Source organism: Clytia hemisphaerica, unplaced genomic scaffold (genome assembly GCF_902728285.1).
Source record: "Clytia hemisphaerica strain Z4C2 unplaced genomic scaffold, Clytia hemisphaerica genome assembly, whole genome shotgun sequence".
Taxonomy (NCBI): domain Eukaryota; kingdom Metazoa; phylum Cnidaria; class Hydrozoa; order Leptothecata; family Clytiidae; genus Clytia; species Clytia hemisphaerica.
The window spans coordinates 191,131-324,866 of record NW_027104240.1 but is presented as its reverse complement, the minus strand read 5'-3'; the positions used below and the strand labels follow the sequence as shown (position 1 = coordinate 324,866).

At 36.8% G+C, this 133,736-nt stretch overlaps 10 protein-coding genes across 10 annotated transcripts; 5 read left to right on the top strand and 5 right to left on the bottom strand.

Moving 5' to 3' along the window:
• Positions 1–484: 484 nt before the first annotated feature.
• Positions 485–6,946, bottom strand: LOC136816297 (uncharacterized). Its single transcript, XM_067072625.1, has 6 exons — positions 6,923–6,946; positions 5,318–5,543; positions 4,422–4,517; positions 3,549–3,709; positions 1,352–3,148; positions 485–990 (listed from the first exon to the last, which is right to left on the bottom strand). The coding sequence occupies exons 1-6, from the start codon at positions 6,944–6,946 to the stop codon at positions 943–945; spliced, it is 2,352 nt and encodes a 783-aa protein (XP_066928726.1). The 3' UTR covers positions 485–942.
• A 22,334-nt stretch (positions 6,947–29,280) lies between these two features.
• Positions 29,281–32,189, bottom strand: LOC136816252 (uncharacterized). The gene is made up of 5 exons (XM_067072582.1): positions 32,112–32,189; positions 31,580–31,641; positions 31,030–31,182; positions 29,923–30,348; positions 29,281–29,747 (listed from the first exon to the last, which is right to left on the bottom strand). The coding sequence occupies exons 2-5, from the start codon at positions 31,629–31,631 to the stop codon at positions 29,449–29,451; spliced, it is 930 nt and encodes a 309-aa protein (XP_066928683.1). The 5' UTR covers positions 31,632–31,641; positions 32,112–32,189; the 3' UTR covers positions 29,281–29,448.
• Positions 32,190–34,731: 2,542 nt separating this feature from the next.
• On the bottom strand, positions 34,732–39,394 carry LOC136816251 (properdin-like). The gene is made up of 6 exons (XM_067072581.1): positions 39,297–39,394; positions 38,121–38,253; positions 36,821–37,023; positions 36,314–36,484; positions 35,541–35,705; positions 34,732–35,119 (listed from the first exon to the last, which is right to left on the bottom strand). The coding sequence occupies exons 1-6, from the start codon at positions 39,343–39,345 to the stop codon at positions 34,806–34,808; spliced, it is 1,035 nt and encodes a 344-aa protein (XP_066928682.1). The 5' UTR covers positions 39,346–39,394; the 3' UTR covers positions 34,732–34,805.
• A 2,022-nt stretch (positions 39,395–41,416) lies between these two features.
• Positions 41,417–47,371, bottom strand: LOC136816296 (uncharacterized). The gene is made up of 2 exons (XM_067072624.1): positions 46,585–47,371; positions 41,417–41,530 (listed from the first exon to the last, which is right to left on the bottom strand). Exons 1-2 carry the CDS (start codon positions 47,369–47,371, stop codon positions 41,493–41,495), a joined length of 825 nt encoding a protein of 274 aa, XP_066928725.1. The 3' UTR covers positions 41,417–41,492.
• Positions 47,372–64,811: 17,440 nt separating this feature from the next.
• Positions 64,812–79,139, top strand: LOC136816279 (histone-lysine N-methyltransferase 2C-like). Its single transcript, XM_067072608.1, has 22 exons — positions 64,812–64,829; positions 65,113–65,192; positions 65,366–65,414; positions 65,762–65,850; positions 66,090–66,510; positions 66,815–66,977; positions 67,110–67,717; positions 68,155–68,469; positions 68,592–68,687; positions 68,848–69,144; positions 69,415–69,596; positions 69,824–69,988; positions 70,329–71,166; positions 71,799–71,983; positions 72,214–72,485; positions 72,708–73,475; positions 73,775–73,848; positions 74,089–74,136; positions 74,291–76,409; positions 76,667–78,203; positions 78,548–78,641; positions 78,885–79,139. Exons 1-22 carry the CDS (start codon positions 64,827–64,829, stop codon positions 79,137–79,139), a joined length of 8,658 nt encoding a protein of 2,885 aa, XP_066928709.1. The 5' UTR covers positions 64,812–64,826.
• A 106-nt stretch (positions 79,140–79,245) lies between these two features.
• Positions 79,246–84,918, top strand: LOC136816281 (uncharacterized). Its single transcript, XM_067072611.1, has 3 exons — positions 79,246–81,795; positions 84,201–84,313; positions 84,808–84,918. Exons 1-3 carry the CDS (start codon positions 79,577–79,579, stop codon positions 84,819–84,821), a joined length of 2,346 nt encoding a protein of 781 aa, XP_066928712.1. The 5' UTR covers positions 79,246–79,576; the 3' UTR covers positions 84,822–84,918.
• Positions 84,919–99,194: 14,276 nt separating this feature from the next.
• On the bottom strand, positions 99,195–110,121 carry LOC136816283 (uncharacterized). The gene is made up of 9 exons (XM_067072612.1): positions 109,945–110,121; positions 105,593–106,038; positions 105,168–105,236; positions 104,472–104,570; positions 103,960–104,034; positions 103,229–103,303; positions 103,042–103,116; positions 102,232–102,300; positions 99,195–101,640 (listed from the first exon to the last, which is right to left on the bottom strand). The coding sequence occupies exons 2-9, from the start codon at positions 105,891–105,893 to the stop codon at positions 100,712–100,714; spliced, it is 1,692 nt and encodes a 563-aa protein (XP_066928713.1). The 5' UTR covers positions 105,894–106,038; positions 109,945–110,121; the 3' UTR covers positions 99,195–100,711.
• Positions 110,122–110,610: 489 nt separating this feature from the next.
• On the top strand, positions 110,611–112,646 carry LOC136816295 (histone-lysine N-methyltransferase trr-like). Its single transcript, XM_067072622.1, has 5 exons — positions 110,611–110,622; positions 110,900–111,062; positions 111,490–111,629; positions 111,924–112,057; positions 112,367–112,646. The coding sequence occupies exons 1-5, from the start codon at positions 110,611–110,613 to the stop codon at positions 112,644–112,646; spliced, it is 729 nt and encodes a 242-aa protein (XP_066928723.1).
• Positions 112,647–113,101: 455 nt separating this feature from the next.
• LOC136816289 (uncharacterized) lies at positions 113,102–115,897 on the top strand. Its single transcript, XM_067072618.1, has 4 exons — positions 113,102–113,178; positions 113,898–113,993; positions 114,401–114,487; positions 115,375–115,897. The coding sequence occupies exons 1-4, from the start codon at positions 113,107–113,109 to the stop codon at positions 115,465–115,467; spliced, it is 348 nt and encodes a 115-aa protein (XP_066928719.1). The 5' UTR covers positions 113,102–113,106; the 3' UTR covers positions 115,468–115,897.
• Positions 115,898–119,689: 3,792 nt separating this feature from the next.
• On the top strand, positions 119,690–123,900 carry LOC136816250 (uncharacterized). Its single transcript, XM_067072580.1, has 3 exons — positions 119,690–120,179; positions 120,459–120,593; positions 121,936–123,900. The coding sequence occupies exons 1-3, from the start codon at positions 119,741–119,743 to the stop codon at positions 122,457–122,459; spliced, it is 1,098 nt and encodes a 365-aa protein (XP_066928681.1). The 5' UTR covers positions 119,690–119,740; the 3' UTR covers positions 122,460–123,900.
• Positions 123,901–133,736: the final 9,836 nt, after the last annotated feature.

Genomic DNA, 133,736 nt, shown 5'->3' with positions numbered 1-133,736 from the left:
CTCAAGGTGCCAGAAAAATAAGAACAGCTGAGCCTGAACAAAAACCTAATGATTCTTATAAGAGAAGAGCGTAGATCTGATTTGTGGCTATGCCTTGATTCACTCCCTTCTCACAGACCCACTGGAAAAATTGGCCAAAATATCGTCCCAGGTGGGAAAGTATCCTCCAATTTTTGTCCTTATTAAAAATAATCAACTAAACCAATCCTCACAGCAAAATATTTGTTATTTACCCCATCCCCACTGAATCTTCTGACTTGAAAATTAAAGAATTGAAATCCCCAGCCTTAAAAATATGGGAATATAGTTATTTTTATCCACACTGGCTGAAAAAATGCTACCGGGTCTGTGAGAAGGGAGTATTAATAAATCCAGTCGAGATTCAACCACAGTTCTTGTTGAGGTGTGTCCTTTTTTGGAGTGATCAGAGACTCCATTTGCGGGGTGGGGGTGCTCCTAAAGGCTAAGGCTGAAATACAACGGCTCCATTATTTACTTTCCTTTTTCTTTATTTCAACGGCATTTATTGTGATATTTGCATAATACATTTCCCGCGTTATATTTACACTCTGTTATTTGAAAATACATAACAACAACAACAAACAAAATAACAAAAAATAATCAAAATATATATTTTAGTAAAACTAAAGAAGTAAAAAGAATGAACACTTTATTTTTTATATTTCACCCTCGAAGAAAGTAATTTAAAAAATTCGGTCACAAGAATTCGCTCGCGAAAAGTAATATCCGATATTTCTAAGTCTTCGATACTTCAGCAATTTCAATTTTATGTGCGGGAATGTTGTATGGGAAGCGTTTGCATCAATTCTCCCTTCAAACTTATCAAATATTTCCTTAGTATAACATTACGTCATAAATATTTCGAGAAAATGTTGACAAAATTTTAACATTATATTAACAACAAATAAACAAGAAATGAATTTATTTTTTGATGTTGCATTGGTATAAGTGCTCCTTCCAGTCATCGAGCTATAACAGAAGAAAAAGAAGGAAACATCTATTAAATTGATGACTTCCTCGTAGGTGGATTTTTTCCTTTTTCCTTAGGCAGCAACATTCTCGCAAGTTGTTGTTAAATGGGCCAGTGTAGAAATATCATTCAATGAATTTAGTGTCCAAAGGAAAGGAGGGAAGTGCGACAATTATTTTCTTGGGTATTTTCACCCAATTTTTCCAGCTTGTACAGAAAGTGTAGAATCAAAAATGTCACAAAGAATCATAAGGCATTGTTGTGCCATTTAGCCGTAGGGGATCGTAATTAGGATAGAAATCTCTTGAAAAGCTTCTAATCAGATTTTAATGGGACATTAGAATATTTAAGTCGACCTACCTGGCATTTTCTTGAGCAATATCGAACCAAACGACATGCTGAGCACAACAATTGAGCTGGCCTTCCACAACTCAAGCAATTATGATTCTTCAAAGTTTTCAATTCTTTCGGTTGGGTTTTTTTCAGTTCTTGTTGTTGGTACGTTTTAGGCGATTTAGAGTTTGTTGGCGAGCAAACGAAGAATTCTTCTTTGCGGTAATATACTTCTTGACTTCTTGGAAACGATGAAGTGCGTGTGTTTGGTGAGAGTATGGTTGAAGGATGATGATAGACGGTGGATATCGGTGAAGAAACACTTGCTGGAAAGCGTCGTTTAAGTGGAATATCGTGGTATGAATCCCCAGAAGAAGGTCGTTTTAGAGTTGTCAGATGTTTAGGTTGTGAATCATACTTAGTCTCACTTAAAAGTCTTTTATGTGCATGTTTAGCTGGCGATTTCTCAATGTTCTTTGCATATCTCTCTGTTTCTTTTGGCTCGAAGAAAGGATGAGATTGAAGTCTAGACCGTTGTGGTAGTTCTACACTAGATTCAGAATGTAGCCTCGATTTGCACGGAGATTTTCGGTCTCGGTAATATGGAAATGATGGACGATGATGTACTCGTCGAATATCTTGAACCTCGGTAAACACATCCTCGGCAATCGGATAAATTGTCGTTTCCCGAGTTTCCCGATAAACTGGTTGATGATAAACGAATTTTGAATGTTCAACAGGAGATACGTTCATCAAACACCGTTCAATGTCTTCTGGTCGGTATATCTTTGTCTTTGTTTCTTCCAATGGGCTTGTCGGTGATCGGGAAGGTCGGTAAGAACTGATCGGAGGAGAAATTGATGGTGAGAATATTTGTGGTACTGGACGGCTATGGCGTATATCAGATATCTGTCTTTTAATTTTGATATGATTGTTATTACTTGGGAATTCGATTTTAGTCTGTTTGCTTTGTGCACACATATTGGGTGAACTTGGTTTTACGTTACTGAAAAATTCTTTGGTTATTTTGGGAATGTTTAATTCGACTACTGGTCTGGCTGGTATATCAATGGATTTTCCATCCGGCGATTCTCGCTTTTTAACGAAGATAGGATTCTCATTACATGGAGTAACAGGTGTTTTGACTTTAGTTGTTGTCGAATGTACTAAGTTTGCTGTCGGTATTACTATTGTCGTTTTCATCGATGAATTATTGTTATTCAAGTCTAGTTTCAAGTTTTTGGATTTTTTTTCTAGCAGAAATTTCTTCATGAAGTCATGGTTATCGTGTTGCTGTGTTTCTTGTTTATGTTGCTTGTATACTGTCTGTTCAATTTTCTCGATTTCATTTGAGTTTAATTTCTTCTCCGTTTTTAAACGTTCTAAAAGCCAGTTATGATTAGGAAAGTCTCTCAAATATCTTTCTTTATTTTGCTGTTTTACAGTTCTTGATGCTTGTTGTGGGCAAGTTACTTCAACTTTGTCGGTTTCTTCAACTTTTTCCTTAACCTCTTGGATAACGACTTGTGGTTCACTATTTGAATTTTCATTCACAATATCAACAATGAGATCGTCATTTGATGTGCTATCCGCATGCGCAATAACAACTTGTTCACCATAAGTTTGTGGTGATTGTTGAGTCGAATCCTCAAGATTATTATCAACATCTTCTAAAGTGGTAACAGATTCCTTTGAAATATCGCATTGACTTTTTTCAACTAGATTATCCGTAATTATTTCATCTTTTTTGGTTTTCGTCTCCTCAATTTTATTTTCAATTTCTTCCTCGGGTTTAATGTCCTCTTGGAATCCTTCTTTTTCCTCCTGAAAAAAATGAAACATAATCTATTTTAGCTTGTTATACATCTGTTTAGGTCTTCTATATCATTTTAGGTCTATAAGACTTATGTCCGTATCTACCGCAATTATGAGCTCTTCTCGATATAAATCGATAGCGACCGCAACATTTTCTGGAAATTTACCCCCCCCCCTGGATATTGTGACTTTTGACCCCCTGATCAGCAGTTCTAACCCCCCGGACAAGCATCAGTTGACCCCATGGAAAATTAAAATTACCCTCAAACAGAGCAAAATTACCCCCAAACAGAGCAAGTTTACTCCCTGGTCAGGGTAAATTTTCTAAACTTTTCACTATCCCCCGGAAACTATATCCTCCACCCCCATGTACAGACATTTTCTGGAAGAGCCCGATGGACATACTTACTTTATTGTTATTTTCTTTTGTCTCAGCCTCATTTTCATTGAAGGGGTTGGACTCGACGTACGGATTTTTCAAACCGTCTGAACAGTAAACACATTTCCATGGTGCCTCTGGCTTCAAAACATCTGAAGGGATGACTGGTTCGTGACATTTTTGATGAAATCCTAAAGATTAAAAGTGAATATCATTGATAAGAATAGTGATACCAAAGAGAAGATGGAACTCCAAAAAGGAATCTTAACTTTCGGGTGTTTGGACATCTTTGTGTTGACGAATTTTCACTCCTTCACCCTCATGCTCGTGTTACAGGAAATTTTATCAGCTCTTTTTGGAGTACAAGTTCCCTCAGGAAAAGTTAAAAATGCGCCAAGCTACGCCAAGTTATGTTGCAATAGGAAACCACATTTATATGACTACCTCCTCAAACTCTTAAAATGGGACTACTTTGTAATGTTAAGGTCTGGGATTTTAAACGTCTGTTCGAAAGTGAGGAAAATAAATCGGACGTTAGGGTATTAAAGGATGGAGTGAAAATGGAAGCGAGGGGGTGTATAAAGCTCTTTTTCCCGGAAAAAGTAGATGATCATATTGTATTTGGGTCTAAAAAAAGTTGAAAAAGGCCCATTCTATTTAACAATTTTGGTGAAAACTAATTTTGTGAGCATTCAAAAACTAGCATTTTAATTTTTGTGAAAACTTATTTTCCCGAGCGATCCGTTTTTTGACAATAAAGTAACTAATCTTGTCGAATATGGACCAAAATATCTTGTCGCGGAAATTAGTTATACCCCTGAATGCGAAATTTGTTCTATTAAGGGTCTTAAGTTGATCAAACCAAATATTTTTGTACGTCAACCAATAGTATTTCTTTCTTACCTACGTTACAGTTGTCACAAAGAACAATATCGTTGTTGAGTTCAGTAGCATCACTTTTACATACCACACAAATAATGTCCGAGGTCGTTTCGTTCACTACAAATGGAAAATTGGAGAATTTTAAGTCATACTTTTACAAATTGGGTTTTCAACTTCAAGTCTGTGTGAACGGGATTGTTTAGGCATCTTTATTGTATGAGGAACTTATTGTACTTTATTGTATGGTTACCTCACTTTTAAAGTCAAACATTTTCGAAATGAAAAGACATTGATTGGATTTCAATGTTAGTAGAAAAAAATGCTACTAAGGACACAAATACCGTGATAGAAATATTATGACTACGTAATCTAAATCAAGAACAAATAATTCCTGAGGCTTAATTTCTGGTTTCCCCCGGACACCAGAAAGTGATTTAACAAGACCACCTTAGTCTGAAGTGACAGTTGGGGCCAACCAAGGTTTTGTTGTGTTTCTTAAGTTCTCGACATTCATTGAGTTGTTATTAGGTTTCTTCATGTCAGGACGTTTTGACATGTCTTAATGGGGGCTTAATGGTCGTCACTATTGTATTTATATCACCAAACCAATCAAAGGTTGTAAATTTGGGCTTTTTAGACTTTTCACAGGGATTCTGAGAAATTTTAGTTTTATTGGGGGTCTAGTAACTAATTAATACTTATAACATCAAAAATGGTTTGGAAATACAGATAGTTTTTATTGGTTTCCTGTCAGGACGTCCTAACATATCTTTATAGCCGTCGCTAATTTGTGCATTACCAATACCTAATCAATCAAAGGTTGTAATCAAAGTTTGGGCTCTATTTGGACTTTTCGCGGCAGGGATTCTGAGAAGTTTTAGTTTTATTGGGGGGTCTAGTAACCAATCAATGCTTACCATCAAAGATATTTTGGAAAGGTATATCCTCTCTTGAGCCATCATCAAATAAACACTTGGCATATTCACGTTTATAGTTGATCAAAACAATCTTGGCATAAAATACTTCATTGTCGTATTTGGCAAGAACCACATCATTCTTATTGAACGGAAATTTTCTTTGACTTTCGGGTGAAGTCTCATTTTTGATTCTGTTTGTTTGTTCTAATATTTCCTTTTTTCCCGTCTAAAAAACATGTAGTTAAAGTATTAGTTATTGAGATATTGAGATATAATATATTGCAGTGTCTATAGTCTATGAACATCAAAGCTGAATCGTTGCAGTCTTTTGTAGTGAATTTGCACACTCTTTGAAATCACATATTCAAAGTTTGGCGTGCGTTTGCTCAAAACCTTTCATAATTCCACTAAAATACCAAAAAAGCCTATTGGTGCAATGTGTTGGTGTTCTGCTGTGATTTACAAATTTAACGGGAAAAAATCAATCTTATATCATTGCCCACGTCATATTGCCCACTCTTCTTTGATTTCACAATTTTTTGCGCTATTCATTACGTAATCACCGGTAATCGGAGAACATAAGACTTTGAAAAACTTCCTCCACACTACACTTAGTCTAACTAGCCTACCTTTTTATGCTTTGGTTCGAGAGCAAGAACTGTGTACAACTTGTTACGACTAATTATGACCGCAATCCAACACGATAGAGATCACTTTAATCTGATAAACGGTAATATTACTCTTTATAATCTTATTATGAAACTGTTGAAAGTTTGCAATAATTTTAAATGTGCAGGCCCGGCGGAAGCGGGGAGACTGGGGAGACTTCAGCCTCCCCATATTTGAGCATTATGAGATTTTTTTCTGAAATTCCCAGCGAATTTTATCTTTCAGCCTCCCAACTTTTACATTTAAATGACATTCTTTACGCCATAAGACCAGCAAAGCTTACATTGCAAACTTTTCATCCCGACTTCCTTCTTTCTGTAATCATTCAAAAACTATTTTCCAAAAAAGCAAAATCTTCCCTCACTGTACAGAAATCGCCCACTGTATGCACACTAAATAAGTTCTGTGCAAATAAAGAAAAGGGCTCTTGCTAAATAACCATTTCGTTTCTCGCTTTTGATTGAATAGGTAAATATACCAAAAGAGCCAATGATCGTTCAAAGATAGTAGCCCATAGCAACGAGAAACAGTTAAATAATGAACGGTCTAACGGATGTCGATTTAATTATTTTCGCTGATCCCATCTTTGTAGTACAGTTCAATAGGATATGCTATTGATGTCAAAAGACGTGTAAGTCTATGTGGCAATATACTGGTATTTTGAACTCATTCCAAACTTTGATATTTGAACTAATACGGAAATAAGAGGGAGAGATAAATATCCAATTCGCTTTGACATTTATCATTACGTCATCTAGTGTCAAGCGATAATAAACAAAATATAAGTCTAAGATTACTAGGAGGCGTTTTTATTTAAAAAGACTTTCTCCAATTGACGTCATTTGGACCAATATACTCACCAATCGAAATTCTCAATTCCATATTTGCACAAAATTACCAACACTGAATCACAAAAAATCATGTTTCGAAATATACCAGGAAGTCAGGTTTGCCATACATGACACCCCTGCATGAAGTGAGTTAAAATACAAAACTGAAATATAGATGAAGCTAAATAAATCATTTATTCACTTTTCGGGGGTTAGCCTAAGGATGTATCAAACATTTTAAGGTGTAGTAGTGAATTTATGAGAAAATAAAGAGATTGTGTCGGTGGTTTGAATCAAAGATAAAATAAGACGTAGGACGACAAATTTCGCAGGTGCAAAAAAAGATATGAAATAAGAAAGACGTAATAAAGGAAAAAAAATTGAAAAAAAATCTTCTTTCGTTGCGTAAGAACCTTCTTTTCTTTATTTTTTCATATTCATCAATTTTTTATTTCTCTTTTTTCGTACGTCTGTTCCATCTCCCAGAAGAAACCCCTTCTTGATTTTTATTGCATGTGTTTGAAGGGGTCACAGTAGTACTAATTTCCCGTTCAGGATGTTTGGTGCAATAAAATTGAACACCCAGGTTTTCTGATCTCGACCATCCCTCAAAAGAATTGCTTCCAATTGATCATCCAGTTTTCTTGATCGTGGGGCCAGCCCTCGGAAGCACATTACATTGCTTCAACAGACTTCAAAAGTAGCAAATAGAACCTTGTATGGTAGAACTATGTGATCTGTAATTGGCTATACTTCTCTAGTTAAAAAAAACGGGCGTTCGCCTTTAGTCTTCATTCAAACTTAGTCGCAAATGCTTGTTCTTTTTCATTTTTGTTTTTCATTTTTCATTTTTTATTTTCTTCTTTTCATCAGCATATCATAGTATATATATGTACCCCTACATAACTACTGGTCCTAACCTAAGAGCTTTAGGCCTTAATCCAAAACCACAGCTTCTTACAGACAAAGTCCTTAAGACTTCATCCAAGGACTCTTATTGTCACTGTTGACACTTGGCAACAAAATTGTTTATTTTTCAAAGAAAGCCTTTTTAACAAGTTTCGCCATCTTGGCCATAATCCTTTTAGTATTTCTTTCATGGTCAAAACCAAAACCCAAAACACAAAAACCGCCAAAAGTTGATTTCATAATCACCTTTCAAACATTTTTAATAGGGGAAACCGTCAATAAGCAGACTGTTTTCAAAACATTAAATGACGGTTTGACGTCACAGGGGTCTGAGGTCTAATTAACTATTTCACCCTCAGTTCAACTGGAGTTCGTACAAAACAAGAGAATCACGATGTATGTCTTTTATATGACGTCATTATAAAGCTGGCTCTGACGCGTTTGCTTGGACGGTTTTTAGTCTTCTCTACTCTAGGATTTTCGAAAATCACATATTTTACTCAAAAATTCAAAATATTGTACGAGATCTCATTACAGCCTTTCTAATATTCAGATTTATTTGCGTCGGCAAAGAGTTCTGGATTCTATAGTAAAGTGCTTACACTTTTACGTCGGCAAAAGCCAAATTTGTGTCAGCATTGTGTCGGAATGCCGTCGCGAATTAGAATAGCTGCAAGAAGCGATTTCGATTTCAAAGAAGGCATTTTGTTTTATTGTAAATGTTCACTTGATTTCATGTCTGATACATCCTACTTATTCTTCAAATAAAAAAGTGAAATATTAGCGAGAAATTTTACATTTTTAATCGCAAAATTTTCCATTCAGCTTATAATTCTAGTCATACCACCAGAATTGCCCTCAGTATCGATCTGTAAAACAGTCACTACGGCTTGTATGTTAACTACTCATTATATAACCACCCTAGTCTAAACTGTTTATGAACCTGTCTTTTGGATTGTGAAACAAAAGTAATCTGAGAAACTTTGAAGAAACTCTTGTCGTTCCTTATTCGCACACTTTCAAAATATATACGCTATGCAACAACTACCCCGACATTTCATACTATTGAGATTGAAGTCATTGAGTTATTAACATGTATATACAAATTTTCGCTGCTTTTCACACTTTTGATTTTCGAACGTCAGAACCATCTACCTACGCCTCACCAAAATCTTCATCAAAACATCCGAAAAATCCGAAAAATTAAAGACATAATCAAAATGGTAGATATGAATAATTAAAGAGCTATTTTCATTACTTTTCCTGAAATTCACGATTATTATAGTCTATCGTACCAGCATCTTTATTGAAAGAGAATCAAATTCAATCAAAAAACTTCTCATTCAACCAATACTGAATGGAGATGGGATGGAGATATTTTTTGAGATTCATTTTATAGTCTGAAAACCACCCGCCTTCATGGAATTAGTTCAATGTACAATCAATCTCAGATGCGATTTTAATGGAAATGTAAATTCAGAATTGGGACTGTGCAGATCGAAAACCGATGGTGTACTGATAGAACCCTCCATGGAGCTCCTACGACTTTGAAGAGGTCTCTATATAACGATCAACGTCGTCGAAGTATCATACTGTAGAAAGAACCATTCATAGAAATCACTCATTAATGATAATCAACCACATAGAAATTCACAGGACTGTTTTCCCCTCAACTTTTCTGATCATCCTGATCGGAGTGATGTGATCATTTCTACAGTATTCTGTTAACGAGAATGTGATTTCAGTTCAGTTTCCACGTCGGTTTCCACATACAGTATTCAAGCAAAAAAGCAAATCAAAACAAAACGCCAAGCAACAAAAATATCATAAACAAATAACTTCAAAATCTAATCTTCCACCAATAGTCTGCATCTCCTGTTTGTCAGCAACTTGACACGATATGTCAAAACATAAAAAAGTTCCAAACCGTCATATATCTCGCATGTCACCTCAGACATGACCGTACAGCATCTCTCTCCAAAGCAAATTAAAGATTGAGAAAGAACGGTTGAACCTAATATTTAAATGGTGTTACTATTTATAATCACAATAGGTTGTTGACGTCACTTCACTGTAAACTACTTATCACAAATCAATCTCTTACTCGATCATCATCTCATATCTCTTGCGCGCTCTCCTTTCCTCCTTTCTCTCTTCGTGCCACGGCGGAAACTCATTTAATGTTCCTTAAAACTTACTTATTATCGTAATAACGAGAAAATTGAAGTTTGCGGACCATAAAATACAAGTTTTTTAAAATTTCAAACACCTTAAAACAGGAAAAACGCCAAAAGTTGACATATCCAAATTTCGCCCAGAAAAGATTACACGATAACTACAGGTTTAAGAATCTTGTATCTTCCCCTCCTTTAAAGAATCTTATTTCCCCGATACTGCGCGTACACGTTTCTGTTAATTAACACTAAAATTAAATACACTAAAGCAAAGAACCATCTATCTTTACCCTTGCGTGATTCGATTCCATCTAATTCAAATAGTTTTCCATTCGTAATAACTTACAGATTTTAATCAGCAAGTAATCAATTTTTAATTTAAAGTACCGTAATGGATGCCAGAACGAGAAATTCAATGGTGTATTTTATTATTTGGTGAAATTTCGCTTAGTCAGGATTTTTAGTACAAAAACTTTCCCTGTTTACAAAATAAGTGCTGATGAAGGCATGATTATTAAATTTCACTTTTGCAATATTTCGATTTTATTGATAAGTAAGCCGTAACTAATGGGATATTTTTGCTGAGTGAGCAATATATGGCCTCACGTTCCAATCATAGAATTGTTTACAAAACATATTTTTAGTCTACTTATTAATTTTAATCCAAGATTAATCTTTCCCTATTTTCGTTTGTTTTTAATAGAAAGTTCAATACAATTCGGGGGTGTTTAGAATCTTATCGAGATTAATTGGCAAAGACCGAATGCCCTTTCTAGAATCTTGGCACGTTCTCAAAAGACTTTAGATGGACTCTTTAACAGATTCAATACACCTTTTCGACCGTAGCCGCCAATTACCGCGCGGGCATTTTTTTGTCCGCTTTATCCCACTAAACCGTCCCAGTCCTTTTTTTGCACCTATAGACAATAGAAAAATGTGTCAAAAAAGGATTGGATCGAGTCTAGTGGGATAAAAGTGGTACGCGCCTGACCGCGTGACTACGGTCGAAAAGGTGTATACTTGTTATATCATCTCTGTCTCGTCTCATTTATAGTAGTCCATTGGTGTTTTAAAGTTCACCTTCAAGCTTGTCTCTTCAAGACTGTCTCACTGAACCAAAATTTTGTTTATTTTAAAATTTAGCCCTAATCACCTTTCAAAAGTACGAACTAAACCGAGGGGTTTAAGTTTGAAATAAAATATTTTGTTATGATTGTTACTCTACTGGATTTAAAGGTAACTGAAAAAGCGTAATACCAAAAACAAGTCATTCCTTGGAAACTTAGTCGAATGATTTTATTTATCAGTACTACAAACTTTTACTGTTTTGAATCACAAAGGCCTTTCGTATCGTTGTATAAAGCAAAAAGCATTACACGCAAAACAGTTTTAATTGATTTTTGTCTATTTTCCGTATTTCCAGTTTTAAGTCAAGACTATGATTTTCCGATGTATAATCCCAGTAAGGGAAACGAATTTCCTGTATCCTTGAGAAGATGTTTTTAACTTCACCTGCTTTTCAAGTACCCGGCTTGTGTGGTAAAGCCTTAAAATGTTTTTTGTGAGAGTGTTCAGAAGGTTTTGATTTACGAGATTGCCCTTCTGACATAAGTTGAACCCCACGCATGTCAAGTACTTTCGACGTATTGTCTTCTCTTTACATATGAGATATTAATATTTAGGTCAATCTACAAGATATGATAGAACAATGAATTTTCCAGATAGACAATTGAAAGATTCTTAATTACCGAGTTAGTTATCATCAACACGTCGAATATACGGCTTTACCTCTTACTTTTACGGTTGATCTTATGTGAGCACTTAAAAGTAAATTTATCTGAAAAAAAAGTACAAAAATCTTTGGTTGAAGCGTCGATTAGACTTATTATGGATGATTAAGAAGATCTTTTTCCGTTCCAAAAATTATTCCTGGGCTGGGAGGTCTTTAAGAAAAGTGTCAAAGGTAACGACCATGATTTGTTGTAAGAAATGAAATTTTTAAGAAGACCAATATCACCATTGAGAAAAGATCATCTAATTTTTTTGTTTTGTTGAGCAAATTGTGAAGTCGCAACAACTTCCTTTGCTTAAAATACCATGATAGCAAAGCATTATATACATAATTGCTATCTCGTCGCTATCCGCAAAGATAATGGCTTGAAAAACAAGGTAGTTAGAATTTTCAGTTAGCAGTTTTCTCTTAAAACAACTCACGTTTCCCTATTCCTTAAGTGCCCCATCATTGCTCCAAGATCTTTTTTTTTCAAAAGCTACTCTTTCTAAAAAAACAAAGAATGTGAATTTTTTGAATACTTTTTCATGATCAGCATCAGGTTCTGTCGGGAAAACGATTAACTTTAAAGCCACGCCCTTTACGTTCCTAAAAGCCATACTCTAAAACCACACCCTAGATCTAACATTCTTAAGAACCACACATAAACACATGAATATAAAGTGATCAAATATCACCATAGAAAAATAAAGCCTTAAAGTCAAATGTCAACAACACTTGACACGAAAAACAACCACTTTTTAACCAAAGCCAAAAATAACAACATCTTTCATTTTTTCCTGTTTAAGAGCACTTCATGATTCCCACTTTGATTCTTACCTTATACTTGAAATGGCTACGGTTTACTTATAGCTAGATTTTATTCTTGGTCCCGTATACTGCCTGTTTGAGAAAATGCTCACCTTCGCGATATCTCCCTAACCTTAAAGATTTCCCTCGTTTACAGGTAAAACTGGAAATCCTGAGAACTTTAAATCACCTAACACGCGAATTCTAAACTAAAACTGCCTGAACGTAAAAAAAGTAAAATGTAAATTGTGAAGAATTTACAAGAACAGCGAATAATTCGTAACCATTATATTCATTTAATCTTTATCCGTAACCTTACCATTTCCCTAAATTCTTTCGAACCCCTTCCAAAAGGATATACCTCTCTTGCCATTTGTCTCTTCTCGTCCCCCTTCTTTAGTTGCTGATAGATAATGCATGGCTTTATCAGTTACAATGTACACGATTCATTAATAAAATAGCCTGCTGATGAAATAGCAGTGTTCAGTTTAAAATTTTCAGACAAAACTATATCTTTAAATTATTTTGATCGTTAAACTCCTGATCCGTAAGATGATCCCCTTTTTGACCCTATGAGAATCATGTTAATCAGGCAGAGAATTATGACTTCGCGGAAATGTGACAGTTGTCTGATCGGTTATCGTCCAACGGTTGTTTGGACAAAAATGAAAACTTGGCACAAAAATGTTGTCATTACTTAATCACAACTTAGCACGTGACAGAATATGGCGATCCAGTACAGATTAGGTAAGCAGATTATAAATTCCCTCCCAAACCAATCTTTTCTAAAACAACTATCTTGTAATTTCTAAGATTAGAAATTTATTGCTTTCTCAGCAAATTTAAAAACATCCAGAAAATTTGAGATAGAAAACTAAATTGAATCAGAGCTTCTAATTGACGCTTGTAACCTCAATTTATTTATATGAAGGCATAATTTGACCATTAAACTTGACTTTGAAAACTTTCAAAAATAATTCCAATCTTCCAAAAAGTGAAGCGTATAGGAAAGAATATTAATAATTTTCACTTTGAGACAGAGAGACATATTGTTTCTTCGACTCATGACAGGTTTTAAGTTCAAACTAAAGCAATATTTGTATGTTAAATCAAACCATAATGTCAGCTAGTCATACAATCCACCTACCCCTCACTTTACAATGAGCTACTTTCTTTATTCATGAAGTTTAGTAGAAATAGAAAAGCTGAGTAAATCTTCAGAGCGAGAAAATTAGTAATGAAAGATGTATACAGAGGCATATTTGTTCATCCGATGGAAGACATTTATAGGCGGAAAGAAGCGGGGGATGAATATATATTTTTCTCAATACTTTTCCCTCTTTGCGATGAAATTTATTGTGTCTGTACTTAAAATAAATTTTAACGCGAGATCCAAGCTTATGCTTCACTCCCACTATCCACGTGAAAAAATATCTTCAATACTTACACGTTTTTTTTTATAAGGAACCTTAACTTTGCTCTGAGCCTGGAGTTCCTTACTACTTCTTTGTTTTTACAGAGAGTTTCAGCCTCAAAGTTCCTTATCGAGTTCCTTATTTACATAGCTGCTAAGTTTGGATTTGCAAAAATTGGATTCCTTAAAACTTGTTTTCTTATTATCAGCCTGAGCAGTTCCTTAACAATTCCTTATTTTTTGGACCATTTTCAGCCTTGAGTTCCTTATAAACGTGTTCCTTATAAAAAAAACGTGTATTGGTTTTAAAAGGTCATCAAACTTTTTCTTAAGACAATTCTTAGCTCTCAACTTTGATTTTTGAAAAAGGTTTCACTCTCAAAGTTTTGGCGTCTATGTATCGCACATACTGTCTCGGGGAGACTTGCAAGAATTTTGAGACTAAAACTGAGAGAAAACCGGGACTTACTTATGTTGGTTTTTAAAAATTATATATTGTATTGTATTCCTAAAAATTTAAGTTCCACTGGTCCCATTCGGGTATTATATAAAATATCAACGCGTTTGCTGTTTAAAATCTTAAAATCTTGAATATAAAACTCAATTCGATTATGCAATTTCACAATGTTTATAGCGTGGGTTTTTTTCCAAAATACTTTCCTCTAAGTTTAATTAGACTATTGCTTAATAGAGATTAAATTCTTTCGATTCGTCATGGATCAGTCAGTCAATGAAATGAAATTTGAGCGGATTAAAATACCATCTTATTTTCAATTTTGGTAAACCAAGTCTTATAACTGAGTAATTTCAATGTAAGGACTATGCTTTACGAGGAAAACCTTCTTTGAAAAGATCAGTGAAGTAAAGTTCTGCAAATTGACTGATGTTGCTATGATTGTCCAAATTTCACTTCAAAATTGGATCATCCGTCGGAAAATAATCTTTGAGATTTGAGCCTTCGTGTGAAATGTGAAACAGTTACAGGTGTATATAAATAATCTATACTGTAGTCACGTTAAAAAGTATCTTGCTGAAACTCGTACGTCAAATAAGGATGAAAATATTTTCCTTGAAAAAAGTACCTAGTTTCGCAAAAAAAAAGCTCAAATCCAAAACCTAACTTTTGAAACGTCGTGTCATGGCGTGTTAATCTTTCAGTAAATATTACTTAAAAAAGCAAATTAAGGATTGACATGCGCTCGTGGTAGACTTATGGCGGGTTTCAATAGAAAGAGAAAGTTGGAAGTTTGCCATGTATCATGTGGGAAATATAAAATGGAGCTTTTTATGGACAGAAACCGTATGTCTCATGAGGAAATTCACCTTAGCACGAAACCATTTATTTTCAACCTTTATCTAAGAACCGAGCTATGGGGAAACGATTCCTCGAAAAATTAGAAGTCACACAAATTTGCCCCGTTAAGAAAAGTACCCTGAAATGTTATCCCGTTAGGGTTTTACATTGTTGAGATGATGTACATATTTTTGGACAACTGCAAATCGATTTCTGAATTAAAAAAATTTTCTTCCTGGGAGTCGGGAAGAAGCAAAAATATAATTGTGCATAAACGGGATATGTCGCAGATATTTGAATGAATGTTACAGTTAGCGCAATTTCTTGTTGTCGTAACTATACATCCTATATCAACTCAAGAACTCAAAAGAAACATAACAAATATGTCTTTTCTAGCGTGGTAAGGAAGGAAGCTTCTTTTAAAACATATTTTGGATTCGTTAAGTGCGTAGCGTCCGCTAGAAAAGCATTGATATTGTAATAATCTACATGCTTGGCTGTGCGTTATTTTTATACAATGACGACCAGGCTTAGGACTATGAGTAAGCAATTTTTCCCCATTAGACTGTTCACGATCAAATGTTTTAAATATCATGCTTCCCTATTCAAACTAGCTAGAAGTGATAAAAAATCTAGGAAGCCGTAAAATTCATAATTTTCAGTTTGGGAAACATAGGTCAGCATTTTTTATGATATACTAATCTTTATCATATGACTTTTAGATTTTAAAGTACACAAGGTAATTTTTCATTACCATAAGGAAAATCCTCTAGACAAAGTTCTTATGATTTTGTGACGATAATTTACCGCTTGTCATCATCTATCTCATTTACATATTGTGAGTTTATCGTGGCTTTGGATCACGAAATTTACGTTTGGCTGCGTTTTGAGAGATTCTTCTCCCATCATCGGGTATCTCTCATCATAGGCCTTGAAGTTATTACCCTGCAAACGTATCTGGCATAAGAAGGCGAATGCAAGGCTTTTTTCAGATCAAGCATCATTCATGTAATAGATTCTCGACTGGACGACATGCTTAGTTCAATATCAATTTTTTCCCAAAAAAGACTGACAGGATTAAAAGAATTATTGACCTTTTCATAAGTTATTTTGAATGCAACTATTGCCTCGTTTTAAAACCAAGGTAATTTAAGAGTAAATTTCTCATCAGCTCCTCTGGGAGTCATTTACCATAGCAATATTTTGAAAATAAGGTAAGCGTTGCTGAAAAAGATCTATTGCAGTAGTTTAACGTGTAAAAGATTCGTATCGTATCAAAGTGGGTAGTGTTCTGGACCTTGAATTCTTGGAATAAAACCACTAATTTTCTTTTTACGAGGAGACACTACCCACGTACGTAGTTATCACACCATTGATAAGTAAAGCAGACATGCGGTCTTTCTCTCGATAGATTTTAAGTTTCAGGCATTAAATTCAGTGATTGTAATACTGCATAATATCTGCCCATGAATTTAAAGTTGGGACCATAAATATGTGTGAGCTCGCACACGAGAATTGTCTCATTTCGTTAATGACCTAGTGACCTCAAATAATGATAACGAGGTTTAAACTTGGCACAAGGCCAATAGGCGAGAATCAATACCGAATTCAAATAATTATCTTTATGAATGTAAACCGATGATGCGTTTTTAATGAGTGGAATTTTGTAACCTCATTTGAACGTCGTTAAATGACAACCAAAAAGTGATTATGACAAGGAAAATCATTATAAAGGTATTAAAAATTCTCTAATGACAGTGTGGAGCAGTTTCCTGAATATCATTTTCTACCCAGATTTTTTTGTTGTCTTGTACGATATATTTGGCTTTTTTTAATTACCCACCTAAAATTATCCTGCTTACCGCTTTTCAAATTTTATGACTAATTAAGCAGTTTATATAAAAAAGCAGGTGGCTGTCTCGACTCGCCCTGTTTGTTCAAATGTTGTGTCATCGGATGTTCAATCTCATTAATTGCATCGAGTGTCCAAAAACTACACACCAAGTAAAATATCTGTATTCGGGGATAAAAATTGACATTTTGGACAATAGTTCTTGTTCTTCCCGTAAAAATTAGCTTTTATTCTTAAATCGTTGATCTCTCTGATGACGTTATTTTGGGTGCTGAAATATGGTGTGAAATATGAAATAAAATGTCGTGAAATTTGAATTAAGGTTAGAGTTGTAAATTGATCATTATTGATTTTATGAATTTATTTGAATGAAAACCTAGGAATGTACCGTGAAAAGCACAGGTCAAAATCATATATTGACGCTGTGCCGACGAATCGAGATTCTATTCATCGCGCAATCAACGAAGACAAAAGTAACCATGACGACCATCCAACATCTTGGATGAAGTTCAAAGTTGATATTTTTATTCCCGTCGTTGAAAACACAACTAAAAAATATCATCAATGCTTTTTAAAAAGAGTCAGTGATAGAGAATCATAACATAAAGTCTGTCTATTATTTCGATTCAATTAAAAGTGACATTTCCATAATTAATAGTTTAGTAATGACTGTTATACATTTGGGGATCATGTAAAAGATTTCTTTCGAAAGAAACTCACTTATTCGGTTACACTCGGAGGTTTCTGGGGAATTCGTAAATAGTAAACTGCACACTGATACAGTCTGCTAGACATTAATAAGGTAATATTTGCTCTTCATCTTTGATTCTTTCTACAGTGATTAGATTGACACATGCGCGATAAAATTTCTATTATTGGTCTTCAGAGGTTAATATATTCTTTGAAAACTTAACCTCTGATACTCAGGGTACTAGGGATGTGGATTGAAAGCTCCAGCAGAAATTTCGTTTTTTTTATATTTCCTATAGCAATACACTAAATATTATTCAATACACCTTTTCGACCATAGTCACGCGGTCAGTCGCGTGCCACTACATTATTTAATTTACCACCCTAAACTCGATCCAATCCTACACTTTTTTCTATTGTCTTTAGGTGCGAAAAAAAGACTGGGACGGTTTTAGGGTAGTAAAACGGACAAAAAAATTCATGCGCGTTAATTGGCGGCTACGGTCGAAAAGGTGTATTGTTCCAACTAATCATGCCACGCCTGGCAACAACTGAAGGGTTTTTAAAAAAATGAAGGAATCGGATTTTATTCATTAAGAAGAATTTTGAATGGCATCTCATTACGAGATTAAAAAGCCATTAACATTCCAATAAGCAGAGGAACATTTTTGTTGTTTTCGCCAAAAAATATAAGTTTTGACCTTTCGTCACTTTTCTTATTAATAAAAGGTTAAAAGGGTAAAGTACTTGGCGATGTTTTTCACGGTTATATTGACAAAAAATACGCCTACAGCATGTCTGTTGCAACCTTTTGATGTCTGTTGACGCCTCTTCAAATCAACAAGATATATCCAATTGGCAAAAAAACAACAAATAAACCCACAAGATATGTAGATTTAATATAATGGATTCTGATTATAGAAGGGTTTTCTTTGAAATTAGAGAAGAATTCAAATAAAGAAAGTCTTTGCAAGGTGCAATGGTTATTCAAAATTAGGGGAATATAAAGTTTTGTCTCGAATTATTAGAATGATTTTGAGTTTAAACATTTTGCAGCACTCCTTTAGAACTTATATATGATTTGGATGAACCAGTTGATTCCTCCCTCTAAGAATAAGCGCAAATGTTGTTATCAGTTAAAGAATATCCCTATTGTCATTAAGATTGAAAGTAATAGGATCATTAGCGAGTACCTCACCAAAAAATGGAATTCTTTATTCCTTTTCTTCTAGATAACTAGCGTCATAGAGTAAGAAGTGCACAAGATATTCGATAACATTGATACTCAACTTCCCAACCCAATAGTGAATACCCAGGGGGGTACTTAGGCAAATGGAGGATACGGCATGTGCCGCCATTAAGGCATGGCTCCGAATGGGGTTCTAGGTCCCCCCAACAAATTTAGGTCCCCCCTAAGTTTTAGGTCCCCCCACTTTTCAGTAAGGTTCAGGTCCCAGTTGAAATCTAAAGGTTCAGGTCCCTGCAGAAAGTACTTTCAAGGTTCAGGTCCCAGCAAAGAAAAATAATAAAACAGAACAAAACCAAACAAAAAAATATTTTTACAATTTCTAATTATTAGTCAGTCAGTGATAACCCTACAGTCTTTTAGGGACGGCTATCAAAGAGGCAAATTCCTGCAAAACTTCGATTCATTTGGAATAAGCAAAAACAATGAGCATATTCTATTCCATTCTAATCCTATAAAAGTTGATGGATCAAATTTTATTCTTCTAAATATGAAACATACCGTTCATTTGGAACTGAAATTTTTATTTACCGATTCGATTGGCCTAAAAGTACTTTTCACTGATTTTCAAAGCTATAGTAACCGAATTCACCAAGCTAAAACTAAAAGTAATTCTTCAAAACCACAATTATAGTGCGTCGGTGTTCTATTTTATCGTCTGTTGCAAAATTTCATGAGAATGAGAAAAAACAGACAAAAATCTCTATGTAAGTAGACCCTACCATTTACAGTGAAAACTGATTGGCACCGAAGAATTCCGGACACAGTAATAAAAATGATGGCTAAAAAATTGTTATCAGGTTCTATTTGATCTTTAACTGTTTCATAAATACAGTTGACTCTCTCTAATTCGACGTTCTACTATTCGATAACGTTCCATTATTCCATAATATTGAAAGTCACCGACAACAAGAAACTCTCATAAACGTCGAATCAGAGAGCATTTGAAGCAAAACTCAGGCCACAGAAGCCTCGGAACTCAAAACTTAAGATAAAATTCCAAGAAGTCGGAACTTTCGATTTCTGAAAAAGGCTCCACAGAGAACGACCTTTTCAGTCGGTTAACTGCTTTTCACATCACTCAAAAAGCCACGCTGATTTTTTGAATTTTTACAGCGTGAAAGTTCAAATTTAAAATAGAAGAGTAAAATAATTGTTACATGATGATTCACAGTGGATTAATTCTAGTTTTTTCATTACATCTTTCAATAAAATTTCAATCGCATTGACGAAATCAGGCCCGGCGGAAAAACCCTAAGACCACTCTGGAGGATGGAGGAATTCGCTAGGAATTTGAGAAAAAACCTCATTTGCTTAAAAGTGGGGAGGCTGAAGTCTACCCAATCTCCCTGCTCCCGCCGAGCCTGGAAATAATGAAGAAAGACGACATCAATATTTCAACATCTATATAAATGAAAACGTACCCAGATTGTGAATCCTTAACTGTCTTTATATCCAAAAGTCTTTCTTGTTGACGAATACTGTACTTATCCAAATTTTGGAAAAAACACTTTCAACAAAAAATGACCTGAAATGTTCAAGAATATTCAGCCTGACCTCCAATTCTAACAGACAAAACATGTCTATTTCGTCTTAATCAGCAGCTTTCCTCTTCTCTTTTATTGCTATCCATTTATTTTTCATTCTCAAAATAAAAACTGTTACATTATATATTAGCGTTTTTATAAGAACGCGGAGCTGAAATTTGGTTCAAAGCCTAAGAACAAAACTGAGTCTTAGATTTCATAAATTTGCTAGAAAATACTCATTTTATCCTTTACAAAATTAAGAAAAAACTAAGCGTATTTTCAACGATTAAAAAAATCTTAAAAAAAGAACATTTATGCCCAAAAGTTCGAAATCGTAAGAACAACCGAGACAAATTCAAAACTTGTTCTTATCGAAGTTACCCTCTCTCTTGTTTTAAGACATGAGACGAAAAGCCGCATAAGAACATCAAGCTGTTCCAAAATAAATTCATTATAATCTTTCTGGTCCTCGTAATAGTTTCGACCACCTGTTACCCCCACCCCGAGTAAACCTAAAACAGCTACGTACCCACTGAAGATTTGCCATACATGAGAAACAAGGAAAAGCCAAATTAGAGTTTTTAATGGGGGAGGTAGCACTTGAAAAAAATTCTTGATAGAACGCGCTGTTTGGAGAGAGTTCATTTTTAACACCTGGAAAGTTCCCTTCGATTCATGTCCGCGCGTTTTTTATGTATTTTCATGATATTCAGAATCCCCTTAAAAAGTTACACTCTATTGTTCTAGACTATTTTTAGAGGTACTCAAACTGTCAAAATAATAAGTTATTACGGCATAAAGATGCGGTTTGGCAACCCTTTGGTAAAAGCTCTTCTCAAAACGTCTTTATGATCTCAATTGGTTAGGATCAATTAGTTTTCTAACCGTTTTTTTGGTTTTCCACTATAATAGTTTTAATGAGTTGGAAATTACATTTTCTAAACAGGGCCAACAACATAGACTGTCTCCTTTTTGATACCATCCAAGAAATGAATAACAGAAAATTGACATTGCAATGGTGCAGCATATCATGAATAGGTTATAACAGAAAATTTTGAACATAGAGATAGCTAGAAACCAATTTCACTTTCCAGTTCCCTTTCTATAACACGAACATATGCAGTGAAAACTAATTCGTTCAAGTTATATATCCTCGAGTAAGCGAGAGTAGTCGTTTATGGACGTTTATGGAGTTTTGTCGAAAACTCGTGAATTTAATCCCCTTAAGGTAGAAAAGTTTCAATTCATGACACATGACATTAATTTAAGATATGTTTGTAAATGCGTGGTCACATGTTAGATTTCAGAAAAAGTCAAACTACTCATATGGTACTAATAAGTTTCATTTTGGACAGAAATTGCAATTTTCATAGTTTAGTCTACAATTTTCAATAAATAATTTGCTCTGAGCTTTCTGACTAGTGTGTTGGTAAATTGGTAAATTGGTCATTATTTTCAACTTTTGCATACAGAGTAGTGCAATTAAAAATGGTTTTGACGAAAATTCGTTGTTGGCAAAAGGAAGTGAAAAAGGTGCACACGCGGTACAAACGTGTTCCACTAACGAGCACATGCCAAATAAGCGATTCGCTATTTCTAGCTCTATGAGAAAGCTGTTCCTTGCAAAATGAAATATGAGCATATCAGCTTAAGGAAGTACTTATTACTGTGTCGGGAAAAACTTCGTCGGGGAAAAGTGACGAAATTTTGGCTAAGTGACGAATATTTTTTCCCGACAAAAAATTTCCCCAACGAAGTTTTCCCTGATAAGGTATCTTCAATATTCATTAAAAAGTTCAAAATGGGTTATCATTCTCATATTCAGGGGTGTACTTTGATTGGAGGATAATGGATACGTGCGTCGTCACAGTTTGAATTTTAGTAAAAAGTCAAAATATGGATCTCATTGTATTAATAAGTTTCATTTAAGACAAAAATTATGATTTAAAAAATATGATAGTTGAATATATTCTTATGAGCTCCAAACCCTTACTGTGAGTATCACAGCTCCAATAAAATATCTCTGATAAGAACTTGGCTTCTATCTAGTACCCAGGGTACTGAACCGTTACTGATTTTTGCTGAAAAGTGACTCTTAGGAGATTCAGTAGCATTGTCAGACCCAAGTCCCCCTGATCTGCAAAGGTTGATTTTGGTTGCACATAGCATATGTCATAAAATTCAAGGATACGATCAAGTTGAGTATATTTCGCAATTTTCAACATTGATAATGCTTTAAAGCACGTTGTTTCAGAATATTAAGAAGCAATTAAATGTCACTCATGGTTTTTTGTGAAACCTGTTATCGGTTGCGTTAATGATCAATGATAAGTTAATCCATCTTTCGATTCAAAAATAACCTTCTTCTAATCTTTCTTTCGTTAGTTTTTCTATGATCGAAGGCAATCATTTTTCACCAAATTTGTAAGCTGTTCATTAAAAATGTTATCCTAATTAAAAGGGGGCAAACCCTTAGGATCTGTAACATCTTTTATGCGACGCAACCAAACCTGTCCCCTTTCAAAGAATGAAGAATTTAAAGAGTTATTTGCGAGGGGGGTTTGCTAAGGCCTAAGAAAATATTTTAGGACCCAAAAACTGACGTCACAAACAAAATCCCTTGACCCCTAAAATTTCAAAGTCAATGAAAGCCAAAACCACTTATACCAATCGAAAGCTCTCGAAAAACGATATAGAGGACTTATAAGTGGATATATTCGATTTCTCAACGTATCTCGAGGAAATTAACGTCAAAAATACATTTTGGCATCATTTCCGGTTGATTTACTTGAGTTACGTTTGGAAATCAAAAAAATTTATTAATTTTTTACTTTGATTCCTAATGAAGCCATTTACCAAAAAGAGGTTCTTTTGGGATCTCATTTCGATCTTTTTTTAAAACAAATCTTGCATTGATTGCAATTGTACCACTTCCAGAAATACACAGCATTTTTGCAAAAAGTTTTTTTCGGACACTTGGTGTATTTTACATAGAATAAAAACTGACTGAAAATCATGAAACTTATCATTTAACTGTCACATGAATCGCATCAGGATCAATGTAACACTCTATGATATGCACCATTACAATGCCTTCTGGCATTGCATCACGGACCCAATAGCTGATTAGTTGTAAGTGACGCTAAAATCAGTTAATATGCCACTTTTAACCAATCAGCTGTGTCGGGTCCTTGGAAGATATTGCAATGGTGCATATCATGAATAGGTTATACCGCACATATGTACAATCCCAGCTCACAACACACAGCTCACAGACTGGTATGCGTATTGAATATTCTGCATTTCCCTCACTTTTCCTACTTTGGTGTAGACTATGCTGGTCTAAGACAAATCACTATCAAAGAAATAAGCCAAAACGGGCTTTTTGCCCGTAAAATATTTTTGTAAAATATCATCCGGACGGAGACAACAATTGAGAATCCATCATCAGTTTATTTTCTCATCTCCAATTCTTAACAGTAAGCATTACTTCAATATCCTGGGAACTGACGTCAGCAAATTAAAAAAGAAATGTAAGAGAGAGACATGCAGATATCCATGGCACATATCAACTAACGATAAACAGTTCCTCATGACGTCAAAATAGTTCATTTCCAAGAGATTAAAAGATTATCCGACACTCTATGCATGTTAACATCTTCCATTGACTTTGCGTATTAAAGGATTTAAGTAGAAGTAAATAGGGCCTATTTGTAAGTCACGCATTGACGTACTATTGTCTCATTTGCCTTAACCTTAATTATTGTACAGAAGTTTGGTGAAGTGGTGATTCTGACGATTGGCATCAAAAATCATGTACGTAGCTAGACTAAAAACATTTATGTAGTATTTGAAGACACTTTCTATCCATTTATTTGCATAAGCCTAAAAAAGCTAACACCGCAAATAACTTTATACGCCATAGATCAAGTTAGCCTCATTGTTTTTATCATAGTCATTGTAAAAACACTGGTCTGGAAGGCTTTTGTCTCTTTTTATTGCCCCCGCAGGAGCGCAGCGACGAGGAGGCACTCATAGCTTCACGCATAGATATTGGACTGGAATCTCGAATTTTTTTTTGGGACAGTAGTATGCATATTTTCATATTACGTTATATGCTATTACCATTGTTACATATTACAATTTATTAGTTTTGATTTAGCTTTGAAAAGCTGAATCGAGTGTTATAAATGCAAATTATAACAGTGTATGATATAACACGAATTACAATATTACTTGTGCAAATCAAAACAAACAAAATGGTTAGACTGGTCAGGGATATGTTATAGCATAGCTGGATGAAGGACGAGAATTCCTTAGCGGATTGCTCCTTTGTCTTTTCTATTGTAAACTGTTCATAATAGAAATCCATCTCTGCCCCCTTAAGTGTTCTGTTTTTATAAGAAAAATGAAGCAGACAAAGTATTCATGCAGTACGTTTGCATATATTTTGCTATGATGTTCCCGCTTTTCATCAAAATAATATTTGCAAAAGATACCCAAGAGCAGCCGCCGGCAGATTTTTTTGAAATATCTGCTCTTTTTTTCCAGGAGAGTAAATTTTATGGATAAATCTAGGAGAGACTTTCCTCAAAACACCCAGGTAAAATCCAGGGGTCGCCTTAAAGATATCTGTTCTTAAAATCCAGGAGCACATTTTAAGGAAAAACACATACAATTTTCCAGCGGACAATCTGTTCAAAAAATCCAGGAGCTAAATTGTGAAAAACACAACCAGATGCCAGATTTTTTTTTCCAGGGAGCTTCATAATTTTCTTAAAAGGTCTCATTTTCTAAGAGCATTTTAACTTTCTCAGAGAATAGCTGTTATATTTTTCCAGGAGCATAATATTTCTAGAGAACAGATATACATTTTACAGGAGTCCCATTTTTTCCCAGAACAGATGATGTAATCCAGGACAGGAGATCCCAGGATACAGAACAGATAGTTTTTTTCCAGGAGAAAGGGACCTCAAGAACAGATATTTCATACTTCCTAGCCGGTGGCTGCTCTTGGATACCCCAAAAGCTTCTTTGTAAATAAAATCTAATTTTATCAGCGTGTGTTATGAATTTGAGAAGCTTTCATGATTCCTCTTTAAAAATTTCGGATGTAAATATTTTGACAAATATTGTTTCAATTGACTTGAAATTTTTTCCATAATCAGATATACCGACTTGCTATCTGAAAATATCAGTTAGAAAGTGAGACACCCCGCGGTGTAGCGCGGTATTTCAAATGAAAAAGAGCTATTTATAATCTTACAGAAGCAATTTCTTATAACTTTACTGATGAAAACAATGTTTTTCATTTTTTTAAATTGTCATTCACCAATGTTTTACAGACCCTCTTGATAATTAAAAGTTTTTAATCGTGAACAATAAATGCAGCAGCAGAATCATTGGCTAAAAAGAAATCCAAATTTCACGAATTTGTAATTAAAAAAGTTTAATTTCATATCAAATTTTAATGTCAGGGACAGAGATAGAACAAGGCTTTTTCAAATGTGCGTTATCCAGCTACGCTATAACATATCCCTGGACTGGCTATGACGATTAGCTGATTTATTGACTGGAAAAAGTGTTTTGTATGTCAAATTTTGTTTCTTGTCTTTGAAACTGAATACTAAATACACTCATTTTGTTTTATAAGCATAACGTTCATAAGCATACTGAAGCTCAAATTTCCAGAAAAATTAAGCATATGCTAAGCATACCTTGAGGCTCAGCCAAAGAAATTTTTAGAATCATAATTTCCAAAACTTCAGAAAATAACAGAAGAAAGAATCATATATCATATATCATATGGTACGAGGAGGAGGAGGTGAACCTTCCCTTAGCACAGGGAATAGGCCCTAACTTAACTTAGGGTTCACAGCGCTATGACAAATAAAAAATATAGTAAAAACGAAAACATTAAGTGCAAAATAATGTAGCCTATGTAAAATTATAAATAATTTTTCTCCATTCAACATTCCATTCGAAAACAATAGAAGGTCTTCATTTCTCTCAAGATTAAAGAGAGGGGAAAATGCGCGAAAAATCTTACCCCCCCCTTCATAATTTTTTTACCAAGCATAGTCGAGGCTCAAAATTAAGCTTTACTTTAGCATAGTGAGCTTCAGCCGAAATTTACCGTATGCTTATAAGACAAAATGAGTGTACTGCAATTTAGTCAGAAGTTCATTTCAGCAATGTAATGATTTCAATTCTTTTTCTGGAATCTTTAAAGAAATTTGCTCAAGTTTTTAAATGTACGTACATTTGATATTTTTGTTCAAACTGTAATTTATCTTTGTCTCTTATTATATTAATAACTAGCTCTATTGTTTATAGAGCTTCTTGAGCTTTAAATACCATCATATGGTCGTAACTCGAGAAAGTCCTTCTTAACTTAGTAAAACAAGATACCGGCAAAGTACAAAAATGTTGAATGTTTGCAAATGGCCATATCTGTATGTAAAGTTGAATCCAAAAGTGGTTGAATGCGGAATGTTGAATGTCAATCAATGTAAACAAACTTTTTCTTTTGGTCTTTTGGTTTTGGTCTTCAAAATAGATTTACCTCACTTAGAGTGTATTCACTGTTTTTTCAGTGTGGTAAAATCTATTTCAAAGTCCTGCTAAGGGTCGGAAAAAAAGGAAAATTTCAACTTTTTACCCCCTGAAAGATCGAAATTTTGTCAAAATTGGTCAAATTAGTCCCGCTAAGGGTCGTAAAATTCCCAAAATTTTCCTTTGTTTTCTCCTTTTTAGTCCCGGTAAGGGTCCAAAGTTCGAAAGTCGGGCGGCACCCCCCCCCGTCAGCTCGCAACCCCAGTACCCCCCCCCCCCCCCCCCCCCCCCGGGGTTTAACTTTACATGCACAACTTTTTCTAAATAGCTCCAGTGGTTTGGTGAAATAGCTCCAATTCTGGCTTTCCAAGTTAGGAGGGACCTTCCCGAAGGCATTTAACGGTGGTTAGACTAGATACACAGACATTCATACGGAAACACAATAAAGTGAAAGTATATAGCTATAAACTCAAAAAGTCTAGCTTCCTGGAGGCACGTCTCTTCATTGTCTGCGCTGTGATCATCTTAATGGCTTCGATCCTTTCAGCTTGGAGAAAAGATTGCATCATGAAAAAGTACTAATGCACTTGAAAAAAATTAAAGCGCATTTCAACTTTTCTCGACTGTAAGTCTGAATAGACCACAATGGCATTCCTTTATTTTTCTTTTGACCAACAACATAGAAGATTTTTCTTGGGAAGTGCTTTAATATTTAAAGCATTAAAAGCTTTATAAGTGCATGACATGATCTTCTGCGTGGGCATTTAGTGAAAGCTTGACTAAATTAGTTGTTAAAAAGATAAAGCTTACGTACAAATATCGATTTATTTGTGAACTTTTTGATCATGTGATTAGAAGAAGACCAATCCCTTGAGAAGATTTTGGTAATGTGATCGAAAAGTTTGCAAACCACAACTTGTCTTTTGTTTGTAACAAACGAAAATTGAACACAAAGCTAAAATGATACATTGCCAGACCGGGATTTTTTATAATGACTATGTTTTTATCAAAGCGTCGATAGAAAGTGTTGCACTCTTTAAAGAATACAATTCGAAAACAATGAAATTAGACCCCAGTTACTGTAGTTCGATAAAAAATGCCGTTGGTGTCAATGGGATGAGCTGGAGTTTTTACAAGATACTTCACTAATTGGTCATTTAAAGTGATAGAAATGACGCGTTCTTTAGAAAAAGTAATAAAACGACCAACCAAATCAAATAAGAGCTTGTAAAAACTCCAGCTTGTCCTGGTTTCAATAGATGTGTTCGGCCTCTCCTAGGTCTTATCTGATAAAAGAGTATGGGGAATATGCCAGGCATACATCTGGTAAACGTGGTAATCTCTGAGGATAGGTATCTATCCAGAGATAGGGCTCATTCCGGATGATTCAGAGGGTTCACTTCTCTCTCTTAGGTCTTGAGTTCAATGAGTAAAATCTTCGTCTCGTCTGAGCAGGTTTTAACCAGTAACCAGGAACTTATACAACTCGTCCTTTTAAAGTCTTAGAGGTTTCAAAGGTGACAAGATATAAAGTGAAGGTAAAAGAATTGGCCTGGTACCGAGATAAGTTATATTTATATCGTTCTTATCGCTATTAAAAAAGTAACCTCGTTTTTAGCCGTTAAAATGTCAGCTATCAGCATTAGAATCCTGATTAGACATTTGGCATGAAAACTTGTTAGCTCATCATGATTTTGGCAATTATTATTACTTTGGTATTCATTAACAATTTGGCAAGGCAGACATTAATTAAGCTATTAATTATAGCAAGTCAGTCTCTTCATTCCGTTACCAGGAAAGTATACATCCCTTTCTCACAGACCCACTAGGAACCCTTCCCACTGGAAAAATCGGTAAAACTATCGTCCCCATTGGAAAATTACTTTGAAAAAATACTTCAATTGTTGTTCCCGCTGAAAATAATAATAAACCTATCTTTACTGCCAAATATTATGCTAATTTTTCCATCCCCACTGAATTTTGTGACTTAAAAACAATGGAATTTAAATCTCCAGCCATAAAAAATGAAAGACTTTTAATCCGCATCGAGTTTCAGTCTGTTATTTTTACCTATACTGGCTTCTGTGAGAAGAGGGTGTAAAAATGGAAAGAAACAAAATGTTCTAGATGTTATGCTCCTATAACCCACCTTAAAACGCTGGCATTGTATCCAATATTCCCACAGAGGATATAAGGCCAAAAAAGAATCAAGGACACTGATAAGAATAAAGTAAACTGAAGCCAGATTTACCTTCTTATTTTTCCCTTCCCTTCGTCAAATAAAAAATACACCTTTAAGAATTAATTAATAAAGCAAAAAATTATATCTGAATATTATATTTGTCATCATAGGATAAATGGGTGCATGTCAAATTTATGTCGATTCGTTTAAGCACATTTGTATTTGACTAAGCAGTATTTTTTGGTTCCCCAACAAGGATCCTCAAATGACTCATTGTCGCAAGAGATTTCACATGATTTTCTGCCATCACATTTCAAGGACATGATTCTTTTACTTGATGCTTCTCCGCAAGATGTGTTCCAATGGTAATGATACCATTTTTTGCAACCTTTGCTTATCTTGCGACCATAGTAAGAACCTTCGAGGATTTGAAGTTTTCCTTCATTCTTACAAGAAATGATCCTGCTGTCATCTTCGCAAATACGAACTTGACCCATTTTGCCAGCTATGAAAAAAAAGAAGAAAATAAAACAATGAATAACTGAGTCATCCTTCCATAGTATTTGATAGTATCACTACAGACTGATCTTTGTGGAAACCTACAAACCTTTCCTCCTATCCATAATGTCTCTTTCATATTACCCTGTTCGAAGTCCGAAAAACGTTAAAAAAAATCAAACCTTTGGTTATCTGAGGTCTTTCTGTTTCAATTGGTTCTTCTGTTCCATCTGGTCTGTCGGTTTCTACAGGTCCCTCAGTTCCCTCTGGTTCCTCGGTTCCTACGGGTCCCCCAGTTCCCTCTGGTCCCTCAGTTTCATCTGGGGTCTCTGTTCCTTCTGGTGCCTCAGTTCCCTCTGGTGCCTCGGTTCCTACGGGTCCCTCAGTTCCCTCTGGGGTCTCTGTTCCTTCTGATGCCTCTGTTTTAAATGGTCTTTTTGTTGCTTGTGGTTTTTCTGTCTCTTCTGGTTCCTCTGTTTTTTCGGGTCCCTCTGTTACAAATGGGCCTTGTGGTGTTTCCTGTTCTTGTGTTCCTCCGGGTCCTTCGGTTTCTTCTGGTTGCTCAGTTCCTTCTGATGCTTCAGTTCCAAAGAAACTGTTTGGAAAACCTAAATAAAAATAGTGGAAAATGAAGCATAAGATTTGAAAAATGATAGACCCTACGTTGAAAAGCAAGGTATGGGTATGTGCTGCCCTTAATGGTGCCTTTTTGGATGTTCAAAGTCCCTCTAAGGGTCGTAAAAATCACAGTATCTAATTTCAGTCCCCTAAAGGTTACAAAAAACCACTAACTCCGATATTTATCCCTAAAAAGGCTACACTTTTTGGATAGTAGTCCTGGTAAGGGTTCTAAAATTCACAAATATTCGGCTTTCCTCAATTTTATACCCTAAATTTCCGATTTTCAAAAGTGGGGCGGCTACCCTTTGTCATTTCGCAAACCTAGTACCTCCCCCGGCAGAACTCATTCCCTCACGCTTTTGTGCAAATACCAACTTAGACTATGCTATAGCCTTAGACAAATCACTATCTAAGAAATAAGCCCAAAGCCGAAGAAAATTCGCAAACGGGCTTTTTGCCGAAAATAGTTTACATCTGATTAAGTCTGCCAGTCTTCTTCGAAATTCTCCCGCCGATTTTCTTTCCCTATATACCGGCTGCCATAACGGCTCTAAAGTCCTCTCTATGATATTTTATGTATGATATTTTCCCGCCTTTACTATCATTCTAATAGACAATAACATCGTCTAATACCAACCGTTCTTCTACAGTTTTGAAAATATATTTACCAAAATTAACAGCTCTTCCAGGGAAGAAGCACCATGGCTCTTTACTATTTTCTTCCAAAGGACTCCAACAACAATGTTTACGTTCACATTCACTTTTCTTGATAAGAGAATGTCCACAGTCCACTCTGTACTTCTTGTCAACCTTGCATTGTTCTACAAGATGTAAAAGAAAAACATGAACATGCTCCCTGTTTGAATGCCCCATTGGTACTGGGATTAGAGGTACCTTATATGTGTAAACAAGAACCCTACGCCGTCAGGGATCCATAGAAAGTTTGATGTTTGAGGCTGGAAAGACTTAACTTTCCAAATAGGTTAATTCTAGAGGGATTTTTTTCATAAACAAACTTCTTATTGTTTTTTGAAATATTTCTTCAAATATTTTTGAAATTTCCAATATTTTTTTTTCTTTATCCTTAAAGGTTTTTTTGTATCAAAAATCGTAGTGTTTTTGATAAATTGAAGATAGATAAGCATCTGAAACATTTCAATTGTGCAGAATAATGCAAAAGATTGATGGACCACCCAAAATAAAGGGCAAATGACTTACTTGCTGCGTTAGCCAACACAATTGTAACGACGAATGCCAACAGAACCTTCATTTTGTCCCAGCTGGAATGAGAAAAGGCTTGTTACAACGATTTTTTTTTATTTTACACCGCCCTGTAATATTAGGGAATTGTGCCATAGTTAACGACTTTTAGAAATTCCCGGGGGCACGCGATTTCTAAACGACTGCACGTGCCGTCAAAAAATTGCTTTCAAAATCAGAACCTTAGAGTGCAGCCCTTGAGAAGTGAAAAGGTACCCTTACATTACAGTGCTTTCGAGAGTCTCGAAAAACCTACCCTTAAGGACGGCACATGCGATGGGTTGGACCATATGAGTGCCCTCCCCCCTGGAGAGATCCCAACAACCTACTTTGCCTAGATTTTGAATTCAATATGGGCTGCATGCTTGTAATCGTGCAATCATCGCAATCATATATGACGTTACAGCATTAATTAGAGAAATATTATTCAAAATCGACATTGAAATGCTATTTCCAGAGCAAACTCACTGTAGATTAAAAAAAAACTCACCAAATTCAAGCAAGACTTGTTTGCATCGAAGCTTTGTGAAAATGAGACTTCAAGTACGCTAAATTTATTTGATTCAATATTCGATACATTCATTGTCGCGTGGCAAAAAAGGAAACACAAAGCGCTGAAATTTTAACCTAAAATTTTTATATTAGCATGCAGGTACTTGATAAATGTAAGACTTTATCTTAGACCAAGTGTAACCTGAGTGCTAATTTGCCACAAAAATCTTTTTGGATTTCGGTGCGAAAGTGATAAATCTTTGAAAATATCGTTAGCTAAAAATTATGAATTTTTCTGCCGAAATGCCGATTTTTCCCATAAAATTTTCGTCGGCTAAAAAATATTCGAGCCCTTAATTTATTTTTACCGGCATTGCTAATGATATTCGACTTTTCTGTAAAGGAAGTTTCCATCGCTACCGTAAAACAATGGAGATTTATTAAATTACAAAAGTGCGATAGATTCCAGATTCCGATTGTCCAAAGTTACAAAATGGTTGGGAATGCATGGGGATGAATGTAAACTTTAAATAAAAAAAGTTTTACCTGAGTTGAGGAATAATCTAAAGGAAAAGAAGGGAAAAGCGTGCAGGTTCGAATAACTGTTTAATAAAATAGATTCGTAAGGTTTAGATATAATACAGTCTACTATTATTAACATTGATATTTAAGGTCGGACTAGAAATGGCACCATCAAGATAGCATGAAGATGTCTATCTAACGAACCCTGGTGTAAAAACTCTTCCACCATAGCTACGAAAATTTTATTTGTAATTAAATATCATTTTAAGAAATTCTGACATTTAACATTGGTAACTGGGGGTACTAGGTTTGCTTGATGACGGGTGTACCGCCCGATTTTATGAAAATTGGGAAATTTTAGGATTGTTATCAGGACTTTTTCCAAAAAGTCAAACTTTTGAAAGAAGAAAGTCGGGACATGAAGCCGGGATTTGTCTGAGATTTCTCGTTCTTTTTAACCCTTAGATGGACTGATATTAGCTGTTATGGTTTTTACGACCCTTAGCGGGATTTAAGAGGGCGGCACCTCCTACACTGGTAGGTAAATCACCCTGGGTTTGTTTAGGTACCCCACACCCTAGGTACTTCTTTTGGAAACCGTATTGTACAAGTTTGAAAAGATCAATTTAAACAGCCAGATATCCAGGGGGTCAGTAGTAAATGGCACAATTTTTTCAAATTGAGATTAATAAGTTCCATATTTAAACTCAAGGAAATTTCTTCAGAATTGGAAACTCTTGAAACCAGTGCACGAAAAAAAATTTCCTCTGAATAAAAGAAATTCTATTTGACCCATCTTTGTACCCCTGTTTTTGACCAATTCTCGCGTACCAATAATACACCCCTGCCTCTGTGACCCAGTGGGATCCACCCCACTGGCCTAGTGAAATTTTTTACCAAAAATGGCTCATTTTTCAGCCCCACTGGACAAATCACTCACCCCCCTGGAATGTTGTAGTAAAAAAACACCCCATTGAAAATGATGAAAAGTTTACACATACCCCACTTGAAATGCCCTTATTTTAACGTACCCCAGCAGAACTTTTCTTTCAAAAAATCACCACACTAGAATTTTGTCCTTCCCCTTCTTTAAAGGTGAAATATCCAAAAAAAATCTGCTTGCTTCGATCGCTTACCATCAAATGTTCCACTTCAATATATTAACTGCATTTAAACCGACTTCTATCGTCATTGTCATGGTCATTTTAAAACGTAGAAAATGCCAAACGAGAGGGGTTGAAAATCAAAAATTTCTGTCAGCGCAAACCACAGTTGCACTCGTATCTTTCTTTCTTTAAAGCTAGGTTATAGCCTGAAAGATTTTCGAGAGGCTTTCTCACTTGCGTAGATACTGAAAGAAAGACCTCTACTTGAATCATGTTGACTAAACATTACTAGGTTCCAGAGTTCATAAAATTTGATATAACATACTGCTCCTCTATACCAGGGGGGGGGGTACTAGGGTTGCGAGCTGACGGGGGGTGCCGCCCGACTTTCGAACTTTAGAACCTTACCGGGACTAAAAAGGAGAAAACAAAGGAGAATTTTGGGAATTTTGCGTCCCTTAGCGGGACAAATTTGACCAATTTTGACCAAATTTCGATCTTTCAGGGGGTAAAAAGTTGAAATTTTCCTATTTTTCCGACCCTTAGTGGGACTTTGGAAGTCCAAAAAAGGTACCCTTAAGGGCGGCACATACATTTACCTAAGTACCCTCCCCCCAGGCCTCTATAGCCCCCTTCCCCCAGACCTCATTACATTTCATGTTACAGTGTAAGAGTAGATCCACCTGATGATATTTTTAGTGGTATTTAGTAGCATGTAAGAAGCAGATTTTTACTAGCACTAAACCAAAAGTTAGCCAACACCTTCGAAGCGGTCTACAGTCTAACACACAGGCTAACGAAAATTTAGCTCATGCAAAAGATTCTTTCTCACCCCACTGAATGTCAAGGAAATTTTTGCCACCCCACTCAATATTTGAAAGAATACTTTTGACCCCAGTTAATTTCAGGTTTTTTGATTCTCACCCCACTGGGTAATCAACACCCACTGGGGCACAGAGACAGGGGTGTAATAATATTTTGAAAGTTAGATTCAATCTCAAATTTTCTTCTCATAAATAAAAGTTCATACAAATAGTAAAACAGTATGTCAAAATAATGATTTTTTACAAATCATAACCAACACATTTGTATTTGACTAAACAATACTTCTTAGTTCCCCAACAAGGATCACCAAATCGATCATTGTTGCAATCGATACTACACGACCTTTTGCCATCACATAATTCAGCCATCTTGTCTTTGCCACCGTTAGCTTCGCATGTAGTTGACCAATTGATGTTGTAGAATCGTTTGCATACAGATGTGTTTTTGCGACCATAGTAGGAACCAGATTGGATTTGTACTGACCAGTTAGCAGGGCAAGAAAGAGTTTCTGCTTTATCTTCACAGATTCGAACATCAGATTTACCCTTGACACCTTTTCAAAGAAAAGAAATTTTACCATACAATGGATTCTGTGTCAAAAACTCAGGCAAGGTGTTAGAAACTATAATTTAAGTTTTACAGGGATTTTAATCCCCAGTATCACTTGCACCATCTTTAAATATTTCTATTGGATGTAGTTCTGCAAGCTAGACGACTAATTCAGACATAGTAGAAATAAAGCAAAAAGTAATGGAGGGAACAATTTTAGTTTATTCGAACTAAATCCCGTAACAATAGAATTATTATCATATAGCGCCTATACTACTGAATTACACGCATTATAAACGATTCCAGTCTATATTGGATGCAATAAAATCTTTCTTGAGTAATATAAGAATCGTAAAAAAGCGGACTAGGGGACTCGGTTCGGGTTTGCCGAACGATAATTGTTAAATAATCCAAAAGATACGTACACATTTGTGGCATGCAACTTTGGGTTTCTGTGTGTTTGCCAACGCATTTCTTCCCACCAAATTGTTCTTTTGGACTATTGCATTTACGGCTTCGTGATTGTGAACCCATTCCACAAGACTTGCTACATTGGCTGAATTCCGACCACCCTCCCCAGGCTCCGTTAACTATAAAAGGATGGATTAAAATTAAGATTAAGAATAGACCTTTTCATAAATCATGGTGATTTTGTCCCTTGAGACATTAAATGATTTTTTTATAAATCGAAAGAAGTTCTAATAAAATCCGCTGGGAGTTAATCACCTTGGCAATAATTTCAAAACGAGGCAAGTTATGTTCGTGACGCAAATTATGAAAAGGTCTATTATTACGTAATTTTAATGAACCATTGTCTCAGTAGGTCGTTGAGTTTCTCTAGAGGCTCTTACACGGCTGTAAAGCGACTAAAATAATACGGTGAGGGACGGAGTATCTCTGTTTTTATTTTAGGATTTCAAATTATAAAGATCACTGAAAATTATGGAGTTTTTTTCCTGTGTTTAGTATAGCATAAGTCTCAGTTTAATGATATTTTAGGGCATTCTGTTGAACTGGGATGGTTTTTTCAGGAATAAAACTTAGGAGATTGACGTCAGCAGAGAATAAAACAATGATACTATTTAGTTACTAACAAACCTTCTGAGAGTCTTGCAACCGGGTCAGCTAAAATTTCTGAATCTTTTGATATTCTTATCAAGTCTATCATATTACCTTGAAAAGACTTCATTTTACTTACTTGGGCAGTTTTGAGTGTTGCATTCTTCGACTTGAGTCAAATTTTCACAACCTTTTCCAGGGTCGTTTGGGATGGGATCTACGCATGCGCGCTCACGTGATCTTCTACCACCACCACATGATTTGGAACATTGTGACCATGGACCAAAATCACTGACTCCACCATCAATTGCTGAAATTTAGATGAAAATTCATAAGGAAGGAAACAAGTACCCAAGTGCCAGTGTAAGCTTATTTTTTCACTTTTACTTAAATCAGATTACCCAAACTCCCTTAAACATTAATAGGATAGCTCATTATATTCACAAGAGTGAATGTATGGCATTTATAAATTTTTTTTCTTCTGATTTTTCTTCCTCAAAAAATATACATATTCCCAGATCTTTTGTGGCTTCATGACCTACTGAAAGTAACAAAGCACCCAAAAAGAAAACTTGCAACCATTATAATTTGCTCGATAATTCCGAATAATATTTGACTCTTAAAAATCTCTTAAAAAGAAACGTACGTGTTGCTGCATCAGCTTTGATTTGGTAAACATATTCGTGTTCTTCATCTCCAGCACTATGATGACCAACATCGATGCATCCTGCTTCATTGTTGGTACGGTTTGATGCATGGAAAGATTTGCCACCATGGCAATGACCGTTATGTCCGATTGAGAAGTATTTGTAATCATCTTTCGTTTTGCTGAAGCATTCGCATACTAATCTGGAGACATGGAGAATTGATATTAAAGTGATCCTCGTCTAGACCAGAATTTTCTAAGAACTGTTCTGCCACTGTGTAGAAGGCCTTATACACGGTATACTAACGAACAAATAAGACGACACGCTACTGAAAAAGTTCGTCTACAGGAACACTAGACTATAGAGCTTACTTCTGACTGAACTTTGCTTTCTGACGATTTTGATGGCGCTGAGTCCAGTGAAGTAGACTGGAGAATTTCTCCATCTTGAATTTTTTCACTTTTGTTTTCAAAAATTATATAAAAATATCAAAACAATAAAATGTTTTCTAAAATCCCATCAAAGTTTATGAAACTACGATAGTTTTCTGTTTGTTTTTCTTCAAAAAGGGACTAGCAGCCAATTTGATTGACTTCAAAATTTGCCATACTCACCAACTTTACCAAATCCACATTTTCAATGTCAAAAGATCATAGTTTCATGGCAAATTTGTACACCGCTACGCCGCCATTTTGATTTCTGTTTTGTGGTGCTTCGTCAGCAGTTTTCTTTTGGCGTTTGTAGAACGCGAAGTGTTTATACGCCCGGGTGAATTTTTTAACCAACCAAATTGCCGATCGGCATGGTTTTGTTTTAGCATTGGAAGGTCTTCTATTTTTCAAAATCTTTGGCAAAATTGGAGCGAAAAGAACACAGGTCTCGTGGGAACAGTGTTTTGTATGGAGACATTTATGGCACTCAAATTTTGCCACATTTGCCAAATTTTTGTCAATCGAATGCAAAATAATTGGCAATCAGGGCAAAAATGGCATATTTTGAGGTCAATCGAATTGGCTGTAGGTCTAGTGGCATGGATTTGCTACCACCTCAAGCAAAGCCAAAAAATGGAGCCTGCAAAATTACACTGGGCCACTTATCAGCGCCATCCAGTCTATCAAAAAGCTGCAAGTGGCCCCGGGCTACAAGAACACCTGAGGGAGCTAGATATTTACTCAAAATGTGCAATATCTCACCTTCTTTTGGGCAAGTTTGCATCACGCTCGTTAGAAGTATTCTTAAATCAAATCTCCGGCTGTACTACCAGGAGGATTAGAAATATTACCCTAATAAATGTCTTACTTTGGAAGTTGTTCCTCATAGTTGTCGATGTCAAAAGTTTCATCCAAATCGATGACTTCATGGAAAGAATCTGGTCGAACTTCATCCTCGATCTGAAAGCAACCAATTTTCTTGTATTTGCTGACGTCGCATTCTGTAACGAAAGACCACCTAGGTCAGTATCTCATATGTATTTAACAGAGACACCCCCTTCTCACAGACCCAGTAGGATTTTTTCAGCCAGTGTGGATAAAAATATGAAACTCGATGGGGATTGATATTCCCATACTTTTTATGGCTGGGGATTTCAATTCTTTTGTTTTCAAGTTAGAAAATTCTGTGGGGGGGGGCAGTGGGAAAAGTAGCAAAATATTTCGCAGTGGGGATTGGTTTATTTGAAAATTTTCAGTGGGGATAACAATTGGAGGATAATTTTCCATACAGAGGGAGATTATCTGAGAAATAAAATTCTGCCTTGCTGAATTCTAGACATATATCGAAAACGGAATCATACTGGCCTGACTCATATACGCGATTTCTTATAAGTACTAGTAAATCTTGGATGAGTCTCAACCGAACCCAATTCTTATTTTGTGTTTTTCAGGTTAATATGTTCTTAAAATGCTAGGTTTAGTGTTAGTTAGGGTTTTCGCCGGGATAGGCTTAATTTGGTCTAAGGTTATTGCCGTAATTTAGCATCGTGTTCTTATAAAAAAGCATAGATCAGAGGTACATCTTTATTATGGTTCATACTTTTCAAAAAAGGCACTGGTATCTCAAGAACTATTTACAGTTTGATTTATTGAGCTGTTTCTTGTTAAAAAAATAAATTTGAATGCACCTCAATATTACCATAATTTTATACTTTTTCCAAAAGGAATTTCGGGGAGCTACGTGAAAAAACAAAATTCAAACGTCAGTGAATTTCAAACAAGCCATCTAATTTTACTGCTGCATGGTGGAACTGAAGAAACTTTTTCAATTTTTTGTTTATATTTCGTCATTTTTGCCACTTATCAGGGTGAAAATGGGAAAATAAATTTTTTTCCGACAGGGTCCCAAATTTACCAAACATTCATATCTGACAGGGTCCACTTTTCAAACTCCAGCGGTACGTCCCCGTCGGCCGTCAAGGTCAGTGCCCCCCCCCCGGGGGATTACCTAACAGAATAAGGCAATAAGAACTTTTAAGCTTACCTGCGCTGATGACAGCAACGAAAAATGAAAAAAAGATAACGGTTTTCATCCTTCCTGCGTGAACTGTGAATGTTTATCCTTTCCCAATACGTGTCCAATTTTTGAAGGTAATGAAAAGCCTCATTCTCATTATTTATAGGATTTCATTCCTAATTCTCATGCCTTTGTAAATTAAATTCAACCAAAAAGGTTTTTAATGATGTGTTTCTATTAAAACTTCAAATTATCAAAGGAATGTTTATCCTGATCCTAACAAGCGGAAAAAGTGTGAATTTGTTTCAAAAAGATTCGTATGCATATTGCTAAGCAAGTGCGGCTTCGAGACTATCGTGAAAATTTTACTCCTTTAATTCCTTTTATGTTTCATAACTAGAAACATAGAGCTTGAGATGACGATTTGTCGCCAATTATGCGCATAAAAAAATCAGCCCATTTCAGAAATGTTTAAACACGTCCCGAACCTAATATTGTCTGAGTAACCAGCGGAATAATTTTCTCTTTGCTCTTTTGTCGTAGTTGGATTAGCATAATCAAACTGACTTTTATTAATATTAATCCTTAAGCCCTATTCGTACTAGCCGTGGGGTGGTTCAGAACTTGGGAGAGAGAAAGGCTTTTTCTGTACCACCCTTTAACTCTTGAACTAGTCGGTCTTGAACTCTTGAATTTGGCACATCAAATCCTTGTTACATAAGATAAATTTTCAATGATGTCACTCATCATTCTCAATTTAAAAAAAAATTCCTTTGTTCTTTCATAATAAAAGCAACTCCCGTAGTACGAATAGGGTTAAAGGGACATTAAAGTAGTAAAATGTAAACATTGCGCGAACCACGTGTCATTAAAGAGAACAATTAAAATCACGTGTCCAAAACAAACCTGTAAAACAATTGAACAATTAAAGTTAGCCATATTTGGTTTGATTTTTTATTTTGACATGTGACATTTGTTTTGACTTTGTATCCGCTGCATACAGTTTGTTTACAAATTTCGCAAGTACTGTTATGTCCCTTTAAGTAGTTAAGTCAATTTAAATAAGTCAATTTGAATTGGCAAATCACCGCCCTTAAAAATGCATTATTTGACACCGCAAGCAGGCATTCGGCTTTCTTATTTAAAGTTAACCTGTGAAGACTACAATCATGGTCGTAATATTTGAGAAAAAGGGAAATTTACCGGGAAGTTTTGAAACCACAATCGATTTTTAAGTGCTCTAAAGTAGGTTGGAAGGGTAGAGTTTTAATTCTGAGTTTTAATGCTAGACTTAAGAATTACGAGCTTAGGATCTGAGGATCCAAAAGTTCAAAAATGGTCCAATAAGGCTCATAATATAGCCTGGAAGTCTATAAACTGGAGCCAAATTGAAATATGCGATTAAATTTAAGAAATTGCCTAAACTTGGCTTTCTCACACGAACTCCAAATTTCAAAAAACGAGGAAATAAGCTTAATTCTCAATAGCTTTCGACCATGATTGTAGCTGTAAAAATTTACGCACATGTTCCAGACTACTATTCAAAGATTATAAGTCGAGGGTGCAAATATCCTTGTATAAGTTAAAGCAGGTCATATAATTACATATATACACGCCCCTGCCTCACAGCTCTGGTGAAACTTTTTTCTCAGTGGGGATAAAAATTCCTATTGAAATCGCAATGGGGATAGAATTTATGTTTTTCTCCAAGGCTAAAAAATGCAGTTGGGATGGTTTTGGTGCAATTTTTAAACATTGAATTTCGAGCGGGGATGAAACAAAAATATGTTCAGCCTGCCTTATGCACAAAGTGCCACCCTGACTATCAGTCGTTGTCTCCGTTGTCTCCACTTTAGCGTTGGGGGGCGGCGGCCGCCAAATTCGCGCCTTCGGAATATCAGATAATTCGAGAATTTTATAAGCGCGACGCGAAGCGTCGCGCGAAATGAAATTTAGATTTTACATCAGAAAATCTAAGAGAATTTATGGTGCGAACATGGTTCCGAAAAGGCCTAACTAACCGACCAGCACAATGGATAAAGATTACGTTAGGTTTTAATCTAGAGTTTTATAATAAAGAATAATGCCGAAAATTGTCCTGAGTGATCGAAACAAGTTTTAACTAAATCTAAATCGCTATAAAATGATTCACAAAAGAAATCTGAGACAATAAATATGTTTTTGACCCGTACAGGGTTAATCGTTTTATTTCTTTAATAAAAATTAATTGAAACCGCGTCCTCTTCCGCGACCGTTCCATCCTGAAAAATATGATAGAATCAGATGATAAGAATTTATGTCAACAGGGAGGGAGGGCGAGGCACCATAAATTCTCTTAGATTTTCTGATGTAAAATCTAAATTTCATTTCGCGCGACGCTTCGCGTCGCGCTTATAAAATTCTCGAATTTTACATCAAAAAATCTTGCAAGATTTTATGGTGCGACCATGGGATCCGAAAAGTGGCCAAAAGGCCGCGTTCGGCCAGTGCCCTTCCTTGTTCAAAGCTCATTTTAACATCTCCTTCTGAGCCTGTTCAAGATTGCTAAGAATAGGTTTATGATAAAAAGTTTGCCATGTTGAAGCACTGCTCCAATTCCCACAATTCATTATTTCCGACACTGAGGCTCCCAATACCTTGAGTTTAGAGGAGGCTGCAGATCTAGTAGAATGTGCTGTAAATTTTGAGATGTCTACCCCAACGTTACCTAAGACTGTTTTTAACCATCTCCCAATAGTGCTAGAGGTGACACCCTTATGTGGATTGACAAAACTGAGAAAAAATCTTGTTTCTCCATTCTCTTCTCTCCACGCTTTAGTTCTGTCTATGTAACTTTTGATGGTGGAGACTGGGCATAGTCTAACCCCTGACGCAATAAAGCACACCGGTTTTGGACTCTTCCCTTTTTTCCTAAAACCTTTTGGTTTCTGACTAACTTTAAAAACTATTTTATTTTCTCCAACTGCCATGTATCTTGTGTCAAAAATGTGAAGGTCTGGAAGGTCTCTTAATGGCAGTTAAGGCCATCAGCATAACTGTTTTTAAAGTCAAATCCTTATTAGTCAACTCTTGGTCCTTTCCTAAGTCTCTCAAACAGTTCAAGACGTCCTCAACCTCCCAGATTACATTATACTTTGGGGTCGGGGGTCTTAGATTGTCTATCCCAGGCAACAATAGACAAACTTCTTTAGTCTGTCCTACCCTGATCCCGTTCACAGGATGATGATAGGCAGATATGGCTGATCGATACACATTAATAGTTCTGTATTCATATCCTTCATGGTAAAGTTCTGTGAGAAACTCAACTACCACGTTTACAGGTGCTTCAAAGGGATCCACCTGTTTCCCGCCACACCACAGAACCCACTTTCTCCAAGGCGTTTTGTAAGCACAAGTTGTGCTTTCGCGTCTTGCCTGGACCATGATTGAGGAAGCTGATTCTGAAAAGCCTTGCTTCTGTAACTGTTCCCGGATACTAGAAACGCCGCAAGTTGTAGGGTGTGGTTTAAGACTAACGGGTGTGGTTTTTGCATGTGATTCAGAAGTATGTTTCTTTTCTGAGGTAACAGGACAGGTTCTGCTATCAACATTGATAGCAACACTGGAAACCAAGGTTGTCCTGGCCAAAGCGGAGCTATTACTAGCGCTTTTGGAGTTGATTGTTTCTTGATGATCTTTAAAACCCTGCCCATTAGGCAAAAGGGTGGAAACAGGTAAGGGTATTTTCCCCAGTTCTGGTAAAGAGAATTTGTTGCTAACGACTCTGGGTCTGGATTTAGGGACATGTAAAGAGGTAGTTTTCTCATTATCCTTGATGCAAAGCAATCTATTTCCGGTAATCCCCATAAATTTGTTAGTTTCCAAAATATTTGGTTTGATAGCTCCCACTCGCTGGAGTTTGCTTTTTGTCTTGACCTCCAATCCGCTATTTTGTTTTCTTTTGATGGGATCCAGGACGCAGTAATCATGGTCCCATTCTCGTTGAGAAATTCCCAATAGTAAAGGCCACTATGTCGCGAAAAAGCTTCCCGTGTGCAGCAGCTTGTGCAAAGGGATTTTATGATTGAATATTGTTCCTTGAATGTAGAAGATCAAAATTTGAGAGGTGGGGCCGGGTGTGACCACCCGTTGCCATGGAAACTGACGTCATTGGTTACTATGGCAACCAAAATAAAAAGTCATCAAAATTGAAAAATGTTTGTTCCATTCCAAAGAGCATGAAAAACTGATAAAGAAAAAGGTCACAACCTATATCTGAAAATGAATATATCAGGAGATATTAAGGAAATAAGCCAAAATGACGTCATGAAACGATGACGTCATCGAAAAATAAAAATTTGTCAAAATTCGAAAATTTTTGTTTTTTTGGAAAGAAGACCTTCCAGTGAACATAAAATCATATCACGAAAAAGTCTGAAAATCCTTTTTAAGAAGTCTATTAGCCAAAATTGACATTTTAAAATTTTGCCTGTAAATGTGCTGGCTGTGCGTACCCCAAGCTCCAACCTTCGACAGGCAAAATTTTAAAATCTCAATTTTGGCTAATAGACTTCTGAAAAAGGATTTTCAGACTTTTTCGTAATAATATTTTATGTTCACTGGAGGGTCTTCTTTCCAAAAAACCAAAAATTTTCGAATTTTGACAAATTTTTATTTTCCGATGACGTCATCGTTTTATGACGTCATTTTGCCTTATTTCCTCAATATCTCCTGATATATTCATTTTCAGATATAGGTTGTGACCTTTTTCTTTATCAGTTTTTCATGCTCTTTCGAATTGAACAAAAAATTTTCAATTTTGACGACTTTTAATTTTGGTTGCCATAGTAACCTATGACGTCAGTTTCCATGGCAACGGGTGGTCACACCCGGCCCCACCTCTCAAATTTTGATCTTCTACATTCAAGGAACAATATTCAATCATAAAAACCCTCCGCACAAGCTTCTGCACACGGGAAGACATAGTGGCCCCTACTACAAATCCTTTTGGCTATAGTTGTTATTTTTTTCGATTTGGTCCCCCCTTTGTGTATTAGGTAGTGTAATGCTGTCATGTTGTCCATGAATATATGTACTAACCTGGGCTTCCTGTCCTTCAAAAAAGTTTTCAGAGCTAACTCTGCTGCTATGAGTTCTAACTCGTTTATGTGGTGGTTCTCCTTCTCCTCTTTCGTCCACACTCCCCCTGTTGATCTCCCCCCCTCTAGGGAAGCTCCCCAACCTTCTTCCGACGAGGCATCGGTGTGGATCACTAAGTCTGGATTCCCCAGTTTCATTGGAGCTCCCTGGCTCAATGTTATGTTGTTCACCCACCATTGTAGTTCCTTTAGGGATTCTTCCGAGAGTTTTATTTCTCGACTATTTTTCCTTTTCGAAATGAACAGAAAAATAGAAAACAATAAAGTTACTTTTTCATTGGTATTTGCTTGCATTAACACTCGTGGTAAAAAAAATGTTTAACAAAATTAGTAGTAAATTACAAGTTGGATAAGCTCAAATAAAATACAATTGAATTTTTGTGACGAAGCGTGTAGCGTAAAACCCCCAGTGGCTGTTTATTCTGGAGGAAACATTATCTCCGAACCAATGGCATCCGTCACCCCGACCTTCGGAGGTTAAAGGTCTTCTCCCCTTTATGTACAAATATTTTACTAACGAAATTATTCCATCTGCAAGTGTTTGACCGTCAAATGTAAGAGATCATAAATTTAAATTATAATTGTTATAATGGGTTTTTACGAGGTATGAGCTTCATAGCTTCAAAATGTTATCAATCTATTTGTAATTTTCGTTTAAGGAATACCAAATTCATCAACTTAATAAAACACATCCATGATTCCATGTTTGATAATAAGTTGTCGGTGGTGAATGTTGATAAGAGCGTCAATCTCCAATGACCGGCGTTTGTTTTGGTAATCGATCGTCTTTTAGTATATTCTATTGTATTCCTTGGTGGTTGATCGTTGGTCCAGATAAGTGCATGAAATAGAAAACGAAATTGTTTGAATTTGCATGAGTTAACTTCTTTGAGTGAATGCAAGAGCGAGGATTTTCTCAATTTTTTGAACAGAATATAAAGGCTGAATAGCGCATGCATCTCATTATTACATAATGACGTGCATGCATAATTAAATGCATTTCCGTGCAAAACTGTCGAGAACCTGTTTTTCCAGCTTTTTTCAATCGCTGGAAACTTCGTTTCCTCCTCGTATCCCAGTTTCTGATGTTGTCCCTCTATCAGGTCTTGTTGCAATGCTCTCACTTGCATAGGTGCCATTGATATGGCTGGCAGAGTTGCCTGTAGTTTCCCTATTAGGCTCGCTAAACTCCTTAAACTTATAACTTTCTGTTTCAGAGTGTCCTGACAGAGGTTCAATATTTTGTGGACCTTTTCTCCTGGCAACCACACTGTCATTGTGTTGCTGTTTATTATCATGCCAAGAAACTCCATCTCTTGTGATGGCTTCAGTTCTGATTTTTCCCAATTTATCGAAAACCCTAATTTCTGCAGCAGGAATAACACTGAATCCCTTGCTTGTATGGCTTCCTCTTTTGTCGATCCAATGATCAGTAGGTCGTCTAAGTATGCCACTAGTTTTATCATCAGCCTCCTTAGGACTGTCAATGGTACTTTCAGTAATTTTGTAAAGATTCGTGGGCCTGGGCCTACCCCAAAGGCTAGAACATACATTTCGTAAAGTTTTTTCTCCCATCGAAAACGTAAATACTTTTGGCTCTCCGGATGGATTGGGATGTGCCAATATGCATCCTTCAAATCTATTTTTATCATGTAGTCTCCCTGATTCAACAGGTCTGACACATTCTTCATCCCTTCCATTTTGAAGTGGATGTATGGCATGTATGAGTTCACTTTTTTCAAATTGATAATAGGGCGAAACTTGTTTGGCTCCTTTTTGGGCCTTACAAAAATTGTTGACAGAAATTGGTCCTTCACAGATTGTACCTCTTTCAGGGCACCCTTCTGTATCATAGTCTCTATTTCCTTGCTCACTATTTCTTTTTTCTCCTGAGTCATAGGAATTTGTTTTGGTTCCCCCCACTGTCGGGGTTTGCCCACTATTGGGAGTCTCCACCCGCTCACAATCTCTAGAATTGTCTGATCTGAAGTCAATATTTTCCAGTTTACTAGAAAGAGCCTTAGCCTGCCCGCTGATTGCGGAATATTTTGTATTTTTGAATTTTCTGGAAAAAGATTTGATAGCTTTGGGTGGACAAAATTGAGACTCTCTGGTTCCCATTGATTGGCTACCTGTGAGTCCTTGAGTGTTATGTTTGGTTGATGAAACTTTCTTACCTCTGTTCCATCTGTTAAAACCACGACCTCTTGACACCCCTCCACGTGGCATGTGGTTCGTGGAAGGGCCCTGTTGATTGGGCCGAGTATTTGGTGGAAAACGTCTTCTGACTGTTGATGATGACTTTCCCATGAGTTTTTCTGCAGCATCTTGCGCCTTAGCTGTTGCTTTCACATGCTTTTGAAAGCATTCACCGAATAAAAATTTTGACTCCGAGTTCAGGTCCTCAACGTTGTCTTTAATAAGGCTCTTGGCCTGTTTCACGTCATTCAAACCTGCCAGTATTGACAATCTCCTTTCATATGTGACCTTGTTGATCACTTGGCCCAAGATGACAACAGCATCATTCAAATTTCCCAGAACTGTCGCAGGATCAATCTCTTCAACTTCATCACCACCGTTAACCACGTCCTGCATTTTTTGCCATGCTGAAGACAGTGGTCCTAACACTTGAAATAGTCTCTCGTGTATTTTCTGGTTTTCGTTGTCTTGTGACACAATTTTATGAAGACCCTTCTTGTCCAGTAGTGCCTTCATGAAAGGATCCAATTTTGTGGCAGTTTTAATGTTCTTTGGTGGTTGAATGGTAGTGAATACCTCCAGTTCCTTTTCTTGGAGATAGGTCTGGTTCCTGTTCTGTAAAAATTCAGCCAATTCCTCAGACAGTTCCCAGGATGTTGATTCCGATTTTATGTCTGGAAGCATGAATCTCTTTGCTGGAGGTTGAACTTCTTCAGGTATAGGGCTTCCAGGTCTTCCTCCTACAGCTTGTTCGTTGTCGGCCATTATTAAATTCACTGATTAGTCAGATTAAAAAAGATTAATAAGTTGGTTATATTTCAAAAATTTTGTTTCGTGCTGGTCGACTGTGTCCTTCTTCGGTAGAATTTACAAGGAAGGGCACTGGCCGAACGCGGCCTTTTGGCCACTTTTCGGATCCCATGGTCGCACCATAAAATCTTGCAAGATTTTTTGATGTAAAATCGGATCAGGTTGACATTACAGGGCCCATGGGCACCAAGCCTATCAGTGAGAGTGACTGATACGCTTGGCGCCCAGAGGTAAATTTACTGACCGAAAGTAGACCCCGCCTAATTCTCCACCCAGTTTCACTGATACGCTTCGCACCCAAAACGCGTTAGAACCTAGACCCTTCACTGATACGCTTCGCACCCAAAACAACTTAGAACCACACCCTTCCACTAATACGCTTCGCACCCAAAATGCGTTAGAACCTAGACCCTTCACTGATACGCTTCGCACCCAAAACACCATAGAACCACACCCTTCCACTGATACGCTTCGCACCCAAAACGCGTTAGAACCTATACCCTTCACTGATACGCTTCGCACCCAAAACACCATAGAACCACACCCTTCCACTGATACGCTTCGCACCCAAAACGCGTTAGAACCTAGACCCTTCACTGATACGCTTCGCACCCAAAACACCATAGAACCACACCCTTCCACTGATACGCTTCGCACCCAAAACGCGTTAAAACCTAGACCCTTCACTGATACGCTTCGCACCCAAAACACCATAGAACCACACCCTTCCACTGATACGCTTCGCACCCAAAACGCGTTAAAACCTAGACCCTTCACTGATACGCTTCGCACCCAAAACACCATAGAACCACACCCTTCCACTGATACGCTTCGCACCCAAAACGCGTTAAAACCTAGACCCTTCACTGATACGCTTCGCACCCAAAACACCATAGAACCACACCCTTCCACTGATACGCTTCGCACCCAAAACGCGTTAGAACCTAGACCCTTCACTGATACGCTTCGCACCCAAAACACCATAGAACTACACCCTTCCACTGATATGCTTCGCACCCAAAACGCGTTAGAGCCTAGACCCTTCACTGATATGCTTCGCACCCAAAATACCATAGAACCACACCCTTCCACTGATATGCTTTTCACCCAAAACCCGTTAGAACCTAGACCCTTCACTGAGACGCTTCGCACCCAAAACACCATAGAACCACACCCTTCCACTGATATGCTTCGCACCACCCTTCACTGATACGCTTTGCACCCACAACGCCTTAAAATCACACCCTTCCACTGATACGCTTCGCACCCAAACCTCGAGATATTAACCCTTGAAAATCGTGTTTTTCAGCCAGAAACAGCTATTTTGTCCAGTTTTTGCGCTTTTTGAAGCTCAATATCTCGATTTAGGTACTGAAATCACCTATACTTGCAAAATATCTCTAATCCTAATTTTTTGAGAGCTTTCCTAAAATATACAACAGGTCTCCGTTTTCTCGAGCTAAAATTTTCATTAATTTTTAACCCTATGATTTTTGCCTGAGACCGTCATATTTGTCCGAAAATCACACCAAAGTGTCCGAAAAAAAATTGGAAACATAGTAATTTCGATTCCCCTACCCCTTAGCTTTCCAAAAATGTATAACAAGTGCTTCTAACAAAACAGTCATGCGATTTTACAAAATGCCCTCTACTACTAACCAGTCTCGTGGTCCTTTGCTGAACACTCTCGATGGCATCGATGTGTTTGATGAGTCATGGAGACCAAACGGTTTGAGCATACTCAAGACGAGGTCGGACGAACGCTATAAAAAGAGTGCGGAGCATTTCTGGTGAAAGAAAGTCAAAACTTCTGCTGATCAGACCAACGATTGAGTTAGCTTTCTTGATTTTACCAAAGATGTGTTCTTCAAAATTCAGTTCCCCGACGATAATCACTCTGAGATCTTTTTCTTGATCCACGTGCTCCAGGATTAACCCGTCTATGTTGTATGGATGGGCATGTTTGATGTTCCAAAATTTTCCCAGTGTTAGCACGTGGCATTTATCTGGGTGAAATCTGAGTGGCTAGTCCTTTGACCATCTTTCCATTGCGTCGGTATCATGTTGCAAGCGAATGGCATCTTCAGCACTATTTATCTCCTCAACAAGCTTAGTGTCGTCTGCAAAGAGGTACATATCAGAGCTTGTAACCTCAGGTAGATCGTTGATATATAACACAAAAATTAATGGACCAAGAACACTTCCCTGTGGGACACCGCCGAGTAATTTACCTTCCTTGGATAGTTTACCATTTACCTCGACATACTGATATCGATCCGACAGAAAGGATTTGATCCAGTCTAACGTGTATCCTTTGATACCGTATGCGTCGAGTTTCTTGAGTAATCTGCGGTGTGGAACTGTATCGAAGGCCTTGGCAAAGTCGAAATAGATAACATCCTAACGTCCTACAAGGACTACAATATTTCAATTTAGAAAGCGACCATAAGCCCCTCATTCCTATTTTGAACACTAAACTTATTTCTGAACTATCACCCAGGATTCAAAGAATGAGAATGTTGAAATTTAATTTTACAGTATCATACGTACTAGGCAAAGACCTTTATAGATGCAGATGCGTTCTCGCGAGCACCATGCTCACAACCATCAGAAAGTGATATTATTTACGAATAAGAAATTAACATTCACGTGAATAACGTTATAACTACCTTACCAGCCTCCAACGAAATGCTTACTAAAATGTCCAAAGAAACTAAACCAGAAAAACTATTAGAAGAAGTTCAATATCACATTCATAATGGCTGGCTAATAAATCACAACCAGTGTTCACCATACTGAGAGCATAGAACTAATTTGACAATATTGAACCTTGAACAATTTGTTGATGTTTAGAGATAGAATAGTTATACCGAAAAAACTGCAACTGGAAACTCTGACTAGAATACACGCTGGACACAACGGGATAGAAAAGTGCGAGCAAAATCGACGATCAAGACAGAGTGTTTTTTGGCCCGGCATGGTTAGGGGCGTTAAATCAATCGTGAAACAATGTAGAACTTGTGCAAGATTACTGTCATCAAAGCCAAAGAGTCCATCATTGCATCAAGGCATACCGGATAGAGCATGGTAACAATTGGGTAGTGATATATTCTATTTTGGAGGAGAGAACTATTTAATTGTTGCGAATTACTATTCATTGTGGCCGAGGTTTACGTCTTATCTTCCGCAACATCTGACTTGGTTAGTAGAATCCATGATAAAGAGTGTCAAAAGAACGAAAAAGTGTATTAGATCCAACCAAGACATTCTAATAGAGTTACTTATCCTTAGAAACTCGCCCTTACAGTGTAGACTATCACCAAAACAACTTCTTATGGGTCGACAGTTGACAGACAACTTACCCAAAATTCATGAGCCCAGACTGAGATGCATCAGAGGAATCTTAACAAAGACTATCCGAGAAAAGTTACCATACAATATGAAATTACAAATTACAAAACTAGAACTTTTTGTTACAGGTAGTAAAGTGGCTATACAAGACGCTAAAATAAAACAATGGTCAGCAAAAGGAACGGTCCTAGATTGAGTGGCCCCGCAAGATCATACACGATAAACGTTAACGGCAAAATATTGAGAAAATAAATCAACTGAGAAAGGTTTACAATCATCAGGCCAACACCTAGTCACCTACATAGAGAAAGGGTCCCCTTGCCCCTAGCTCCCCACCAGGGCCCCTCAAACCCCAATCCCAAGGAAAATGAGCTTTCAGAAGGTTCTGCATCAGACACTATTTAGTATGATTTAACAGACTCTGGCCGTGAGTCAGACGGAACAGTACCTTACAATATGGAGATGAGTGATTTTAAACAGGAAAGCGTAAAAGACAGTGATGAGATGAGATACACAACTAGAAGTAGACGCGAGGTTCTTAAGCAAAAACAGTTTGAAACATGATGTGAACGTTTAAACTATTGATGGTATATTCATTGTATTAAGAGAGATGTTAGGATCTAGTCTATAATATAGATAGTCGGTACCGTAAGGTCGGCTTTGTATCTTATAGTCAGGGCCGGTACTTTAGGATGTTTATCTTAGAATCAAACAACAGCAATAAATAGTTTTATTAAAGCTAGTTTACTCAAAATAGCAAAACCGGGGGTTTTTGATCTTGTGGCGGAAATATCTCGGGATTGGATGGTCCGATTGACTTGAAATTATCAACACAGCTTCCCCTCATAGAAAGGTCTGATCTGAGTGATACAGATTTTTCAAAAAATGTTGTTGATTTTATAATTGAAAAAAAAAAGATTTTTAAAAAGGTTTTTACACTCAGATTTTATTATTTTTAAAAATGTTTTTCACTCAGATCATAGAAGGTCACTAGGGTAACATAACTGCCGAATATCAAAAGCTAATTCTTTCTGGTTGGTGCTGAGATTTTCTGAGGTTTGCTAAGGAATGTCCAAAACCTTATCAGGTGCGATGCCCACCAGTTTCCATCGTTTTTAGAAAGTCATGTACAGCTAAGAAGAAGCGTTTTGACGAGAGGATTCCAAGAAGTGCTGTGCCAAAAACTCAAAATAATCCTAATTCGAGATATCGGCAAAACAATGATATTTAAGTTACAAAATTCGTCCAAAAACAAAATCGTTCACGAACACGTTCAAACAGACGGCTTCAATAACGTCGTTAACGAAAAACGTCGATGATTTCATTTATGTTAATGCGATTCACGCAAAATTTTGACTGGTGATGCAGATAACCATTCTAACATTCAAAGGTGTTTTTCGATAGTGGCGTTATTGAAACCACTATTTTGACGTGTTTTTTCGACGGAAATTTGCCCCAGCAGGGAGCCTAAAGCGACCAAGGATAGCATTCATAGCTTTACGTATAAGGAAGTTGGGCAAACATCTCCTAATTTTGCGCACGTTTTTCAGTATTCTAGTTCCGCTTAAATGGTGTCCCAGTAGCATTCTTATCTTGACGTCATCTCGTTTTATCATCATCAAAAAGAATTTTCCTGAGCTAATTGATCTGATTACCCATTTTGAAAGCTCAGTTTGTCTTTTTCTTATCCCTAATGAATCTAGGAAATTTCCTTTTTTATACAACAAGTAGTTATTAAGCGCTCCGCGTAGGTTAAAAAAATCACCCAACACAAAGTGTTTGAGTAGTTATGCTACCATGGACTTATTATAGAGACTCTGCAATCTCCCTTGAAATATATTGAGATTTTAGTGTATTTTAACGTTTTTCAGAATTTAAAGTTCGGGCGAGAATTGCTATTTTAGCACTTCCACTTTCTTCCATTGAATATTTTGATTTTAGAGGGGTTTGATGGCTTCTAGGCTATATTCCAAGCCTCATTCGAGCAAATTTGAGCTTTTAAATCCTGAGATCCTAAGGTCCTAACTAAGTTTTAAGTCTCATGTTAAAACTCAGAGATATAACTCTACTTTCCAACTGTAGTTTAAGGCGCTTAAAAATCAATTGTGGTGTTCAAAATTACACCGGGAACTCCCCTTTGTCTCAAATATTTCTTGTAGGATTGTGGATAAACATCGAATGAAACGGTGGAGAGCCAAGTATTGTCTTTCTATTGTTTCAGAAAACAATCGATGTACTGGATTTGTCTGCAAAGGATAAATGTCATGGCGGCTCGAAGGACCTTGATTTTGAAAAATAATTAATACTCTTATTTCTTAAATGGTCTCTAACTTTTTCTATTTATACTTTTGCTAGCAAAAAGTTTAAAAATAAATGCTAGAATACCAAGCGGAAACATTTATGAAATCTGGTGTGAGAAAAAAATCATAGGACGAGTAAAATCAAATCAAATGCTTATAAAGACACGAAATTTTAAATTGGGAATAACTTTCCAAGATTTCTCCGAGAAGAGCTGAAATTGACAAACATTAGACGTGAGTCCCATAGCTCCACTGTGGTATGAAAATCTTTTGGTGGCACGTGGTGGCACGGTGGATTTTTTGAGGTTGAAGTTTAAAAAATTCTGGTGTCAATTTCTTATAAATAGCATGTTTTTGCATCTTTCTCGCATTTTAAAACGTCATAACGACGTATAAATAGCAATTAATTAGATGAGTTTGAGTCTCGCAGGAAAGCTTAAAGTCTCATTTGGGAATTAGATAAATGTATTTTGATGAGAAGTGCAGTGAAAATGCTATGAAATATCATTTTAACGGCTGAAGGAGGGTGAACAATAATGTCATTACTGCAAAGAAGGCTTGAACATGAGATACCAGTAAAAATCAGTCAGTTGTTAATCCAGTGCCAATAATAATTCCATGATGCTACTAAACAACCGTGTACATTAGTAAAATAACATATGAAAGCAGTATCCTTAGCATAGGCGTAATTATTGTCTTTGTTTTATCAAAAGATAATGAATATGTCATAAACATGTGCACTCCCTGATGAATTTTGCAGGGTATCTAGCTTCGCCTATGCTTAGATATACGGTTTTTATATAAAACACCAATAAGTTATGGCTCTGGCTGGGCTGTTCTGAATTTTATGAGTTTTTCAGACTTAAATGTCCTTGTCCTATTTATTAAAATGGAAATCTGTAGTTCTCAGCAAATCTGAGGAAATCAGGAAATCTGAGGCTCAGATTGTTCTTAACTTGTTCTTAGGTTTTGGCCAAATTTCAGCCTAGTATTTTTATAGAATTGTTCTTATAAAAAGGCTTTACTTTTGAAACTATAACTGTAAATCACTCCCTTGACACATTTGTTAGCATTTGAAGACTGAATTTTGTCTCAGATCAGATGAGAAGTCCAAAATCACTATAGGGCTAATACCGATGGTCTGGGCACTATTGTGATAGGGTACATCAGAGAAAAGTGAAGGGGTACGGTTCTATTCCGTATTCGTTAAAACACCGAAAAATGAGAACGTCAGGGCTCTTTGTCATTTTCGGTGCAAAAAATTATTTCTCAGAAGGCAGATCTTGGTTCGATATTTTATTTTGAGTGTTAAGCGTACCAGTGGAAGAGTGTGGGTTGAATGTTTTGGGTGCGAGGCGTATCAGTGGAAGGGTGTGATTATAAGGCGTTTTGGGTGCAAAACGTATCACTGAAGGGTCTAGGCTCTAACGCGTTTTGGGTGCGAAGCGTATCAGTGGAAGAGTGGTGCGAAGCGTATCAGTGAAAGGTCTAGGTTCTAACGCATTTTGGTTGCGAAGCGTATCAGTGAAAGGTCTAGGTTTTAACGCGTTTTGGGTGCGAAGCGTATCAGTGGAAGGGTGTGGTTCTATGGTGTTTTGGGTGCGAAGTGTATCAGTGAAGGGTCTAGGCTCTATCGCGTTTTGGGTGCGAAGCATATCAGTGGAAGGGTGTGGTTCTATGGTGTTTTGGGTGCGAAGCGTATAAGTGAAGGGTCTAGGTTCTAACGCGTTTTGGGTGCGAAGCGTATCAGTGGAAGGGTGTGGTTCTATGGTGTTTTGGGTGCGAAGTGTATCAGTGAAGGGTCTAGGTTCTAACGCGTTTGGGTGCGAAGCGTATCAGTGGAAGGGTGTGGTTCTATGGTGTTTTGGGTGCGAAGCGTATCAGTGAAGGGTCTAGGTTCTAACGCGTTTGGGTGCGAAGCGTATCAGTGGAAGGGTGTGGTTCTATGGTGTTTTGGGTGCGAAGCGTATCAGTGAAGGGTCTAGGTTCTAACGCGTTTTGGGTGCGAAGCGTATCAGTGGAAGGGTGTGGTTCTATGGTGTTTTGGGTGCGAAGCGTATCAGTTGAAGGGTGTGGTTCTATGGTGTTTTGGGTGCGAAGTGTATCAGTGAAGGGTCTAGGCTCTATCGCGTTTTGGGTGCGAAGCATATCAGTGGAAGGGTGTGGTTCTATGGTGTTTTGGGTGCGAAGCGTATAAGTGAAGGGTCTAGGTTCTAACGCGTTTTGGGTGCGAAGCGTATCAGTGGAAGGGTGTGGTTCTATGGTGTTTTGGGTGCGAAGTGTATCAGTGAAGGGTCTAGGTTCTAACGCGTTTTGGGTGCGAAGCGTATCAGTGGAAGGGTGTGGTTCTATGGTGTTTTGGGTGCGAAGTGTATCAGTGAAGGGTCTAGGCTCTATCGCGTTTTGGGTGCGAAGCATATCAGTGGAAGGGTGTGGTTCTATGGTGTTTTTGGGTGCGAAGCGTATAAGTGAAGGGTCTAGGTTCTAACGCGTTTGGGTGCGAAGCGTATCAGTGGAAGGGTGTGTTCTATGGTGTTTTGGGTGCGAAGTGTATCAGTGAAGGGTCTAGGTTCTAACGCGTTTTGGGTGCGAAGCGTATCAGTGGAAGGGTGTGGTTCTATGGTGTTTTGGGTGCGAAGCGTATCAGTGAAGGGTCTAGGTTCTAACGCATTTTGGGTGCGAAGCGTATCAGTGGAAGGGTGTGGTTCTATGGTGTTTTGGGTGCGAAGCGTATCAGTTGAAGGGTGTGGTTCTATGGTGTTTTGGGTACGAAGCGTATCAGTGAAGGGTCTAGGTTCTAACACGTTTTGGGTGCGAAGCGTATCAGTGGAAGGGTGTGGTTCTATGGTGTTTTGGGTGCGAAGCGTATCAGTTGAAGGGTGTGGTTCTATGGTGTTTTGGGTACAAAGCGTATCAGTGAAGGGTCTAGGTTCTAACACGTTTTGGGTGCGAGCGTATCAGTGGAAGGGTGTGGTTCTATGGTGTTTTGGGTGCGAAGCGTATCAGTGAAGGGTCTAGGTTCTAACGCGTTTTGGGTGCGAAGCGTATCAGTTGAAGGGTGTGGTTCTATGGTGTTTTGGGTACGAAGCGTATCAGTGAAGGGTCTAGGTTCTAACACGTTTTGGGTGCGAAGCGTATCAGTGGAAGGGTGTGGTTCTATGGTGTTTTGGGTGCGAAGCGTATCAGTTGAAGGGTGTGGTTCTATGGTGTTTTGGGTACGAAGCGTATCAGTGAAGGGTCTAGGTTCTAACACGTTTTGGGTGCGAAGCGTATCAGTGGAAGGGTGTGGTTCTATGGTGTTTTGGGTGCGAAGCGTATCAGTGAAGGGTCTAGGTTCTAACGCGTTTTGGGTGCGAAGCGTATCAGTGAAAGGGTGTGGTTCTATGGTGTTTTGGGTGCGAAGCGTATCAGTGGAAGGGTGGTGCGAAGCATATCAGTGGAAGGGTGTGGTTCTATGGTGTTTTGGGTTCGAAGCGTCTCAGTGAAGGGTCTAGGTTCTAACGGGTTTTGGGTGAAAAGCATATCAGTGGAAGGGTGTGGTTCTATGGTATTTTGGGTGCGAAGCATATCAGTGAAGGGTCTAGGTTTTAACGCGTTTTGGGTGCGAAGCGTATCAGTGGAAGGGTGTGGTTCTATGGTGTTTTGGGTGCGAAGCGTATCAGTGAAGGGTCTAGGTTTTAACGCGTTTTGGGTGCGAAGCGTATCAGTGGAAGGGTGTGGTTTCTATGGTGTTTTGGGTGCGAAGCGTATCAGTGAAGGGTCTAGGTTTTAACGCGTTTTGGGTGCAAAGCGTATCAGTGGAAGGGTGTGGTTCTATGGTGTTTTGGGTGCGAAGCGTATCAGTGAAGGGTATAGGTTCTAACGCGTTTTGGGTGCGAAGCGTATCAGTGGAAGGGTGTGGTTCTATGGTGTTTTGGGTGTGAAGCGTATCAGTGAAGGGTCTAGGTTCTAACGCATTTCGGGTGCGAAGCGTATTAGTGGAAGGGTGTGGTTCTAAGTTGTTTTGGGTGCGAAGCGTATCAGTGAAGGGTCTAGGTTCTAACGCGTTTTGGGTGCGAAGCGTATCAGTGAAACTGGGTGGAGAATTAGGCGGGGTCTACTTTCGGTCAGTAAATTTACCTTTGGGCGCCAAGCGTATCAGTCACTCTCACTGATAGGCTTGGTGCCCATGGGCCCTGTAATGTCAACCTGATCCGTAAAATCAACTCGCGCATTTTGCCGAGGGCGAGTTTTAGCGAGTTTTTTCATAATCTGGTTATGATCTGTCCGCCAATCACCCTACCCGATAAGAAAATGCCGGGTGGTAGTATAAAATGTCGTAAAATTTTAGAATTTTCTTCAAAAATGAATTTTTGTCGATAATTTTATTCCATTTTTCAAATTTGCGAGGCATTTTCCATTTTTCCGACAAAATATGACGTTTTTTCGACGTTGTTTTCCATGGTTTATGATGTGAGTAAAAAGATTTGCTCAGAAAGACCAAAATGGCTGCCGTCAAAAATGGAAGCTGCGCGCACTTTTAAAAACATTTTTGTTGTATTTTTTTAAAGGTAATGTTTCATGAAAATTATTATTATAAATTGTCTGATGTTAGATATCTTTGAAAGTATGTTTTATTGTTTACTTCTGGTTTGGTCAGTTTAAATCGCTGTGAATATATGAACTGGACTGTGAAAAAGAGGCGAGGGGGTGGTTGTATTAAAAAAAATAGGCTCTACATCATCAAACATTTCCCCTTGGTCTTTCTTTTTTCTCAACATAATTTGGAATCCAGAGAAAAAAAGATATAAATCAGTGTCCAAAGTTTATTGCCAGTAGACAGATTTTCTTCTAAGTGTATAAAAAAAGGATTCTAAAAAAACTTGCAGCAAAATTCAGCAAAATATAGAAAAATCTGCAGGAATCCAAACTTGTCAACCTTGTAAAGTTCAAAACCTTGAGGCCTTCAATGCTGAACTGTTATATTCACTAGCAATGTTCATACCCTCAACTGCTCTAACTTGGGACGATTGGCCGAAACATGGCATTGCCATTGGTTATGATATCTGGCCTGTTTTTTCACTTTTATACTCTTTAAATCTCTTTGACAACAAATTTGTTTTGATAGCTCCACCAAGTTTATCAATCATACTTCTTCGTTCCTCTTAGACTTAGAGTAAATACACGATTTCTCTTTCGCACCAAGTAGGCCGTTCATTAACTCAAATCAAATGACTTTGACTTTTGTCTGATAGTCCCAAGCTAGAGCAGTTGCCCTGCAGTTAGTCACACTAGGAAATCTAGCTTTCAGAAAAAACAACATCAGTCATCTACAGGATGTATTTGCAGCCTAGACTAATGTTAATTTTTCTTTCAGAAAAAAGACTATAATTTGTTTACCTTTATTCCTGCAGCTTCCCAACATCCAAGCTCTCAAACATCACAAGCCGAATGAAATTACTTTCGATTTCCCATAGAAATTATGCGATGAAAAATCCGGGGGTCGAAAAATGAAGACTTTTTATTTCCGAACAAGTTATCTTTGCTTATAACGAAATATAACTTTTCAATATATTTGCTGAATATAATGTTTGATTACAAAAATACTTTACACTGTATTTAAAGTTTGAAAAAGTCGATTCTACTATTCTACTTAGCTCTTTGTTTTCATGTCGAACCCCCGTCTCAAAAGAAATCCCAGAATCCCGAAATTTTTGCAGTTGGGCGTTCAAAACAAAGGCGTTTTTATTTTTCCGCCCACTTACGAATTTTTCTTTATAATAGGCATTTAAAATATCAAATTTAAGAATAATAGTATGAAACCTTATTTTCTACCGTATAGTATTTCTTCTAAAACAAAAAAAAACAAAATACACTAGAAAAATAAAGAATTTACGAGTGTTATCAAGCCACCCAAAATCAACTTTCATTCGTCCGCGTCATCGAATTGTTGTATACGTCACGATCTATTGTCAACCATTGTCCAATCCCGTAAGCGATTGAAGTGCCGTCAGTAATAATCTGAGAAGAGAACAATAACATTATGACATCATACAAATAAATAACGCTGGGAAAGTCCGCGAGGACAACATGCGGTCTTAACATTTTTCCCTCACAAGTTTTTGGGGAAAACGAAAGTACTCTATATTTTACGTATGGGGAAGTGTAAGAAAGATTTACAAAATAGAAAAGTTTCGTTTTGGGGTAAAGAATCAGTATTGTGAATTTAAGCGAGTTTCTATTTTGCAATTTTTATACAGAGCCAAATAAAGATTTTTTCTATTGTTCTTGCTCGATTGCCTCTAACGATAAGTTCCGTAGTTATGAGGTTATCGAGACAAAATCTGACGAATTTGCGCGGAAACGAAATTTAACATTAGTCTAGGCTGATTTGAACAACAAGGATGAGAGTTACCTGAATCAAGTTCGCAAGACAATTGATTAAAACTTGAAAGTTTGAAACGAAATAAAACGTGCAGCAGCCAAAATCAACCAACCAAAATTTGTCATTCAATTCATGAGACAGCGCTTTGATTTTAAGACCTGGTTTATATGCTAAAGTAAAAATAATTCCGCATATGTAAATGGGTCATTATTTGAGGTCCGGCAAAATTTCCGGGAAACAGCCTATCCGGTGGTGCGCAGATCTAGGTGGGTTCCGCCTCCCCCGTAGATATTTTTCTTGGGAAGTTGATCTTCAAATTAGTTTTCAAGGTTGGCTTGGCTCAAATTTTTTCATCTATGGCTCAAATTTTAGGCAATTTCTCAAAGTTTTTGAAAATGTTAATTTCATTAAAAAGCGCCGGGTTATTTTTTCATGAATCCCTTTAGAAGTTTTCCACCGCATTTTTTTGCTTGAGAGTCAAGTAAACTTTATGGCACTTTCTCAGCATTAATCTTTGATACGCATTTTGGCGGGACGCTAGTGTGACTAACTGCCCTGCCATGATGAAAAATACAACTTTTTAAAAGTTAGTTTTTATACAAAATCACTCAAAATTTATAGGTAAATTGGTTATTTTATGGTAGGGCTAAATAAACTGTAAGACTTTAAATGATAGCCGGGAGACCTAGACATTTTTCTTGAAATACCATCATTTTGTATACAACTCACACTCAGCCAATTCAATTGACTTCAAAATTTGCCATGCTCACCAACTTTGCCAAATCCACAATTTCAATGTCAAAAGATCATACAGGATCATAGCTTCATGGCAAATTTGTACATCGCTACGCCGCATTTTGATTTCCATTTTGTGATGTTTCATCAGCAGTTTTCTGTCGGCGTTTGTAGAACGCGAAGTGGTCATACGCTCAGGCAATTTTTTTAGCCAATCAAATTGCCAATTGGCATTGTTTTGATTAAGCATTGGAAGGTCTTCTACTTTTTTAATCTTTACCAAAAGTGGCAAAATTGGAGCAAAAAGAACACAGATCTCGCGTGGGAACAGTGTTTTGTATGGAGGTAAGTTTCAAAAATGCCAAGAATGCCAGATTCACCACATCTTTTTTATTTGGCATTTATGGGACTCAAATTTTGCCACATTTGCCAAATTTTTGTCAATCGAATGCTAAATAATTGGCAATCAGGGCAAAAATGGCATATTTTGAAGTCAATCCAATTGGCTGACTGTACTGTATGGCCGCCTATACTTTTCTGGGCTACTTGTTGATGATTTTGAACTTGAAAAAAGTACCAAACATGACCCAGTTACAGCCAGGTTTTTGGAAGCAAAAATCTAGAGTTTTGTAGACTAAACTTGGCCTGAAAATTGCATGAAAAATGTTTTGGTACTTTTGTGCCCTAGCCCGGGGTCCACTAAAAGCTTTTTTTAGGATGAATGACGCGATTAAGTGGCTTTGAAGTATATGGTAAAGCAGTAAACTCAACAAGGTTCGGATTAACGTATCATGTTTCACAATTTGCGATGCGTTTTTGGAAATGTACGAAGCAAAAATTTAAAAACTCAGCAAAATCGCGATACCACATATATATAACATACATAAAAATATTTCTAAGAAGCGTCTTGTTGAGCCGCCAAGCTAATAGAACTGTTATTTAGCTTATAAATTAGTCTATGTGGAAAATGCATCGTATATAATTATAAAAACATATCGTGAAAACTAAAAAAATTTGCACGTCTGTGGAGTACAGATTTGGCTCACTTAGTGCAATCGTTGATTCGATCCCTGCTCTAGTCTACTTTAACCCAAACAATAAATATAACCCAAAAATGTTTGGGGGGTGTTCAGGCCATACCGTAGGTTGTTTTTGCACAAGATTCCATCCACTTTGTGCACTATCGTAACTTGGTCTCATGTTGACACCCGGCTCCTCTAATTCTGACACCCTTTTTATCAGCTGAAATTTATAGAAAGGTTGAAGCTGTTTTTCTTTGCTTAGTGGTCAGAGAGGAATAATCCTTTTTCAATCAGTGTGAGATTGAAAAGGTTTTTTTTTCTAAAACTTTAACAAATCTTGTTTACTCACTGTTTACTTACGAAACTGCCTAACTTTCTGAAGCTCATTTCCAACTCTTTGGAGTCCTGTTTTTTTTTTCTCATAGGAAAGTGGTAGTGGAATCTTGAGTGCATAAAAAAAAGAATGAATTGATCTTCTAAAGGACTATGTGAACCTGTCCTCTCACGACTCTTATTAAAAAACTCTGAGTATCGGCAGATCTGAGAGTCTGAGCAAAATTGTTGTGCTTGAACCAGCTTGAAATTCCTTTTTCTGTTTTAGATTCACTTACTTTGCTTTCACCACTGTTGTGGAGAGTATTGTGCTTGTGACATGACTGTCAACAATAACCATTGACTTTTACAAAAAGCTTATGAAATTCCTGTATTTGCTTTTTTTTGGGAGGGGGCACTCTTTAATCAACAAGAAAGCCTTACGCCTTTGAGACTACGCGCTGCTCAGATTTGTGCAAGCTGTCGATTGATTTTAGAGGTAGCCAAGAGTTTTTTGGGATGGTTGAAAGATTTGGAGGTATTTTATTTATAAAGAATTTTAAAGATTAAGCCATTAAAAAAAGGTCACTTCGTAATTTTAAATTTTCAATAATTTTGAAAATATTCTCTTACACCCTCACTAGGAAAGAATTGACTTACTATTCAGGATGAGTCAAAAATAGGGCAGTATGGGTCGAGGTACTCCAAAGTCGTCCAAAGTACAGTACAGACCTACTAAAAGTCCCAGTGGGATATTTAGGCAAATGGAGGGCACGGGTATGTGCCACCCTTAAGGATACCTTTATTGGACTTTGACACTGTGTTGAGGGTTGGAAAAATCAGAAAATCTAATTTCAGTCCCACTAAGGGTCAGAAAAATAGGAAAATTTGAACTTTTTGCCCCCAAAAAGATCGAAATTTAGTCAAATTAGTCCTAAAAGGGTCGTAAATTTCACAAAATTTTTCTTTTTTCATTCTTTTTATTCCCACTCTAGGTCCTTATTCTGAGGGTCAAAAGTCAGGCAGAACATCCCCGTCAGCTCACAACCCTAGTAGCTAACAGTACAGGCTGAACACATAATCATTGCCAATAAGGTTGATATATTACTTATTACTCAAGGTAAAGACAAAACTTTCCTACAATCAATATTTTTTATTAGCATCTCTCGGTAGCTGTTCTCCTTGCCTAAGGCTGCTACTCGTTGCTTATAAAAAAAATAGTGAATAATAATGGTAACAAATACTTTCGTTTCCTTTTTAATGCAAAGTAATAAGTAGTTCATAGCTTACAGTACTCTTTCTTTTTACCGACCCTTTTTTTATTGACTCGTAGTCGGAGTAACTTTTCTGAATGAAATCCAAGGAGAGGATTGTTAAAGGAGAGCGGTTTTTTTTTACTTTTGTTTTTGTTTATATTTGATAATATGAAATCGAAAGTGGCCAAGTTCGTTTTTCGAGAGATTGAGTTCCAAGTGGCTTATTATGATCCAAGCCGACTCGAAATCTGGGAATACTTAGGCCCTTAGTCGATTGAGAATTTACAATAAAGCGTTCCATTGAGTCCCGAGCTTGTTCCAATAATCATACGCGTAATAGTGTGTAGTCTTAATTAAGGCTAGTGAAATGGGATTTTATGTTTATAGTTAGGCAGCTGGGGTCACACAAAAAAGTGCTTTACTTACAAAGTTTGCGAACAAACTTCTGTTGATTGTTTTGAATAAATTTGACCATTGTGATCACAAAATCATCAACAGAACACAAAATTATTTACCGGGAACGTCCGGGAACATTCATGTTTTGATGATATCACAAGCAAAACGAAAAATTTTATGAAAGAAAATTTGAACATATTATACACCAATTAACGTGGATTTTGACATAAATTAAGAAAAAAGTCAGGATCAACATTTGAAAATTTGTTTATAAAGTTATAACAGTTTGTAATTTTGATGACGTCACAATTGCCCTTTTTGCAGAATTTTTATTTTTTTATTTTTTTTATTCTGTTTTTTTTTCCACTTAGAAGTCTTCTATAACGATTTTTGAGAGCTTTCTAATATGGTGGTATTGGATTTTCATTTATGAAGAGTTTTTTAGTTAGCTGGGACCTATATGACGTCAATTGGGACCTAAAATGTTATCGGGGACATCAGGTAAATAATTTGATATGTTCACATCCTGTCCATTTTATTTGTGACCCCACCTGCCTGACTATCATACAGCACTATTAGAACCTTTAAGATAGACCCTTTTGCAAGAGGCGATGTTATGTTGGATAGTTAAAAACTCCAATGACACATTTATGCATGATTATTATATAAGTGTGCACTATTTTTTCTCTCATAAGATATATAAATCTTTTAATGCTTCAGTTTTATTATCCAACATGACATCGCATCTTGGTCTTGCGAAAGGTCTATATTGGAATGTTTGATTCTTGAGTGAACTTTTGGATAGTCAGCCATAAGTACCTACAGTATCTATCATTATTATGGAGATAATCTATAAAGGGTGCAGTGGCATTTGCCGTGGTCGTCTGTGCAATTCTTACATGTTGAAATAAAATCTGCTGTAATTTGTCAAAGTGTTTCTAGTGTTTTGAAAATTCCTTTGGAAAAAGCCTCTCTGGCTTGTAACAGAGAAGTCATATATCTCAGTATGCTGTGCTGATGAGAGGCATGAAAAGGTTAAAGGAGGGCAGAGGAGGTACACATGATGGTACTTCAAAATATATTCTTTCCTAAAACATTTAGGTCATGACAAGAAATGCTGAGAAAAATATTTTGAAAGCTTCTTAGGAATTTTTCATGAAAATTGACAATCTAGTCGTACGCTATAAACCGCTCCTCATTGTTTCCTTCATTTACTAGTTAATGAGCGTCTTAGAATGTTAAGGAATGTCCCAGAATGTTTCTTAGTATTCCCTAAAGTTCAGAAACGTTCCTGAATGTTCTGAACAAGTTCATTATTAACCTTTGCACCCAAAGGATTCTTCGCCAGTGGCAGTGCTCTGAAACCTTCTGGGACATTCATGAGCATTCCGGAACGTTTATAAACATTTTCTCTTTAACCCAGATTAAATATTTTAAACTATTATATTTTAATTACCCTTAGATTACTTTACAACTTTACATTATCAAATAATTTTTTGGATTTCAAATGGGTTAGGTGGGAAAAACCTTCTTATTTTAACTAAGTGGGGGAGGGTGGTTGGTTTGAATGATTTAGACAGTCCAAAGATGATCACGTTCAAAAAGCAGCCATTTCACTCGTATCAATCAACTGTGATAATTTTCTAAGATTTGAGATAACTACTGATACAAAAAATGGTAACAATAATAACTTTGCCATGGTCCTACCAGAATAAGTTTTCTTCTTTTTTTAACTTCATTTATGAGTTGTTATGTTCTTTGTTTCGAAAATCTTTTTACATGATACATATCCCTCTCCTCCATATGCCATCTTTTCAACAAGCACCAAATCACAATCTAGCTCAAATTCTATCAAAATTTGTTTGCATACATAATTTTACTGATAGCCTATTTGAATAGGTACAAGTATATAAGTATACTGAGTTTATCATCTTTCAATTTTTCATTTTCTTTTGTATAGACTAAAGAAATGACAGAAGATTCAATGGGCTCTGGTCGACCTCGAAAAAATACGCGAAAATCAAATGGAAATAGTAGCAGGTTAAGGGATGCATTATTTTGCTGTCACTTTTACTTTATTATTTTCAAACTTTAACTTTAAACAAATTCTTTAAAAAGAAATCATTATAATCTACAATCCATTAATAAATAAAAAATAGTTTTCCTTTATAATTCTAAATTTATATTTAAGATTTTCGTCTTTTATATTTTAGCTGTCCATGCTCAACCAATGGAATTACAGATATCCCAGAAGCACAAGTGGTAAATTGTTCTTCATTGTTTTCAGGCTTTCTTTCCTTGGCATCACACTATCCTAAAAGCAAAACAAAAACAATATGCATTAAAAAAATATTTCTTTAGTACTCAATGTGAACTGGTTGTTGTCTTTTTCCCTGCTTGCAGCCCCTATTATCATATTGATCAAATGTCTATTACACCAACTCAACAAGAAGATATCCTCAGAGTGGGGGCTATTAAGGCAAATCAAGGGTACCGGCATTTCCTCACCCTAAGGGTGAACTTCAAAATCCTGGTTAGAGTCCTAAAAATCATAAAATCCAATTTTAAAAGTTTTATAAAAAAATCTTCTATCAAAAACTGTTATTCAGATTGTTGAACCATTGAGCACTGCAATGTCTGATATTATGAATGAAGAATCTTCTGACGCAGCAACATATTCACCAGCCAAAGCAGAAGAGTAAGATAATTTTAGTAAATTTTTTCAACCCATTATAAATTTAGAATAAGGGTTGCTTTAGCGGGGAAATATGATTTTTTGATCCGACTAAAAGCATTCCGGTTTATTCAAGCCTTGATTGAATTTGATTGAAACCTTGTTCTAAAAGACTACGGAAGATTAAAATGCATTGACTATTTTAAATTCACAGACTTGTAATTCTTTTTTTTTAATATTGCTATCTACACATCTTTTTCTAGAAGTTCTGAAATATGTGCACTCTGCAATTGTGGGCAAGAAATGGCCCTTATTCTCGGTGAGATCACTAAATACCCAGTGGCATCAAGCACTTTAAAGAAGATCAAAGAGAAAATGAAAACAGAAATGGACAGAAACATAAACAGTGAAGTTTCATCCAGTGACAACCAGAAGAATATCAAAGAAAAATCATTTGTTAAAAGACGGAGGAGAAAAAAAGATAATGATTTTGACTTGACTCTCCCTCCTGACATGACCACTTTTGGGACGGCAAATGTACAAGATTTTAATGATATTATAGACTCTAAAGGCAAAAATCTGTTTGCACATCATTGTTGCGCCGCATGGTCGGCAGGTGTCTCACAAAATGATTCATGTGACCTTGAAAATGTAGACAAAGCTGTTGCCAAAGCTCTGACAAAGGTAATACTTTGTGAAAAATCATTCTAAATCTTAACGATTTAATTATGCATATGCACATAAGGAGTCTTTGTATAGACAAGTAGCAAATTTTCTTTGTTGAACAACAGGTACTTTCTGCTTTCTGATGATGGAAAGAAATGCAGATAATAACAGCATAATCTAATCAACTGCACTAGTTCTTTACCATAAGATTCCTGATAGAATAAGGGGTCAAAACATGAACAAGAGCATATTGTTAAAATTAAAAAGGTAACTGCAATCCAACAACATCATTGAAAATATATTGCATTATTCTACTTTACAGAAATGTAGCCATTGTGATCGATACGGAGCAAGTGTAGAATGTCAAGTTCACCGTTGTACCAAAATATACCATTATGCCTGTTGTGCAAGCACTGGAGCATTCCAAGATATAAATAGCATGAACTTGCTTTGTCCTGATCATCTGGATAGAACTGAAAAACTCAGTAAGTGGCTCTTTAAATTTTTTGTAATACGGCCTGGAATGGCCAGTTGTTAAGGTAGAAAGTTTTCTGTTTTCTGGTTTTAAACTGTAACAATTTGATTATATGCAATACATAAATATTTCATTGTTCTAGCTAATGCAGATCCTTCTTGTGATGCTTGCGGGAAAACTGATAATTTGGATCTTCAACTCTTTTGCACGAGTTGTGGTCACCATTTCCATAGCTACTGTGTGGATATGCACATTCCAATAACACCTGTTGTGCGGATGGGTTGGCAGTGTAGCTATTGTAAACTTTGTCAAGGCTGTAAACAACCAGGCGATGAAGACCGAATGTTGTGCTGTGATAATTGCGATAAAGGATTCCATACTTATTGTTTGAACCCACCCATTACCAGTGTTCCTAAATCTGCTTGGAAATGCATCAGCTGTCGTAAATGTGAAGATTGTGGCTCTACAAGGCCAGGTGGTGGACCTTCTTGCAAGTGGCATAATAATTTTTCACTGTGTGACCGATGTTACCAGCAACGCAAGAAGGGTCAGTGTTGTCCTGTCTGTAATCGTGCTGTCAGACTTTGTAGTTCTTCCATTTTGATGCAGTGCTCTCAATGTTTCAAATGCGTCCACAGGGACTGCGACCCAGATGGTATTGAGGATAATTATATTTGTGTAGAATGCGTGAAAAATGAAAACCATGCAATGATGGAAGACGTTGAGATGGAGGATATGATGAATAACGAGGTTCGATTTATTATTTTGCATCTTTTAAATCTCAAAACATTACGAAGATCAATAAAATTATATTTAACAACACTTTAACAGTACATCAATTCAGAAAGTTGAATAGCAAAGTGCTGCAAAATTCCTCAGGTTTGCGGCTTTTGCAATGATTCCACAGTAATGCACTAACATTTAGGTTCGATACCCTGCGACCCTGTTCTTGGTTCAAAGACAAGCATTGTCAAGTTTAATTAAATTTAACAACGTTGCGGAATTTGACAATGCTGAAGCTGGCATGGAGCTTTAGTGGAATGTGAATCACTTATTCTCTGTTATTACTGTTTTATCCTGATTACTTGGAGAATGCCTCACAACATTCTTATATTCAGTGGCCTGTGCTAATTTATAGAGCTGCTAAATTTATGCTAATTTGTGCTAATTTATGCTTCCTTTTACAGACAAATGACTCTTATGATTACGATCTTCTTGCATCTGGTCAAAAGAAATTGACTTTGGAGGAAGCAGAGCTTTTCTCAATGGCTGCTTCCCAAGACTTCATTGAATCGTGTCAAGCTAACAATAATAACAGTCCACACCTCCAAATTAACCTTCCGCAGGACGACTTAGAACAGTTTGAAAGTGAAAAATACAGCGAATCTACCGTGGATTCTCCCTACAGTAGTGTGATGAGTGAATCCCTGGCTGAACCGTCAAACAGCAATTTCTTCCCTATGGTTAATCGGAAAGGTCCTACCAAATCAAGGCGTCTACACGTGAGTTATTTCAATAGACTTGTTAAATTTAGTCTTTTGTTTAGCACAGCAGCAGCTCGAGAGATTTTCTGAAGAAGATTTGAAATTTAATCTCTTATTCAGTTTTTCCTATTTTTCTATAGAAACCTGGCAGAGGTAAAAAACGAAACCGTAATGGAAGCATTGAAAGTGTAACCCAATTTGAAAAAGAAAAACCAATTGTAATCCAAATTGATGAGGTATTTTTTACTTTTTACCTCAATTTTCAAATCTGTTCAAAGTTAAAAGTTTCAAGTTGTCAAAAAGTTTTTTTGATCGTGTAAAATCATGCATGAATTTTGATGGAATAACTTTTTTCGACAATCAATAAAAAAAACAACTTTCCCATCGTTTCTATAGCTACCAGACTCGACATCAAACCTTACTGCATCCTCTTCCACAAAGGAAGCACCAGAGAGCATCAGCATTTTGAGTGAAGAGGGTGAAGAAGAAGACGAAGATGACTTCGAAGAAACAGAGGAAGATAACGAAGACGGTTTACACTCTACTGTACTCATTGTCTCTAATAAAGATGAGTTTACACTGAAACAAGATGTGTGCATGTGTTGTGGTAGCTTCGGTAAAGGGCGTGAAGGTTACCTCATCGGTTGCGTGCAGTGTGGACAATGCTTTCATCCATATTGTGTTAATGTAAAGGTATGTTTTGCTATTCTTCAGAATTCCTCAATAATTGGAGTGTAGTGTATTTTAATCATACTCTATTTATTGTGATAATATTATCGCAAGGTGTTCATGAATTTTTAAATTATAAATAAATTTGAGTAGATGTTGCAACGACATCTTGCTAATCTAGGACTTCTTGGTCATTTTCAAAGAATTAAACTGGGAATTCCTTCAACTTCTTGTCAAAGATGCTTCGATGAAAAACTCATTGCTGGCTACTATTCTCTTTTCTTCCTCTTCTAGGTAAACGAGGTGATATTGAGTCGTGGTTGGAGGTGCATCGATTGCACAGTATGTGAAGGTTGCGGTCTAAATGCTGATGAGGCTCATCTACTCCTTTGTGATATTTGTGATGTCAGTTTTCACACTTATTGTCTACAACCGCCTCTGGAAGAAGTACCTGTTGGAGGATGGAAGTGCCAATGGTATTCTTTTATAAATTATTCACCTATTTTGTACATGCTAAATGTCTGGATAGTTTTCTACGCGATAATCTTTAGATTATTTTATTTTGTATAGGTTGTGTTGTATCGTCCAAATCATACCACAATTAAAGTTCTTGGACCTTTTTAGTTTTTTATCAAAAAGGAGAGACGTCATCTTTAAGTCTAACCAAAAACGTTATAAGAAAATTTCTTTTTGTGTTTGATAGGTGTGCAGTTTGTGAGGATTGTGGTGTTAAGGAGCCAGGCTACGGTTGTTCTTGGATGGGCAATTACAGTCAATGTGGACAATGCTCCAGTGAACAGTATTGCTCTATTTGCTCATATCCTTACGAGCCCAATAATTTGGTAATACAATGCGAAAAGTGTGACAGGTATAAATTCTCATGTCTTTCTCATTTGAGCCTTGAATTTCAGTTATTAAAACTTTCCTGTGGTAGCACTTGTTTTCGATCACTTTGAAATTCATTGCTGTATTTACCTTGAATAATCTCAAAATTATAGTAAAGTGATTTGGTTGCTGAGCAGACCTTTGGGTTGTTACGGTTGTTAAGGTTTTAACGGTAACTTGACCAACCTGACCGTACCGATACAATATTGAAATGTCCTTCAAATTGTTTTATCACCTATCAGTCTTTTTATTTTAAAATACTTACGAGTTGGCTTTCATCAAGCAATCTTACAAATAAAGATTTTACCATCAATCATTTTCAGGTGGGCACATGCAGAATGTGACGGTTTGAATTCAGAATCTGATGCCAAACTGGCTTGCACCATGACCTACCATTGCGTTCATTGCCGACCAAAGACCAAACACCTTGGTATCTACAGTAGCCTCAAATCAAGTGTCATAACTAAAGTCAGCATACGAAAAGCCTTAAATAGCAACGATAAAAACGAGAAACCTAAGAAAACGAAGACTTTAAAAGATGTCAAATTGGATAAGATGGCAAAAGCGGCGTTACGGGAACAGAAACGGGCGGCCGAAGATGCGTTACCGCTAGTACCGCAAAACGCCGTACGTGACGATAGTGGTGTAGTTGATATTGACTTGAACATGATGCGTAGTAAATTACGTTGTGATGATACTTTGAAAGAACGACTCCACTTAACAGAAAACGGTTTAAAACAAATCAAAAGTCTTGTTATTCGTGCTCCACACATTCGTAGCACTCGTGCAAGACGGAGGAAAGAGGAGAAGAATCTATTCGTAGCCACGCTAACTGAAGAAAGTAACCAAGCGAGCATTGCTGATGAAAGCAATCAAGCAATTATTGAGAACCAGGATGAACAATCTGTAGATAAACCAGATATGCCTTCAGCCCCGCCCTCTGAAACGTTACCAGAGCCTATCGAAGGTTCTCAAGACCTTTTGGATGGCGCTATCCCGTCGTCAGAGCCGTTGTTAGGTACTGCAGAACCGGACATAATGTCACCGGAGCAGGTCAAACAAGAGGACGATATGGAGATGATTGCACCGGATACAACGGCGGAAACGGACGAGTTGTTGTTGGATGATTATGATATTGATCCGGAAGATGCTACAGATCCGGTAAGTAACTTCCCCTGTGTTTTTGATAGCTATTCTACTGCCTCATTGAATTATATAAAGAGGCTTTTCCGTCTTGAAATTCTTAATGATTTAATTCACAATAATTATGTTCTTAAATTTACTGTGCAAAATCCATTTTCTGTCTCCCATGGAGAACTTTGCTTTTGCCACTGTACGATTAGGAATAGTGTCATCTTCGTTCTTGGGTTCTTCTTCTTCAGCACAATTCTTGATATGATTCACGCCTTTCCCAAGTTTTAAAAAGTTTTACATATAAAACTCAAAAAAAAAAAAAAAATGGAAAAAAACGTATAATTATAAAAATATTAGTGCCTTTTTATGTTTCATCTTTATTTTATTTAGTATTTTCAACACTTTCTCTCCTTGAGGTCAGATCTCTGATCTTCACCATATATACATCTAAAGGATTGAAAAACGAGCTTGTAAAGCACGTAAGCTCTTCTGGTTTGTAGAGTCGAATTAATGTTCTACACTTAACGTTCCTATCTTATTCAATGCCATTTCTGATTAATTTGTTTTGAGAAAAAGGCATCATCATGTAAACTCTGCCCATACAGTAGCCTTAAATCATTCATTACCAATGCCTAACTTTTCTTATTCATTTCATTCAGTTCGAGTTTTTCGGCGTCAACTTATTGGAAAGACATTTGCACTTGGAACTTGAGTACATCCAAGAGGGGAAAAAGAAACGTCCAAAGAAAGAAAAGAAAGAAAAACGACGAAAGCGTGATGCTAAATTGATGGCCTCTTTCTTCACTGGACCCTCCGTTCCCGATCCAACTGACTTATCATTAAGGTTTGCTTACCTTAGCATAATTCCTTTGAGACTGCTTTTTAGAATTTTTGTCTACATGAAGGATTTGTTTTATATCTATATTATATGTGCTCGGCTCATGGTGTTTTAACTTTTCGCCGAGCTAGATTTATAAAAACGAAAACAAAATATGAGGTAAATTAACGGTTTCAAAGATAAAGCTGATTTAGTGAAATCTAAAATCGACTTACTATTTTTTCCATCCTGTTTAGTCTTCCACCAGCGCCTCCAGAAGAGCCAGTTGTACCTTCGTCCGAACCACCAATGCAGCTTGAAGACGGGCAAGAACCACTTCCAATGGACCCAAACCAATCAGCTGATAGTGAAATCCTTCAAGAACCAGGTACCGAAGAAGTGATGTTACCAACGGAATCACCGGCTCCCGAATCGGCCCTCATGGACACAGATATACCAATGGAAACTGATTCTTTCGATGTAGAAATGCCTGTTCAAGGTCAAAGTAGCATGGAAGTTGATTTTCATGGTGAGTATTTTCTCCCTGGTGGTTTAAATCCATTCTTAAAAGAGAGAAATAATTTATTTTTAGATCTGAAGAGTTGAAGAGGGTTGAAGTCTAGAACCCGAGTCTTGTAAATTGTGCATGGATGGAGGTTTCTTCTGAAGCAAACTTCACGTCATCTCTGCAGAAAATCGTATTGGTTTTTGTTTGTTTTCTGTTTTAAATCTTTCTCGTCTCTTTTCACAGATTCTGCACCCCAATCAGTGGATATGTCGACAGTCAACACTCAACTTCCCACTGGAGGAGAAGGTCTCAACCCTATAACATCAACCGATATAACACCTTCTTCACTCAATGTATCAACACCAGATTCTCATTTGATCAGCACCAGTGTTATTCCCACAAGCTCGTTATCCGTTGATGTCAGTCAACCATCAGTAGACTTGCTGGCCAAACAACATCCTTTGGAAATCAAAGTCGACAATTCACCCACCATCACATCAAAAATGATTACACCACCAATAGATATGATCAGCTCAGCAGAACATTTACCTCACGTCGATGGCCACGAAATGGCTCAATATTTAGCTGGTATCGAATTGGAAACAGCCCTACCCCCAGGGGCACCGACTTCCGTTCCAGGTAGTATTCCTGGTGGTAACCCTCTAGATATGTTTCCTCCCACTCAGCAACAACGGCCGATGGGAGGACCACACTCACACCATCACCTCTTACAAGCTGCTTTCGACCCTATACACACACACCCTCAACAACAGTTGATGCAAATGAAATCACCACCCATAATGTCCCCAACTGGCATGGACCCTTTCAAACTTGGCCCGTTTGCAGAAGAGAGCAGGGCTGGTGGACAACAATCGGCACCGATTGATGCTCAAACACAAAAACAATTGAAGAAATGGGAAGCGGATGAAAAGATGGGTGAAAATGCAACCATCTCACCCGTGCTTTATGCCAACATGATACATAGGGAGGAACTAGACACTAACTACAGAGGTAAAACCAAAGCTTATCTAAGACTATATGCTTGAGAACGGGTCCGACTTTATTTTACTACCAACAACTCGTACGCTAATGGCTAACACTCAACGTTAACTTGATCTGATTCGGATACAATTCGATTGCTTCAACGAAGAATCTGTCTACTTAAATCTAGCTGTACATTCAATAACGCTAAATTAAACTCTAACTTTTCGTTTAAAAGATCTTAATACTGCACCTTCGCATTTCTTCTAATTTTCTTTTTTATGGGTCGAGTATAACTAGTTATATTAATACCGATTTCTTTCTTAAAGATTGGCCAGCGCGTGGACGTGCTATTGCAAAGTTGTGGAGGAAATTGCCAACAGAACAACGTGAACCATACAGGGTAAGTGGATAGACTTTCATCAGATGATTTGAAAGTGAAGGCAAATCGTCGATACAAACCGTGCATAATGAAACCATTTACTGGTAGAAATCTTTTATAGTCTCTACATTCTTTTTGAAAACTGGCATAAAAAAATGCAAAATGTAATTGGTATGAGTATTAACTTTGAGATATACTATGAAAAATTAAGTAAAATGAAGGAATGGAAAATTATCGATTTCAGTTCTCTTTTCATTTTAGATCAAAGCTCGAGAAAACCGTGTCAAGTTAAAAGAGACAAAGAAAAAGGTATTTTTACATTACATTTCAAAAGATTTAAAAACTTCAAAGAACGTTCAGGAGGCGAGTAGAAATAACAAAATGAAGTTCTGACTCTTCTTAATTTTGACATTTCGTTTTGGAATCTTCCTTCCTTCATTCATTTATTTGTTTTGTTTTACAGAAAACAACAACCAAAAAGAGTACAAAAGAACCAACGGCCACTGCTACAAACATTTCTCAAGAACAGCCGACACCTCAGCAAATTCACCCAACCACGTCTTTCGCCACCAACTCTAATGATCAACCATTGCCAACATCAACTTCATCCACAAATCTTCAATTCAATCCTCAACAAATGATGGTGAACCCACATTTGACACAACCCCAACGACAACAACCAAGACCTTCAGATGATATCCAATCTCAAACGATCACAACATCTTCTATAGATCTCCCAATGCCCTCGTCAACCTCTGATGCCAGTAGAGGCTTACTCTCACCTCCTCCACCTCCCCACTCAGCACCACAGCAACCACACACGCCTCAACATCATAAAACACCGATTGGTGCCACTGTTCTAACAGTTCCAGAGCCTCAACAGTTATCACCTTTGCTTCAAAAAATCTCACCACCCTACGCTATATCCTCGCTGTCGAATGTTATCCGCTCACCTACTTCACCTTTTGTTCCTGGTGTTGGAGGGACACAATCACCTTATCCTCCAAACACACCGTCTACGCCTCACACCCCTGCTACCCCTGTCAGCGACTCACCGTCCAACAAAAGCGATGCCGCTCCTGGCAGTGGAAACAAGGAGAAAAAGAAACGACCGAAGTTAACTAAACAGGAACGCGAAGCGAACAAACTAGCGAGAGAGCAGAAAAAGAAAATGGCGGAGAAGAAGCAGCAAGAACAACAACAATGGAAGATTCTCCAACAGCAACGCATCTTTGAGCAAGAACGTCAAGCCATCTTGAACCAATCCAAAACAATGGTAGGTGTATCAGCAGACCCCATGCACCCTTCGCAACGTTTTAACGCCACCATGAACTCCTCATTAGCTGAAGACGCTCTACAACACAGTTTGATGTTGAAGGCCAAAGCAGCCAGCAACCCAGAAACGATCCAACCGTCGACCTCTCTTCCGGCATCTACGCCGAACTCTTCTATGGATCCCACGCCAACATCGGGAATCGCCAGACCTGCATCTGCTTTCAGCTCTGGTCAAATCGCTACCACCACAACAGTAATGTCTTCAATCCCTTCTAATGTGCCGCACAGACCAACAACTTCATCTTTACATCCAAACGAACCATACCCTCCGCAACACCACGGCATGTCCAGAAACGAGTTCCTCAAAGGAATGCATGGTAACAACTTACCAGATACTTTCGCTTCTTACGAACATTTAGACCCGATGCGCATGCGTAGTGCTGAACAACAAAAAGCCTATTTATTCCAACAGCAACAACAACAATACATGGCTTCGCAGCAACAGTACATCCAATGGCAACTGGCGCAACAAGCTGCCGGTAATGCGTACGGTCAAGATCATGCTAAAGCAAATGCTACAGACGGCAAAGACTTGACAGGGCTTGAAAGTGAGGAACAAGAACGCCTCATCAGAATGATGTATGAGCAACGACAGAATGAAAAAAGACCAGGAGACCATCCGCCAGGCCAATCTTACCCACCCTTCCCACCGGATAGTCGTGCAAGTGGCCATGGAGGCTACCCTCCCTCACGTATGGGTCAATTTCCTGGTGCAAATTCACCGGAGGCAGCCATCTACCAACAGATGTTTATGGAATATTTCATGAGGTATCGAAAGAGCCAAGGTCACCTTGATTCCAGTGGTGGTCAGTTTCCCCCATCCCATGAAATCTACCTCATGGCAGAACTTGCAAAGCAATCCTTCATACGACAACAGTATGCTGCTAAAGGCTATGGTATGGGTCAACAACAGCCTTGCCATCCAAAACCACAGGAGCCCTTCAAACATTCGACTGGCTATCGTGGTGGTGTACCCCCTGAACAATACGACTGGAACCGGATGCATCAAGGAGGTGGACCTCTGCCTCATCAAGATGCTATGATGCCTCCAGCTCACCCGCACGGTGCACCTACAAGCGTGGTGAAGCCACCGAACGTCCCTGCCAATCCTCTAGCACAAAAACCCCCACCAGCACCATCGAAACCTTCGTCAAACATGCAAGGAACATTACCAAAGTCTGCTTCATTCCAAATTAGTCGGATAGCTGCCGACAGCACTTCGAATGACGACTTTCCAAATACTACAGGTTTGTATCCCTTTCAACAACACTAAGTTGTTTTCGTTTGAATATCAATTTCAAGAAAGTTAACTATCGGAAATTCCGAATATTTATCTTCATCGAATCACACCTTTTTTTTTCAGCCAAAGCTAATTCATTTAAGTTCAACCTTTTTACTCATCTGGACTTTTATTTGACAATAATGTTTTAGCTGTTAGTCGTTTTGGAGATTTAACTCCTTGTAGCAACAACATGTAAATAACAAGTATATTTTCCAAATCTAGATGACTCCGCAAAGCAGAACGAACAAGACATAACTAAGAAGACTGAAAACAAAGCCATGACGGACGAAAACGAAATTTCGAGTTCTAAAAGTTCTAGAGGCTTTAGTGAGTCAACTGATACAGAAGAAACTTCAACTATTTCAACGAAGAATGATGAGCCTGTAGACCAAACGAAAGAATCAGCTTCATCGGGCCACGCGGAAACAGAAGCGGACGAGCGTGTAACAACACCTACCGATAAGAAAAAGCTTTCGACGTATGAAGAACTGAATGACAATGAAGATATTTTCCCTGTTACCAGAACCAGGTTTCTTTCTCGGCCAAGGCGCTGTTTTGATGACGAAGAAGAGATACTTGGGCGTGGTTGTTTTCATAGTAGATATAGTGATAGTGATAATGAGAGCTTCACTGAGCTACCATCTTTAGTTGATGATGACGAGGACCGTTGTTTCCTTGACAACCAACCTATGTGTACTATGGGACTGGAAAATGACGATGCGCCCACAGACTCTAACGAACGTCTTCCATCTGCAAGTAGTATGGATGAAAATAGTAATAGTACAACTGTCCCTTCAAGGCCTGAATCATGCAGTGACCAACAGTTTACTACACAAGATCGAATTCCAAGTTCTGGTAGTATGGAAGCCCCAAGAGTACCACGTGATCCCACCTCACACTTCTCCCCACTCGGTAACGTTCCCGACAGTGCATACATGAATAACTTATTATCCAGATCAGCTTCACAGGGTATGAGTCAACATCATTCGTCTTACTACCAACAGCAATCATCCATGTTTGTTCCACCCTCTTCTATGCCTTCCTATCCAGCATCAAGCTCAGTTCATGGCAGTCCTATGTTTATAAATAGCCACAATCCTGAGCTACCACAACGTCCTGGTCACTATTCAGCTTTTCCAAGGGACCAAATGCCAATAGGTGGCCGCAGTACAGCGCCTCTCTCTGATTTCTTACCAAAACAATCAGCCATTAATACTCCCATGGAACCTTGGAAATGCGTGTTCCCATTACCTGTTTCGACACCAAATCCTTATCCACCAAGCTCAACACCACAACAAGTGACAGATCAGAAACCAAAGGTAACTAAAAAGCAGCAGAAAACACCAGAAAAACGTCCACACTCAAGAACACCAGATCTCAAAACACCACCTGCCAGGGAGGGTACGCCCGTCCAAACCTCTGCAAATCAACCACCAAATTCTTCAATACCAACATCTTCGCCATCTCTGCTTACCACAGCAATAAAATCAGAACCTTCCAATCATAATGCTTCCCATAGCATTACAAAGACAAACCAATCACCGACAGCTAAAACACTTTCATCAGCAATATCATCAACCCTAACAGCGACCGCTGGTCTACCAACCTCGCAACCATCGACAGGGTCTGATAGCAAGCTGATTTCCGTTCATCCAGGAACACCACAATATCACCAGATATTCGTTTACCAACATCAACTTCTCATCATGCAATTCCAGCAATATCAATTCCAACTTCAAGCGCAGTTTCAACAATTAAGGTAGAGTTTATGTTCTTTTTTGTTTGTTTCATTTGGTTCAACTTGCTCATTTTGCAATTCCTAGAAAGGAATGACCAGAGGCAAAAAAAGAGGATAAGGTTTCCCCATCCTTAAAAATTGTATTCATGAAATGCACCATTGCAATGTCTTCCAGGGACCCAACAGCTGTTTGGTTGCAAGTGACCACGATCAGCTTTTGGGTCCCCGGAAGACATTGCAATGGTGCATATCATGAATAGTAGTTCAAACAAAGTACGTTCATCCCTGATAAAAAGATACATTCTTGAATAATCTAACATATTCGGTGCTTCCCTTGAGTAAGCTTCTTCTCTTTTGATTGATAGCCTTCAGCAGATGTCTTCGCAACAATTACACGTTCTGCAACAACAGTTTCAACAACAAATGATGCTTTTACAACAACAGTTCAATCAACAACAGGTCTGTCAAATTATATCTTTGTTTGTTTGATGTAGTATTTATAACGCACAAATTCGATAGCGATGACCGTTCCATAAATGTTCCCGCTTCGATGAGAGCTCATTGTGCACAATACTTCCGGTAAATAAAAATAAGAGTAGCAATTCTTCATATAAAGACACACAAGTAGAAAATTAGATTTTATTTTCATTATTCAACGATTTTCCCTATTAAATCACTTTCAAAACCGTTTGTTTTACCCAGGCGCAATTGCACCGGATGGCAGCAACGGGTATCCAATTCACTGAGTCTCAACTGAACGCCATGTACCAGCAACAAGTGATCACGCAACAAGCATATCAACAATGGATACACGCCCTTTCTCCACGCCAAAGGATGCACCTTCAGCAACAAATGCAAGCTCGCATGAGGGAGGTTCAACACCAGATGGCACAAATCGTACACCAGACTAGTCGAAATGAGGTAAAGCTTTTTGTGCTTTTCCAATTAATCGCTTAGAAAATAGTTTCGAGTGATAAACGCCATAAATTGTCACTGATTATATGTTTACTTTCACCTTACATAACAGTATGGGCTGTCAACTGAATGAAAAAGATGATTATTATTCTTAACCCATTTCTTTCGATTCAAGGACGAAGCAACCGCAACGAAACCGGCTACGGCAAAGAAATCCAAACCTCGCCGTCCGAAGAAGAAGCAGGCTGCTCCGGACCCGATTGATATGCCGCCACCGAAACTTCCTGTTCCTGAGATGTCACCGTCCATGAAAAAACTACAGCAAATCGGTCAAGAGCCCGTCCCTCCCTTCGATCCGGGGCAAGAAGTGATGGGTATACATCAGACACCTCCCACTTCTACCACCAGTGTGGCAACGGTTGTAGAAACCTCCTCAATTACTACTCCAGTGACATCACACATAGTCCAACACAGTATAGATGAAAAACCACCCTTCACCACCTGGTGCCCCACCCACGCGGCAACCTATCATGTCACCAGCCGCAGGCCACATGAAAGGTCCCTCCCCTATCATGTCACCTCAAATGAAAACACCACACGCATTCAACAAAAATCAACACATACCGACGCAAATTGAAGAGATCCAACAAAGCTTTATACGTCACCAACAAAACATGCGAAATGACAGTAAAAACAAGGAAACACCAAAATTTGACGTTTCTCCGATAACTCAAGAAACCAAGAAACAAATGTTCTTTCCTGACAAAGTCCCCATTCATCCTTCCCAACTATTACGGCAAAAATCGTCCGGACAAAGCCCAACAACGCCTAATCAATCACCCAAAATTTCAAAAACAGCTAAGTCTTTACAGTCACCTACTAATTCCATAGACAAACTCCATCCGTTCGCCTCACATCCTGAACTACACCAGCTCGCTTTAGATGCCATGCAAAATAAAACTCAACAACAAACAGCTGCAAACCTTTTATCACCAACTTCGAACGACAAACCTCACATAAATGAAAACACCTCTAAACCACCGAAATCAGCTTTCTCAGTCAGCAGTTTACTCGGATCTGGTGGAGCTACCCAACCACAACAATCAACTTTACAACAGCCTCATGCTGATCCAATGTTCTCAGGTGATTCTACCGTTCCACCGACAGCTGTGGGAGAACATCCTAAGATCCCACTCATTTCAGCAGCCGAGCGAAAGAAAGAAGCTGAGGAAAAGAAACAAATACTGAAGTTGAAGAAGAAAGAAGAACGCGAAAAGGCCTTGTTGGAAAAAAAGAACGCGCGTGAACAGGAGAAACAAAAACGAATCGAAGAGAGAGCAAAACAGAAACAGTTAAGAGAACAAGCCAAAGCTGCCAAGATTCAAGAGAAAATGTTAATCAAACAAAAAGCCGCGCATGCTAAAGCCATTGCGATCAAGACAACTAAAAAAGCAGCACAATCGAAATTAGCACAACAGAAAGCTGAAACACTTGCCGCCAAGAAACCGCCTGAACCAACTCCACTACCTCCAGTTGAAGTGCCGCCTGTCACACCTCCGCCGATAACACCAAAAATTCCCCTCTGTGAACCGGATGCAAAAGTTAGCACACCGCTCGTTCAACCAATCGGAATGCTGAAATCAACAGAACCCATAGACGTGGTCGGGACTTTCGGTTACGGTATTTTCGAAGGTTTCGACGATATTTACGGCGATAAACCGGAACCTCCGCCTGTTGAAGAGAAAGTACCGGATTTGAGTAATCAGGATACGGTACTATTGAATGATATACCACTTTTCGCAAGTCCTGAACGAATTGAGGACGAAGTGATGGCGGACGTGGCTGAAGCAACTCAAGAGGTGGTCGATCACCAGGAAATATCGTTACCTTATGAACTTCAGAAAGTATTAGCGTGTAATCTTTGTTACGGATCCTTGCAACATACAGTGTATTACATTGATCGAGGATTCGAGGAGATCAGTGAAGGTTTATTCGATCAAAATGATGTGATCAATTCAGACCAGTTAGCATTTTGTAGTAGTGAATGTGTAGATATGTATCAAAAGAAAGTGGACTATGTTGTTGATGATGATGTGGCGTTGGTTGATGCAGTGAAGGCTGCATCGATGTTTTGTCTGGATGAAAATCATAACTTTCCTCCTCTCTCGTCTGATGAAGTTAGAGGTAACGAATGCGCGCCGGGAATGGAAGTATCTAAACAGGAACCTACTTGGAGAAAACGTTGGAAACGCTGGCAATTCCCATTCAATGCTGATAAGAAAACTAAAAGGAAACGCTTGGAACGTGAAGATTTGTATAAACTGATGCATAAGTATGACGTCAGGCTAAAGTTACCGGATGATGTAAAGGACAATCGTGTCTGTATGCTTTGCAATTTGGTCGGGGACGGCGAAACGGCACAGGCGTCGCGACTCTTGAATTATGACGTCGATCAATGGGTCCATCTCAACTGTGCGTTATGGTCCAACGAGGTGTACGAAGCATTGAACGGTGGTCTGCATAAAGTTGACATTGCAAAGAAATACGCTTCCCAAATAAAATGTGCTCACTGTGGCAAGTTTGGTGCCAGTATATCACTTGCTCGCACACGTTTGGACCTCAACAACGACTGCATTGTGAGAAAGTCTTCCATTTTTGTTGTGCTTTGCAAGCTCAATGCAAGTTTTACAAAGATAAGGTAAGAATTAAATTGGTCTCCCCTTCTTCAAGTTAGAAAGGAGATGCTAGCATTAATGATTTATCCTTTGCAACAAACAATTCGTCAATACACTAAACTACTTATTTGACAATCTTAGGTAGCTATCACTGTTATGAAATGTCTACAAATTGCCATACCATACACTACCAACTGTATCTCTGTCTAACCCAATCAAAAATGTGTCTTGCACCAAAGATGTCACTCTTAACCCACCTAGTTTCTCCTTTTCCCTTAAATGATTCATTGAATCCCTGCAGAGCCAAAGAAATGTTCCCGGCCAGGATCACGTCCAGTCAGTCACTAACACTCAACACTACTGACATAAGATGCCCCATAATTTCAAATTTCAAAACATGTCAAATAAGATGCAAAAATTGAAAGAAAAAAGATACCAATAAAAATAAGAAATGCATACCTCAATTTTGACTTTTCTTCCATTATTGCTTTTCATTCTTGACGTTCCACCCAACCAAACAAACAAATAAACAAACAGACAAACAAATCCAATTATCAAACCAAAGGTTTTGATTAACAAATTCTTTGCAAGTTCTTTTACATTTTCTTTTTAGCATATTTGTGATTATCACAATTTTTTGTTGAACATTAATTATTACAACTTCAAGTCGTTTTTCTTCATATTTTTCCTTTTGATTCTTCTTTTTTTCTTTCTTTTAATTTTTCCTCCCATCGGTTTTCTCAGCAAATGATTGGCCAGTTGATTTATCCATTTCTCTCTATCTGTTGCACCCCTTAACAATTTTCTCTCCTTCAAATTTTCCCTAGAAGAAATAATAATGAAAAACACATAAAAATGGTTTTCCCTTCTTTCCTTGTATTACTTGTTAGTAGCTAAAGTAGAGAAGAAGAAGAAGAAAATTAAAAAACGAAAACTTTTGCTTTAAGAAAAACTTTTATTGAGAATTCTATTAATTATTTAGAGTATATCATATTCCTATAAACTCTTTTCCAGTTCTCTTTATCAAACATTGAGAAAAAATATAATAATAGTAACAAGAGTCAGTATTTAGGATACCCCGAATATTAAATCCCAGGCCCCTTTCCAGACCTTAATTTTAATGAACTGTATGAAATCCCAAAATGATTATAACATGTATAAAAAGATAGGTCTAAATAAATGGAAATTATAAATTATATAAAAACGATTTTTGAAAAATGAATGAAATTCGTCCCCCCCCCCCTACTTGAAACCAGTTACTAATTCCTTCAAGAAATAATTTTCTCTTTGTTATACGATATAGAATAACCACTCCCCTATGAGTACTAATTTTGCCCTTTCTATCATGGAAAGATCGTCTTATCTATAACACAGAAACCCCGGGGGGGGGGGTACTACCCTTGTCGACCGACGGGGGTGCTCCGCTGAGGTTCGAAAAATGGACCCTACGTGGGACTCGAAATTTGCGAAAAAAGTGACCCTGAATGGGACTGAAATTCCAAAATTTTCTACTTTTTCCCCAAATTTTCCAAAAAAAGGCACCCTACGAGGGACTGATTTTTCTATTTTGGTGTTTTTACGACCCTACCTGGGACTCGTGGAGGTTAGAAAAGGTACCCTGACCAGCGGAGCATCCCCGTAACCCGTCTTGCCCTAGTACCCCCCCCCCGGACAGAAACGCTCTAGTTAACCGCTTCAAATCAGTCAGATTTCATTGAATATACTTTAATGGGATTTCGCAGATTTCGCGAATTTTGGTGTTATCCACGAAATTAAGTCCCATTGGGAATTTGGAAAGGGCCCATCCGCGAAATGTAATCTCCGCGAAAATTTACAGTGTGTACGTTAGATGATTGCACGAATAATTTCATTTCATGATAAATTCTTCCCAGAATCCAAACGAACACTCCGAAACGAAAGTTCGAATATTACGTCAGATCTAACCAATAGGGTGGCTCCATTAGCTTATCTTCATTGGGAAAAAAAATTTCAAAAATATTTATTCAGTCAAAAGATATTGACTTAAGTGTGCAGCTCATTGACCTCAAAAAAGGGTACTTTTTGCTGCTTTTTGCTGTTTTTTTGGTCCCAATCAGGCCAAGACTTTGGTCCATAACTTTTGACTGAATAAATATATTTGAAAATTTTTTTCACAATGAAGATGAGCTAAGCTTTAAATTTTATTATTGTGAAATTGGTATTTATAGCTCAAATAGGGAAGAAGTTGAACTTTTTCTTCTTCATTTTTCATCTTCGTTTTTCAAAATAAAATTAGGTTTTTTTATTTGAAATTATTCCACTCGTGATTATCTTTTCAACGAGCGCAAAAACGCTATCTGATTCGAAAGGTATCAAAAGTTGCAGCCTTTTTTGTTATTTCTCAGATACGTCATTTGAAAAAAATGATCCCATTTCTTTCTTCATTTAGACGATTTTGTGTCCTCAACACAAGATGTTTGGTGTACCCAGTGAAGAACTTCGTAATTTTACCGTCCGCCGAAAAGTCTATATTGAACGCGACGTTACAAAACAAATTGCAAAGTATGATTTGAAATAACTGACCTATTATTTTTTCCCTCATTGAACTAATTAACTAAAACCCTAACTTTTCAACAGACGTAAATACTGTACAGGTACATAAGCTAATAGTGAAGTTACGTATCAGTAGACAACCCGCGAAGAAGAACGGATTTTCCTGCTAGTGAAAAATTGGAAACGTGGTTGGCTGAAACTCGCTGCGTAGCCTATTTCATTTTCCGTTCGTCTTTGTTGTACTTTGTTGTCGTGCAGTTGACGTTCGAATTACAAAAAAGATTCACATTATAGAAAATATTTAAAGATGGTCTCTCGTTTACGTGGAATGCGAATTAGTTCGAATTATAGAAAGAGTCAAATAATAAAAGTTCAAACAAGTGAAAGTCTTAGTAATGGTATAAATCCCTACCTGCTGTCTCTATTGAAACCCTCTCTCAAGAGAGTCTAGACCTGAATTTAACGCTTAAATGTTGAAGGCAAGTTCGCAATCTCATTTTTAGAATGCTTCAGATGAACAGCGATCTAGAGAAGAAAGAATATACATTTCGTGTTGGCAATCTCATCTTTCAAGAGCTTGGCCATGTTCCTCTACACCTGTTGGAAAAATTCTCCGATACTGAAAACATCTACCCTGTAAGTTCATTCTTTTTACTTATAACATAATTTCTATACACAGTTTACTCTCTCTCTAATTCGATATTCAAGGGACCAAACATTTCATTCGAATTAGAGAAGGATTCGCATTACAGAGAGAGTAATTTAAACCACTTTCCAGCTAAGGAGACCAATATTTTAGATCGAATTACTGTACAGAAGATACGAATAATAGAGATTCGAACTAGAGAGAGTTGTCTATAGTTCGTTTGCTTCGCTTTTTTAGTAGATAAACTCTGCTGTTTAAATCTTATAAATCTCTCACTCGCTTCTTCTCTCACTTAGTCTCCATTTTTGAAAAATGCTGAGAGCCGTTCACTTTCAAAACTAACTTTTGTACCAACAATCAGTTTCTCTGTATTCAAAGCTCAGCATTATTACAAAGAATTTAGCTGATTTGCCTTATTTTTGAACTAATAATTATGAACTAATATACTTTTATTATTATTTATTTTATTAAAGGATTGAGGTTCAAGGCGCACCGTGGGCCTCTAAGATCCTATCTTTTTACAAATGCTTGTTTTTACAGTTTTCTTTAGGTATAATTTTGTTCTGGGGCTTCCCCTGACTTTAAACTGAATAGTTTTGTCTTTCATTTGAGCATTGAGCTCGCGTGCTTTCTTGCTAAATTCTTTGATTGTCAATCGTTCAATAATTGTGAGGTCTTCTGTTGCTCGATAGGATGAAGGAGGGCCTTTGTATGTCGTGATGGTTCTCAAGACTTTGTTCTTGTCTTCTTCATTTTCGAAAACTACCTTGATTGGTCGATACCTCCCTTCTTCCTCTCTCTCTTCCGTGAATACTCCAATCCTCTGTGTGTTTACAATTTTTATGTCCTGGATACCCAGTTGTAATCCAAGGATTCTGTACTTGATAAATTTCTCGTCGTAGATTTTCGTTGTATTTTCGGGATCCTCCAAATTTTCTTTGATTCCACGGAAAATTAGATTGCATGCTGTGGATCGTTGTTTGCCGACTGTTTCACTTCGAGCCATTTTCTCCACCTTATTTGATTGTTGACTCATCTGTTTGGATACAGCTTCAGCATAACTAACCTCTTTCAGCTCTTGCTTCTTTTCGATTATGATGTTCTCGATCTTTGTTTCTATCTTCTTCTCGAGTATGGTCATCTTTGTTTCCAGGCTTTCTTTGATTTCTTTTGTAATAACGTTGAGGTCATTTGATTTCAGTTGGGAGATTTCTTCATTTTGAACTTTCATGATGTTTTCACATGCTTTAATTTCCTTTTGAAGTCCTTCGATTTTTGTGAGTCTGCATGTTTCAACTCGTTCCATCAGCTCTGGTGAGATCTTAACGCAACTTTGACATTGGAAACTTCTAGATTTAAACGTTAAGCAAATCTGTATTTGGTAGATTGGTAGCTGGGAACAGTTATAATGAACATCTCGATGGCACTTCCTGCAGGTCAGAGTGTCTTTTGGTGTTGTTCCTTCTCTAATAATGCATTTTGTTGAGGTGCAAACCTCATTTTCAAGCGGCAATTCTTGCTCATTTTCATCGATTTTTTCCTCCATTTTCCTTGGCTATCCTAATTATTTCCACTTTTTCTTCAAAACTCTGTCTATGCGCGTAACAAAAAAGTAATTTTCGCCAGTTTTAATGAATTCACATCTCCATTTCAGTTGGTTAAAAATTATTTCCTTTTCAGACAAACCTACATTTAAATTACCAATATTAAGCACAGAATGCTTTCTTAGCCGAGAAATTTACAATTTTGATCATCATCACCTTTAAGATTATACACATTGATTTCCCAAAGTCCAAACCTCAATACTTCACTTCTTAGTACTTCTCTGAGCATCCAAAAATGGGATGTCTTTTTTACTCAATCATTTTAATAAGGAGAAACCAAGCAAATAAGCTTGATACATTTTGATGAGACAAAAGCCAATCAGCTGTTTTATGATGCGTATCATATTTATCATGTAAGAATTTGTATAGGAAGAGCGATTGAAAATATAATTGCATTTAATGACCACTATGTAATAATGGTAAACAATAAAAGTGTCGATTAGCTTTTCATGCGCCTCATTAAATGATGGCATGTTCATAGCGATTTTCAGTTTTGTTCTTGACATCTTATTCGTGTGTGTATCATTTTACCTATTGAGTTTGAAGCCCGAAGGGCTAGATTAGAATCTCTAACCTTTCCCAGGCAAGAAAAAGTAAAGCCAATTATTTCCCATCCAGAATGCGCCTAGAACGCACCACAATCATGACGACGGATTGTATCTAATGGTGCCTTTGTTTTTGAGGACTGTATTTTTTTTAATCTAGTGGTAAATTTTACTTTCAATTCGGCGTTTGTGTAAAAAACAATGCGCGGGCGTTTTGGATGGGAAATAAGTGGCTTCATTATTTACTACTACTATTAATTGAGCATAATCCCTCGCCCAGCGATCATAAACTCGACTTGATTGGCCAATTCGTTAATTAAAAAGATGAACAAATGGAGGAAAAGTAAAATTCAAAAAAATACTACCCGTGTCAATTTGTAGTAGAAGGACTTTAAAATTGTCAGCGTTAAAATTTTGAGAACTCGAGCTTGGGAACGCTTGTATAAATTTATATCCTTACTATCTCGTTAAGGTCGCCTTACGCAGAAAATAACAAAATAGTCTTTTTTAGGTTTTTTAAAATACAAAGCGAACCAACTAGAGGGTTTTCTTTGAACTATATTCAGTAACATGCTCCGCCATTAGATGTTTTCCTCTAATTTTGTATCGGCCGTCACAGTCATCATTTGGACTAACCACCACCTAATGCACCCACTCTTATATTCTCCGTCACACCAAACCGCCCTTGTCGGTATTAACGCCAAGAATGGCATTAGTTATTTTTCCCCAAAAAAGGTCATCGGGGAGCTTTTCAAAAACGATTTACAGAGAAAGTTTTGAAAAAGTCTTCACTAAATTTAGGTCTGCTTAGACTAGCAAAATGTCAAGAGTAAAAGTAGCTCACCTTAAAATTTCAATGATTTTCCACCTGTTTGGTTTGCCATAAGCTTGATTTTCTTCCGGCATTCTTCATTGCTTTATACGAAGTTGATTGTCCTGCAAAGAAAATCAAAATTGATTTCTGTTTACTGCTATACGAATGTTGTGAATATATTTGGTAAAAAAAATCTTTAAAGAATGCGATGTTAGCTGTATCATTATAGCTACACTCTTCTAAAAGATTTTAAACATCACTGTTAATCTAAGTATACGCACATAATATCTCTTCTTATATTTTACTCTCGCTTTTATTTTTATATGGGCTTTTTTTTTTTTTTTCTCTTGTCCTTTCTTTTACTCGCTCTCATTTCTCCAGCTTACTTTTACTCTCTATCGCTTTTTTTGTGTTTTTAAAAAGAATGTACTCTAAGTATTTTGTCTTGTGTTGTCTTATAGATCATGTTTCTATTATGAAATCGTGGCTCTATTTTTTCTGATGATTAAATTTTTTTTTTTCAAAGTTGATAAATTATATGCTGCGCTCGCTCGCGCACTACAACTTTCCGACTGAATTTTTTTTGCGTCTTCGGTACAATGTACGCATACGGATATTTTTCCTTCTCGAATTACGAGCTTGGATGGTACAAAATTAAATGTTTGAGCTGTGGATACACGTTTTTTTTTTTATAAGAACGTCAAAAATTTTTGAAGCCTTCGGATGTTCTTAGTTTTTTGGATTTGAAGCCTAAAAATGTTCTTAAAATGTTCTTATTTTCAGCATTTTTTGAGCATTTTGATGTAATTTCTTAAGAAAATGCATGTTTTTAAGTCTCCAAAGCCTTAGAATGTTCTTAGAATGTTCTTAAATTTTTGGGCCTCGAAGCCTTATGTTCTTATATAGTTTGTTCTTATAAAAAAAAAAACGTGTAAAATCTAAACGAAACTGAAACTTTCATTTAACTCCTAGAATTTCCCGTTTCGCTTTTATTAAATATCTTTTAGAAAAAAGATTGAAAAGATTTTTAGTAAAATTGATACAGAAGTATTTCGGTCTTTGCTAGCTTCAGTGCTAAAAGATGCTAAGAAGTTTAATATTGCCGCAAATCCAACGGTCTTTACCGACATTTATTGAATTAACCGTCATAAAACATAACCTGTTGAATAAATTTGCCTTAAATTTCATTCCCTTTGGAAATCTACACTGGACTTACAGCCACTGGTAAAAAATTGAAATACGAAAATGATAAAATAATGTTCAGACAAGGCTCATCCTTTCCATTGAGTTTCAAGCCCGAAGGGCTACAATCAGTGACAAAATACTTGGCACAAAAGGGAAATTTACCGGGGTGTTTTGAAACCACAATCGATTTGTAAGTGCTCTAAAGTAGGTTCGAAGGGTAGAGTTTTAACTCTGAGTTTTAACGCTCGACCAAAAGTTCAAAAATGGTCCAGTAGGGCTTGAAATATAGCCTAGAAACCAATGAATCCCTCCCAGATCGAAATAATCGATGAAATCAAGTTGAAGGCCTGAAATTGACATTCTCGCTCGAACTTCAATTTTCGAAAAATGGTAAATTAGCCAAAAGTACCAATATATTATGGCACTGATTGTAGAGGCGAAAATTTAACCCTTCTCGGGAAAGAGAAATTGAAGCTACTTATTTCCCATCCAAAACGCGTATGGAACGCACTGTAATCATGACGACGGATTGTATCTAACGGATCCTTTGTTTTGGAGGACTACATTTTTTTAAATCTAGGGATAGATTTTAGTTTCAATCCGGCGTTTGTGTAAAAACTACGTGCGGGCGTTCTGGATTGGAAATAAGTTGTTTCATTTCCCATCCATGAGTCTCACCTCTAGCCCTTTGGGCTTGAAACTCAATTATCCTTTCCACGGTTCATTAAAACTAAATGTTAATGTCATTGAATGAAAATATTTTTATGGTGTATAGACCAGCGGCCGAGGCAGTGGATTGTGTCACTTCGTAGGGCACCCCTTAGATCAGGGCAAATTTTTGATATTATGCTCCTAATAGGGTGTAGAATTGACAAAAAAAATTTGCCCTTCGAATCTCCTGCAGTTTTCGAGTGAATCGATTTTTAGTTAATCGATAGAACTTATCAAGGGTCCCCCCTTTACTAACGATTTTTTCGAAGTCTAAAAATCAAATATCTGAGACTACCAACGGATTCAGCGTGAAAAGTAGATAAAGAAAATGGGGTTATTTGTTAAGTTTCGACCACCTGGTGCCGAGAAATGGCATTTTTAAGGCGAAAAATCGACGTTTTTGGCGTTTTCCGATGACGTCAGCATTTTCCTATGAGCATTTTCAGAAAAAATCATTCCCACAACTGGATAGCCCTGAATTAGTAGTATCCAAAAATGGTATGGTTTGTCAACTTTCAATGTATAGATCTCGAGATGGAGAGGTGGATAAATATGCTGAAAAACTGCTGACTCAGCAACAAATATCGATAATTTTCAATATTTAAACTAAAATATCTCGAGATTAACTAAAAATCGATTAACTAAAAATCGATTCACTCGAAAACTGCAGGAGATTCGAAGGGCAAATTTTTTTTGTCAATTCTACACCCTATTAGGAGCATAATATCAAAAATTTGCCCTGATCTAAGGGGTGCCCTACGAAAACCATTTTAAAGGCCTTTTTTGAATTTCGGACGCTGGTCTAGTAAGATCAGCTGGTATTTTGGTCGTTTTCTCGAATTTTTTGAATGTTCGTAAATCAAAATACAAATGTAGTTTTATGGTGAAGGTATTCAACCTTTATCAACCACACTAGCGTGGTGGCGCAGATACAGCAGTCGATCTTTTTCATTGTGAGGGAGTACTGCAAACAGGGGGTAAAGATGCTCCTTTGATAATTAATTTCTAAATCCCTTCAATTTATAATAATGCTCATAAAGTCCAAAAGAAGTAAAAAATTTCCACAAAGTTTGTGCTCTCATTCCTCGAGTGTTTTTAAACCATTTGAGAAATTATTCTTATTTATTTATTTGTATCCCGGTCTTGCGCCGACCACGCTTCTCATGAAAAGGGTGATTCAGTTATGATTTCAGTCGATCGTCTTAAATTTTCATTCTCTTTGATTGTGATGTCACCGTGAATTACATCATATGTCATTTGAAATCAAAAATTAACTGTTCTTACCTACAATTTCTTTTTCAGCGTCCTCAAAAACCACTTTGCATTGTCTTCTCTTGTTACAGATGATTTTGCCAATTCTTGATCCTTTAGATGCATCGATTTTCTTGCCTGCACGAGATGGAGAAAGTGTTCAAAGATCTACCTTCAACTTAGAATAGCCACGCTTACTTCAGTTGATTTTGACTACTTAAAGATTTCGATTTGTTATCTTCAGTCGAAAAACCGCTATCATTTCTAGGAAACAAACTTGAACTTTCCTTAAGTTTTACACACCTGTGCCATAGGTAAATCGAGAATAATTTTGGGGCCTATCGACCAAACCTTACCCAACTCACATCAACTCGTGATATTCATAACGTAATGTTTTGTACCCGGAAGCGTCCGAAAAATACCGGGCGTTTTCCGCTAGTTTTATTGTTTAAATTTAAAAATAAGTGGCAAACACACGGTCTTTTTTTGTGTGCTTCCGTATAAAACATAACCTCATGGACATCAAGAATTCGAAATTGAAAAAACAAATTCGAAAGCTTGCAGAGCCACCCCCAGTCACCTTTCAAATAACACAATCACGCAAATAAAATTTCAAAATCACGTTATCACGAGTTAAATTTTCTTTCTATCACGATCACGTTGATCACAATGGCTCCTCCGATCACACAATCACGTACTTTAAAATCTTAATTCACGAAATCGCGAACTTGATAAAACGCTAATCATGCCATTACGAAAACCGCTGGCGGCCTCCTTGCATGCATACTTAAATGGTATTATGTAACAGTATACTTTGTTTGACGGTCCTGCTTAGAATATCTTAGCAACCGAAAGTTTCTATTGACCCTTTTGGTGTCAAGGTTTTTCCAAGTCGAGGCTGTTAAGACTACAGTGATAATTCAAAACGGATCTAGAGTTTCTTATTGTTTTTTTTCCCTGACGATCTATAACTTAGTATTCAGAAGGTCGTGCTTACTTACTTACTTTACCTCTATTGGCCGTGTTTTTAGTGGCTGCAATTTTTATAGGCAATTTTTTTTAACCTAGAAGTAAAAGCGGCGTCAATTTTTTACTACCGTTTAAACCGGCTAAGACGGATCGAGTATGATCGGCAGAAAAAGTAATTCATATTTTTGTACACAATTGAAAGTCGTTTTAGGGCGTTTAATGTAAATTTCAGTTAATCTTGCCTGATCTAAAGCCAATTTAAACATTTTTGTAGGTTTCAGCGTTATTTATGGCCTTTGGTGTAAGCTTAAAATTGAGCAATCGTGGATTAAGGCCCGCCGTAAAAAGGGGCCGATAAGGTTTATTTTTAAAATCCTTGAAGAAGTCTTGTTCCTTCAAAAATTAACTTTCATCGACATTTTTAAAAGCGAAAAGAAGATGAAACAACATGAAATATAGAAAATACCTTTCACAGAAAGCCATCAGAACATGTACATCATTCTTCCTTTGAAAGTGAAATCTTCATAGCTTCTTCATACATAGTCCCCTTTTTCTCTCCTCTGATAGATAAGAAGGAACCATAGACATCATACCAAATCAAGCGATTAACGTAAAACATACTACACATTTTCTTTTATAAGATGAGAGATTGCAAATGAATAGGTGAATTATCTCCTAGTTTAAAGTAATACGCTTGATGATGACAATCTCCCATCTCTTATAATCAATATGTCATAAAAAACGGTTATGTGTTGTTTTATTTTATTCCGTATTAATTGCTTGGCGATATGTACTCGATCTTTTTTTGTTCAAAAACCATATTGTGTATAGGAACATGACGTTTTGTCGATTAAATCCGACACAACTAGATTCCCTCGCTAATTAATAAAATACCGTCTCTCAGCATATCAACCAACAGCAGTGAGTAAGAGAATAATGTCATGCTCAGGACATCCCATTTTAAATTATGTCCCAAACGTACACCACCAATCAATGTATGTGTAAAATAGAAAAATGATCCCGTGTTCTCTGTTGTACCGTTTGTTACTCTAAATGTCTTTATGTTGTCATCTTATCCCTTTGATTTGATTTTGTTTTATCATAAAGAGTTTGTCATTCTCTGTTTGTTTATGTTTCGATTTTGTCTGTGACGTGGTCTTTTCTGATGACATCACACATATCGAGTAAAAAAGCTTATAGCTGTTATATCCTTTGTGAGAATGTGTGTTGGTAGTACGTTTTGATTGGATATTGATGAAGATGAGAGGGAGTCTACATAGGCGTAGCGAGATACCCTGCAAAATTTATGGATGAGAGCGGTTTTTACGACACTGTAATTATTTTCTTTGTTTTATCAAAAGATAATGAATATGTCATAAACGTCTGCACTCCCTCATAAATTTTGCAGGGTATCTCGCTTCGCCTATGGCAGTCATTAATATATTAATTTAAATCCTGCGAGATAAAAGAGAGAAATAATATCTCACCAGCATTTGTTATGGACCCTCTACCAGAAAAGTTGCGTAATCGTGTTACTTCCAGATGGATCAACTCAGGGGGGGGTCAGTGCACCAGAAGGTGGCATGTATCCTGGGGTGGGTGGGTGTTTGAGAAAAAAATTTGTCATGTACTACCTGTGTACTATAATTGGGGTGTTGGGTCCAAAATCGAATTTGATTTTTACTACCTGTGTACCAAATTAGGGGTGTTGGGTCCAAAATCGATGTTAAAAGGGTGGAAACAAAAAGGTTCAGAAATTATCTGCTAAAATAGAAATGTAAAGTTGTTCTATTATAAATTGATCAAGCCAAGTCTGTCCAAGATCATTCTTCCAAACTTCTTGGAATGAATTGAAATCCTACTAGATCCCACTGAAATGAAGGTTTATCGAGTCAATGTAAACATTCGAATATTTGAATTCAAACATTCAACATTTGTGCCAACTCTCACGCATTGGGTGTGAGACTCATGCATTTCCACATGGTCTCGCGTAATTTTGAAAAGTTTGATTTCTCACGCATTTTGCATTTTTGAGTAAAATTTTCCTGTTTTTCCGATTTTTGGAAAAAAGTTTTCCCAATTTCCCGATTTCCTGATTTTCCGAAAAAAAGTTTTCCCGATTTCCCGATTTTCCGAAAAAAGTTTCTTTATTTTCCGGATTTTTCTAGGTAGTGCCCGGTAATAAATGGGGGGTATGGGGTGGTTTTGGTTTTTTTCCAGGTACTACTCGGTAGTAAATAGGGGGTATGGGGTGGTTTTGGGATTTTTCCATGTAGTATGGTGTACTTCAGGGGTGGGTGGGTGTCAAGTTTTGAAAAATACCTTGTAGTACACATACATGCCACCTTCTAGTACACTGACCCCCCCCCCTGATCAACTTAGTGTTCCCAGCATATTTGGGCTGACGGATTGGATTATGCTCACGCACAAGTACACTCAACAGTGGATGTCACAACGATGTACAACTTTGTCCGGAACACTTTCCTTCACCCTTGTATTAGGTCTGAGAAGTGGAGTCAATCCGATCCAAGCTACTTCCACGAAAATTTTATTTGTAAGATTTCTTCGAAAACTAGACTTTGGAGAACCCAAATTTTACCCCTCGAAAGTTTCTGCCTGCGATATTTGCCTGGACCAGACGGGAACAGTGTTCCCCCCCCCCCCGAAATTATAGAGCTTCCCGTTCATTTTCGTAAGTACACTACCATTAGCTCAAATAAAGTTTCCAATGACCTCACACAACGACCATTGGAAATATTTATCGTTGGAAACGCCCATCGCCTATTACAGCAGCAGTCTTGCACGAGTGAGAACATAGAAAGATTAATGATTTTTCTTGTTTCTTTTTTTCTATAAACTATGGTTTTTGAGTTAGTTGGAAAAAGGAATATTTGTTCCGTTGCTACTAATTCGATGTAGTTTTCCCTCCTCTAAGGCTAGGATGTAGCAAACTAAAATATTAAACTTTCCGATCGAGGTATAGACTGGAGTCGTTTATAATGCATGTAATACTAATAATAAACACAAATAATGATACGGGATTTAGTTTGTATAAACGACTGGAAGAATCCGGTGTTCCAGCCTTATAGATACCAGGCCTAGCTACGCAGAAACTTGCGTAGCGAGAAAACAATTTATTAAGCAACGACAAACTCTCAAAATAAAATCAACTCAAATGAAACATTTTTAACACACAAATCCACACACATTTTATTTTCAAGAATTTTTTTTGAGCGGGAAAAAATTTTAATTGCGATATTGACACTTTTTTGTTTGTTTGGAGTTAGTGCACAAAGGTTTCTAGACGACTAAAATTTACTTTTTTGCTTTATTTCTAATATGTCTGAATTAGTCGTCTAGCTTGCTAGACTAATCGAGGTAGCGCTTAGAAGGCTCCAGTTCTTGAGTAACCCGCGCTTGCCTCATATCGGGGGGGAAAGAAACTTATTTAAAACTTTTGATTATGGTAATAAGATTAAGGTCAGGATTAAAGGCTTTTCATTTTCAATCATTAAGATAGATGGTGTGTATGAACAAAGTGTAAGCTCTACCTTTCTGAAACAGATATCTTTTATATCATGTAAAAGTTACGACTTCAAATTCAATCTCTTGCTCCTAATATACGCACGGCTATAGTTCTACTGCCAATGACTATGTTTATTTTTGGCTTACTTATTTCGAAAAATATTTCTTATTGCGCTCTAAGTTTTCTTGTACCATGTGAACTCACTTCCTTGTTCTATGTATTCTTTCGAATGTAAGAAAGATGCCAAGTTGCTGAAAGCCAAGCTAACGTTCATAACTCTAGACCAATCATCTTTTTTATCATGTAAAAGTCTTAATTTCACATCCAATATCTTGCTCCTAATAAAACCCTGGTCCATATTTTCCACTACCAGACACTGTCTATTTCTTGCTTATTGATTATCGAAAAATATTAGTTACACGGTTCACTCGGCAAGCCTCGCCACCAATACGGTTTTTACTGACCCTGTATATCCCGTATCCCACCTCGAGACGACCGTGCAACGGATTTATCCCGTTGAAGTCCCTTTGCATGTGTTCCAAAAGCACGAAAAATTTTCAAAACTCTCCAAGCAGATACTTACAATAAAGAGCAAACTATAAAAGCGGGATATGTGAAAGTGACATTTTATTGCATCGCAATTGAAAGTCTTGCTCAATCCATATCAACCAAAGAAAAATCAAAATAAAAATAACTTAAATATTTTCTGCATCCTATTGACACAAACATTCTCGATCACTGTTTTCCACTTGTTTTATTTTGTCTTTTCAAAACAAAACATTCGAATTTTGACCAAAACATTCGAAAGCGCATTCGTTAATATGCAATGTCTTCTTTTTTTTCTCAATCGAATGCGAGGAAGACAGATACGGTTTATATCCCACCTCCACGTGATGTCTTTCGACCAATGAAATCGCGAGAATCTTACTGATGCGGGATAATTCTTGTTACGCTCTAAGTTGTTTCTTTTCTTGTAACTCGCTTCTTTACATTTTCTTTCGAATGTAAAAAAATGCCAAGTTGCTAAAAGCCAGGCTGACGTTCATATAAGCCAATTCATAACGTTCTAGGTCAATCATCATTACAGTATAGACCATATGTGCTAATAATCTTATAAGCAAATGATACACTGTTTTGATTGACATTCATGCATGAAATAATTTGACATTCAATCAGCTGATACAATACAATGGATAGATGCAAACATGAAAATTCATTTCCCTCTCAAGTTTATTCAACTTTAAGTGCATGCTGTGCTGTAAGATCAAATTTCAATTTCATATTATACATATGCTTATCAAAAAGCTATGAGCTGCAAAAGTTTTAGGCGCACTGTATAACCCGGACCCGGACCGGACCCTGGACCCCGAGAAAACCAGGACCCCGGACTTTTACGAAAACCCGGACCCCTCTTAATTTTTCGAGAAAACCCGGACTCCTCGTAATTTTTCGAGAAAACCCGGACCCCATCTATATTTACGAAAAAACCCGGACCCTATCTAAATTTACGAGAAAACCCGGACCCCATCTAAATTTACGAGAAAACCCGGACCCCATGCCATGTGTTCTTTAGCTTAGGGTTCTCGGAGCCTATCAAAATTCGGGGGTTGGCCAGGAAATATCAAGATTGGCGGTATTATAGTTAATAAAGGCCGAAACTACAGTATTGTTGTCAAGATACTTCAACATCATTCGACGTCACTAACATTTAACTGTCTCTTGGGAAAACATAGTAAATTTGTAAATCAGTTGAAAAATAAAGCTTAAAAAATAAAATGTATTGGCAAAAATCAAGAGCACTTAATTTGTTGGATTTTGACTGAAACCGCCGAAAGCGTGCCAAATCATCTTCCCGCGGAATATTATACTTATGTAGTGGATGGCTCCTAGACAACTAAGACGATCCTTCAGGGAATTGGTAAAACGAATTCCATCACCATCGAGAAAGTTTTTTCGTAACATATTTTGACTTTGTCCAGGGATTTAGGTCACAAATTTCCGGGATATTCGAGGACGAAATAGTATAAAACAGAAAAAATAAGGATTTTCCAGGGTAGAAAAATAACACACATTAAGATTTTAGACATATTATAATAACTGATAGTCAACATTTTATTTTAAAATTTCAGAATGCAAGACGAAAAAGTTTGAAAAAGAGGTTTTGAATATTTCAGGACATCTTGAAAACATATATGAAATTTCAGAGGTCTACAGGAGAAAAATTTATTCCGGGATATTCCATGAATATAGTAAAATAACAAAAGAAAACTAACAAGAAACTGAAATGATAACAATAACAATGCAAATTCTTTGTTCATTCAAAAGAAATCCAATTTCCGAGGCAATTACAATAGCTTTTCAGAAAAGAAATTTAGAAATTACATCACAAAAAATAAAAAAGTTTATCTTTGTGTAGATTCTGTTCCACTTTCTTCTGGACACACTGTTTACTCGTTATGAATGTTGTTCAATTTAATCAAGATATTTCAGCTCGTTCGAGGGACAAAAAGAAAATTATTGTATATTTTGATATACGCTTTAACTTTAAGGGATGCTTTATCAAAAAACTCTAGTACAGAGCGGTCTGGAACAGAAATCCTTCTAAAAACTAAATTTGAAATAAAAATGTTCCGAGTGAAAAAAAGAATTTAAAAGGCAAAAAAAGAAACTTTCAAAAAGATTTCTCAAAGATTGATAAACACGGGAGTTGTAAACACGGGTGGAAAATTTAAGTAAGAAATTATTAGCGGGGAAGCCTATTAGGTATCCGAGAGTAAGGTTTATATCAACCGTATCATTAAAAAAAAAACACGAAATAACAAAAGAAATAGACTAACGAGTGAACATTTAAACAAAAGAAATATAAACGCAAGGATAACAACGATAACAAGTAAAATACATATTACATATTTCATTTTCACATTTAACTTCGGAAAAACTGGGTGCCAATCAAGAAAACAAAAGTTAACAAAAAGCTAAAACGATGGATTGTCAGACCAGAATTTTTGTCTATGATCTAGTCTGGAGTCTGTATAAAGCCTAAAAACAAAATTCAAAATCTTTGCAAAAGTCTCAAAAGTCACATATTCAAGACTAGCTGTGACGTTCTATCTACTTCATCACCTTTGTAAAGTACAGTCAAATGTTCTTTCGTGATAAACGGGCGTCGCGCCATTATGCAAGAAAGTTTTACGCAATAATATCTGTTTTTTTTGCTTGTGCTCCACTGTTTCGTACAATTTTCTTTATCTACTTTTGGAAACCAATCCTCCTCCTCCCTGAACAACACAAACAAGCTGCTATCTGATTTCTTAAAGCCGTTACGACATCCATGACACGTTGCAACATTTCCTGCTCGCTTTTTTATTTCATAGGGACGGATTTGAGGCTCTGGCATTGGTGGTATTGGTGGGAGTGGTCTTCCCAAAGGTAAAAGTGGTTGCTCTTTTCGCTCACTAGGTGGAACTGCATGTTTGGATGCTTTTAGAATAATCTTTGTTGGCATTTCTTTGACCACTTTGGAAGGTTGAGTAATACGGGTACCAGCTCTTTTCCTTTTGACTTTATGGGTATCGTTGGTTCCCGGGTTTCGCGAAAATGAAAACGATCCCTGATTAGTCTCGGATGTCGAAACAATGCTTTGAGCCTGGATTGGCTGGGTTGATAAATGGGTATCTCGACCAATGTTTTCAGGCTCTTTCAATACTGAAGAGATTTCTCGATTGGTATGGGTATCTTGATAAATAGTTTCTGGGCTTCCCATTTCTGAAGATATTTCCTGATCGGTCTGGGATGTCGAGGCGATGCTTTGATTCTGGATGGGGTTGATTGATGAATGGGTAACTTGACCAATGATATCGGGGTTTTGCCTGGCAACACTGGAGGTATCATTAAGGGTGTTGGTGTAAGAAAATACACTGTTGGATTTTCTTTTCCCTTTTCTCTTTGACGTTGATTTGGTAGCTTTCTTTCCAGTTTTTGGGTCCTTGTTGACGTTACACAGATCAGAAAGGTTTCGCCCTGTGAATCTGGATGATTGCTTTCTTTTTAATTTGTTAATAAATTTATCTTGAATCCCTTCTCTTTGAGAAACACTAAGGGTGTGCTCACAAATAGCATAAGCTTTGTACCTGTCACATGTCTGTTGACAAGATACGATTCCATCATTTTTGATTGATACTCTATATGGTTGTAACGGGTCGTGTAAATTCTTGACAATTTTTACTGTGGGTGCTCCAGGGGCATCGGTAATACTGTCCGGATTGAGCAATACAGACCCATCATTGAATATGTCCTTAAGAATTGTCATCGGAGGATAAAGAAGTCCAGTTTCCTCGGCTTTTATCTGAAATTCCGTTGTGGACGAGTTGTTAACAACAGATAAAGAATTGAAACGTTTCAAAAAAATCTTGCGCGTTGTGACTTGTTCATTTGATAAATACGGTTAATGTTAGGAAATTGTTGTCTGTACTCTGGTAGAAGCCGCCAAGAGTTCCTTCCCAAAAGAGCTAATTCGACTTGTTCTTCTTGGTACTCCGAAGCAGTACGCAATAGTTGAACCACTTCTTTTAATGACATTTTGCGTGAGTCGACAAGGCCAGATTTTAGTTTGGCGTTACTCGACTCGTTCGGGTTTTGGGTGTAGGGTTTTGGGGGAAACCCCAGTCCTGTCATTGCTCGTAGTTCGGCAGTCATGCAATTGCGTATGTCGTCTGCTTTATATTGCAAAAAAATAGTCCCTAAATTTCTTTTCCCCAGTCCCCATCTGTTCCCACTTAGTCGACAAGCCTCTGACAACGTTTTCAAATTCCTCGATTTCAAGCACATCTACTAACCCAGGCTCCTTGGTATCATTGATGGTTTTACCAAATATGTCCTTGAATATAATACTTTTATTATGTCCGTCAACACCTAACTCGACGAGTTTGCTAGTTACATTGTCTTTCATATGCAAATCGCAGAGCAAATGAAGACTGTCTCGAAAAATAGCCTTCAGCGAATCGTAAAGTGCTTTTTCTGAGTCAGTCCCAAAGACAAGGATGTCACGTGCATCATTGTTCCATTTGACTATTGAGTCAGGGAGCATATAGTATGATTCGTAAGATTTCCCGGTGTGGACTAACGCAGGTCCAATAAGAACGGGATGGACCCCAGCATCAGTTTTCAAACATCAAATGTCGATATGTTGTGAGTGTTACGAAATATTGCCCCAGATTGAATGTGGCATCGACACCAAGAACCGAAAAATTGGTGTTTTTGGTGCAAAATCGTTCAATATCTAGCAGTTGCTGATCTGACGAGACAAACACACTAACTTCAGGGATGACACTAAGTTCCCGGATGAACATATCTCCACAAGCTTTTTCCCTTTGATAAAGATCCCTCACCTCGATCAGTTCGTCCTTGTGGACCTTTAGACTACGGTTTATATTGTAGATTTGCATGCTGTTGCGGACAAGCTCATTCGGGCCTTCAACCCCAAGAAAACCCCCCGCATCATTGTAGATTTTGCTGACTAATTTTTTTGGCTTTTCGGTGTTATCTTTAATATAATCAAGAACTGAAACTTTTGTTCTCGTGTAAGGATCATCCGAATGGGAATTCCCGTGTGGGTGTGACGCGAAAACATTTTTTGGCTTGTCATCAAAATAATATTGAAGAAACGATATCGGTGTTGAGTCGAGTGTTACAATGACTTTATGGAAATCCCTGTGATGTCGGTGATAATATACAGCTCGCTTCACTTTAACCATTGTTTTATCATCTATTTTGATTTCTCCTTCGGGAATTTTCACTAGGCGTCCTTTATCCGGTACACAATTCATTCTTTTGGTTCCAGCACGTTCCCAATGCCCATGGAGATCACAAAAGATGTCTTTTGCATTAAGCATGTTATCAGTGTTGACGAGAAAGCTGCAATTGGCATTTACAAAGTTCGGATTGGACTGACACAGCTTGTTACGATCGTATCTTCCATAGTGAATGCTTTCAGCCACTGGCAGGGTTTCTAATGGTTTTGAAGCGATTTTCCAGAAAGGGAATCGTTTGTCACCATCGAGATAACATATAGCCTCTGAAGTTATTCCTAAAATTAGAAAATTTGAAATATCCACCTTAGATAGAATGTCTGGAAATGATAGTCGATCATGTCTACGTTTGTTACGTTAAAGAGAGCAAAGCCTCATCGAGTACAGAGCATAATATACTCTCATTCAAAGGGAAATAACTTCTGAACGCTCGCATTGCTAAGTTTTTTTTTATTGTTAACAAATGTTTATTACAGATCCTTATAGATTACCCTAAGGGAAGAAATTTTGGCGGACGTAAATTTCAGCAAATTTCGCCAATTACCAAAAAGTTATTGCTCTTACCAAAACCAATTCTTGCGAAATTTAGTTTTGTTTAATTGTAATTCATCCTTAGGAGGAATATTTGCACTGACAAAGGAAATGCACATAGCGAATATAGAATTGTCTTAAAAAATTATTACCGAATAAGCTTGATGCGAGAATTTTGATGAATTGATTTCTGAGATAAGCGTATGTATTATAATATAGATACACACAAGAGAAAAACCGCTTTACTCATAAGTACTTTATTCGCTTTGCAAAAATGGGGGCTTTCTTGGGGTTGGGTGCACAAAAATATATTATCATGTTCAACAGTACAATCTTACCAGGTATCTGAATGTCTTTCTTAGAGTCAAATTTAATCTGATTAAGTCGATCTACATATTTGCCATTACCTGAAGAAAAAAAGATCACTTAATAATAGTAATTTTTCATAGAATACAACGGAAATTTTCACATGAAAATATTAAAAAGTAAGTAACACAAAACTTTAACTTGAGGTGTAGTTAGAGGAAAAAATACTTAAACTATGATCCTTCGTCTTGTTGCCACAAGACCTAATTTCATTTGCAATACTGGTAGTACTTAAGAAAGCTTTGAAAGACTTTTCGAAACAAACTTAAACAAGCAACATGCTGAATGAACCTACCTAATGATTAACGTAAGATGAAAAAGGAAAAAAAAATGGTAATAATTGTACAAAAATTCAGACTGGAAAAATAAACAAGCTAGTCTAATGAAAATTGTAAATGGTAAAAGGAAATTTCCCCAAATACGAAAATTCGTATTTTATGGTAAACAACAATTTTCTGGGAAAAATACTTCAGCTATCTTTTAGAGAACCTTGCCCTCTATATTTCTGCCAAAAATCAGAAAAAAAATAATGAAGCAATTTTGCAATAAGTCCAAAAAAATTTTGCCCAATTTTGCCCAAAAATTTTTTTTCGAAAATTTGGCTGTGTCACAATTTGGGTATTTTGGCATTTTGCATCATTGTGTAAAAAAAAATAAAAATATAATGAGCCAATCCCGAGAAAAGCTTGTAACAGGTAACAGACGAACGGACGAACAGACGAAAAAACGGACATCGGTTAATTTTTAGGACCTCCGAGGTAGATGAAAAAACTGTTCAGTACCTTGTCCTGCATTTTCGATAATAACACAATCACTGTCTGAATCTTGTGTTGTCACGATACTTTTATCTTCACGTTCTGAAAAAGAGAGAGAGTAAATTAGAACAATAAAACTATTCTATTAATTGTCCATTTGACAAAGAAAACATATTGAAAAGCTAAATGAAGATTAATAAAAGTTTGACAGTACCTTGTCCTGTATTTTCGATAATAACACAATCACTGTCTGAATCTAGTGTTGTCACGATACTTTCATCTTGACGTTCTGAAAAAAGAGAAAATTAGTAGAGGGGGAGGGATGACCGACGTTTGTCGAAATTGATAACATTTTTCAGATTCCCTATTTTCTGAAGTTTTTGCCACGATTTGACAATTGAAATAAAATTGGGTAGAACTAGAAGCATTGAAAAAAATTAAATTAGGTATTTTTGACAATTTTTCGAAAATTTTTCGAAAATTCTTTAAAATTACCAATTTTACTGTTTTTAAAAACTGCTTTTAAAAGTATTTTAATAATTATCTAATTATAAGTCAAAATACAACAACTTTGTTCATTATATTTGAAGTAATCCAGTAATCAAATCGGTGAATAGGCTATGCAATAGGGTGCTCTTTAAATGATTCTTCCCCATATTTCAATTATCAAAATCTAGACAAAAAGGCCAGAAAAACGATACACCTCAATTTTATTGATTTTTAGTTTTCTGGCCAACCAGGTCCATACCAGCACCAGATCCCAAAAATCATCAAAAACTAATCAAAGATCAGCACCCAAAAAAATGTCCAAAATCAACTTTTTCATGAAAAATCACAATTATTTCCCTCTAAAATTAGAATAATAAAACTATTCTTTTAATTGTCTATTTGACAAACAAGGTACTTTGAAAAGCTAAATGAAGATAAGCAAAAGTTTGAAAGTACCTTGTCCTGCATTTTCGATAATAACACAATCACTGTCTGAATCTAGTGTTGTCACGATACTTTCATCTTCACGTTCTGAAAAAAGAGAAAATTAAAATGAAAAGATCTAATAAGGTGTAGCTAAGCACTTCAACATAGAGGAAGAAGATTGCTCCTTAAACTTATTGACCCATCTCCAAGACAACGCACACCTCACCTACACGCTCTTTTATAAGAATAAAAGAATAGCATTATTTTTATTTTTATATTGTACTAAACAATAGACCTCTTGTCTCACACAGATAATTCTTATTGCAAGTTTCACCAAGAAAAACATGGCACCCTTTAGTAAATGCCAAATTTCCATATTGAAAATCCTCAAATCACAGGAGTTTTGCATGTAACAAAAATAGACTTGCAATTTATTCTACAGTGATGACACCATGATAATTCATGGTGCAATACTGTTTTCAATTAATCTTGAAATAAAAGAATTTAGACATTTCATAGTTCTCACAAAATCCAAAATTTACCCTGAGTTTTTCTTTCTTCTGCTCCTTCAATAGATTTTGTAATCGCATATTCCTTATCACTTGATATTTGATGATCATGAATGTTAAAATCTTCTGGTGCTACAAATTAGAAAGATTTGAAAATTGATAGATTGCATTTTTAAATATAGTCCTTTTAATAAATGTTATGATACTTCCCTCAGATATAGTGGATACCCCCACTAGAATGTAGGTCAGGGTTAGGTAGTTTTAAAAATCTTGGCACAGGTGGGGGGTTTGAGGTTTTTAGAGATCAGGTGAGAATTGGCTCATCTAGGTGGAGTAACTTTATTCAGGTGGAGGTTGGAACAATCATGTACAAAATCTTCAAATCCTCCTTTCATACTTGAAGTTTTCTAGATTCAGAAAGGGTTGATACATCCAAAAATCAGCCATATTGATTTTAAGGTGGGTGACTCTATGTGGGGATTGGATGGGTATTGTCCACTATGACCTTGTTTTCGAAGTAATATGACCAGCGGAATTTATTCATACATTAAAGTATGATTTGGTTTCAAAAAAGGCAGTTTGTTGTTTGTGACATTATTTGTGAAAAAGCCTAGTACTTTTTGACGATCTTCAAAAATCGTTTGGAAAATATGTTAAAGAATTACAAGCGATTATGTTATTGTTATGTGCTAAGAATGAAGATAAGATTGAAGTTTTGAATGTACTTACGTATTGAGGATAAAGCTTGGGTTTGCTGTAATGAAAGGCCATGTGTGCTAGACAAAGCGTCTGAGATTTCTAAACAGAGAAGATATAAGATTGCCTTCTTAACTTCTGCACTATTCAACTCTTTTTTTTTAATAAACTCTTATAAACAGACTTCAATCTTTGTTCTGCTTTGTTACACGTCATATATGACATCACAGGTGGAAGAATTGCAGATTTTTGATTTTATGTATCCACTGAGGAAAATACTTGGAATCATAAAATCCCAAATGAGAATTGTTTTTCAAAATTTGTTAAGCTTTATTTGTTTTTTTGGATATTTTTTTATAATGTTTTCAGACAAAAATAAAGTGTTGGGAAAAACTGTCCCCCTATAGAACATATGAGAGAAACTAAATGTTATAAAATCAAGAATGAAAAGTGCATACCTTTTTGTTGTCTCTTGACAATAGGTTCAAAATGCTGCCCTTCTTTGTGTAGGTGAATGATTCCATTTACTGGATTTGCGTCTAAGGCTGGAATGATTACGTTCCGTTGAACCAGCTGACCATTCTCTTTCTCCCAAACAACTGCAGTTGTTTTAGTTGTATTTGATAAGGCGTTAGCCATCATATCAGAAATACAGTTTGCGTAACTTTTATTGTCAAGTGTCTGCTTGATTTCATCATTATAATCTTTTTGTCCAAAGAAAAACGGCTTATAGTTGTCTTGATTCGTTAGGAATTCCATACGCACCAGATCCAAAAGAGATGTATATGCGGGTTTGAACTTGCTTGTTGAAGATGCTGTCAGTGATATCTCCCATGAATAGAAAATACAATGCCCGTCACCTGGGACTTCAATGATTGAATATGGATCAGGCAGTTGGAATATACTATAAGGATATATCAGAAATAATATTCAGATCTTCTTTAAAGGTCGTTCCTAAAAAATTTCTTGTTTCTGTGTTACCAGCCGGGTGAAAATCTTTTTTCAGTATAACTCGCCTGCTAAATTTGATTCATAGGTTTGGAAAATTAAAAATTACATAATTTGAAAATTATTTATGTAATCTAAAATTTCACCTTTCTTCTTTTAGAATTTTTGAAATATATATTGGATCGATTGGATTAAAGTGCACTTTCTAACTATACAGTACAAAATAATCTTTATAATTTATAATTGCAAAGAAAAGTTCCTCTCCCTATCCAGCAAATTAACTGGTTTTGATGATAAGTATTTTCAAGCTAATTTCTTCTCTTTATCTCTTTTGCTAACAGGAATAGGATACGAAAAATATGGTCACCCTAAAAATAATTCCATCAGAAGACCAACTATAATGCCATAGAAATTCTAAAAATAAGACAGCTTTTCTTATTTTAAAAATTAAAAAAAATTGAAAAATTAGAATATAAAGAAATCAAAATATCAAGAATTTCAATCTCAAAAGTCTTTTATGAAACCCTGTCAAAGATTCAACCTAGTCACTATTTACATGGTAATGTAGCATTTCTTTAATAAAAAGCACTCAGCTTGGCTCACTAAACTTAACCATTAACTTGCAAAATTGGGCATTACTGTATGCTTTAAACATGTTTAACCAATTAGCCAAAAAGTAAAGAAAAACTAAAAAATTACCTCTCTTGTTGAAATGACATTTTTGCTTGATAACAATAGCTAACGTTTTTCTTATCACTGTATATTATCTGGAAAGCATTGAATAAAGAATTGCTAATAACCTGTAACAATATTTCTATTTATTTACAATCAATCTGTGTACAAATGCAGAAGTTTGAAAACCTTACAATTAAGCTGAAATTCACTAGTATTCTAGGGTCTGAGTGTAATAGAGTGTGCATGATTTTTTAACTAATTTTTAACTTCTGATCCCGGTTTGTGTAATTCACGATGCGCGATCCAACGATTCACGATGCACGATGCACGATCCATGCATATATTATGTTAATTATTCTAATTATGGATTTACAGGTTTTAGTAATCACATATCTTAATTCCTTCTTTTGTATTCCTGGAAAATCAATGTAAAGCATGCGTGTATATATTTTAACCTCGACACTCAAATCAAATCAAAACATAAACTTTTTTGCCCATGCCTTGAATTGAATATCTTGTAACCTTTTTGCTTTCTTTCTTAAAAAAAAAAACGTTTCTCCGATTAAACCAACCAAATGCATTGGATTGAGACAGGGTTATAAACAAAAATTTATAATGTTGTGGTAAAGTAGGGAAGACGTTTTTTAATGAAGAGCGCGTGTATAAACTCACATTTTTTGAGAAAGATCAAATGAATTGACTTGATCATCAAAAGTAATAAATTTTCCGCGCCAAAACTTTTCTATGACGTCAAGGCTTTTTCTTTCATTTTATAAACGAGTGAGGCATGCGGCGAACATTTTCTTTCTCTCACTATCAATTTTTGGTTTTTCTACACAGAAGATATAAAGTTATTTTAATCATTCTGATTATGATAAATTATTTTCCCTTCTTTTTTTAATTTTTTTTTCGTTATTGTTATATGATGTTTGTAGCTAGTATTATGAAAACTTATTCGTGCATAATTAGAATAATTAACATAATATATGCATGGATCGTGCATCGCGCATCGTGAATCGTTGGATCGCGCATCGTAAATTACACAAACCGTTCTGATCCTGGTCAGGAATCATGTAAAGGCTCAAAAAAAGTTTGGTTTAAATTTTGGGATGTGGTCAGAAATCCATAATGGCGGATTTTTCATTTTTAGATGCGAAAATATTTTTTCTGGCAACAAACCCACGCATGTTATACCAAACGGTCGGAAATTTTCCCCTGATTAAATTGAGGATATAAAATTGAGGTTGAAAAATTAGCTATCTCAAGATATAGATCACTTTCGTTTTCTATTAACTATTTATAACTTTGGTTGCTCATATTCAGCATAAGGCTGAATGACGTCACTTATCATGCTGATATGAGCAAAAATAAAAATTGCCAATTTTGGCTCCAAAAATTGAAAATCGTAAAATTTTGAGTACAGAAAAAAAATTAATAGATAAAAATGACCTTTTTCTTTAAATTATTCATAAAATTTGTATTTAAATGATATATATATATTTGACATTAAAAGGGCAATTACGCAAAAAATGTGCCATATCTTTTTGACACCTGCTTGTCATCATGCTCAAGGTGTGAAGATAATAAGGGGATGAAATGTGTTTTATATTGATGCTATATAAAATTTAGGAAAACTCACAAAATTTCGTTGACATAGCTTTTATATTTCATGAGTTATTACCAAAAGTTTTTGGTTGGTACAAAAATAGCCCCCCCCTAGGCATTATAGGGTTAAGAGAATAGAATGAGATGGCTTATAAATTTGCAAATCCTGGAAAATGACTTTCAAAGTAGGCTTGTGTGCAATCATCTTCTAATTACATTAACTATCCTCATCATGTGATTACATATTACATATCAAACAAATCGATTATTGATTACTGAAGTCATATCACTATAGTAATGTTTAACTTGAATTAGGTTTTAATGTCTAAGCAATTTCAGCCTGATATTTCATAATATTGCCTTAACTTTTTGTGGAGGCATGATCTTGCTCTGATATTTTGGTTGCCAAATATATTTGGTTCTTACTAAAATTTTAAAAAAAATTCTACTTTCTCAATACTTTACTTACTGTAATCTCAATTTTTTAATTTTTTTGTCGGTGTCATTTGACGAAGAAAAAATATTGAAAAATATTGCCACTGCACGCATGACAATTTGATTTGGAAAAATTGACTAGAAGCAGTGCATTTATTCAGTTTTCTCCTCTTTTTGCATAAATCTTTTAAAATAAGGAAACATGCACACCAGATTGTTTTTTGAGCATAACTTTGGGCTAAGCCTGTGAGATACAAAGTCTATGCCGGATATATATATCTATCATATACATGCATTACTTTCTAGACTGTCATAGAGACCCTCGTAATTTTTGAAAATTTAGTACCCCACCCCGACCTGAGTACCGTGAGATTGGGTTTAATCAAAATACAAAATTAAATCAAAACAAAAATGGTAGAGTAGAGCTGCGAGCGGAGCTGCGAGCAGAGCTGCGTAGTTGTATTTAATTTAATGACCAGCCAGGTCTTTCATTTGAGGGCTTACTTTGCATGTTGGCCTCCACTGATGCAAGTTACCCAATCCCACAGTATATCATTGGGTGTATAAAGCACCGTGAAGCTGGGTAACTTGCATCAGTGGAGGGAAACTTGCATAGCTATCAAATAACCGACCAATCAAAAGCAGCAAAATTTAAAATTTAAAAAAAAATTAACTACGCAGCTCCGCTTGCAGCTCTACTCTACCATTTTTGTTTTGATTTAACTTTGTATCTTAATGACCAGCCAGGTTATTTATTTGAGGGCTATGCATGTTAGCCTCCACTGGTGCAAGTTACTTGATCTCACGGTAGCACAGCAGGCAAAAAATTTAAAATTAGAAGAGACTTTGGAGATGCTAGAGACTTATTATAAAAAGTTATATGCATGGTGTGTTAGCTAGTGTTATGCTAGGTGGGATTTATCAGTAAAATGAAATATAATCCATTGATATGCTTATTAGGTATTGATTGCTTCACTCTATCAATGAACTAAAGCCAGCAGCTAGAGAAAAATTTTTTTGGAGAGAATGGAACAGATTAGCATTAGCTAAAACAAAGCAAGGCCAAGAAAATATTAACCAGCCTCACATTCTTCTCAAATCAAATTTCAAGCCATATACAAATGAAGGCTAAAAAGTGTCTACCTACCTTCTTCTTTATAGATTGAAGTTTCCAAAACTTTTCAAGAATACAAGCCACAGTTACTTGCATACATATTCTAACCAGCAACTGAACAACAACAAAAAAATGCACGCAATGTTTTTAACTTCGTCAATTTTACAGACCTATAGCAGCCTATAGTCCACTGCATAAAGCCGCGTAAAACAAGTGTTATCAGAGCACTTAGCTTACCTAGCCCAGATTCTTTTCTTGGAATTTTCTCTACGAGAAAAATTACGAGGGGTCCGGGTTTTCTCGAAAAATTAAGAGGGGTCCGGGTTTTCGTAAAAGTCCGGGGTCCTGGTTTTCTCGGGGTCCAGGGTCCGGTCCGGGTCCGGGTTATACAGTGCGCCAAAGTTTTAAGGCACTTCTAGGAATCATAAAATCACAATGCGCAAAAACATAAGGCTTTTCTACATTTGACGAGCCTTATCACCCGACTAATAACATCTGAATACCAACAATACACCTTTTTGACCGTAGTCGCGCGGTCAGGCTTTGCACTTTATCATTTAATTTACCACCCTAAACTCGATCCAATCCTTTTTTTACACTTTTTTCTATTGTCTTTAAGCGCGAAAAAAAGACTGGGACGACTTTAGGGTGGTAAAACGGACAAAAAAATGCCCACGTGGCAATTGGCGGCTAGCGGCTATGGTCGAAAAGGTTTATACAGGCAGATTGGTTAAACGCTACGTTTTTATTGGCAATTTTGGGTTTACAAACAAACCTACAAAGTCAAGAGTTGACCATCATTGTCCGTAGCCAGAACTTCCTATCACCATACTACCGTGTATTTTGCACGGAATCGTTAATAATATACTAAAAGGGGTCTGTAGTTTTTGTGATTTTCAAGGATCTGTGATCGCTAGTACGGGATAGTGACGGTAGTTAGCATTCGGGATGATAGAGGTTATTGTTAAACCTTTTTCTTTATTACTAGATTGGTTTTGAAACGATCTCATTATTTTGGGATTACGAGAATGTTCGACAGAGGCGTTACTACACGTGTACGATTACCGACGAAAAAGAAACACCATATTTCAAAGTGAAAGTTCATTCAAAGACTGGCGATCCCAAAGAATTCTCTAACACGGCTCCTAAAGGTTTGTTCAGGCAGTCCGTTGTTTTTATGAATCTAACTACTCTCGGCCTGCGCTTTTACTGAAATTTCTTATTATAAATTGAAAATTTACTTTCACCTAGGAATATTTAAGTCACTTCTCCTAATATCTTTAAGATTGGGCTTTTTTAGCCAGAAGGAAAAGTTTCTCTGAATTTGCAGTTTAAGCCTTTATTTTGTAAAAGCTTTGTCAGTTGATGAAAACCAAGCCTTTTCTTAAACCTTCATCGCTTTACCCCTAATAAGACTTTCTCATTTGTTTACCTGGAAAAAATTAAAATCGTGAATCTTCAACCCCTAAACTTATTTTTTAATTGACCAAATTGAACGGTTTCGCTTCATCATCCTAAAACGTCCTGTACAAGAAGGGCATTAGTGAAATTGTCAACTTACTTTCATTTTTGAAACAGGCGCTTGGGAAGAAGAAATCCTGAAATCAATTCAAAAAGAGCGAGGGGATGGAAACTTGTTGAAGTTCTTCCCAGAGTTCATCAATGGACAATCTCTCTTCGGTCTGGTCGAGTGCACCATCAAACGAATGATGGAATCTGTAAGTTTAACAATGATATGACTTTTTTTTGCAGTACTTTAAAGGAATAATCAGTTTTTTTCCATTCGACACATTGATACTCCCAATCTCTCTTTGGTCTTTTCGAGTGCACCATCAAACGAATGATAGAAAAACCTTCAAAACTTTTACTCCATTGTTTTCCAAACTCGAAATATTAAAATCTAACGTATCACAAAATGTATCTACTGGCACTATCGAAAACAATCTCATTGTAACCCGGCGCAAGATGAATATTATTCTATACTAAAGATATCCTGCTTTTTTAACTTTTAGTTACCTGGCATCCCAACCATTGAAAAATACAACTTTCGTTTTGGCCGAACACCCATTCTAATCAAAGAACTCCCACTTGCTTTGAACCCGTCCGGTTGTATACGTTCTGAACGTTTTCACAAACATCGAATCAGGTATTTTGAATGTGTTTTTTCATTCCATCCTTTCTAGCAAAATTAACAATGTTCAATGTTGGAGATTTAAATATTTTGGCTCAGAAAAAAAGATTAAGGAAATCTACATGCATTTTGGTTAAGCCATTAATATTCACGCTTTCTGGACACATCACATCTATCCAAACATGAAGACTTCTTTCTACCCCGGCACCAATTGTACAGGATATGGTAAAAACTATCTTGACTAAGATAGTTACCTGTTCCTTAATGATACGTTTCCTTTAGCCAACGGTACTTCAATAACAAGTCTCATTTCATTTCTCACAGGCCGTTAGCCATGCGCACAGCGTCTGATCACAGCTTAACGCCCACACCAGCGGTTGACAGCAGCCTTAACAACGACAGCTGGTTGTCATACCCTCAACGCACCGCACAAATACTGGGTACGAAGACTGGGCAGTATCGAAAGATGAGACAGGACTGGCGTAACACTGTCATTCTTGGTCGTTCGAGGATCCAAGGTCTCGGCCTGTTCGTCAAAAAGGATGTCGAAGAGGTTAGTTTACTCCGCAATATACTCGGTGTTTCAAAAATAAAATCAGCCTAAAGTTGAAATTCTCACGCAGTATCTTTACTTACTTAATACAGTCAAGTCTCTCTAATTCGAACCTCTACTATCTTCCGAATCTTTCTATAGTTTGAACTAAAATATTGATCCCAAGCTAGAAAGTAGTATAAAATAGTCTCTATAATTCGAAGAAAAATGTTGGTCTCTTGCACAACAAAGATTGTCTGTATGTCTCTATGTCAACAATGACAATGACAACACAGAATTGACGTTAGTTTGACTCATTTTCTTTCCAATATGATCTGCGAGCCTCTAGACGAAGCATATAACTATACATCTTCCCGTCTCGAAAACAAACGGTACAGTATTTTAGGTGAATAAATGAATTTTTCACACAACATAACTTTGAGGGATGTAGAACGAATTGTAAAGATCTTGCAAGTTTGAAATTACTTGTATACAACATAACCACTTCTTTGATTTCTTTTAGAATACTTTCATGATTGAATACATTGGATCGTTAATTCGAAACGAAGTTGCCAATCGGTTAGAAGCACACTATGAAAGACATGTAAGACATTTTATTTATGTTTTATGTCCCTTTTTATCCAAGATGTGATACAGTTTCAAAATACATGGTGTCCTCAAAAAAGTACCACTTCTATAGAAAGAAAGTTCTTGCGCGTGTTTCACTAAATTTGCAATTGTTTATCCAAGTTTCTCTCTGTGTCATATTAATTGTCATGAGACATCTTTTATGAATAACTTTTACAAAAAACAATTCTCAATAACTTTAACGTCATGAAAATTTTAAAGAAAGATGATTCTTTTTAATCATAATGACTGTTGTAAAAACAATTATTGTGTTGGTATATATTTTCTTACATTTTGTTAAACACACGCAACAACCTTCTACTCAGAATCATGTTCGAGCGCGATACTTTTTTTTCCGGACACCCTGTAGTATAATTTTTATGAAAACTTACAGATATGATCACTAGGTTATTTTTTAAGTCTCAGTTCACTCCTTCTTATCGCTGATTTTTCATGGTGGACTTTAGCAGTAAGGATCATAGGCGGTTTTAGACCATGTCGAACTTATCATAGGAAGAGATTTGTAATTGTAATTGCATTGTCTTTTAACGAGCGTAGCACTCCTCTACGTGTTTTCGACGTACTTGCTCTATTGTCCTAAATCCGCCAGTGGGAATAATATTCTTTTCTGACCAATGAGTTTTACTATGAAAGAAGCACACATTTTATAAATTTAATCTTCTTTACTTTCTTCAGAATCGTGGAATCTACATGTTTCGTATCGACCGTGATGCGGTGGTGGACGCCACAATGGCTGGTGGACCCGCTCGTTATATCAACCATTCGTGTGATGTAAGTCTAACTTTGACACGCGTGTTAAAAGTGACATTAGTTTTTTGCTTACATATAAAATACTTTTACTCGGAATTTACGGCCATTTTTGCGATCATACATTTTTCTTGTTACTTCAAAAAGTTATATCTCATTGGGAAGATGGTTTTTTGAAACTCTTTTTCTAAAATTTGAAGCTGAAGATGTAAAACGAAAAAAAAAAAGGTTAAGAATCTTTTTGGAAATTTGAAAATCACAATGATATACTCAGTGAAAAGCTCAAACTCTTTCAATCCTTAGTATGGATTAAAACTGGTAAAATTGGCCCACTGTAAGGAATGAATAGCTGGGAAAATTTAGCTGAGTTGAGTTTTCTTATTCGATTATTAGGTGTTTGATATCCACTTAATTATTCTTATTCTTTGCAGCCGAATTGTGTTGCGGAGATTATTTCAATCGAAGGTAGAAAACGAATCATCATCATTTCAAGTCGAAGAATCGAAAAAGGCGAGGAGGTAGGTGTCTGAAAACATTCAACTTATAACCACAACAATTTACAAACATGACTGTTTTGTACTGTTTAGTTGTTTCAAATTAGACCCAATTTCAGACCACTTTTATGTCCCTAATAAAACTTCAAATAGTCTGTTTTTTCAGAACGGTAAAGGTCTGTTTTAATTTCACCCAAGTATTTCCAGAAAAAACGGAACAAATCATACTTGAAATAAAATCCTCCAATATTTTTGTCTAGCTGATAATGATTGAAATATGATAGAATTTCTTTGAATTCGCTTTTTTGTTCAAGTAATTAAATGGATATTGATAAAAACGTTTTTCATAAAAATTCGTACATATAATGAAGATCTTTATTTATACAATTTCTGTTTCATTTTTTCCGGACACACTGTATATTTGGCACGGTAATTCGAGATTTTTTTAAGTCTATAAGCTAAAGAAGATCATTCGTAACGTCACTTTTTCTGGTTTTACTACACCCCTGTGTAACAGACCCTCTGAGACTCCAGCCCCACTGGAAAATTTGGCAAAGATTTCGTCCCCGTTTGAAAAAATACTCTGCAACTTAAGAACCCACTGGGAAATTGATTTTTTACATCCCCACTTAAAAATTCAACGGAAAGAATTGCACTTCCAAAACCATCCTCACTGTAATCTTTCGACTGGGAACAATATAATTTCTTCCCGATTTGGATTTCCTAGCCCATTGGGATTTTGATAGAAATTTTCATCCCAACTGAGGGAAAACTTCCACCGGGACTTTGAGACGGGAGGTTTTACTGGCTGGAAATGATTGTGGTGATTCTTCAAGACTAAACTTTCGGCCTCCTTTGTACATTTCGTCCAACACGTCCTAAAATTTCAAATATCATTTCATTTTCTTCAGCTGACGTATGATTACAAATTCGATCTCGAGGATGACTCCATGAAAATTTCTTGTCTTTGTGGCTCAACAAATTGCCGTAAATGGATGAACTAAAATTTTTCCTTCTGGAAAGCTTACTGTTGACTTTGTTATTATTATTTGTGTTTGTTGAATTCCATATCAAAATGAATTTTTTTATACCTTGTCTATAGTATTATTAATTATTATTATTATAATAAATATCTGAATTTAATTAGATATTTAGAATTTTTTTCCTTTTTCGATGGATTATTGATTTATTAATATTAGTTTATTTGGTTGATCTCACTCTGTCAGAAATATTTATTTGACGAACTTCCTGGGTATCAATTATCCATCCCTTGTTATCAGTCTTTTTGCTAAATTAGTTCTTTCTGACCGTTTGAGTACACTTTAGCGCTTCAAATTTGCTTTTTTTTCGAAATATGCGTTTAATTTTTTACTTGATATATTATTTACTACATTTGTATAATTTTGATTTTAAAAGAAGAACTTTGTACTTTAACTTTAAGAAATGCCTTACATAGTTAGCCCTGTTCTGGCAAGTTAAGTTTTCTTGATGGTAATTTAGTACCACTCAGGGAGTTTGTACTAAATTCTCAGATATTATAACGCTTGGTAGGGTGTTATACTACAAAACCTCCAGGTGTTACTAAGACAAAAACAGTTTTCGTACACTGTACGTTTATCATTTCTAAAATATTTTTCAGGAATTTTTCCTAATGTAAGTCTAAACTTTCGAGGTTTAGTTATTTTTACATTCAGTCAAATATCAAATGTCTCAAACCCTTTTGGTAGTCATACAGAGACTCTCGCTTATTCGAACTTATATTATTCGAATCTTTCTATAATTCAATTTTGTTCTGGCTCCCCGTCAAAAAATAATCCTCTTAGTATACTTTCTATAATCTCTCTGTAATTCGAATAAACGAGATGCCACGTTCGTGTTCGTATTAGCGAGAGTCATCCATCTATATATATCTGAGATTTCGAATACTACCCCCTCCTCTGTACCACTACAATGCTGGACAAAAGGTTTGTAGACTTCTGCAATATTTGCAAAATACTTCAATATCGACCAAAAACAAGTTCCCAACAGGCTCTGGGTGCTTTTGATTAACTGGCTTACACCAGTATCAAAACGCTGATTATTTGCTTGTGGTTCCCTCAAAAGCAATTCAAAAGCAATGCAACGACTTGAAAAGTGTTTTTCTCAACTTCCAACCCCTTTCAGACACATTGAAGAGTCATTTTGCTCTATTTCTCATCATTTTTCACTGAAATTTCATTTGTCTACAAATGTCCGGCATTGTATCTTGTTGATGGATTGGACATTTACAACAAAATAATGTGACAGGAATGGCGATATAACTACTTATTGACTGTTTTATTTTTCAGCAAAAAATGACAATAATTTATAACCGACAAACAACAAACTACCAGTTATTTGCTGCTGATAATTATGAAATGAACCAGAGGCGAATACAAAAATACAAGGTATAGTTTTTTTGTTCAAAATCACTGTAAACAACACGACGTGAATGATTTTCCTCTGGTGCTTGCAATGAGCGAGGTACAGAGCAGCTGCTGGCAGATTTTTTTGAAATATCTGTACTTTTTTTCCAGGAGAGTAATTCTTTTGGATAAATCTAGGAAACACTTTCCTCAAAACACCTAGGTAAAATCGAGGGGTCGCCTTAAAGACATCTGTTCTCAAAATCCAGGAGCACATTTTAAGGAAAAACACATACAATTTTCCAGCGGGCAATCTATTCAAAAAATCCAGAAGCTAAATTGGGAAAAACACAACCAGATGTCAGATTTTTTTTCCAGGAAGCTTCATAATTTTCTTAAAAGGTCTAATTTTCTAGGAGCATTTTAACTTTCTTAGAGAATAGCTGTTATATTTTTCCAGGAGCATAATATTTCTAACAGATTTTCCTAGAACAGATGATATAATCCAGGAGAGCCCAGGATACAGAACAGATGGTTTTTTTCCAGGAGAAAGGGACCTCAAGAACAGATATTTCATAATTCCTAGCCGGTGGCTTTTTTGCAGGTAGGAACAATGATATAGTATAGCCCGAAGGGCTAGATAAGCGGCCTTGGTCAAAAAGTAAAGCTCATCTTTGGAAGGATTTCCTACCAGAGTCACGTGACATTACAATAGAATTTCAGCGATGGACCAATCAGAAGCTTCGCGGGTTTTGGAAAACAATAGCAACAATATTTTTCCCGATATTCACTTTTTTTTGCTGAAGAAAGCTTAAAGTTGCCTATCTAGCCCTTCGGGCTTTACAGATATCTGTGGGTACGAAGCCGTACCGATAGCTATTGCACTATAGAGTAAGTTTAACAATACCTCCATGAAATTTGATAGATGAGTGAACGGGAAAGAGTACCATTATATACACAAATTCTTGTCTTACACGTTTTTTTATAAGAACAAACTACATAAGAACATAAGGCTTCGACGGCTAAAATGTTATGAACAAGTGTTAGTTTAAGAATAAGAGCATTTTAAGGCTTGAAACCTAAAAAATTAAGAACATCTGAAGGCTTCAAAGATTTTAGATGTTCTTATAAAAAAACGTGTAAGCCAATAATGGGACAAACATTTAAAATATTATTTGAAACTTCGAAGAGGAGAGATGGGGCAAGGAGGAGTATATTGAAAACTCGTTTTATCTCTCCTCTTTAAAAAAAAAGTTTTTTATTTTCAATTCTAAATAAATTATTAACAACCTTAAAATGGAAAAATGGTTTCATGGAAAAGTCTGTTCTATTTATGAAATATATATATGAGAAACAAATTTCATTCACAAGCGCGTTCTTTGAGTGTTTCCTGCGCGCCAAAAGTCTATTCATGAAAAAGAGACTCGGTTGTTGAAGCAGAGATTATGTTGAAATTCTCAGTTCAAGTTACTTCACATGGTTGCTCGGTTGGAAACAGAATCAGGATAATATTTTTAATAATATTTCCCCTTGCAATTAAAGAGGCCCCCAAGGTTTTCGTGATGGGGACTTTTTTACAGCGTGATTACGTGATATGGAAATTTTTTCTTCGTGTGCGTGATGAGGGGTCAAAACGTGATCGCGATTTTAAAGATTATTAGGTCATGATACGTGATTTGGACTTTTCCAAAGGTATGCGTGATTTTCCATTTGTTTATTTTCGTGATCGTGATTGAAGACAAAAAATTGCGTGATTTCGTAAGTTACGTATATCAGAGTTACCGCTGGAGGGAGCCTCATTAAACGACTATGAAGGTCATGTTGAGGGTTTTGGTCAGAGCATGGTTCAGAGGCTAATCTTTGATAATTTTTTTTAAAGTAAAGGGGAAAATTGATTTGATCTCTCGTTGATTATAATTGTGGTTTATATAATAAGGTATATTTCATGACGTCAGTAACACCTTTCTTAAGAAAGATTTTTCGACCTATTCACTTTGAATTAATGGTGAAATTTCTGCTAATACAAAAATGCTTGCCTATCAAAATTTCAAAGAATTCGTTCTGGAGTTATTGTAAATGTCTTTCCTTTCGAATGAATTTAGTCGGAGACTAAGGTGAGGGTTAATACAACAAGTTACAATTTGTATTTTGATGATAATGTCGGTCAATTCAATGTTCAATTTTTGATTTAATCTTTTGCATAATTTAAAAATCTATTTTATAACTGATGGTAAAAATAAATCTAATACACGTTTTTTATAAAAAATATCCAAATTTTTTGAAGCCTTCGGATGCTCTTTGCTTTGTTAGTTTTAAAAGCCTAAAAATGTTCTTAAAATTTTCTTATTTTCACCATTTTTGGTATTCTTGTCTATTTTCTCAAGAAAATTGATGATTTTAGGGTTCCCAAAGCCTTAAAATGTTCTTAACTTGTTCTTAATATTTTGGCCATCGAAGCCTCATGTTCTTATATAGTTTGTTCGTATAAAAAAACGTGTTAGACAAGAATTGTTTTTGAAAGTTTATTGTTAGTGTATTATTTGTACCGTGGTTTTGTACGTTATATATATATTATCTCTATATTAAATCTGAGCAGTATGATCTGTAGAAAAAAAATATGGGTTGACGTTGATAAAGCAGAGACCAATCTCTGGTTCTCTGGTGCAATAGGTAGAGGCCTCATATTAAGAAAAAGTACTTCATTTGATTTGATAAAAATATTCTGCTAGACAGTGTTTAAAAAGTTGGAAGCTTTCGGCCATCAAAGGGTAAGATATGAGCATGAAAGAATTTTTCTATCAATTGGGTAATAATTTTTCAACCTTTTCTCCTCCAAAACAGAGAAAAAAGGAAAAAGCAGAGAGCAAAAGAACAACAATTCAAGGACAGAGAAATGGGTTCTTCTAACATTGTAACATTTACATTATTGCGATATGGTATCTTAACATCATTGGTGATTGCTGGAGCTCTCATCACAATGTCTGTCTCAAGACAAGATTGGATGCGTGAAGAACTTAAAATGAAAATGCATCATTTAGGTCCTTTATTTGATATGGCATCCAACATCACTGGCAAAATAGCATCGGTAACTAAGAATCAGGATCTATTTAGTATACTTCCTGAAGACTCAACAATCGATGTAATGGCTCATTTTGGTCTTCGAAAAACCTGCTTGACGCTCACCGCCAGTGGAATGTCAAACCCAGTCCAACTGGTTGTCCCAGAGATGACATGGTGTGTTAAGAACGACATTTTTGGCGAACCATGGGATTATGGTGTCACTGTGAAGCCGTTTGTGGAGGTTCTACAAATGCTTGAAGATGAAGCTTCAGGTCAGTAAAATCAGTCGATGTTTTTCAATTCTATCAGGTTGAATGAATTGTAAAATATTTGAGGCATCATAAGGATAAAACTTTTAAACTGCGAGAGTAATACAACGTCAACTCTGCATTATCGTAGACCAAATATAATATTTCCAGCCTTCAGTTCTTGCTAAAAAAGAAGTCTCCGATACATTCGTCTAGGATAATTACGGTTCAAAATCCAAATTTTAAGCTGTTAATCAAAGCTTTTATTAGTACAAATCATGAATTTTTTTTACTTCTTTTCAGCATTGAAAACTGCTTATATCTGTATGGCATTGGCTTTACTATTTGTGGTTATTGGCTTGATCTTTGTTGTTTTGAAAGCTTTCAAATATCCAACGAAATTCCTCTTTGGAAGTTTAATTTGCTGCATCATCGCGTGTGAGTATATTTCATACTGCTCCAAAAAATCGCTTTAACCCTTAGAAGCCAGAATACGTATATATACGTTTTGAAAAGGCCATTTTACCGATACACAGTCTTTTGGTCATAACTCGTGACCACTTGAGATTCAGAGAAAAAAAATGTGCTATTTTTTGTAGCTGAGAGAAAGAGCTTTCCAACGATACCAAAGTTGATACCTGAATCGTTTGTCCTGGTCCAGAAATTGCCTTTGAAAGAATAAATTTCCAGAAAAAAATGATGAACTTTTTGGCCTTTTTCAAAAAAAGACAGCGGCTTCTAAAGGTTAATAAAAATTTTTTAAATCTTTAAAACTGGTCCAAACAGTCCAAAATGACTACTGGTACTAAGAGAAAGTAGATAAAGGCATTTTAAATGAAAAATGAAAAACAATAGAGTCTATGTTAACCCTTAGAAGCCAGAATACGTATATATACGTTTTGAAAAGGCCATTTTACCGATACACAGTCTTTTGGTCATAACTCGTGACCACTTGAGATTCAGAGAAAAAAATCTGCTATTTTTTGTAGCTGAGAGAAAGAGCTTTCCAACGATACCAAAGTTGATACCTGAATCGTTTGTCCTGGTCCAGAAATTGCCTTTGAAAGAATAAATTTCCAGAAAAAAATGATGAACTTTTTGGCCTTTTTCAAAAAAAGACAGCGGCTTCTAAAGGTTAATAAAAATTTTTTAAATCTTTAAAACTGGTCCAAACAGTCCAAAATGACTACTGGTACTAAGAGAAAGTAGATAAAGGCATTTTAAATGAAAAATGAAAAACAATAGAGTCTATGTTAACCCTTAGAAGCCAGAATACGTATATATACGTTTTGAAAAGGCCATTTTACCGATACACAGTCTTTTGGTCATAACTCGTGACCACTTGAGATTCAGAGAAAAAAAATGTGCTATTTTTTGTAGCTGAGAGAAAGAGCTTTCCAACGATACCAAAGTTGATACCTGAATCGTTTGTCCTGGTCCAGAAATTGCCTTTGAAAGAATAAATTTCCAGAAAAAAATGATGAACTTTTTGGCCTTTTTCAAAAAAAGACAGCGGCTTCTAAAGGTTAAGGGATAGGGGAAAGGTTTCATTTTAGAGAAATAAGTAAGAAATAAATTTAATGGTCAGAAATAAGAATCTTCGTCACAAAATATTGCTTTGAGAATAAAAATTGAAATCTTTAACATTGCGAAAATTCACTCAAATGATATGAGGCTCGGCATGATATCACGTATAATTCCTTAACATACTACAGTTTCAATGATCTTAGAAGTTACATGAAAGCACCCTATGTTGATAATATCCTCTATTTTTCTTTAGGTGTTTTTATCATATCCGCTTTGGGTGTTGTGCACAATAAATTCGAATTCAAAAGTAGCTACAATCAAGTCAAACGTTTTCTCAAATATCGCCAATCGAGTGGAGGTCCAAACATTATGGGTGGTTTCAATGGAGGAGATATGGGCGGTATGGGTGGAATAGATGGAGGAAACTCAAGACGACGTCGAGACGATGGAAGCCCAGGATATAGTGGTCATTATACAACCGATTCCACAATGGGTCGTAGTGGAGGTGTGAGTCCAAGGGGAATGATTAACATGGCACTAATCAATCAGATAATGGGAAACTACCAACAAGTTACAGCCATTGGTATTCCTGCAGTCATGGAAATGGCTATTAACAGCGAGTTGAAAGAATCGATTGGATCACCTTTAATCTATGCTGGTTTAGCTTGTGGTACCATTCTTTTGGTAGCTTTGTTAAGCTGTGTGGAATACATGTTGATTAGAAGATCGAGCGAAGGAGAGGATGATGTCAAGTATCAAAACGTGGCTTTAACCTAGGAGAAGGAATGGACGATCTACTCAAAAAAGTTTATTGAAAATCGTCTGGTTATTGTCTGTTTATATTAGTAAAGAATTTACCTTAACCCTATTATTATCAGGCTTTTTCGGATTTTGTATTCTCAAGGGGGGGGTGTTTTCCACCAGCCTTGCATAACTTTTGATCTAGAAAAGATATGGACTTGAAATTTGGCAGAAATGTTCTCTACCATAAAAGGAGTTCATAGAAAAAAATTTGAGTTGATGACGTCATCATAAAGGTGATGACGTCATCACAGTGGTTTCACAATTATCACTGACCAATGAAAAAGTACTATTCAATAAAATAGCAATTGAAGTTGAACGAATGGAGATTTTTCAATTCTGTTTTGAATTTCTAAAAGCCAAAATGAATATCTTTAACATATTTGCTGGTTTTTAACATACTAATACGTTTAAAATCCATGCAGAAAATGAGTAAATTTTTTCAAAAAACGATGACGTCATTTTTGATGACGTCAGCAGTTTATGAAAATTTTTAAAATATTTTTTAAAATTTATTATTGATACCTAAAACCTGTCAAAATTTGAAGTCAGTTGGATGCCTAGATCAAAAGTTATGCTAAATTTAAGATTTTGGGATTTTACAGGGTTTTAGCTGGATTTTATGATATGCCTGCACATAAAACCTGATCTGGTCGGTATATAATTGTAAAATTTGGTATACATGCTGCTAATATGATTATATTAAAAGTCAAAAACTTTCAGAATGTTAAAATTTTTTTTCAGTGAGCTATTAGCAAAAGAGTGCCAGCTTGGTGGAAAACACCCCCCCCCCCCTGATAAAAAAAGGGTTAAGAGAAGAAATTTTGGTGGGAAAAATTTTGGCGAATGAGCCCATTTTCCATATTGATGCAATTTGGCGGAATTTATTTTGGCGATTCAATAAAAATTCTAAATTTTGCGAGAATTAATTTTGGCGAACGACCCATTTTTTGTTGAATATTTTAGCTTAAAAAGAATGAAAAAAGGGTTTTTTAGGAGAAACTGTGAAAGAAATTTAAATTGAGCAGAATTAAATTTTGGCGAATAGCCTATAAATCTAAATTTGGCGGGAGGAAATTTTGGCGAATTTGACGAATTTTTGAGAAATTTGCCAAATTTACCGAAATTTCTTTCTGCCAAAATTTTTTCTCTTAAGGTACTTCCTTTGACTTTGTTTCGCTGGATTTAGACATGAGTAAAAGGAATTAAACATTTTTTGAAAAAGAATACAATATTCTTTTGTTGAATGGTACCTGGTATTTATCACGGATGATTCGATATTATGCCGTCTTTATGGCATGGTTCACTGATCATTGTAGTGCTATATGAACTACTGATCGTATCTTATAAACTATAAACTCTTCATTTTATCTAATCAAATGATCTTTGGTGTAAAATAAAGTTTTGCTTTTGTTCAGAGGTGATTGTTTTAATCAATTTTATTCATTCAACATCAGAAGATCTATGTGAAGCTTTTCAAATGCATTAAAACGAGACAGTATTTTACAAGCATAGATACTGCTCCTAATTTTGGCGGTAATCAATTTTGGTGGTAATCGCAATTTTCGCTAGACTATGCTATAGTCTAAGACAAATCATTATCTAAATTCTAAGAAATAAGCCCGAAGCCTAAGAAAATTCGCAAATCAAGTTTTTTTCCAAAAAGAGTTTACAGTCGGTAGAGTTTGCCAATCTTTTTTCGAAACTCTCCCGCCGATTTTTTTTTCCGTACACCGGCTTAACGCCAAACGGCCATATTTCCCCGCCTTTACTATCAATCACTGTAGCGGACGATAACATCGTCTAAATTTTCGCAAATCTATAATTTTGAAGTTTTGTGTTCCTTATTGTTTAGTCAGTACCTTCCTAGTCTTGCCTAATCAATTATCAAATTCCTTTTGAAACTGCCCACCCAAACGGCAAACGGGAAGTCAGACTCGACCATCCGGGGGAAGGGCAAGTCAAGCATAGTCCAATAAATTCGTGTGGTTAGACGGACAGGGATAGTACTTGATGGGGGGGGCACTCGATCTGAAAACGACCATACGTTCGGCCCAAAATTTGTCTTCTAAAATCGGACCCTTACAGTGCAGTCAATTTCCATGAAATATCATACCCTTACAGTGCACTTTTTCAAAATTTCTCGGCCGTAAGGGCGAAAATTTTTGCAATTTTCCAAAAAAATGTGGAATTTTTCCTCCAAAATTGACCAATTTTGTGCCAATTTTACCAAAAAATTGGCCTTTTATCACAATTTCCTACCCTTACAGTGTAGTTCAGTGCAGTTTTGTAATTTCCTACGCTTACAGTGCACTAGCTGAACTATGAAAAACCTACCCTTAAGGGGCGAACGTCTGGTAGGTCATTTACCTTGAGTGCCCCCCCCCCCCGGGTAGCACAGGGATAGCCTGAATATTTATTAGTTAGGATTTTTTTTTTTTAATCTATAGTATAGTAACAAACAAATAGTACAAATCTAAAGGTTCCTATCCTCCCGCAAAAGGACCACCAGATCATACCGCCAGGAGGAAGGAACTTACAAAATGAGCAATAATGACTAAGAAATGAAAATATATATAAAAAGAAAAAAACAACAAAAACTAACTACAGAAAATACTGATAACAAAAAGAAAAATAAACAAAAAGAGCTAGGAGAGCACTTGGAGCATAAGACTAGAATTAACGGTCCCCCAAAACGTCCAGTGTCGCAGATGAATTTTATCGTTATGCTCAATATATCATGATTTTGGACAACGCTAAATTCGGGGTCACCATAAAGAAGTATTCTACACAATGTTCTGGGATTAAATGGAAACAAAGTTATGTCAAGTTGAAGAAGGCTGTCAAACATAACAAGTCTGTCGTTAGAGTAATCAGAGCAATGCACCAAAAAGTGCTGTATTGTTTCGACTGAATTTTGTCGACAGTTGCAAAAATGGTCGACTGTGTCAGCAAAATTGTGCCTGAACTTATGCTCACGAAGATGACTGAAACCAACCCTTAATCGGTTAAAGAGAACCACGCCCTTGTTGTCACAATTGGAGAATTGCTTGCTTAAAGGACTTAATAGTTGGAAGATTCCGTATATGATCTCCGAGGTTATTCCATTCATTTATGCAAAAAGGAAAGAAAGAGGCACGATAGCGCTCGGTTCTACAAAAAGGTGCCTCGAGTGGTGGTTTTATCCTTCGCCCTGCATCGCGCTCTTCAGAATATTCGTAAGATAAGCAGGAGCAAAGCCATTGATTATTTTATAAAAAAATACGAGTCTTCTAGTTAACCGCCTGTTTGCCAGACTTTCAAATCCTAGCTCAAGGTAGATTTTTTCTCTGGATGTTCCTCTGAAGCATCCAGTTATTGCAAGACAAGCATCATATTGAACAGACTCGAGTTTTTCAGAGAATGAGGAATTACCAGGACGATCATATACGATATCTCCACCCGGGGGGGGGGGGGTACTTAGGCAAAAATAGGTGCTGGGTATGTGCGGACGGTAAGGGTCGGGTTTTTCACCTTTCAAAGTCTCTCTAAGGGTTACAAAAATCAGGAAATTTCAAAGTAGTCTCTCTAAGGGTGGGAAAAATCACGATTTTTAGAAAAAAAATTTGATTTTGAGAGAAAAATTTACAAGAAAGTCTCACTAAGGGTAGGAAATTTTTGAAAATCAGAGAAAGTTTTTCGAAAAAGTCTCTCTAAGGGTCACTTTTTCACTAAAATTTGGTCTCTCTAAGGGTCGGTTTTTGGAGGTCCCGTCCGCACATACCCCTCATTCACCAACCCTAGTACCCCCCCCCGGGTATCTCCATAATCTAAGTGTGGTCTAACATAGGTTTTGTATATAGTGACAAGAGAATCCCTGGGTAGAAACTTGCGAAGTCTGCGAATAAGACCAATACCTTGATTAGCCTTTTTTATTTTTCGTCAAGGTGACGGTCAAAGGCCAGCTTTTGATCGAGTATGAGACCAAGATGTTTTTGATGATCCTGAACTGCAATGGCTGCATTATTGTCAATAATTTCTGGGGGGTCAGGTGGATTTAGCCTCCTGGTAAAGTACACTTCAACTGCCTGTTTAGAAGGATCAGGGTTGAAGGACATTTTCCATTGATGAGCCCACTCACATATCTTCTGCATGTCACTGTTCAACTCTTGAGAACAGCGAATATGATCTAGGATGAGTGAAAACAGGGACGAGTCATCAGCAAAAATTTTGATTATGGAAAGGATTCCCTCAGGGAGGTCGTTAATGTAAATAAAAAAAAAGAGGGGTCCGAGAATAGATCCCTGGAGTACACCGGCCAAGATTTCTGTCCAATCAGAAGCCTGACCATCAAGAACCACCCGCTGCGATCTCCCATAAAGAAAATTCTGGATTAATGAAAAAAGGGGGCCAAAAACACCATATGACTTGAGTTTGAATAACAAACCATCGTGCCAAACTCTGTCAAAAGCTTTGGAAATATCAAGGAATACTCCACGAGTGTCTAGAGGTGGATCAACATCAAAACCATGCAGAATGTTGTGTGTTATGGATAACAGCTGAGACACACATGAACACCCTTGCCGAAGCCAGACTTGGAATTTGTGAAAAGATTGTTGTTTTCGAAATAGGTGTAGACGGAGTCAAAGATACACTTTTCAAAGATTTTTCCAAAAATAGGCAGGAGAGACACTGGTCTATAGTTTTTCACTACACTCTTGTCCCCTTTATTTTTGAATATAGGAACAACATTAGCCTTTTTCCAGTTTGATGGAAAAATGCATGAATCTAAAGAATATTGATAGATCTTCATAAGATGTTTAACCTAGGATTCGTCACAGATCTTAATCATCTGTATAGAGATGTCATCCCAACCATGCGCTTTGTTAGTTTTAAGTCCGCGAATGAGTACCGTGAAAAGCACAGCTCAAAATCATATATTTACGCTGTGCCGACGAATCGAGATTTTATTCATCGCGCAATCAGCGAAGACAAAAGTAACCATGACGACCATCCAAGATCTTGGATGAGCGTCATAGTCGATATTTTTATTCCCGTCGTTGAAAACACAACTTACAAAAAGTCATCAATGCTTTGTAAAAAGAGTCAGTGATAGAGAATCATAACATCAAGTCTGTCTATTATTTCGATTCAATTAAAGTGACATTTCCATAATTGAAAGTTTAGTAATTACTGTTATACATTTGGGATCATGTAAAAGATTTCTTTCGAAATAAACTCATTTCAACTACACTTGGAGGTTTCTGGGGAATTCGTAAATAGTAAACTGCATACTGATACAGTCTGCTAGACATTAATATGGTAATATTTGCTCTTCATCTTTGATTTTTTCTACAGTGATTAGATTGACACATGCGCGATAAAATTTCTATTATTTGTCTTCAGAGGTTACTATTTTCTTTGAAAACTTAACCTCTGATACTCAGGGTAGCGAATGAGGGCTAAAATTTGGACTTGATTAGAGAACTATTAGAGACGTTACATTTGTGATTTATCATTTCTTTTATATCTTTTAGTTCCAACATTGAAATATTTACAAAAAGTATATTCAAATGATCTTGGATCTATTTATGTTGGAACTTTTGGTTTAAATATGCCGTCTGTTAACTGCCCCGTCCCTGGGTGCAACTATGCCACCCCAGACACAGAGGCAGTCATTGTTGCAGCCCTTATCACCGCCCACGCCAATTCGACACATAACGGTCCAGCCCAAGCAGGTCAAGGCACAACCAAGGTGGAGAAAGTCAAGCGCCCAACAATCGTATCATCCAGCACATCTGAAGACTGGACGTACTTCCTGACCCGATGGAATGAGTATAAACAAGCCACACGTGTCGCTGGAAGAGAAATTATCATCCAATTACTTGAGTGTTGCGAGGAACAATTACGTAAAGATTTAACGAGATCCTCTGTCGGACCACTAACCGAAAAGACAGAGGACGACATCTTAGCAGCTATCAAATCACTTGCCGTCCGAGAGGAAAATATTATGGTTGCCCGAGTCGCTCTAAACAACATGCATCAGGACCAAGATGAATCTATTCGTGCTTTCGGTGCCCGCCTCCGGGGACAAGCTGCAGTATGCAGATACGTTATCGATTGCCCAGGAGATGAGTGTAACATTGTAGTAGACTATACCGAACAAATTTTACGTGATGTTTTGTGCCGTGGGATTGTTGATCCTGACATTCAATTAGAACTTTTAGGTCATACAAATCAGGACATGACCTTAGAGGAAGTCTTTCATTTTGTTGAAGCCAAAGAGGCAGGCAAGAGATCAGCGAATCGTTTATTAGACAATCAAGCTGCTGCCATCAGAAGTAACTACTCAAAATCTAAAAGAGACACTTTGAAACAATCCTCACAAACTGATAAGACTGACAAAGTTGATAAAAACTCTAAATGTTCGTATTGTGGCACGTTTGGTCACGGTACAAACTCCATGTTGTTGACTATTGTAGTTGTTGGTTATGATCAGTCTTTCAAGTAAACTCAAACTCTAATGAAATCAGTTACAAGTCAGTCTTATATACTATTTACAAAGAATGGTCTAGAAAAATAGTCTAGAAACTAGAAGATAGCTAGAATGTTCTAGACAACAAAATGGTAACCTAAATAGAATGAAATAGAATGTTCTATGTTCAGTATGGAACATTCTAGTATGTACGTAAAGTTCTTTGATGGTCCAGTCCTATCGTCTGGAATGTTCTTCATGAATGTTCTAGATCTTAAGACTAGAGTGTCTGTGAATTTATGTGCATCTGAATTTCAACACTCCTCCTCACTCGCTGTCTGTCAGATCGTGAATTCCGATCATGTCTTTCAGTTTGTTGAATTGAACACGGGTCAGTCCCTTTGTTAACATGTCAGCTACCATGTACTCACTCGGACAATACTTCAATTCGATGTTCTTTTCGTGAACCTGGTTACGGACGTAATGATGTTTAATATCGATATGTTTCGCACGTCCGTGAAATTTCGGATTTTCTGCCATACAGATCGTTGATTGGTTGTCTTCATAGATAGTAATCGGTCCATCTACTTTCTCGTTAAGGTCGTGAAGAAGTCGCCTCAGCCAAATTGCTTCTTGAGATGCCATTGACAAGGCCATGTACTCTGCTTCGGCAGTTGATAACGCTACACATGTTTGTTTCTTACTCATCCAGCTGACTGCAGCTCCACTGATTTTGTAAACGTAGCCAGAAGTTGACTTTATATCGTTGAGATCTCCAGCCCAATCAGCATCCGAGTATCCAACAAGTTGCGTTTCACCGTAATAGCGTAATCCACAATAGATAGTCCCGTTAAGGTATCTCATGATTCTTTTGACGGCGGTCCAATGATCAATCGTTGGCTTTGCTGTAAACTTTGCGACGTTGCTAACGGCAAATGCGATATCTGGTCGAGTCTTTGTCGATAGATAGAGCAAACATCCAACTGCAGATTGATACATTTCTTGGTCAAATAACTTGTCATTGTCTGTTGCTTTCATTAGCTTTGTCCCTGTTTCGACTGGAGTTGCAACAGATTTTGAATTTTCCATGTTGAACTTGTGAAGGACTGCTTTAATGTACGATGGTTGACCAATCCAAATACTTCCATCGTCTAAGTAGACTATTTTAACTCCAAGAAAATATTTCAGTTCTCCCATGTCCTTTACGTCAAATCGTTGAGCAATTTCGTTGATGATTTGTTGAATCCTTTCGGTCGATTTTCCTCCGAGTATGATATCATCGACGTAAACGGCTAGAATGAACACTTCTCCTCCTGTATTGAGTGTGTAAATACATGGGTCGTTCATTGAAGGTACGAATCCCATTTTCTTGAGTTGCTCATCTAAGGCTTGATTCCAACAACGTGGTGATTGCTTGAGACCATAAATGCTTTTCTTCAATGTGCAAACCATGTGTTTTTGTCCTTCGACTTCGAACCCTTCGGGTTGTTTCATGTAAATGTCTTCTTCTAGAGTTCCGTTAAGAAATGCGGTTGTTACGTCAATTTGGTGCAAACGAAGTTTGTATTTTGCAGCTAGTGCAATTATTGTTCTAATCGATTCGAATCTCACGACAGGACTGAATGTCTCGTCATAATCGATACCGTTTTTCTGCGTAAATCCTTGAGCCACTAATCTCGCTTTGTAGCGCTCTACGTTTCCGTCTGCATCTCGTTTGCGTTTGCGTTTAAATACCCATTTACTTCCAATGGATAAATCGACAATATCCCATACATCATTTTCGTCGAGTGAATTAAACTCTTTCTCCATAGCCACTGTCCATTTTTCTTTTTCCTCACTAGAAAGAGCTTCTCTTATCGACTTTGGATCGTCATCCTGTTTCGCGATGTGGACTACCCAATCTCCATAACGATTTGGAGGATTGATCTCTCTTCTAGGTCTTGGTGGATCTCGTGGTCTTGGATCATCATTTTCGCCGTCTAGGATTTCGTTGTGCGGATTAATATCCACGGCTGGTTCGGTTGCTGCTTCCTCTTTCTCCGGTGATGACTTATTTTGGTTTGGTTCCTCTGTCTCGTTGAAAACGACATCTCTGCTAAAGAATACTCTTTGTTTCTTCTCATCGTATAACCGATAACCTTTCGTCGTCTCACCATAACCCAGAAAGATACAGCGTTTCGTTTTTGGATCAATCTTTGCACGTTCATCTTTTGGTACGTGTGCATAAGCGTTGCAACCAAAGATTCGGAGGTTGCTCACATTCGGTTTAGCTCCTGTCCAAGCTTCATACGGAGTCATGTCTTGGACTGCTCTCGTTGGACTTCGGTTTCGTAGGTACACTGCTGTCGATAAAGCTTCAGCCCAAAAACGTTTTGGCAATTTCGAGTCAGCCAACATAGCTCTCACAGTTTCTACTAGTGTCCGATTCATCCTTTCCGCTACACCATTCTGCTCCGGTGTTTTAGCAATCGTGGTTTTGTGTTGAATTCCCTCAGCTTTAAGGTATTCCTCAAATTCGTTTGACTCACCTCAATTGTCTGTTCGAAGTCTCTTAATCTTCAAACCAGTTGTCTTTTCGACCATCGCTTTCCATTCTTTAAACTTTTGAAAAGTTTCACTTTTATGTTTCATTGTGTACATCCATGTGTTTCGTGTTTTATCGTCAATGAAGGTCACAAAGTATTCTGTACCGCTCAGTGACTTCTCCTCGATCTTTCCGCATACGTCAGAATGTATTTCTCCAAGCAAAACTTCCGCCCGTGCTCCTCCTGTTTTCGGAAATGGTGTGCGGTGCTGCTTCCCACTAACGCATGGTTCACAAAACTTTTCCTCCTTCTTGACATCGTAATCGAATCCCTCGACCAGGTGATCCTTCGCTAACCGGTCCAAATTTTTTACTCCAAGGTGACCATAGCGTCGATGCCATACGGCTTCCTTTGTGTCCTCTGCTTTACAAAGTACGGCTTCATTAGTCCCTTTAGACTGTTGAACACAGTTCAAATGATAAATATTTCCTCGCTTCATTCCAATAGCGATTAACTTCCGGTCCTTGTCAAGCACCTTACAAATCGAATCTTCGAACTCGATTCTCTTCCCTCTTTTCGTTGTTCTCGAGACGCTGAAAAGATTATATGATAACTTCGGTACGTACAGGACGTCTGACAATCTACAGTGATTTGTCTTTCCATTTGGTAACTTCATGTATAGATCAAGTGTCCCAACACCAGTTGCTTTAACCTTGAATCCATCTCCTACAGTTATTTCCTGAGGCTCATCAAGCTCTTTGATTTCATTGAATAGCCTCTCATCATAGCTCATGTGACACGAAGCTCCTGAGTCTATGATCCAATCAGTAGCTATTTCTGATTTTGTTTGCTCTACATACAATCCAACAATTTCCTCATCGTCCGATTGCTCCTCTGCTGGACAAGCTCGCTGTTTGATAATCGGTTTCTTCTTTGGTTTAAAATCATCGTTCTTGGGTTCGTCACTTTTTAAGGACTTTTTGTAACTGTAGCAGTCCCGTTTAAAGTGTCCATGTTTTCCACAAAAATGACATTGTGGTCCTTTTCCCGATCCTCGTCTGTTACTGTGTCTCGATGACATCGCTTTCTCGTCTTGCTGAATTCCTTCTTTCTGTTTCGTCTCCTCGTGGATTAAACGCTCGGTGACGACTTCAATCTTCGGAACTTCAGGATTCGCCTCCAGTGCGGTGACCAACATGTCGTAAGATTTGGGAAGGCTTGCAAGTAAATGGACAACCTTGTTTTCATCATCCAGCGGATCCCCAACGATAGCCAACTCATCAAACAGTTCAGTTATAGTTTTAATATGCTTTTGAATTGATTGTCCGTCCTTCAGCTGTAAAGTGTAGAGCTTTCTTCGTAGAGCCAATTTGTTTGCCCACGACTTCTTTTGAAATTGATCTGAGAGTTTCTTCCATACCTCTGCCGGGTCATCTGGATCCGGCCCCAGTAGGTACAATAACGAAGGTTCCATTGATAGCACGATCGTCGCCAGTGCGCGATCCTTCCGCAATCGATACTTGTCCACATTTTGTTCTGGAACTCCTTCCGTCTCGTTGACGATATTCCACAACCCCTCACGAATCAACGCCATTCTACATTGTACTTTCCAAGTGGCGTAGTTAGCGCCATTCAGCGGCTTGATTAATATCTTTGTTGCTTCCGTAGCCATTATCTTTATCCGGATACTTGATTCGCCGGACACCCAATGATTTGATCAGCAAACTGTTTCCAGAAACGTCCGCAAAATTGCAATAACAAAATATATCAAGATGGCGAATGTTGTGATGTTGTTCTCCTTCTTTACAAATTAAACACTCTTGGTCTACCAAAATATCTACTTCATATTCTTCATAGTTATCTATCTAATCGTAAAGCTTTTATCCAACATCATGATTTTAAATCTTCTACTTTTGTTTTGAAAGCAGGTGTCCCTCAAGGCTCCTGTCTTTCACCTATACTTTTCTCTATTTTTGTTTCTGATGTTCCTAAACCTACCAACAATAAGACTAAACTGTCTCAGTTTGCAGATGATCTTGGGGCATGGGAAAGGTACAAAAGAGTTTACGACTCACACCTAGATGAATATATAGAAATTTTATTTGACTGGTTTGACAAGTGGGGTTTAGTAGTAAATTTAGATAAAACCAAGCACATTAACTTTGGAACAAGCAAAATCACAATATGGGTTAGAAACACTAGATTAAAAAAAGGAAATGAAATAAAATTTTTAGGTCTTTCCATTGATAAAAAATTAAACTTAATAACTCATAC

Excerpts from the sequence above, each read along its gene's own strand:
- LOC136816297 (XM_067072625.1), bottom strand. The coding sequence starts at position 6,946 with ATGTATGGCAAACCTGACTTCCTG. Across the intron at positions 4,518-5,317 it reads TTTCCAAAATATCTTTGATG|TGAACGAAACGACCTCGGAC; the intron begins GTAAGCATTGAT and ends TTCCATTTGTAG. Across the intron at positions 3,710-4,421 it reads TTGTGACAACTGTAACGTAG|GATTTCATCAAAAATGTCAC; the intron begins GTAAGAAAGAAA and ends TTTAATCTTTAG.
- LOC136816295 (XM_067072622.1), top strand. Across the intron at positions 111,630-111,923 it reads TCAAACGAATGATGGAATCT|TTACCTGGCATCCCAACCAT; the intron begins GTAAGTTTAACA and ends TTTAACTTTTAG. Across the intron at positions 112,058-112,366 it reads TTTCACAAACATCGAATCAG|GCCGTTAGCCATGCGCACAG; the intron begins GTATTTTGAATG and ends CATTTCTCACAG.
- LOC136816252 (XM_067072582.1), bottom strand. The coding sequence starts at position 31,631 with ATGAAGGTTCTGTTGGCATTCGTCGTTACAATTGTGTTGGCTAACGCA. Across the intron at positions 31,183-31,579 it reads TGTGTTGGCTAACGCAGCAA|AACAATGCAAGGTTGACAAG; the intron begins GTAAGTCATTTG and ends TACATCTTGTAG. Across the intron at positions 30,349-31,029 it reads TGGAAGAGCTGTTAATTTTG|GTTTTCCAAACAGTTTCTTT; the intron begins GTAAATATATTT and ends ATTTTTATTTAG.
- LOC136816281 (XM_067072611.1), top strand. The coding sequence starts at position 79,577 with ATGAAAAACCACCCTTCACCACCTGGTGCCCCACCCACGCGGCAACCT. Across the intron at positions 81,796-84,200 it reads GCAAGTTTTACAAAGATAAG|ACGATTTTGTGTCCTCAACA; the intron begins GTAAGAATTAAA and ends TTCTTCATTTAG.
- LOC136816279 (XM_067072608.1), top strand. Across the intron at positions 67,718-68,154 it reads AGGATATGATGAATAACGAG|ACAAATGACTCTTATGATTA; the intron begins GTTCGATTTATT and ends TTCCTTTTACAG. Across the intron at positions 74,137-74,290 it reads TAAAAGAGACAAAGAAAAAG|AAAACAACAACCAAAAAGAG; the intron begins GTATTTTTACAT and ends TTTGTTTTACAG.
- LOC136816251 (XM_067072581.1), bottom strand. The coding sequence starts at position 39,345 with ATGAAAACCGTTATCTTTTTTTCATTTTTCGTTGCTGTCATCAGCGCA. Across the intron at positions 35,706-36,313 it reads CAACACTCAAAACTGCCCAA|TTAACGGAGCCTGGGGAGGG; the intron begins GTAAGTAAAATG and ends ATCCTTTTATAG. Across the intron at positions 35,120-35,540 it reads AAGTTGCATGCCACAAATGT|GTGTCAAGGGTAAATCTGAT; the intron begins GTACGTATCTTT and ends TTCTTTGAAAAG.
- LOC136816296 (XM_067072624.1), bottom strand. The coding sequence starts at position 47,371 with ATGGCCGACAACGAACAAGCTGTAGGAGGAAGACCTGGAAGCCCTATA. Across the intron at positions 41,531-46,584 it reads TTTTAACAGATGGAACAGAG|GATGGAACGGTCGCGGAAGA; the intron begins GTAAGAAAGTTT and ends CATATTTTTCAG.
- LOC136816250 (XM_067072580.1), top strand. The coding sequence starts at position 119,741 with ATGGGTTCTTCTAACATTGTAACATTTACATTATTGCGATATGGTATC. Across the intron at positions 120,180-120,458 it reads GCTTGAAGATGAAGCTTCAG|CATTGAAAACTGCTTATATC; the intron begins GTCAGTAAAATC and ends ACTTCTTTTCAG. Across the intron at positions 120,594-121,935 it reads AATTTGCTGCATCATCGCGT|GTGTTTTTATCATATCCGCT; the intron begins GTGAGTATATTT and ends ATTTTTCTTTAG.
- LOC136816289 (XM_067072618.1), top strand. The coding sequence starts at position 113,107 with ATGATTGAATACATTGGATCGTTAATTCGAAACGAAGTTGCCAATCGG. Across the intron at positions 113,179-113,897 it reads AAGCACACTATGAAAGACAT|AATCGTGGAATCTACATGTT; the intron begins GTAAGACATTTT and ends TACTTTCTTCAG. Across the intron at positions 113,994-114,400 it reads ATATCAACCATTCGTGTGAT|CCGAATTGTGTTGCGGAGAT; the intron begins GTAAGTCTAACT and ends TATTCTTTGCAG.
- LOC136816283 (XM_067072612.1), bottom strand. The coding sequence starts at position 105,893 with ATGGAATTCCTAACGAATCAAGACAACTATAAGCCGTTTTTCTTTGGA. Across the intron at positions 104,571-105,167 it reads CCAAGCTTTATCCTCAATAC|CACCAGAAGATTTTAACATT; the intron begins GTAAGTACATTC and ends TCTAATTTGTAG. Across the intron at positions 103,304-103,959 it reads TATCGAAAATGCAGGACAAG|AACGTCAAGATGAAAGTATC; the intron begins GTACTTTCAAAC and ends CTCTTTTTTCAG.